The 135586-nt window shown below is 50.8% G+C and overlaps 1 protein-coding gene, 1 non-coding gene and 2 pseudogenes across 3 annotated transcripts; 2 read left to right on the plus strand and 2 right to left on the minus strand.

The window, feature by feature from the left end:
- The first annotated feature begins 50350 nt into the window (after positions 1-50350).
- LOC132243641 (U6 spliceosomal RNA) lies at positions 50351-50459 on the plus strand. The gene has a single exon (XR_009455368.1). It is a non-coding gene; the product is annotated as a U6 spliceosomal RNA (small nuclear RNA).
- A 10628-nt stretch (positions 50460-61087) lies between these two features.
- Positions 61088-111060, plus strand: ADGRG1 (adhesion G protein-coupled receptor G1). Of its 2 annotated transcripts, none has more exons than XM_006278235.4 (14): positions 61088-61355; positions 95432-95529; positions 96295-96717; positions 98207-98333; positions 98561-98708; positions 100490-100618; positions 101741-101857; positions 102360-102405; positions 104618-104718; positions 104835-104950; positions 105693-105967; positions 106882-106990; positions 107279-107547; positions 108078-111060. In XM_006278235.4, exons 2-14 carry the CDS (start codon positions 95490-95492, stop codon positions 108197-108199), a joined length of 2022 nt encoding a protein of 673 aa, XP_006278297.1. In that variant the 5' UTR covers positions 61088-61355; positions 95432-95489; the 3' UTR covers positions 108200-111060. The 2 variants fall into 2 exon arrangements, with proteins under 2 accessions (XP_006278297.1, XP_059569670.1); XM_059713687.1 differs by lacking the exon at positions 61088-61355 and adding an exon at positions 77454-77475.
- Positions 61995-62062, minus strand: LOC132243639 (U5 spliceosomal RNA; annotated as a pseudogene).
- Positions 81475-81566, minus strand: LOC132243630 (small nucleolar RNA U3; annotated as a pseudogene).
- Positions 111061-135586: the final 24526 nt, after the last annotated feature.

Raw genomic sequence — 135586 nt, forward strand, 5'->3', positions numbered from 1 at the left:
AAAATTTGCCGTAGCCTGCCTGGCCCCACTCACAGTGCTGCCACCACCCACCCCAAACACAGCCTGGCCCCCCTGCCAGGAACAGCCTGGCACCAGCCCCAGCCTGCAGGAGCAGCCTGCCCTGGCCTGCCCTGCCCTCCCCTGTGCAGATCTGGAGGCACATGCCCCCCATGCACTCCCGGGATGCATGCAGCGGCGTGAGCCACCACCCCCTCCCTGCGCCTTCTGGGGTAGATGCAGGTGTCCTGGGAACTTCACCCCCTCCAGCCCAGTGGCACAGCTGAGTCTGGCCCAACTCTGGCCCCTCTGAGGAGTGTGGGGTCGGTGTGGGGAGGCAGCTGGGGCCAGTGTGGGCCTGGGAGGTGGTGGATTCATTGGCGGGGTGGGGTGCCAGCACCAGGCAACAACCCCAGGTGTGGGGCAAGGGGCAGCTGCATGGGTGCAGTGGGCCTTGGCCCCAGCCCCCATCACGATCTTGGGCCCGGCTCTGCTATGCTCCCTCCTGATCCCTGACCAGCCCCTGCCCCAGCCGCACTATCTCCCTCCCCACCTCAGCCCTTTCCCCTCCCACCGTCCCTTCCCCCATAGACTTTCCTGCCTGAGGGGGCACACATGCATGCACACACATGCTCAACCCTGCCCCCTCTTACACACATTTTATTCCCCTCTGCCTATGACCCCAGCCCAGAGCTGGCAGGATTAAAAACTCCCAGGTTTCAACCCTGTTTAAAACTGCCAGGCCTAATTCCTGGCCACCCAACCCAAGGAATCAGTACCCTCTTCCCCAGTATTAATCCCTTAAAACCTCAGAAAAGGGGGGAGAAAAGGAGGATGGAGGAGTTTCCAGACACTGGGACAATTTTTCCTCTCTCTTTCCTCTACCTAAGTTTCCCTTTCACTATCTGCAAATTCCTTCTCTCTTGGAGGAGACTTTACTTTTCAGCAACCCCTACCAGCTTCTGCCCTTCCCCAAACCAGCCTAACTTACCTTATATCCCTCTGCGTGACATCACCCTGGCCTTGTCCAGTCAGGGAGTGCCACACTCCAGTCTTTCTCTTGACCAATCTACCTGAAAAGTCTTTGCTTCCCCTGGCCAATCAGGCCAGAGGATTTTACATATTTTGTCTAGGTACAGGGCTCCAGCTTTCCATGTGCAGAGCACATGGCCAGAACAACAGGAGTCATCTTGCCCCCATAAAAAAGCACACAACCCCCCTACCCCACAATACACAACCAAAATAATTTTGCTATACACAACCTAAGTGGGTATTACATATCCAATCCATCTGTGATTGTTTATAATCTACAGGGAATGTCACAGCCTGTGTCAACCAGAGTCAGTGAAACCAGGGGCAAACAGCTAGAGACCTTCAAGATTGGTGATGAGCACTGAGTGCTAGCAAACCAGCAGAAGCTGTTGAGCTAGGAGCAACCAGTAGAGAACCATCAAGCCTGATTACAACCAGGCTGGGGACCAGAAATATCACCCCTTTAAAATCAATGTCCTGGGACTCAAGTCACTCCTATAGATACTGTTCTACAGGGTCTCAAGAGCTGCCTTGACCCTAAATCAAAGTCACACATGATGTTTGTTTTTCGTTTCTACAATAGCAACCATAGCCAAACAGAACTTGTTAGACAGCAATATGTTACCCGGGGGTTAGAGCATGGATCAAGAGTCAGGACTTCTGGGGCCTAATCAGCACTGACAGTCTGGCTTAGATGCATCATGCAGCATCTCTATGCCTTAGTTAACTGAGATCTGCAGAATGAAGCTGCTATTTATCTACCTCTCTGAGGTGTACTGGTGGTTGCTTACTGCCTAGTACAAAGTGCTTCCAGTGACCCAAAAAGTATCAAAACTCCTACTCATGGTAATGTAACCCATATTAACCAGTGTTGGTTTTCATCCTCTGTCTCAGCCACCTGTGGAGGGTTCGGGATTGAGAGTGTGGTTGCGGGTAAAAAGGTAAGAAAGGTTTATTAACTTAACAAAAACACGACTACGCATAGTAATAAGGCTAGGATGACAGACAATAATAATTCGTGTTGGCAACTTATCAGCAGTCCCCTCTGATGCCTGATGTACGATAAGTTTCTCTTGCCACAAAGCTCAGCTAAATCAGGAGTCCCCAATTAGCGCTGTCTGAGTACCGGGAAGGACCCTGGTACTCAGTTTTTGGGCTCCTCGAGATCCACAGTCCCACTGAATCCAGGTCAGCAGCTTATCTTAAATCAGTAGCTTCTTTTACAGAGCTGCATCTTCCTTCTAAATGATTTCCGGATGTGCTAGCCAATTTATAACTTCTGAGCTATGCTGATAATTTACAGCCATCCAGATTCTCCTATTGCAAACTTTCCTTAGGACTGACTAATAGCAGTACAAGCCTTGCATTCTTCTTATAAGGTTAATTTTTACTATGCCAGAGGGCCTACCACTACTTCTACAAGGCCTTGCTAAATTTACTAGGCCTCATTACTCTTTGACTTTAATTAGGCTCTTAACAACAACATATAGCTTAATAACTGAACAAATGATAGAAAAACACTTGGTCTAATTTTCACAGAGCTTTCAGCAAGCACCTTTATCATACAGACATAATTTCAGCTGTCACAATCCTCCTGTATAGTTGAGAACATGCATCTACGATTTGAGTCTGCTACTGACTCCAATTCTGCAAACAGCCTGACAAAGGATGCAAGCATGTTTACCATGGAGATTTTGCCTCTCAGCTGTTTGTTAAATGTGAACAGAGAGCAAAACTAAATAAATAACTGAGAAAACACTCTGAAAAATAATCTGATCTCAAACTGTTTTACTGTCTTGGCAGCTACGATATTAAAAATTCTACCAGCTTGCTAGTGGCCCACAGACCCTTTCTAAAAGAAACAATATGCAAATCCTAAAGAAAAACAGAGAGATAAATAAATAAACCTTCTCAGGATCTCTTTTTCTGTTATAAAGAAGCAGTGAAGAAGCAGGGGCCTGGTTATCCTCCCCACAAATCATCCTGAAAAGTGAGAGGTAAAGGAAACCTAAAGTGAGAAGACCTGGGAACCACTATGATTCAGAACCATAAAATTTATCTGCACTTAGAAGAGAAACCCATGGCAACAAAGACTGCTAATGTAGATGCAGACACAAGAATTCTTTTGATAGCATGGCTTAAACCAGCTCACTGAAGAGAATAAGCCATACAGGCATGTGGATTATTTTGCTGATATAACTGTCTACACTGCCACCATAGTGACTGTCACAGAGCACCAAGGTACCTACTCCTCTTAGAGCAGAGATTGCCCGGGTAGAGAGCACATACAGCCAGATAAGAACCCAGGTGCAGGTTAACATGACAACCAGTTAATGAGGGAATTGGCTGCACTTGCACCTGGTCAGCTGGCCGGAGGAGGCAGGGCCCTAGGCCCATATAAACCCTAGCGCTGGGACTAGGCAGTTAGTTCCCTATTAGCAGTTGGAGGGGAAGGAGCCTCTAGGAAGGAAGGAAGGACTTTTTTTTTGACTTTTAAGAGACCTTTATTCCCCGAAGGGTGATGACTCGGAGCCAGTAAAAAACATGTACAAGGATGCCCGAAGATCTGGGCCTCATGGACAAGGCCTGGGCTCATGGCCTGCAAGGCCTGCCCGTACACGCTAGACAAAAAAAAACAACCAACACAACGAACATAAGGACTATTTACAGTATTTACAGTTCTGCCAGCAGGGACACCCATGGAGGCCTCCGGGGTCGACCCGCACGAGCAAAAGTCCAGGGCCTCGGTCCTCTTGACGCGTCTCTGCGGCTTGAGCAGCCGGTGGCATCACAGAACGAGGATCAGGCGTGCCGCCTTGACTCGGCACAGCACCCCCTCGAGGGCCCAGCGCTCCTCAAAGGCGGGCACCGTCCGCCGGAGGACAGCGTGCTCAAACTCGAGCGAGAGGCGGGCCTGCACCAGCAGGCGGAAGAGCTGCAGGGCGTCGACCATCCCGGTGCCGGTGAGCTGGTTTCGCCGGCTCTTCAGGGTGGCCATCTTGGCCTGGCCCAGCAGGAAGTTGGCCAGGCTGACCGTGGCCCGCTTGGCCGCCCGGTATGGAAAGGAGTGGACGTAAGCGTCTTTGGAGAGGTCTCGGCCCAGTACCCGAAGCAGTGCGCCTAGGGCGGCAAAGAGAGGCTGCAGCTGGGGCAGCCGAGGAACGCGTGGAAAATGTCCTCGTCCAGCACCCCCGGGCAGAAGGGGCAGGCCGCCGAGGCCGCTGGGTCCAAGTGACGCACAAAGGTGCCGGTGGCCAGGATGCCGTGCACGAGCTGCCACTGCAGGTCGCCAGTCTTCTTGGCGATGGGCGCCTTATACAGCGTGCGCCACGCCGGGGTCCCGGGCCGCGCCAGGCGCCGCCGCCACACGTTGTCAGGGTGGCCGGCGAGCACCTGGGCGTGCCAGGTGCGCACCACCCACATGTAGAGGCCCTTGCGGGGCAGGGTGCCAAAAGGGCAGCCTGTATTGCTGCTGGGGGGCACCGGGAGCCTGAGCAGCGTGTTGGGCCGCTCGGCCAGCTCGCCGGGTACCGCTGGGATGACGGGTAGCGGTGGGAAGGCGTCTTCTGCGGCGTCTGCGGTGGGGAGGGGCCGGCGAGTCTGGAGATGGGCTTCCAGGGCGGTCGCTGCCTCCGTCGGGAGGGCGGCTCTAACGGCCCGCAGAAGCCGCCCCGCGGTGCGGACGGAGCACATCGCCAGCCGGGCAGCCAGGGCCTCGGGTGACAGCCAGTCCGACCGAGCGGGGTCCAGGAGGTGCTCCAGGCGGGTGGAGCGCGCCTCGACGAGAGCTGCCGTGAGGCTGGCGAAGGCCAGGCTCGGCACGACACGGTGCAGGGCCGGGTTGTGGACCAAGGGCTCTCGAAGGAGCTGCGGGAACCGCAGGTGCCTGGCCTGGGGACAGAGATGGAAGGCCGCCCGCCAGGCCCGCACCATGCTGTGGTAGAACGGGGGAAGGACCGCCCCGTTCAGGAAGGTGAGGTCCAGTTGAAACAGCTCCCGGTCAAGGCCGAGGCCCCCCACTCGCCGCAGGAATCGGCACGCAAGGAAGGAAGGAAGGAAGGAAGGAAGGAAGGAAGGAAGGAAGGGTCTTAGAGATGTTATAGTTGGTGGATATGCTATCCTTAGAACAAAGGGGACACCAGGAGCCCATAAGGTATCCTTGCCTACTAGGCACCAAGCTTCAGAGAGGGAATTTTACTCTTTTAAAGGGGCAGAGCATGACTTGAGTTTTGTGTTATGTTACAGCCCAGGGGCTCATGGTAGTTGGCTGTTGTTTGTTCTGTCTGATTAAAATTGGTGGTTTGGGTGAGGCTATCTGGGGAAGGAGGAGGCCTCATTGGGGGTCCACTAGAGTGGGGACCCAAGGTGCTAGTGAGGTGCTGAGACAGGGCTGCAGAGAGGACAAGGGGGGCCAAATCAGAGCAAGGCCCAGACAAGACAACATCAGTGCCATCTGCGAGGCTTGGGGCTTGGTAAGGGGTTGGTTGGAGCCACACACAGCCCTTAAGGCTGAGAGACTTGGGAACTGTCCACCGTGAAGTGGGATGCCAGGGGGTCTATGAACAACAGGGTTTAATAGAATCTAGCCAGACCGTGTCCAAACCTAAAGATCAAGAGCAGCCTCCCTATATTAATCATGCCAACAAGACATGATGGGTGAGATAGAGGGTGCCTGTAGGGCAAGACTGGCACAGTTAAGGAGCCTAGGAATAACATGGCCACCCTTAGGGACCCTATCCTGCTACAGAGACATTGGTTATTGATCTGATTTTATGTATAGGCCTAACTGGCATGGCTAGACCTTTGTTTTCTTTGCTGTTCAGTCACCAGGGTCCCAAGCTGAGCTTACCTTCCTTCGATATCTGGATTCTTAGAAGGAGAAGAAACCTCAGGGGAATTTTCAACCAAGACCCAGAAAGACAGTGGGATCCTACTTGCTACTGCATTACTCACTGGCAAAAGGACCATTTGATTTTCAGGTAGAGTCTTCATGCTTTCTCATCCACTTCAAAGGAGCTTCCTGAAAACATCAACAATACTGCCTCACTATGCTTCTCCAAATACTTCCTTCAAACTCTCCTCTGCCACGAGGCTTACACAAAGCTTGGTAACAGTTAAGGTGCTGGTGTGCTAGGACTGCAGTTGATCATGCAAACCACTATGCTCTATTTTCTTTGTACTCCTCTCTCTGTCTATATCCATTGGTTGTTTCTTCTTTCACATTTAAATTGGGAAGCTCTTTGGGGCTGGAACTATCTTTTGGCTTTGCTCTTAATACAATGGTATCCTAGTCTATGACTGAGGTTTTCAGGTACTTTGAATGAATTATGAAAGGTACAGTTATTCTGCAGTAGGCTATGGGACTTTTATCATATCGGGTACAAGCAAAACAATCTTTCAGGAAACCAAGGTTTAAGTAGAGACAGACAGACAGACAAACAGTGAAAAGGCCTAATGTTGGCAGGATGGAGCATGGTGAGCCATGTGGTATGTAAAATAGACAGACTAGTATGCCAAATACTGGCTCTGGGTGGTCTAGAGTAAAACTCACTAAGAATGGGCAAAGGAAGCTTCATTGTTTGGGGAGAAGCAAGGTAGGTACATGTGAAAACTTCGAGCTAGATTTGGTCAGTTTCTAGAATTCAGAAGAAGATGCTGTAATGAGAGATTAAGTGGGGTAAAAAGAGGAAGGGAAAATGGATTATTTGCTAGTATGAGCTCATCTGCTGGAGCCAGCCAGCATAGGATAGCTAGAATTTACCTTAGTCCAGTATAAGCATCTAGATCAACTGAAGTTGCTTTATGCTCATTAATAAATATTGCAACATTGCTATCTAATATATTGTTGGCACTTTGTTTGCAGCAAGGGTCAGCATGGCTTTTGGGTGGAGTGCCAAAAAACCTCAACCTTGACTTGTAAGATGTTGGCGTGCCAGGAACAAATGGTAGGGGAGTTGCAAGGGTCCCAATCCTTGTTGTGGAAGTGTAGTCCTGGCCCCTTCCTTGCTGTCTGCCCTGAGATGCATGTGCACCTGCCACCAGCAGTGAGCTGGGCTGGGTGCTCTGCAGCCCTGGTGCAATTGCTTGCAGCCTCCCCATTGCCTGCTGTGAGAAGCCCAGGCTTTGTGGCAGAAGGCAGGGGACTACCCAGAGCCTGGGCTGGTTGTGGCAGGCAGCCAGGAGGCTGCATGTGGCTGCATCGGGGTCTGCAGAGCTGTTACTGGTGGCGGGTGCATAAGCACCTTGGGGCAGATGGTGAGGAAGGGGCTGGGCTGCAGTGCCACAACAAGGATCGGGCCTTTCATGGCTCTCCTACCATCCACCCCGATGCACTTGTGCATCCATCACCGGCAAGGAGCCAGGCTGGGGCTCTGCGAATCCTGGTGCAGCTGCTTGTAGCATCCCAGCTGCCTGCCAAAGCCAGCCTGGGCTCTGGGCGCTCCCCTGTTACCCACCATGGAACCTGAGCTGTTCACCAGCACCTATACCACATCTGTGGAGCCCCAACCTGGCTCATTGCCACTCATGGGTGCATGGGCCCTTCACAGCTCCCCTGTTGTCTGCCTGGAGGTGCACAATCCTTGCTGTAGCAGCACAGCCCTGGCCTCTTCCCTGCCATCTACTCCAAGGTGCATATGCCAAACAAAATGCCTTCATGCGTCATGCTCTGACATGCATACCAGGAGTTGCTGACCCCTGCGTTATAGTATTTTCCAACACTGGTTTAAAACAACTCTAACTGCTGTTGGTCTTTGGATTCAATAGCTGAATTTAATAAGATGGTCATTCAAATTCCAGCAGTAATACAGCAATACTAATGCCAGTATTCATGTGGATATTGATGCTATTGATTCTGTGATGAATTGAAGTCCTACTGAAAACAATGACAGTTACCTTGACTTCTGAGAAAAGAGGGGTTATTTTTAACCTTCAGTTTTCTTTTAAGATGATGGTGAGGTCTGCTAAAATAAAACAAACTTGATTGTATTTCTCAGCTGTCAGATATGGACAGTGCTACAAAGCTATAGATTACTTCCAACCTCAAGATGATAATATCTGCTAGGGCTGTGGGAGTCTTTAGATCCCGCTTCAGCATCTGAAGAGTCCCTTCCAGGTCAAAGCAGGATCCCAGTAATGGTGTCCAGAGCAGGTCAGGGGCATCCAAAGTGCTTTAAGCCACTTCAGCCATTTTGAGGCAAATTAGAAGAGGGAGGGAGAGCGTGGAGGGGGGAAGACTGTTTGTCTGTAGATAGCCAGTGAGAAGGATTTCTCCCTGGCTACCTCTCCAATGGCAGCATCTGTGGGATGGGACTAAAAAAAGTATAAAAACCCCCTGTTTCCAGCCCTCCTGGAAACTGAAAGCTGCCTTTTGCAGCTGGTTCCCTGTCAGCAGCTGTGTGAGAGAGGAACACTGTGACTGAGACCTGCCTACTGCTTTTTCGTGTTATAAAGGAGTGGTTAGGGTTTAGCTTGGCTATTCAATTAAATTATTAGTAGTATTACAACTCAATTTATTTCTTTGAATTACTTTTTTGGGAACTTGTTTTGGAAACTTTGCAAAAAGACAGTTGTGTTTTCCCAGCCACTATTATCTATCACTGTGCAGGAAGGCACAGATTGCTTCCATGCACTCGTGTGCATACACAGAGACCCAGAATATAGGGGGGAAAAAACATCACAGTGGAAGAAGACAGACAGATATTTACAGAAGAGCAAGACACAGATAATATAGAGACACAGGAAGACACGCAAATTATTGAGTATCTTGTGGTATGAATGTAATTTAGTGAGAGCCAAAAGAAGACACACACACAATTTCATTCACACCACAAGATAGACATAGATATTCACAGGAGAACAAGACCGACAGATATACAAAATGATTCATACGCACAGAGAGACCTTCTTGCAGCACAGGAAAGATCAGGATGAAGCGTCCTGGAAAGGCAGGTGCCTGGTCTTCTGGCAGAGGAGGGAGAGGTGGTAGGGAGAGAGCTAGAGCTGCAAGCTTCCCCCCTTCCCAAACACAGACGCATTCTATTCCTGAACAGCCCTGGCATCAGTGCTGCTAGTGGAAGCCAGGAGGTGGGAGCAGTGTCTACACCTAATGTCCCTGCATTGCCACCACCTCCACTTAGTCCAGAAGTGGGCAACAGCTGTGGAATCACTGCCTCTTCCACTCCAATTTCAGCAGTCGGTGTGAGCCTCCCACTGCCAGAGGAGGAGCTGGAGCTGGAACCAGGGATGCTGTATGTGCTGGCTCAAGCAACTCTGGGGACTGAGTGGGAATCAGAGTTAGTGCTCCACACCCCTCACACTTCCCCTAGGCCCAAGTCTCCTCTGGAAAGCAGCATCTCAGAGGAGGCTGCTGCCATCTGCCAGCACTGCTGAAGGGACAGGAGCTGGGACAAGGACGTGAGACACTTCTCCACCATGGCCGTGCTGTTGCATCTGAGGAGGCACCATCCCCTTGCCCTTCTTTCTGCTGCTCAGCCTGGCACCAGTGCGAGTGCCAAAAGGGAAGTCCTCCACTCACTCCAAAGCCCCCTTGCCTTCAAGGCAGAGGTAGGCCACCCTGGACCAGTGGGGGAAAGGTAGACAGAAAGTGGGGTGCGTTCCCAAGGTGCCTGAGATCACCCAGAGCACTGGGGAGATGTTTGCTCTGGATAGCCAGCCCTTCTCCCTAGTTGAGTGAACAGGATTCAGGCAATTCATAGCATTTCTGGACCCATTTTACAAAGTGCCCACACGCACCACCTTTAGCAGGGCGGTGGTGCCCTCCCTGTATGAGGCATGCAGGCAAGATCTGTGCAAGGCAGGGCTGCTGGTAGCCTTGCACTTCACCTCCGACATCTGGAGCAGCAGGGTGGCAATCACGCCTACCTCTCCCAGACTGGGCACTGGTGCAATCAGTCAGGCTGTCGGTGGGCTCTACTGCAAGCCAAAGTGCTGGATGAGTCCCACATGACAATGGGACCAATATGGTGAAGGCTGTTCATGATGCCAACCTTGTTGGTATCACCTGTGTGGTACACAGGCTGCACCTAATAGTGAGGGATGCCTTGGAGGGGGACAGGATTGCTGGTAATGGCGCCGCCACCAGTACTGCTACAAGCCAGCTGATTTCAAAATGCAGAAAGGTGGTGAGCTACTTCCACCACAGCATCAAGTGGGTCAAGATGCTGCGGGAGAAACAGGCAGAGTTCAGCATCCCGCAGCACAGAATCACACAGGATGTGGAGAATCGGTGGAGCTCCACATACCTGATGCTCAAGATGTTGGTGGAGCAACAGAAGGCCATCCATGAGATAGCCTTGCTTGGGGAGACAGGGATCAGTGCCCCCCTGAACAGAGCTGACTGGGGTACCATCTCCCAGATGTTGGTGGTCCTCAAGCCCTTCCTTAGGACTAGCGATGCCTTCCTCAGCCAGGTGATCCCCGCTAGTGAGGGGACTGGAGAACCAAATGGAGAAGTTTCAAGGGATCAATGTTCCTGGCTGGGGCAGGCCACTGTCACCAGATGTACAGGCCCTGGTGAGGTGACTGAAGGAGGGCATCAGGAGATGGCTGGATCCCTTGCAGTCCAGTACAGTCCACATGATGGCAGGCATGTGCGACCCAAGGGTGAAAGGGAGCATGTGCACTGGCAGCCCAAAAACCCTTGATCACTGGATGCAGGTGCTGGTGAGCAAAGTCAGGGAGGCCAAAGTGCAGAGGCAAGGGAATGTGGAAGAGGGGGATCCACTTTCCCATGCCAGCACTCCCAGCACCAGCCAGTCTCCTCCATGCCAGCCACTGCCAATGTAGGCCATGGGCATGGCTTTGATGCTGGGGTCCAAATGCACCAGACCCGTCTCGGGCAGCTAGTGCTGAGGCTTCGGTGGCTACCTGTCTCGCTGAGGATATGGAGCCACTGAAATGTGACTCCTTGGCCTACTGGGCAAGCCGCAGCCAGATGGAGCAGGATTTGGCGACGGTTGCCCGGCAACACCTGTCCTGTCCACCGACCAGTGGGCCAAGTGAGAGGATGTTCAGCATTGCTGGGGATGTTGTCACACCCCACCGCACCTGCTTGGATCCTGCTTTGGTGGAGCAGCTGGTGTTCCTAAAAGTGAACCTCCTGCTGCTGGGGTTCCCCAAGCTCCACTTTCAGATGGACTGAGTGCCACCCTCCTCACTCCGTCTGCACCAAATTCCTTTTTTGAGGTTTTGAAAAGCCAAGTAATGCCCCGCTCTAAGCTGGAGAGGGCACTAACTGCATCACCAGCCAGCAGGGGAAGAACATGTCCCTGCTGAGCTCATTCCCCTGCCAGGACGAACTTGGAGGTATGGGATTGGGGCTATGGGGAAGGAGGAGGCCCCAGGTCCTGGGCATGACCACTAAAACTGCACCCTGCCAGGGTAGGGAGGCCTGGTGGTGCGGCAGCCCCGTAAATGCCAGGACCAATGATCCCTTGGTGAAAGGCAGGAAGGAGGTGCCATAACCTCCAGCTAACACACGCGCACACAAAGTCCTGGCTGGGGAACGCCCAGACCTGTCACGTCTTTGACAGGCCTGACGCTTGCTGGTTGCAGTGCACTTGTGAGGCTCCCGGTGAGCTCAGCTTAGCTGCCTGGGATGCCAGCTTTAGGGTTGAAAACCCCTTTGTCAGGCTGAGGAAGTACCTGCAGTTGGTCCTGGATGGAAGGAATAGTAAAGAAGCCAAAGGCTGGCCTGGCACACAATGCAGGCAAGAAAGCCGGTCAGTGAAAATGGAAATGGAGGCATCATGGGGAGAGGGTCAGGCTGGGGTCGGGGGTAGGAGGGAAAGGAGGATGTAGCAACGCAGGTAAAAGTGCGGAGGTGCCTGGGCTGTCAGATGTCCGGCAGGTCTCAGTGTGCCAGAACTCCACTGTGTATACTGAGTCCATGAGTTTCTGTACCTACTACCTAGGAGGCTGCTGAAGTGCAGTTCATAGGCCCATCTTTGAAAAGTGGTTTGTATTGTAATTTGTTCCCTCTCAGGATCAGGCCTGAGACTGGAGGCAGAGTGTTTTTTTGGTGAGGAATGTGCCCCCACAGGTAGTTGGGTTTTGTCATCTTTGATAGATTCTGGTGTGCAGCTTGGCGGGGTACTGGAGATAGCTGGCAGGTTTTGTGTTTTGAGCTGTAGGAAGTTGGCTTTGGTTCTGGTGATGAGGTTAGGTGCTTGTTTGAATGTACAAACCACTTTTCAAAGCTGGGCCTATGAGCTGCACTTCATCAGCCTCCTAGGTAGTAGGTACAGAAACTCATGGACTCAGTATACACAGTGGAGTTCTGGCACGCTGCGACCTGCCGGACATCTGACAGCCCAGGCACCTCTGCACTTTTACCTGCGTTGTGACATTCCCCTTTCCCCCTCCCTCCCCCCCGACGCCTCCATTTCCATTTTCACTGCCTGGCTTTCTTGCCTGCATTGCGTGCCAGGCCAGCCTCTGGCGTCTTTACAATTCCTTCCATCCAGGATCAACTGCAGGTACTTCCTCAGCCTGACAAAGAGGTTTTCAACCCTAAAGCTTCCAAAGATAGGTTTTTTTAAGTACTCCTTTTTTTTCATAATACACATATAGACATAAAAACACAACGTAAGCCATCACACACCATGAATATCTTATGTCCAACACAACCCACATCTTTACTTCTTCCTGTCAATTCCTCTATAAAACAACAAGCTCTGTGGCAGTTCTGTGTGGGTGCCTTTGATGTTGCTGCTGATGCTACTGGTGTTGAGCCTGCTAAGTTATTGTACCTGTTGTCACGTAAAGCGGAGGACCGGGCATAAGGGGAGGAAGAGGCCTCAGTGGGGCACACTGCCGTGTTGTGCAGAGGCCCCTGCGCCAGGAAGGGTGCACCTTAACACACACACAGTGTCACCCACCCACATCACGAGTTTTGCCTGTCAGCAGCTTGGGGTGCAGGGCCCCAAGTGACAGACTCCCCCAGCGAGACGCACACAGCTGGCAGGCTTTGCGGCCTGGCAGGGCCCAGCACTCACTCAGGCCTGCTCTAGGACACACAGTCACAGCTGGCAGGCGTTGTGGCCTCAGCAAGAGCTACCACCACTGCAGTTTTCAGCCCTCTGCACCGTAACACACACAGGGTCATTTGTGTCACAAATTTTGCCTGTCAGCAGCTTGGGGTGCAGTTCCCCCCCCCAATCCCTGCACCGATCTTCCTGAAACTTAGCAGGCTTTGTGGCCTCACCAGGGGACACCATTCCTGCAGTTTTCAACCCCCTGTTTTGTAACACACACTGTGACATGAGTTGACTTTCATGAATTTGGGGTACAGTTCCCCCCAAACCCCTGCACCGATCTCCTTGAAACTTGGCAGACTTTACGCTCTTAGCGGAGGCTACCGCTCCTGCAAGTTTTGTCCAAATCATACCAAAACCAACAAAGTTATAGATCTTTCATTGATTCCCCATTATACCCTATGGCCGGATCTCTGAGGCGGGTCTGAGGCTTCGGATCCGCTTCAGTTGGATCGAGGTGGAAACCCAGTCCGGAGCTCTGGATTCGATTGCGAACAGATCCGAAGCCAGATTGGATCGCTGCTGACTCGCATAGCCCTAATGACTGCTAATATCTGCCAGTTTGTTCAAAGTTACAAAAATAAAAAAAGGGAAATGTTCTTGCTCTGTGGGACCAATTCTTGCCAATATGCACAAAAGACTAGAGCATGCGGGATTGTTTAAAATGTATAATATGTGATTGATCTTCTACCAGGGGACCATATCCTATACAAACAAGTACACACAGAGTGATTTAATAGGTCATATCCAAATCTGATGACCTCTGATGACTGATAACTGTGGTTGTTCCTATTTAGAGGAAAACAAGTTGAAAAAATGGGGAAAAGTGGTTCTTTTAATTTTTTTTAATGGCAGGGAGCTTTAAAGTGTTCTCTAAGTCACAGTGAAGCAAACCCCAGGTTTTCTTTTTTGTTTTTCTTTTAAAATGCATTCCCTCCCCTTCCCCAACAGTTTCTGACTTTTTCTCTCCCTCTCTATTCCCTATAGATAAGTATAAGTGAGCTAAGACATAAGATAAGCTTCAGCATTTTATTTTGGTAGCAAGTTGTATTTGTTTTGTTTTCTCTCCTCCTTTATATTGTGTAATTATTATGCTTATATTAATTTTTACTGTTCTATATTACTGTTTTAATGATACTATATGATTTAGGCCTACACCTATAAGTTAGCATAAGTCATGTCAAATTTCCATTTTGTTTGTCAAGTCTCCATCCTGTCCCCAGGCCCAGTTGTGTAACCCATGACTCACACCTACCCCTCCTATGTAACTTGGCTCCTGAATGAATGAAGGTGCTTGAGAGAGAACGGCAGTAGGTCTAAAAATAGCTCCCTCTAAATGACCGAACCATCAATATCAATACCTGGACCAACGACCCAGCCATTGGACCCACCCTCAGCATTCAAGAAACAAAAGATGAGGCACCCACCATTGTGCCAAGGCTGCACATGCTTAGTAAGAACACCTGGAGCCCTCTGGAACAGGACTGACCTTGCCTGGACAGGTCCTCCCCATAGGAGATCAGAGGTAGTCTGCCCCATAAAAAGGGGTAGTGAAGACTGACTCCTTGGGACACCCTCTCCATCTGGACCAGCACCACAGCACACCACCTATCCACCCAGAGGCCCTGCCGGTGACCCCCCTCTGGACAACACCCACTAGACAAAGACCCCTTTCCAGCCTGGATAGGTAGCTATCACCTCCCACCCCCTCTTCAACCAAGGACTTGGACTCTGCTTCTCTTCCTTACCTGGACTCCAACCCTTCCACTGAGTCTCTTTCTCTTGCTGCCATTGTGAGTGCTTATGTGTGTCAACCAATAACTTCATAGGGCTGTGTAGTGTGTTGTCTGCTTCATAAACCTGTTATTTGGACCCCTGAGTTGGGTTTTGCTTTACTATGGTTTGGCCCTGCTCCAATCTCTGCTCCTCGCCCCTGCTCCAATCTCTGCTCCTCGCCCCTCTAACTTCTGTCTCATTTCTCCCTCTCCTGCTTCTGGCTCACTGCCACCTCCAACACCTGTCCTGAGCTCCTCTCTGCTTCCAACCCCCCTGTTTCTTTGCCACTGTCTTATCCCCACTGCCTTTTCCCCTGAGCTCCCAGGTTTCTGCCTTAGTTTCTTTCCTGGCTGTCTCCTCCTTGCCACCACTTATCTGCTCCCCTCCCCAATATCTCAGCTGTCTGCCTTAGTTTCCAGCCCCAAGCGCCCAGGTTTCTGCGTCTCCTTCCTGGCTGTCTCCTCCTTGCCACCAGGCTTTTTTTCCCCTTGCACCAGTGACCTCTCAATAACCCTGGGGCCACTTGATCTTAAGTAAACCCAAGCCTCAGTTTCTCTCTAGTCCACCAGTCCTAACCCTGGTTCTGGCAACTTTCATTCCCTACTCTTTAACTCTGTCTCTCTCACCTTAACCTTCCCCCAAATATCTCAGGTACCCCAAGTACACACATACATATTGTACCATCCAAGTTAGGAACTTACCTGTGTGTATGTGTATGTGGGTGGACTGGTGTGTGTGTGTATGTATATGTGTATGTCACTGTGTGCATGATATATGAATTAGTGTATATGTATGTGTATTGAGTGTACGGGTATGGACAATTGATATTTGTCTAACTTTTGGGGTGTATAGTGTATGTGCTTGAATTGGTAATAGGTATGCATGTGCCTAAGCTGTTTTGGATGGGGGTGTGTGTATACACCGAATTGATTTGTGTATTTCGTATATGTGCAATTGTGTCACACCCTCCTGTCTAACAGCACAATATTGAGATCCTGAGAGTTGGCCTGACCCCACAGGGCAACAACAGCAATGAGTTGGTCATACTCCATGCTGTAGTCTCAGAGCCTTGTATCCATTCACTTACAAGCAAACACCAGTACAGGCTTATATGCTGAATGGAGCTGACGGGAAGTACCCCTCTTAGTAGGAAGAAGTGCTCTTCAACCAGTGGTTCTCAATATTTTTAGACTCAAGGCATCCTTCATTAGACTCAAGGCACCCCTTGGAAAATGCCAGCTCTTAGTTTTCACTCATTTTTTACTACAGAAAAATAATAGAGCAATTCTTTTGTTGCTAAGACCTTGGAAAGACTACAACAGGTCAGGATGTTTTTGAGACTGTGAATTCCTATTTGAAATCTTTGGGTTTATCTTGTGAATCACATGTAGGTGTTTGCACACCTAACAGTGCTAATATTTCATAGCACCCCATGGCACCCTTAAAAGAATCACCCTGATTGGGAATCACTGACTTACCCCCTCCCCACCCCCATGTTTATCTCTACACAAGACATTTACTGCACATTAGTCTAATAACACTGCACAGTAGTATGGCAGTTAAAAACCATGGTTAAAGCATACTGTACACTGTGATTAGGCTAAGGCGCATTAAGCATCACAAAATAAACGTGCTGGCACTACTGTGCAGTAACTCTAATTACTGCGCATTTAGTTAGTACTTACTGCACATTTAGTTTAGTATTTGATTATCTAAGGCGCATTAATGAACATGTATACGTGCCCAGGCAGAAGAGAAAATGAAGCAATAACAACATGAAGATTTTACAGGAGTGACTGCCTTGGCCTTTACTAGGAGGATCCAGCTATCAGATAGGAAAAGGATAAAACACATGACAGCAGGTGTTGGAATGAACTGATCTGAAGTGGGAGGAACGCATTAGTGTTTAAGTATGTCATGGACCTTCTTACTAAGAGTCCAGCAGGGGACATACCATATGGAGGAACAAGTCAGAATGGCTGAATCTTTGGGATGCTTTTAGGGGGAGAAGAGCATCTTTCAGTTGCCCACTGGGGAAACAAACATACATGCACTAGAAAAACTTGACAACCTCTGTATTATCAGCAGGGATCCTAGTTTTCTCTGATTTAAAAAAATCCCCAATTTTCAGTTAAGAAAAAGTATCCCCAAATCCACATTTTTCTGTGATTTAAATGAAATGACACTCTCTATATATCTATATACTAGCGGTGTTTCATTTAAATAATGGAAAAAAGTGGATTTGGGGTTATTTTTTTAACCAAAAATTGGGGATTTTTTTAAATCGGAGAAAACCAGGATCCCTGGTTATTAGGTGTAACAGGGGACCCAAACCCTGTTACTTGAGTATAATATAAGGAGAGAAGAGATGACTGTAACAGGGAGCCAAGGGGCTCCTACCACTTTAAGAGGATGCAGGAGGTTAAGCTGGCTGCATGGAGCTTCAGCTGCTGGAGTGCAGGCTGGCCCTTAAAGAAGAGAAGAGAAGCATGGAGCTGAAGGAAAGCAGGTGACAGAAAGGGGAGCTTGGCTTCAGGGCCTGAGCCAGAGAAAACAGTCTAGCCCTGCATTCTTCAGGGGAGAGGAGCTCCTGGGTGAGATGGCTGCAGGAGGCAGAATGGCAGGCACCTGAGCCGCTCCCTAGAGCTGCCAAGAGAGAGCTAAGGGGACTTGATGGCCTGTAGTGAAGCAACAACCCAGTTGGGTAGGTTTTCAGTTGTGAAGCAGTGGCTTGTATTTATGTTGCGATTTAAGCTGTATACTGGAGAACCAGATGTGGCTGATAGGGGTGGACAGGAGGTCACAGGAGTGCTGCAGGGGCACCCAGAGTAGAGCCTTGCCCTCGGTCAGGGATGCAAGGGGGGCCCGAGCTGATCAAAAAGCATCCATGCTGTAGATCAGAGATGCTGGGGGGTCGGGAGGCTGAGCTGAAGTAAGAGTAGCCTTGCCCTGGCTACTCTTGCTTCAGCTCAGCCTCCTGGTACAAGATGCAAGATTGCACTCAGACTGCATTAGAACCCACAGTCCCACAACGAATTTTAGGGCTGTCTCAAAGATTTGGGATCATTTAGCTGTGGGGGCACAGTTTGGGCCTGCTGAACAGGTGCAAGCTAGTCCCCAGGGCTTCTAATTCAATTGCCTTTCCCTCAAACATGTACCCTTTCAGGCTAATGCCATGGCTTGTCTTCGTTCCCCACACATTGATATTGGCTTATCTTGCTGCAGTGGATCAGGCTTATTTGAAATTTTAGGATTAAGTTGAGGATGGGTGGGTCTGAATAAAATCCTTGCATCTGAATGTTCTTGAAGCCAGAGAAATGTGAATATGAATCCCCACTCACCTCCTCCTATGTTTCTCTTCCAGCTGAGCCCTCCTGCCCCCATCTGCTTGGAGAGAAGACACATTCTTATTCCCCACCTTTTCTCCATACATAAATGCATAACACAACTGGCCTTGATCTATTCCCATGTGAATTTAGCTTATGTGGGCAACTGTGTCCTGAGGCACATAGAGCCAATTGTATGACTGGGTGGGATGAAAAGCCATCTTGTTGTATCTGCTGTTTTCTTTCTGAGAAAAAATGTTCTCTTCAAAGGGAGCTGCACATTTCACAGTCATGCATGGGTTCTGCGTGTCTTACCAGTCACAGCAGCACACACATTGGCAGCCAGTGTGTTCAGAAACCCCTTAGGAGATCTTGATGGGGACAGTCAGTTGCAGGAAGTTCCTCTTTCCCACGGGAATGGATGTGCTTGTATGAAATCAAACAATGCAAGCAGCACCACCACAGAACAGCTAAGCAGTCTCCTTCAACCTAGGAAACAGCTAGAGCATTGTCATCCTGACAGTCCCAGAGGTGCTGGCAACATCTACCCAGAGATACCCACAGCAACACAGGGAAGACCTAGCAAAACCCAGTTAGAAGAAGAGCTGTTCAGCCAACAACCTTGTGTAGATACCATATCAAATGCAATGGTTGACTGAGGACTTTGGTCTTGGTTAACTCCTCCAACAATATAGGAAGTGGACAGATGGTTTTGGCATAGACCTCCCACTTCTTCTTTCCAGAAGCAGTTAAATGTAACAATGGCCACTAAATTCAGTGGGTGCTGACCTCCAACTTCTGCCGTGTGACAAACTATAACAGCCCTTTGCAATCCTGAGCTGGTGTCGTGGGGCTAAAGTTCAGTAATGCAGTTAACACTCTTCTCTATTAAGCTTCCTGTGTGTCCCACTTTTATGACCTGGCACATGGAGAAAATCACATTTGAGCAAGCTGGCACCTTCTTAGTTTTTCACTCTGGAAGGAAAGCTGGAAGAAAACTGGCAAGGGGCTGCAGCACTTCCAGGTTCCCCTGGAAGCAACTGGCACTACAAAGAAAGGATGAAATTCTCCATATTGCTCTATGTGGCAAGCCCTGGATCACTGGAGAGCCGCAGTACATTCTATTTCCCATAAAACCTGCAAATTACGACTGTCTGGCAGGGCTCAGACAGACAGTTATGTGTCACTTCCTGTTACCCTGTCCAGCCTCCCTGTTCATTTATTCACCAGGTACACACCATATGTATGTTGGAGTGAGAGCTCTGAGGCATGGACCCTCTGTGTGTTACTTGTCTGGATATGGTCTGATAAACTAAAACCTGACTGGTGTTCTTAGGCACAATTAAAACAATGAAGAAATTAATTAAAAACAGTATTTGGGCCTGTCAACATTTGGCTACTAGAGTCTGGGCCTGCTTCACTCTGCAGTAGACTTATAAAATGCTGACACAAGCCAGGGCTACAGCTTAGTAGCTTTTTACTTGTTCACAACATGATTTGGCCCTGTCCAAAAAGCCCGAAACAAGTCACCTTATAAAATGGAGGGTTCCCAAGAAGAGCAACTGTTTTAAAACCATCATTCTTATAGTAGACACAGCCAGTGAAGATGAAAGCTGCAGATACCATGGATTTCCTGTTTTTCTCTAGGGCTAGGGATATAAGTTAAACTAGTTTTTGTGTAAGCGATCAGAAACTGGTTTAAACCTGTAGCAGAACAGAAGTTCAGTGCACATAAATCAATTTCATAGATATTTTGGGTTGGAAGGGACCTCGGTAGATCATCAAATCCAACCCTCTGCCCTGGGTAGGAAAGAGTGCTGGTGTCAGATGACCCCACCCAGGTGTTTGTCCAGTCTTCTTTTAAAGACCTCCAAGGCAGGGGAGAGCACTGCCTTCCTTGGAAACCCATTCCAGAATTCTGGTAATCCTTACCATGAAGAAGTTCTTCTTGATGTCTAGTCTAAATTTGCGCTCTCTCAATTTGTGGCTGTTGTTTCTAGTTACTCCAAGGGGCGCCCTGGTAAACAGAGTATTTCCTATCCCTTGCTGCCTTCCCCAATGAATTTATAGACAGCCACTGGATCCACCTCTCAGCCTTCTCTTATGGAGGCTGAAAAGATCCAGGTTCCTCAATCTCTCCTCATAGGACCTTACCTGCAGGCCCTTAACCATACGAGTATTCCTCCTCTGGACCCTCTCAAGGTTATCCACATCCCTCTTGAAGTGTGGCACCCAAAATTGGATGCAGTATTCCAGCTACGGCCTCACCAATGCTGCATAGATGGGAAGTATCACCTCCTTAGACCTACTTGTGATGCACCTGTTAATGCATGATAGAGTGTGGTTAGCTTTATTGATCACTTTGTCACATTGACGACTCATGTTCATCTTTGAGTCAACTACAACTCCAAGATCCCTTTCTTCTCCTGTTCTGCTTAGAAGGTCATCTCCCAATCTGTAAGTGTGTTGGTGATTCCTTCTCCCTAGGGGCAGTACTTTGCACTTATCTTTGTTAAACTGCATCCTATTTTGTTCTGCCCACTTCAAATGGCTGCAATTGGTTTAAGATGAACCTGACTGAATGTAGTATCAGACTTAACTGATCTGGGTCCCTTGGCAGAAGATAGATGCAGTGAACACCTTCCTTATCCCCTGCATTGCGTTCATCCTGAGAGGCTCAGCAGTCCCCAAGAGCCCCTTCAAGAAGGCGGACGCTGAGATCGGGTGGCTGCTGGAGAAGTGGCTGCACCTGTACCTAAGGGCCAGCAACGAGATCCTGCACATCCCCTACCGGCAACATCGTGGTGGTCACCCACACCTTCCTCCTGCTGACCTGCCCGGACTCAGCGGCTCACTGGAGGGTGAGTTCAGCAGAGACAGCGGAGATTTTGCCTCGCTGTGGAGCTGAGCCTGCAATGCCATGCGCCGCCTCGGAAAGCACATTGGCTGTGCCTGGACCTGGACTGAGGAGCGCTGGGAGCTGGGAGTTTCCCTGCAACCAGCCCCGCACACCGACCACGTCACCATGATGCCCTGCATGAGGACCTTCCTGTAGAGGTTCCTGAAGGACGCTGTCTGAAACATGTACGCCGGCGACCTGAGGGCCAAACCCTACCAGAGCAAGGTCTTTAACGTCACCTCAAAGTGGGACTCCAGCAACCACCTCGCGCCCGGTGGGGGCTTCATGCGCTTTGCAAACTAGCACTTCGCCCACCACACCTGCCTCAATTGCCTGCCTCTGAATGGGGCCGTCCGCTTTGGCCACCGGGACAAGAGGTGCCGATGGTGCAGCTATGCGGTAGAGACCTTCCCCCTTGTGCTGTGCAGCTGCAAGCCATACGCCAGAGCCTGGCAGCTCCATCACAATGCTGTTCAGGACTGCCTGGTGAGGGCCATCCCAGAAACAGCAGGGGAGATCTCCATGAACCTCACCGTCCCAGGCTGTGAGAGCCAGATGCGATCCGACATCATCATCACTAATGAAGAGGCCAAGAAGGTCGTGATCATGGATGTAACCATCCCCTTCGAGAACTGGCGCCAAGCCTTCATTGACGCCCAGGCTCGCAAGCGGGAGAAGTATGCCCCACTAGCCAACATCCTGAGGGACCATGGCTATGACATGATGGTCGATGTGCTCATCATGGGAACGCTCGGAGCCTCGGACCCCAGCAATGAGAGCGTCCTGCGTGCCTGCCGCGTCTCCTGCTGCTACACCAAGCTGATGCGCTGCCTCATAGTGTCCAACACCATCCGCTGGTCCCGTAACATCTACATGGAACACATCACGGGCCACTGCCAGTACTCCAACCCCACCAGGTGAACCGGCGCCAGACCGGACCCAAAGGGGACCACCTGAAACCTCCCTCTGCACCAGATGGACTTCACTTTGAGATGATTCTTCAGCAACGAATGACCCCGCTCCACCTGAAGAGGACCCCCGTGATGAGACTCTATATGGACTGAGAAACTTTCTTCAAACTACTTCCTCCACCATTGCAGACCATTGTACGGGTTTGTGTGTATCTAACCTCTTTCTCTCTCAGTGTCGCGAACCTCCTCCCTCCCCTTCCCCCACCCCCAAACCTCCACCCCTGGGCTTAGTTGGCTAACGTTGTATTGTCTGTAACCTAGATGTGTTCCCCTCCTCACCCCCATCCCTCTAATGTTAGTCCCTCGCTCGGGCAATTTGTATTTCCCTACTGGCTTTGTCATCTTTTTGGATTCACAATCCTAAACATCTACTAATAAAAGTCAGACTTAACTGATTTGGGTCAAACTGGTTTATGAAACTTCTGTCCCAGACCTCTTCCTGGCTCAAGTTAAATCACAGCCCCCAGCATTCCAGAATGCTTTGCAGCTCTGGGCTGGGCTGTGCTGTCTGCTCCAGAAAGGAGGGTTGGCCCCACCCCTCTGCTCCCTAGCCAGAGGAGTCATAATTCCCCTCAGCTCTCCCAGGCAATGGGGGAGGAGGAAGAGGCTGGGGAACTGGGGCTGGAGGGGTTGGTCCCCTACCACCTGTGAGCATGGGTATCTCCACTCTAACACCTAAGACTACCTGCTGAATCCCCAAAAAGGACTTTCTGAATAACTGGCTGTAAGGAAACACTCTACCCTCAGGATCACATAGAAATTATTCAAGAATTTCTCTTGTCTTCTTGGTTTACATTTTAAGTTAGACTAAGTTGTGTGTGCTATCACTGTGTTTTTATCTTAACTTGGCAAAGATTTTTGGTTGTTCTTTGTTGTGTGCTTGAGGCTGCAAATTGATGTGTTCAATACGTGCTTGCTTCAGAGAAAGGACTATTCTTGTTCAAGCTTTTATGCTTTTTTCCTATGCACCCCCTTCTCAGCCTGGCAGCTTCAAACAGGAACTCAGTGGAGGGGGAGGGAGGACAGAAGCCTGGCAGGCACTGCCCCCCCTGCCCCACCCCATGCCTAGGATGGGGTCTCCTGTAGGCCAGGGAAGGAATTTAAACTCCCACCCTCCAGTATGCCTGTCCAGGGCTGGAGCTTGACCACACCCCCCCCTGCTGGAGCAGGGAAGGGGAAAAAACCTTGAAAGCCTTGGAGCGTCAATCCCTTTACTTTGGAAGTGGCTGACTGGGAGGCATGCTCTAGTGCCCCAGCTTCTGGCCTGAGCCACTGCAGGCATGTGGCTGCATTTCCTGAATCAAAAGAGAATGTTCTCTTGCTTCTCAGTGTAATCTCTGTAGTTTAAACTAACCTACAAAGACTGAATTGATTCATCCTTCGGATTTTTGACTGCCTGTACTTAGCCTAGCTGTCAGTTATTGGAGGAAGGTTGGAGAGTACAATATGGCTGAACGTGATCTTATTCCATCCTGATCAAGTCCCTAAAAGCCATTAATGTATCAATGTTTGTAATGTGCCTTCATCCTAACTTTAAGATTAAATTCTGAAAAGTATCAAAGACTTACCCACCATTTGCATCAACAATTGATCAGGGGCTGGGCAGAATGGAATAGGAGCTCATTTGGACACTTAGATTGTATTCTACCTGCTGTCTCACAATGCACATGACAATCTTTTGCACGTCTGCAGCCCAGGTTTCCATTGTGTAGGGTTACCATAAATCCAGGTTTTCCCAGACATGTCCTTTTTTTAGATCCTCCGATCTCTGTCCAGGTGGGTTTTTTTAAATACGATCAAATGTCTGGGGTTTTGGTCAGCTCAGCTTCAAAGATTTTCCTGGTGCTTCTCAGCTTGCCCTAGCAAGGAGCTGCTTGTGGCTGGTGGAAGGGTGCACACAGACATGGCCAGAATGTAGCCAGGCAGGGGATGGGAGCAGCCTGGCAGCGGGATACACTTAAGTCTGTGGAGGGTGGGGGTTGCATGCCTCTGTATGTGTGTCTGTGTGTGTCTGCATGTCTGTGCAGTGGGAGGGAGGTGGATCAGGGGCTGCAGCAGTTAAAAGACAATGAATTGAAAAATTATAAAAAGAAATACACAATACCCAGAGAGTCGTGGTGGATGGGTCAGTTTCGACCTGGAAGGGTGTGGGCAGTGGGGTCCCGCAGGGTTCGGTCCTTGGACCGATCCTCTTTAATGTCTTCATCAGTGACTAGGACGAGGGAGTGAAATGTACTCTGTCCAAGTTTGCAGATGACACAAAGCTATGGGGAGATGTGGACACGCAGGAGGGCAGGGAACAGCTGCAAGCAGATCTGGACAGGTTGGACAAGTGGGCAGAAAACAACAGAATGCAGTTCAACAAGGAGAAATGCAAAGTGCTGCACCTAGGGAGGAAAAATGTCCAGCACACCTACAGCCTAGGGAATGACCTGCTGGGTGGCACAGAAGTGGAAAGGGATCTTGGAGTCCTAGTGGACTCCAAGATGAACATGAGTCGGCAGTGTGACAAAGCCATCAAAAAAGCCAATGGCACTCTATCGTGCATCAGCAGATGCATGACGAATAGGTCCAAAGAGGTGATACTTCCCCTCTATCGGGCGCTGGTCAGACCGCAGTTAGAGTACTGCGTGCAATTCTGGGTGCCGCAATTCAAGAGGGATGCAGATAACCTGGAGAGGGTCCAGAGAAGGGCCACTCGTATGGTTAAGGGCCTGCAGACCAAGCCCTATGAGGAGAGACTAGAGAAACTGGATCTTTTCAGCCTCCGCAAGAGAAGGTTGAGAGGCGACCTTGTGGCCGCCTATAAGTTCATCACAGGGGCACAAAAGGGTATTGGTGAGTATTTATTCACCAAGGCGCCCCTGGGGGTTACAAGAAACAATGGCCACAAGCTAGCAGAGAGCAGATTTAGATTGGACATTAGGAAGAACTTCATCACAGTTCAAGTGGCCAGGGTCTGGAACGGGCTTCCAAGGGAGGTGGTGCTCTCCCCTACCCTGGGGGTCTTCAAGAGGAGGTTAGATGAGCATCTAGCTGGGGTCATCTAGACCCAGCACTCTTTCCTGCTTATGCAGGGGGTCGGACTCGATGATCTATTGAGGTCCCTTCCGACCCTAACATCTATGAATCTATGAACCCTATTAGATTTCTTTCTTTCTTTCAAAATGGCTGCCGACAGGAGTGTCTGCTCAAGCTCTGAGAGCTTCTCCCTGTTTTGTGGGCCTTCCTCCTTCTCTTGTTTTGTTTCCCTTCCCTCAGACAGTCTGACCCGTTTCCCACGATAGTCCCCCACTTTTCACTAATTTTCCCTGCCTCTTTTCCCCTTTCCTAGCCCTTTCTCCTACAGTCACCCTCTCCCCCTTCCTCAGTTTTTTTTTCCTCCCTTCCCTTCCCTCCCTGCTACCTTGCTTATCCTTCTCTATCCCCTGGGATTAGTTAGTTTGTTTGTTTCCAGTATCTTGGTTCCCTGCCTGCAGAGGGCTCCCCATGCCTCTGGTTCCTTGCAGAGTTAACCCTTTTTCACTGGAATGGCTGAAGGCAGCTCCCAGCAGTTCACTGCTGGGGCTTCAGCCCCTCTGGACTGGAGCTTTGGTCTCCAGCTTCATGCCCCTCCCTCCATTGGACTGGAGGAGTGTGCTGCTGCTGTGGGCAAACAAGGTTCCTTGGGTGAATTTGATATCTTTTGTTAGACCAACCCAAATAGTTGGAGAATAGTTATTCAGCAAGCTTTCGAGTTCAAAAACCCTTTGTCAGGCTAAGGAAGTTTCAGCAGTTGGTGTGTGCTCCTCCTGGATCAGTCCTTTTATTGTCCTTTATACTTGTAGCCAGTTGGAGTTCCATCGCAGCCTTGGCTTTCCTGGTTCGCTCCCTGCAGGTCCGGACCAATGCAGTATATTCCTCCTTGGAGGTGGATCCAGTCCTCTATCCTTTGTAGATGCAAAAAGACTGCTAGTTCCTTGTTGGGCCAAGGGGGCTACTGTGCCTTCTTGCTGCCTGTCCTCTGAGACGGAATAGCCTTAGCTTGTGCATCTAGGATTGCTCCCTTGAGGAGCAACCACTCTTCCTGGACTTCCCTCCCCTTGGGGTCGTGGTCCCTCAGGGCCTCACTGACAAGTCTCCTGAGCTTGTCAAAGTCAGCCCTCCTGAAGTCGAGGACCTCTGTACTGCTGATTGACTTGACAGCTTTTCGGTGGATGGTGAAGGTGATCAACTCATGGTGACTGTCACCCAGCTTCCCTTCGATCGTTAGGTCACTGATTAGGTTGTCCCCAGTTGCCATTATGAGGTTGAGCGGCAGTTTACCTCTTGTTGGCCCATAGACTTCTTGAGTCAGCTAGAAGTCATCCACTCATGTGAGGAAGCTTTGCGACTGTTCAGTTTTGGCCAAGTGCTCTTCCCACAAGATGTCTGCGTAGTTGAAGTCTCCCATGACAACCATGCACTGGGAGCATGTGGCCTCAGCCAATGCCCTGGTGAACTCCTGGTCAAGCTCTTGATTCTGGGAGGGAGGTCTGTAGTAAACTCCCACCATTGTATCCCCAGTGCCGTGTTCCCCACAGATTTTAACTCAGGGTGTCTCTAGTTGTCCACCCTGGGTGCCAATGTCAGCTTGTAGGGACGTGTAGCTCTGCTTGACATAGAGAGCTACACCTCTGCCCCTTTTGTCCACTCGATCCCTCCTGTACAGGGTATAGCCATCTATACCCATGGTCCAGTCATGGGTGGAGTCCCACCAGGTCTCTGTTATCCCTATGACATTGTAGTTGTTTGTGTTGAGCAGGAGGACAAGTTCCTCCTGTTTATTCCCCAAGCTCCTGGCATTAGTGTACAGGCATGCAAGTGTCCCCTTGGGGGCCCTTGCCTTGCCTGCAGCTCACTCTAGGGCTGGGATCGGGGTGGGCTCCCTTAAGTGCCTTGGCCTGCTGGCTTTGCATGGGTTGCTCAGTGAGTGGGCCAGCAGTAGCGGTAGTTCCCCCATTCCCCGGAGGGCTTAATTTAAAGCCCGGTGGAGCAGGTCAGCCAGTCTGGCTGAGAGCAGCCTCCTCCCCAGCTAAGAGGAGCCTCCTCCCTAGCAGAGAGAGGTGGAGGCTGTCCTTTCCCAGCAGCTCACTGCCTCTCTCACCAAAGAGCGGACTGTGGTCATGGAAGCCAAAGCCTTTCTGATGACACCAGCGCCACAGTCTTTGGTTCACTACCTGGATCCTCCTCTCACTCCTCAGCCCATAGCCCGAAACTGGAAGGATCGAGGAAAACACCACCTGTGCCCCCAACACTTTAAGCCCCACTCACAAATCTCTGTAGCGCTTCATTACCCATCTGGCAAGGTTCCGAGCCATGTCATTTGTGCCCACATGGATAAGGAGCATAGGGTAGTGGTCAGTGGGCTGGAGGAGTTTAGGGATCTTCTCCGCAATGTCTTGGATATGGGCTCCCGGGAAGCAGCGGACTTCCCGGGCCAAGGGGATGGGGCGGCAGATTGCCCCCTCAGTCCCCCTCAGGATGGAGTCTCCCATGACAAACGCTTTGCGTTTTGTCTTAGAGAGAGCAGGGGCAGTAGCTACAGTTGAACCTGTGTTGCCCGTGGGAGCTGGCAACTTAGCAGGCTCTGCTGGGGCTCCAAGAGGTTTGTACCTGTTGCAAAGCTCTGGTGGGGCAGGGACCTTGTTATGGCAGGCTTTGGGGCCCTTGACCACCTTGGTCCAACCCGTTGGCTGGACAGAATGGTAGGTCCCCAAGTCCTCCCTTGTCCTTCATGATGAAGACCTTCTCCTCCTGGGTGGGGACTTTAATTGTACGGTTGACAAATGGCATGACCAGAATGGCTCAGAACCCCATCCATCCTCAGCCCAGTGGCTGCAGACAGCTTTGGAGACAGAGGAACTTGTGGATGTCTGGCACCATTTCCACGCTGATGCCAAGCAGTACACCTGGATAAAAGCAACTGCTGGTGGGATTGCCATGGCACACCTTGACCACTTCTACATCACCAGGCATTTCCTGCCGGTCCTGCATGGCAGCTGCATTATTGCAGACTCTCAGATCATAGTTTTATTTGCTGCAAGCTGAGTCTCCTTGGCAGAGCACATTCCCAGGCACCCTACTGGTGCTTTAACACCAACTTGCTGCAAGATGCTCACTTCTGTGAATGCTTTGCATATTTCTAGTGGACATGGGAAACTGTGAGACTCACCTATTCCTCCTGGAAGCAATGGGGGGATGTGGGGAAGGCACAGATCAGAGCTTTCTGCAAGCAATACAGCTGGCAATGAGTGAGCTACACCGCATGTCTGGGGGTTGGAGGAGGATGTAACAAAGCTTGAGGTGGCCCTATGTGATGCTGGTGGAGATAAGGACTCCTTGAGGGCCTTAAGCTTCAGAAGAAGCACCTGTGGGAGCTGGTGGTGGGCACAGCCCGAGGCACGATGATTTGTGTCCGCTGCCAAGAGCTGTTAAGTCTCAGCTCTGTGTTCTTGGGAGCCCTGGCACAGGATGCAGTCTGTCTGACTCACAAAAAATTCCCCCTCCCTCCCCTCCTCTACCTAAACGAAACTGATTAAGATGCAGTGACAGACACACCTAGGACCCTCCAGATAAGGGTGACAAGAGTGAAACAACTGCCCTAGGTCTCATTTGCATCCGAGCTGGAACCAGATGACCATTCATTTAAATGAGAGATGGAGAACAGAAAGCCTGAAGCAGAGACTGCAGTGAATTCTGGGATCAGAGAAGCAGGGCAGCACTGCATGATGGGGAATCTGTGCTCCAAATGCTAATCAACCCATGTTCACACACACCCAGCTCAGCATTTATCAGACCAGTTCTAATCTGGATTTACAAAGGACTTCCTCCCCGACACACACACATCTCTAAGTTTAATAGGCATCTCAGGCCATACATTCCCCGGTCCCACTATGGGAGGCCTATTTAAACTTGATTGACTAAAACTCGGTTGCCAGGTTAGGGAATGCTGAGGCAAGAGACCAAGTCAGAGTGGGTATGGGCAACATTTGAACAATGGTAAAGGGTTCATCACAGCGTCCAGCCCATTGGAGCCCTGACCACAGGTGTTGTCATACTTTTCCCAGGACGACTGGTGGAAGTCCTCCTGCCCAAAGGTTATGAACACTCCAATAATTGCCTTAAATCTGTTAAAAGACTATAGTAAGACCTGGAAAAGTCATGCTAAGCCGAGGCTTGTTCACAACAAGTAAAAATCCAAAATCCTGATGCTGCAAGCTATCTCTTGTTTCTGAAGAAACCATGAGATATTCCATCAGTATATCTCCTATCCATAGGAATTTCAAGCTGGCTCCCAAGTATCTGCTTACTCCCTAACCTTATGTGTTTCCTGATTATCAATCAGTTTCTTGAGATGTTCCAAATCAGATAAACCCTCGTCAATAGAAAAGACAATGATTTACACTATTGAGAGTGCTTTGAAGAAGCTGAACTGAGGGTATAAAAATCTGTAAAAAAACCAGCAGTGTGTGTGCTGACACTACCCACTGTTGTTCTCAGGACGCTGGAAGAACATAACGTCTCCCTTCAAGGATTGTGCTAGGGACTTTACCTGTCAGCTTTGAGACCCAAGTGCCTTGGACTGGTGAGATCTCAGCGCTCTCTCCCTCTCTCTCTCTCTCTCTTCTCTCTAGGCATACATTTCTGAACCTGAACTGTACTAGTTAAGCTTGAGCTAAGTTTCCCCAAATACTTAGTGAAACCAGGGTAGTATTGTAATTGCTTGTGTTTGGTTTTCCTTTGCATGTCTATTACTACTAGTACCATTATATGTTTCATATACCTAGCAATAAATGACTTTTATAGTCAAACTGGTAGTAACTGGGTATACTTTTCCTTCTCTGCTTCTCCTTCCTCACGTGCTCTGCAGCAACGCTTCTTTTACCTAAGCTAAAGATCCCTGTGAAGCCCAAAAATACTGTGGGGTCTGCTCATCAAGAGACCAAAGATTGGGATGTGCTGAGTTTGAAACACATAAGAGGATCAGCTTGTACAGGCTGATTGTCCCAGTTTGACTCAGACGTGCCCTTATGAACTGAATGTTGGCCCATGAGGGTGTCAGCTGGACACCCAGCCGGATTCAGAGGGATTCTGTTTACCCGTGTGCTTGTGTCTGACTGCAGTGTATTGTTGCTCTGATTAACTGATTCTTGGCATATGAGGGTATCAGCCTGTCCATGCTGATCAACTCGGCCAGGTCAGGCGTGTCACGTTAATCTGCGTGTGTTTGTGAGTATGACTGATTTGGTGACTGGAGGAACCCAGCCGCATTGAAACTGAGTCCTGCAAGATAGCTCCATTGGGGGTGAGGACTTGCAGAAGGGAGATATACAACTCTGTATAGAAACACAAGTAACACAAGCAGCACATTGACAGAATTACCAAGACCCTAGAAATGTATCCTTAATAAATGAGCACACCCCAAAGTAATGGGCAAATCCGGTAACAAAATTGGTGGAGAAGACTGGCAGCACGTGACCCTAATCACATGGAAATTGTTGAGTAGTTGCTGCAGAGTGATAAACTGAGGCACCAATCTGAAAGCTTTACTTTCCTTTTTCTTTTCCTTTTTTCTCTTTTCTTTCTTATAAGACCAAGCTTTGGCAGGGGTCTGAGCAGGCTGTTCTTGTAGTAGCCGTTCTTGGTTTTTTAGATTCTGAGGGCAAAGCTTGCAGGCCATAGCCCTAGGCTCTGTCTGTTATACCTGGGCCCCGGCAAGGGCAGTGTTTTATTACATTGTTGAGTTGTTACCCCCTTTTCCTCTTAATAAACCTTTATACAAAGTAAAAAAAAAGTCAGTCTTTCTTTCTTTCTTTCAAGATGGCCACTGACAGGTGAAGCCCTTCTGAGCTCTTCAAGCTCGGGACCCTTCTGTGCATTCCCCCCCCGCTCCCTACCCTCCCTGTTCCTTTCACCACCGCCCTAAACCTTGCCTCTCCCCAGCCTGTGCTTGGGGACCCCCTCTCTGCCCCTTTCCCCCACTTTCTGAGCTTTTCCTCCTGGGCTGTGGCATCCTCGCTTGCCTCTGCCCCTCCCCCACTACTGCCCCCTTTGATTTCTGCTGCCTCCCTCCTCCAGAGCCCCTTACCCTGGTCTCTGCCACCTTCTCCTGCCTTAGTACTTTCCTTCAGCCCCTGCAGGGCTGTTCTGCCCCTCCTGGGGCTGATTTTGGGTCTGTTTTAGCCCCCTCCCAGTCCCCAGGTTTAGTCTGAGGCTTTTTTTCCCCCCCTTCCAGCAGCCTCTGTGGGAGAGCCATGGCCTATGGGTGCATGCCCCTCTCCATGTCAGGGTGGAGGCCTGGGCTGGTGCTCTGGTGGACCTGGTGGAATGCTGGAACATCTGGTACACCTCCCGGGTGAACTCAGTGCCCGTCATCTACCTGAGCTCCCCTGCCCTGGTGAGGGAGGTGTGTGCAGCAGGGCTGGCAGTCTCCGGTGTCCACTACTTGGTCACGTTCCTGTAGATCCTGGTAGTGTGGGTGGTAGCCTCCAACGTCCCCCCACACCTGTCAGACCGGGACCTTGCCAAAGCGTTAGAGTGCTATGCCCCTGGCGCAGGCTGACCATGGGGAGCAGGGACCCTGGGCTCAGGCACGTCCTGGCCTTCTGGAGGCAGGCACTCATGCTTCTCAAGGGGGGCCCCCAAACCCTGCCTCTCTCCATTACCTTTGTGGTGGATGGGAGGCCGTATGTGGTCTCCTTCTCCCAGGGCAGGACCGCATGCCACCACTGTGGCAGCAGCTCCCACCTGGCTGCCCAGTGCCCGCTGGGGCAGTCAGCCGGGACATCGGCTGCTGCACCCACACAGGAAGATGGTGCATCCACCTCTGGCGTGGGAGCTTCATCAAAGGGTGGGGCTGAGGGCTCCTCCCAGCCCCCCTCCACGCCTGCTCCATCTGGGGGGATCCATGCCTCTGGCGCGAGCATGCCACCCGGGGGGGGTGGTGTCTGGGCTGTCCTCCAGGCTCCTCCTGTCCCTGTTGGGGCTGATGCCCCACCCAGTGGAGGGGCTGGGGACTCCTCCCAGCCCCCTCCTGCCCCGGTCCCCTCTGGGGCAGCTGGTGCCTCAGGCCCTGATGCCCCACCGGGTGTGGTGACTATGGCCTCCTCCCAGCCTCCCTCCACCCTCCACCCGCCTGATGGGGTTGCCCCTCCCAGTGCGGAGGCTTCATCTGGTGGAGGGGCTGGGAGGTCCTTCCAGTCCCCCCCATCCCAGTTCCACCCGGGTGGTTAGCGTCTCAGGCACTGGGGCCCCAACAGGAGGAACAACCGAGACCCCCTCTCTGCCTCCCTCCACTCCTGCCTCAGTTGAGGTGGTGGGCCGGTAGGTGGCGAGCCTAAAGCAGCTTGGCCCATCCACTTCAGGGGAGGTGCCATCTAGCCGTACTCCTAAGAAAGCCAAGAACAAGAGGTGGAAGAAAGCTTCCCAAGGAGCCCCAGCCCCTTTAGGGCCTGCCTTTGACAGTGCCAGGGAGAATATAGCCAGAGAGCCTGACCCCACCCTGCCTGCCCCCCCCCCCCCCCCCCCCAGCGACCCTGCTGCCTCAGGCAGGCCATAGCTGAGGATATCCCAGCAGCGCAGGGGACACTGGAGGAGTTTAGCACCCCCTCGCCCCCATCCCAACCTGTGGGGCTCGTGAGCAGCAGGCCAGAGATAGAGTGCCTGGCTCTCCAGTGTCTGACACAGGAGACAGCAGACGGGCCCACCACGCCCCTCCCCCACTCAATCCCCTGCCCACCGAGGCCAAAGTTGAGGAGATGGAGTGCCTGCCCCCCGAGCACCACAAGTGGCCCTAGGAGTGGGATGACATTTGCCCCCCCAAAGCAGATGGGAATTGATCTTCCAGAGATGGTCCTTGACTTGGATGCTGACGGGGTCCTGCTAGAGAGCCTGGCCATTGAAGGCACTTTCACTGGCCTCACTGGTAGGTCCCCTCCCAGGGTGAGGCCCGGCCGGTTCTCGGTCAGGAACATCTAGCTCCTGGTGGAGACCCCACCTGGGTGGCCCCCCCAGCTATGGAGGCCTCCTCAACCTCTTAGACCAGACCAAGGGCCAGAGAAATGTGGCAGAGAGTATCCAGCAGTGGTGCCTGGACCCCGCGCAGTTTGCCCACGCTGCCAGTGATGTGGCGAGGCTCATGCGCCAGGACCCAGGCACGCGTCAACATACCTTCCAGCTTGAGAAGTTGGTGACCCAGTTGAGGGAGATGTGGGGCTGAGGCGGGTCCACAGAATAGAGTAGGGCAAGGATAGGCCTTCCCCTGTCTCTGTGGTTTTGCCCTACTCTATCGCCTGCTCTCCCACCTGTACCCTGCCTATCCTCCATCTCTATTCTCTTGCTCATGGCTGCTACCACAATTGCCTCGCTGAATACCAACGGCTGCAGGGACCCAGTGAAGTGGAGGGTTTGCGGCAGAAGCGGCTGGTGATCGCTTTCCTCCAGAAGACGCACAGCAACGCATATGATCAAGCTGACTGGCATGCTGCCTGGAGAGTCCACTTGTTTCTAAGCCACAGGACCAACCTCAGTGCAGGGGTGGTGACCCTACTCTTACCGCAGCTGCAGTACAACTCGGCGGTAGCACAAGAGGTCATGCCCGGCTGGCTGCTGACCATCCACATCACCCAGGCATACCAGAGCATGCTTCTCATAAACGTCTATGTGCCCACCGAGGGGAGGGAGAAGGTAGCCTTCTTAGAGACTCTGGGCAACCTCCTGCATAATGCCAGCGAGACCGATGACCTGCTCCTCATGGGCAGGGATTTTAACTGCACCATCAACATGCCGTTAGACCAGACAGAGCCAGAACCACACCTGCCCTCAGCCTGCAAGCTGCAGTCTGTGCTGGACGCGGCAGACCTTGTAGACACCTGGTGGGTCCTCCACGCCAATGCGCGCCAATACACCTGGGCAAAGACAAGCACCAGTGGGATCACCATCGCCCAACACCATCTGCCGTTACTGCGCAGCAACCGCATCATACCATCAGGCCTCTCGGACCATGCCCTGGTCTGCTGCAAACTCAGCCTGCCTGGCAGGGCACACACACAGGCCCCTTACTGGTGCCTCAATGTCAGCCTGCTACATGACACCCACCTCTGGAGGAGCTGGGAGGCCGTGCGAACAGACTACTCCTGGCGGCTGTGGTGGAACAGGGGAAGATCCAGATCCAGGTGTTCTGCCAACAGTATTCCCAGCTGGCAGCAAGCGAGATCCGCGGCCGCACCCAGGAACTGGAGGAGGACATGGCAGAGCTCGAGACGGCCCTGTTCCGCACTGGCAATGGCACAGCACTCCTCGAGAGTCTCCAGTCCCACAAGAAATGCCTGCGGGAGCTGGCGGAAGGTGTGGCCCATGGTGCGAGGTTGCGTGCCCACTGCCAGGAGCTGGCGGAAGCCCATGCCCTGACCAGCTTCTTCTTCAGCCTGGAGAGGCGGCGGGCTGCAGCAAAGACCTTGGACCATCTCAAGACCCCAGAGGGACGGCTGCTCATGGACCTTTGGTGAAGTGCCGGGGCACACCATTGCCTTCTACCGGGACTTGTTTCCAGCTGACCCCACCTGCCTGGAGGCTGCTCAGCGGCTGCATGAGAACCTGCCATAACTCTGTGCTTCACAGGCCAAGGCCCTGGAGCGCGAGCTCTCTCTGGCAGAGCTAAAGGCTGCTGTTGGGGGGCTTGCCTCAGGCAGGGCCCTGGGCCTTATCAGACTGCCTGTGGAATATTACAAAGCCTTCTGGCTCCTTCTTGGGCCCAGCCTCCTCCGTGTCTTCTGTGAGAGCCTCGCCAATGGGACCCAGTCGACCAACTGCCATCGGGCAGTGCTCACCTTGCTGCCCAAGACAGGGGACCTCAGCTGACTTAAGAACTGGCGGCCAGTCTCCCTTCTGTGTGCCGACTATAAGATCTTGGTGAAGGCACTGGCGAACTGGCTCCACACCGTCAGGGGCTCTGTCATCGGGCCTGAGCAGAGCTACTGTGTGCTGGACAGGACCATCCAGGACAACTTGTTCCTGCTGTGTGACCAGCTCATGGCTGCAGAGCTCTTTGGCCTGGACGTCGGCCAGAACCCACCCAAGGGGCCATCCTCTGAGTGGGACTTCTGGAAATTTAAGCTACAGCTAGAAGCTGAGGAGCAAGAACACAGGTTCAAGCATGATCTAGAGTTGAAAAGCATGGAGTTGGAGGCCCAGCACCAGCATGAGGAGATACAGCATGAGCATGAGGCTAGAGAAGCCCAGCACCAGCATGAAGCGGAGGCCAAAGAGGCAAGGCTCAAGCGCGAACATGATCTTGTAGTACTCTGGATGCAGTCAGATGCCGGAACCGTGGGCACTCAGCTGGCACCAGCTGCACCCCCCAGACTGAACACCCCAGTCTTCTCTCACTACAAAGACGGGGATGATCCAGAAGTGTTCCTAAGCAACTTCAAAAACCAAGCTCACTGATGGAAGTTGCCAAAGGAAGAGTTCATGAAACACATGGCTGCTCTGGTTGAGGGTGACATGTCTGTGGTCCTGAATAGCCTGCCCTCGGAATCAGCAGATAACTATGATGCCTTTAAAAATGCTGTGTGTTCAAGGTTCAGGTTAGGACCGGATTATTTCTGGAAAAAAAATCCAGAATACCATCCCACAACCGAGGAAGTCAATGGTTGAGTTTGCAGCCCAGGTGTGGGACTCGCTCCTTAAACGGGCAGACGGAGCCAAGGCTGACAACAGAGAGAAGGTGCTAAACCTCATAGAGCTGGACCAATTTTATCATTGCTGCCCAAAGGAGATTAAACCCTAGTCAAAGACAGGACCCCCCAAACCATCCAAGAGGCCGCTGAAATTGCGGACCAGCTGTTGCTAAATCGTGACGGCCTGGACAAGAAGCCTCCCTACTTTGAGACGGAACAGAAAGGGTTCCAAAAAGGGGGGAAGGGAGGGCCAGGCCCAAAAAAGGAAAGAGGGCCACCTCCTCTTGAGCACAAGGCAGCCCCAGATTCGGACAAACCACCCAATTTGGAAAAGAGCGGATGCTATAACTGCAGGGAGCTAGGCCACATCAGGCCCAATTGCCCAAAGCTAAGCAACAAACCCAAGCCAGTCAGACACACAACATCTGTAAGCAGTGAGGAGGGATACTTGAGCCACTGTAAGGGGTGTACCTGTTGCTACAGGATTACAAACCCAGAAGAGGTGATGGCCATCCACAGGACTAATATAATGGTAAATGGGAGGACCCTTGTTGGGGAACTGGATACAGGGTGCAGTGTGTCATTAATCAATGCCAACCTTGTTTCACCTGCCGATATAGTACCAGGGAGGACCCTTACCACTCAAGGGGTGGGGGCCCAGCCATTTGAGATACTGGTAACCCGTCTCCCCATCGAGCGGAGAGGCTGCGGGATGTGCATAGACCTAGGAGTGCTGGAAGAGGCTCCTGTTCCCATCCTGGTGGGATGTGATGTTTTGGGGCTAGAATACCTGCAGAAGGAGGAAAATCACCTCCTAGAGCCCTACCATGTTAATGTGCTGACTCATCAACAGAGCAGAAAGGCTAGTGTGGGAGGAGTAGAAACTTCTCAAGGCCTGGTCACCCAATTGGCTACTGGGGCAGAGGGGGAGAAGGGAGAGACTCAGACTCCCTCCAACTGCGACCAGTCACCAGCCATTGAGGAAACTAGTGACCTTAAGGCTGGGTTAAGTGACAGCCCCAGGGAGGAGTCTGTTTAGTCAGTGGCAGAGGAAACTGAGACTCTCGGGGAGAAGTTAGAGGACACCCCCGTGAGTGAGGGTGCACTCCTTACAGGAGCACCAGAACTCCCTGCTGATTGCTTAGCCAGGCAAGAGGAATTCAAGCAGGAGGTTCTAGAGCAGGCTTGTCCAACATATGGCCCGTGGGCCGCCATGCAGCCCTCCAAGCTGTTTTCTGAGACCCGAGATGCTGTGATGGGAAACTAAAGTAAACCCTGTACTTTCATTTCAGGGGGGTGATGTGATCCTGTGAGGTCTTTGAATATGGCTCGCCGGCCCACTGGATGATAAAAAGTTCATGATCCGGCCTCACATTCAAAAAGGTTGAACACCCCTGTTCTAGAGGACCCCAGCTTGGAGGAACTCTGGCAGATGGCTCAGCAGCAAAACAGAGTTCACTGCAGATAGGAGAGAACAGGTGGTCTGGGATAAGGGACTCCTCTATTGGTTGTGGGTACCGAAGCACCATGCCGAGACCTGGGAACCTTGTCGCCAGTTCACAGTACCTCACAAGTTCAGACAACAATTGCTTTCCATGGCTCATGATTTACCTTGCGCTGGTCACCTCGACAGGGAACGGACATGCCAGTGGCTGCAGGTGAACTTTTATTGGCCCAGGATTGCCCAGAATGTGACCGACTACTGCACACCTTGCAAAACATGCCAGTGGATGGGCAAAAGTGGGGACAAGAGAAAGGCTCCTCTACAGCCCCTCCTTATCATTGATCATAGAATCACAGAATCATAGAAGTAGGGTTGGAAGGGACCTTGTAGATCTTCAAGTCGGACCCCCTGTCTGGACAGGAGGGAAACTGGGCTCAAGTGACCCCAGCCAGGTAGGCATCGAGCCGCTTCTTAAAGACCCCCAGGGTAGGAGCCAGCACCACTTCCCTTGGAAGTTGGTTCCAGATCCTAGCCGCCCTGACTGTGAAGTAGTTCTTATGGATGTCTAATCTAAACCTACTCTCCAACAACTTGTGGCCATTATTCCTTGTTATCCGGGGGGCGCTAGGGGAAACAAAGTCTCCCCCAAACCATTCTGGTCCCCCCTAGTGAGTTTATAGACGGTCACAAGGTCCCCCCTCAGCCTTCTCTTGTGAAGGCTGAACAGGTTCAGGTCCCATAGCCTCTCGTTGTAGGGTCTGCCCTGCAGTCCCCGGATCATGCGGGTGGCTCTCCTCTGGACCCTCTCAATGTTGTCCACATCCCTCTTGAAGTGGGGTGCCCAGAACTGGACACAGTACTCCAGCTGTGGCCTGACCAGTGTCGCGTAGAGGGGGAGGATCACCTCCTTGGCCCTACTTGAGATGCACCTGTGGATGCACAATAGGGTCCGGTTAGCCCTGCCGACCGTGACCTCGCATTGTCGGCCCATGTTCATCTTGGAGTCAATGATAACTTTAAGATCCCTTTCTGCCTCCGTGCTCTCAAGAAGGGAGTTTCCCATCTTATAAGCGTGCTGTCGGTTTCTACTGCCCAAGTGCAGCACCCTGCCCTTGTCCGTATTGAAACACAACCTGTTTTTGTTAGACCACCCTTGCAACCTATCCAGGTCTTGCTACAGTCTCTCCCTCCCTACTAGCGTGCCCACCTCACCCCAAATCTTGGTATCATCAGCAAATTTGAACAGGTTGCTTTTCACCCCATCATCCAAATCACTGATAAAGAAATTGAAGAGTGCGGGCCCAAGGACCGAGCCCTGGGGGACTCCGTTGCCCACTTCCCCCCAGGTCGAATATGACCCGTCTACCACCACCCTCTGAGTATGACCCTTCAGCCAATATGCAATCCATCTGACTGTGTAGGCATCGATGCCACAGTTGCTTAGTTTTTTAATGAGGATGGGGTGGGAGACAGTGTCAAAGGCCTTGCTGAAGTCCAGAAAGACTACATCCATGGTGACACCTGCTTCCAATGCTTTTGTGACCTGATTGTAAAAGGCAATCAAGTTGGTCTGACATGACCTGCCCCTAATGAAACCGTGCTGGTTGCCCTTGAGCATCATCCCTGATGCTGGCCTGTCACAGATGTGCTCCTTGATGATCTTCTCAAAGAGTTTCCCCAGGATTGAGGTAAGACTGACAGGCCTATAGTTACCCTGGTCCTCCCTCCTCCCTTTCTTAAAGATGGGGACCACATTGGCTATCTTCCAATCATCTGGCACCTGGCCTGAGCACCATGAGCGCTCGTAAAGCCGTGCCAAGGGCCCTGCAATAACCCCTGCTAGCTCCCTCAACACCCTCGGGTGGAAAGCATCTGGACCTGCTGACTTGAACACATCCAGCCCCTCCAGAAGCACTCTAACCCGGTCCTCCTCAATCTTAGGTCTGCAGGCGTTCCCCTTGAGTCTGTCTTCAATCACGGTGGGGGAGTCCCGGTCCCTGCACAAGAAAACAGAGGTGAAGAATTTGTTAAAGAGGTCTGCCTTCTCCTCTGGCGCAACCACCAGATTGCCCTGCGCATCTTGCAGGAGCCCCACATTTCCTGGTGCCTTCTTCATCCTCCCTATATATTTGAAAAAGGACTTTTTATTATCTTTGATCTTGGATGCTAGTCCTAGCTCTATGTCCACCTTAGCTTTCCTAACAGCCCCCCTACAGACCCGAGCAGTGGAGGTATACTCCTCTTTGGAGATCACCCCCCCCTTTCCACCGGGTGTACGCTGCCTTTTTGGCAACCAGGCATTCCTGGACATCCTTGGTGAGCCAGGGAGGCTTTTGGGCACTCTTGCCCCCCTTGCTTCTTGTTGGGATTGTCACCCCTTGGGCCCTGAGTATCATCTCCTTAAGGAACGACCACTCATCTTGGGCACTGAGTTTCCCTGCCCTCGAGAACCCCAGCGCCTCTCCCACCAATCTCCTCAACTTGTTGAAGTTGGCCCTCTTGAAGTCTAGGGCTACCACCTTGCTGCAGGCCCTTGACACCCTGCACTGGATGATGAATTCCAGCAAGCGATGATCGCTATCACCCAGGTGGTCAAGGACCTGGAGCCCCCTTACCAGATCATCGCCTGTGGCGAGGACCAGGTCCAACAAGGCATTTCCTCTGGTGGGACTGCGCACCTCCGGGGTTAAGTGGAGGTCCTGTATCTCAGCCAGGAACCTCCTGGAATGGTCCGACCTGGCTGACTGCTCCTCCCAGATGTTCGGGTAATTTAGATCACCCATGACAACTACATCCCTTGCCTTAAGTGCCTCTGCAAGCTGGCCCGAAAATTCCCGGTCCAGCTCCTCCCCTTGGTTGGGGGGTCTGTAGTAGACCCCCACCATCAAATCCCTTTCCCCACGACCCTCTTGTATCTTGACCCAGAGCACTTCAGCTTGCCCCTCCTCTGACCCCATTTTGCTGTCAGAGGACGTGTATTGCTCTTTGACATAGAGCGCCACACCTCCTCCCTTCCTTCCTTTTCTACCCTTCCAAAGAGTGGGTATAGACATTGTGGGCCCACTGAGGCATAAGATTCGTAGAGAGAAGAAATACATCCTGACTGTAGTGGATTTTGCAACTTGGTACCCAGAGGCAATTGCCTTGACCTCCACCGAGGCACCTGTAGTTCCTGAAGCCCTGACCAAAATCTTCTTTCAGCTGCGTTTTCCCTCTGAGATCCTGACCAACAGGGGTGGGAACTTCCTGGTGGAGGTGATGAAGTGCCTGTGGGAGTTCTGTGGGGTGAAACACCTCAAGACCACAGCCTACCACCCTTAGACAAATGGGCTCATAAAAAGGTTCAGTGGGACCTTGAAAGGTATGCTAAAGGCCTATGTGGACTCTAACCCCAATAACTGGGATAAGAAACTTCCACATTTGCTCTTTGCCTACCGGGAGGTGCCCCAGGAGTCCACTGGGTTCTTGCCATTCAAGTTGATGTTTGGAAGGCAAGTAAGGGGTCCTCGCAATTTGGTAAGAGAAGAGTGGGAAGGGAAAATCTCTTCCACTAAGACCTCCATGGTAGAATACATGCTCAGCTTTAGTCACAAGCTAACTGACATGATGAAGGTGGCATGAGAGTCTTTGGCCCAGCTCCAGAAGAAGCAAAGTTCCTGGTATGATGAAAAGGATCACTTACGTACCTTTGAATGAGGTGATAAGGTCATGGTTTTCCTGCCATTAAAGACAGACAAGCTGCAAGCAGCTTGGGAAGGTCCCTATGTCATCCTGGACAGGCTGCATGATGTAACCTATGTAGTGACCATGAGGGAGAAAAAGCCTAAGATAGTACATGTGAACATGCTTAAACCATACTTTAATAGAAGTGATGTGGTATTCTGGATTTCCTCAGTAGAAAGATCACCTGAGGATCCAGAGGAGCCGGTCACGTATGGTGACTGGGATGGAGAGGCAGGAATGAAGGAACTCCGTCTGCCAGACCATCTGCCCTCCCAGGACAAGGATGAGCTGCTTGGAGCACTCAAGGACTTTGTGACACTGTTCTCCAACAAATCAGATAAAATGAACCTGGCAATATGCTCTATAGACATGGGCAGCCATCGCCCTATCCAATCCAGACCTTACCCAGTTAATGTGAAGGTGATGCAAGAAATAAATTGAGAGATCGCAGAGATGAGAGGTTTAGGGGTAATCCAGCCTTCAATGAGTCCCTGGGCCAGCTCGGTGGGACTCGTCCGGAAGCAGGATGGGTTCATCCGGTTCTGTGTCGACTACTGGAAGCTGAATGCTATTACCATCTCTGATGCTTACCCTATGCCCAGGACGGACTCTTTACTTGATCGCCTGGACGCGGCCAAGGTCATCTCTACTCTCAATCTGTCCAAAGGATTCTGGCAAATGGCATTGGATCTGGACGCCATAGCCAAGTTGGCCTTTACCACACCCATGTGACTGTATGAGTTTACTGTTTTACCTTTCAACATGCACAACTCCCCCTCATCTTTTCAAAGACTGATTAATAACTTGTTACAAGGTTTGCCATGGCTTACATCAGGGGCGGACAATTATTTCGGGCGGAGGCCTGCTTACCCAGTTTTGGCAAGCTGTCAAGGGCCTCATGGGTAGCCCCACCCCTTGACAGGTGTCCTGCCCCCTGGTCATCATCTTGGGACCAAATGTCCCAATGTCTTGGGACTAATGGCCCAGGGCCAGCACCGGTGGGGCCCAGAGCAGGGCGCAGGCTGGCAGAGGTCTGTGGAGCCGGGCTGGGCTGCACCAGCAGGGAGGAGGGGGAGCCAGTTCAGCTCCACAGAGCCCCTGCCAGCCGGGACCCTGTACCCCTGCCGCCCTGCTGTGGGCTCTGCTGGCACTGGCCCTGGGACACTGGTGTGGGCCTGTGGTTCTGCTGGCTCCCGTGCCCAGTCACTCCCAGTGCCCTGCGGTACAGGTGGGGGACATCACACGGCCCGAACCCCCTGCTCGCCGGCAGGGAAGGAGCTGGTGTGGAGTACGGGAAAAAGCAGCCTCTCACCCACCCCGTGGCTGGTGCTCCCTGCTACAGCCACTTGCAGCCCACACAGGGCTGTGCTGAGCAGGCATAGGCAGCCCCATGCAGGCTGTGAGCAGCTGCAGTGCAGGGCACCGGCTACAGGGCGGGTGAGGGGCCACTTTTCCCTGTGCTCAGCACCAGCTTGTAACCCTCCCCCTGCTGCCAGCCTGGGCCTTGCACCAGCTCCGGGCTCACCCGTTGGGGCTGCACATGGCAGCAGCAGCTGCGGCCCTCCCCCCCCCCCCCCCCCCGTTTGCCATGCCAGGCAGTGTTTGCTGCTGCTGCCCACCTGGAGCTCGCGTGCTGGGCAGCCCGCAGGCAGCAGTGGCAGCTGCACTGCAGCCTACCATGGCGCGAGCTCTGGGTAGGCAGCAGCAGCAAACACTGCCCAGTGCGGCAAGCAGGGGGGCCACAGCTGCTGTCACCATGTGCAGTTCCAACGGATGAGCCCAGAGCAGGTGAGGGGCTGGGTTACAAGCTGGTGTGGAGCACAGGGAAAAGCGCCTCCACCCAGTGTCCGGCACCCCGTGCTGCAGCTGCTCACTGCCCGCCCAGGGATGCCTGTGTCTGCTCAGGACAGCCCAGTGCAGGCTGCGTGCAGCTGTAGTAGGGAGCACCGGCCACAGGACAGGCTGCACTCTGCACCAGCTCCTCCCTTGCCCTTCTCCACACCACACCCCTTACGTGAGCTTCCTGCGCCACGGCAGCCATGTGGTCCCAGGTCAGAAGCCCCTGCATGGGACTTCCAGGTCGGGGGGGGGCCTGCTGTTGCAGGAACCTGCTGGGGCTTCCCCTGGGTCCTACTGCCCTTGGTTCCTGTCATTTTTGACAGGAACCAAGGACAGATAAATTCACTAGGATAGAATGGCCTTGCAGGCCACATTTTGCCCACCCCTGAGCCACAGTGAGATGATAGATTGCAGATTACTCTGATTACCGGCTTAAACCCTAATACAAAAATGCACCAACACGCAGCTAAAAGAAAGAAATGTAGATATTAACATGTCTAATCCAAGCAACTGATAACCAGTGGAATTTCCCACATTTCCTTGTTTCTCCTCATGTATACAACAGGCTTCTATACTCATCATCTGACTGCTACTGCTTTCCCTGCACTTCCAAAGCTATGACTTTGAGTCAACAGTGATTAAGAATGTAAGGAAAGCAGGCTGTTTGGGCCAACAGGAACCATTTCTTTAAGCTAATTACAGGTTACACCCTAAATTCTGGTGGGAAAGTGTCACATCACTGTCCAGCTCCATTCCACAGGGAAGGCCACTGGAGACTCTGCGGACCCTCTGGTTTCTCCCTTTGGTAGGACCAAGCCATTGGATTGATTGTGATGTTCTCACTCTTCCTGATTCCATCAGGCTAGATTCTAGCACACATTAAGGACTACAGAGCCCACCAGAATGAGTGAAGGACAGGGAGGAGGAACCTTTTCCCAGCCCAGAGCCAAAGGATGGAAATGAAGACTATTGAACAGATCCTTTCACAGGAAGCTGCTCCTTAAGTGTTTTATAATTAAAGCATTATGAAAAAGTCCAGGCCACACCATGGCCTGGACTATTTTTTTTCTGTAGAACTGGGGATTTGTTAGGGAAAAGATTGACTTATATAAAGCCCAGAAGAAAAGGACCCAGTCCTGACTGGGAGCCACTGGGTACCGCTACAGGGAGGACAGCAGCAGTATCTTCTTATTGAAGACACTGACTAGGGTGCTTTTCATGTTCTTTAAGCAGGATGTTTCAGTCATCCCCACTATTCTACACATCTTGCAACCTTGTTAAGTACATTTGGAGCCTTCTAGAATTTTTTGAAAAGAGTTAATAAAATCAAGACCAATAGGACATAATTTATATTAGGCAGAACCTCACTAATTTGCTCCAATGAAATGCCTCCTGTAGGAGGTGGGGAATCCTGCTCAGAATACACAAAATTTCACAAACTCTGTACTAAAAGAGCTTTCATAAGGTCCCCTGCAGTTAAAATTTTCAGGTCAACAAAGAGCATTTAACTGTGAACTCTGGCCATTAAAACCTAAATGGCCAAGTAAAACAACCTGGCTTGATTGTGTTCTAGTTGCTCTTTAAATTTGCAATGACTCTGAAATCAAATAATGAGGTTCTACCTCTTTTTCTTTTCTTTTTTTTTTTAAGAAGTCCTCTCTCCCTGCCTCAACTCTGAAATCTTAAATGTATCGCTAGGTTTCTTTTTTGTTGTTTTTAACTCCATCCTGCATGAATAAAGAGCAGAGAGATGCAAATCTACCCTACCTTCTGCATGAATTAAGTCAAGGGTGGCCAAACTACAGCACCAGTGACAAAAGTGGCAAGGATAGCTTCAGTGTATGAGAACAGATCAGAGAAGGGACAGACACCACAGCTGCAGAAAACAGAGCTGCAGATTGGATAGGGCAAGGGGATCAGACTGGGCATGCCTGGCAAAAGAGTTAACCCCCCCACTGAGTTAAGTCATCACAAGCAGCAGTAAGCAGTCAGGGTTTCTTGGGCATGAGAGTGCTTTATACACCAGGGATGGGCAATTATTTCAGGCGGAGGCCCGCTTATTGTGTTTTGGCAAGCCATCAAGGGCCACATGATAGGCAGCCAGGGGCAGATAAATATTAATTTTCTAAATTTTCAGGGGGGCCCCGTAAGTCAGATAGAATGCTCTGGCAGGCCGCATCCAGCCCACAGGCTGCATTTTACCCACCCCTGGCTTACATCGATGACATCACCATCTTCAGTCAGGACTTTGAATTGCACCTGATTCATCTGACCACCGTGTTAAGTAAGATCAAGCAAGCTAGTCTTACTGTGAAAGCCAAAAAGTGCCAGTTGGCAGTATCTGAAGTGGTATATTTGGGACACTGTGTGGGTGGAGGTCATATTGCTCCCTTTTGGGACAAGACTGAGGCCATTAGAGACTGGCCGCCCCCACAAACCAAGAAGCAAGTCAGAGTCTTCCTTGGCCTGGCTGGATATTACAGGTGGCTTGTCCCTGGATTTGGAGCGATGGCAGCTCCCCTACACAAGCTGACTAAGAAGGGCAGCCCTGATCCAGTAGTCTGGAAGCAGGGGTGTCAGGAAGCATTTGACACCCTAAAGGCTGCCCTGATCAAATAACCGATTCTGAAGGCACCAGTCCATGATAAACCCTTCTACACAGCCACTGATGCCTCCAACTAAGGACTAGGAGCTGTACTCTTACAAGAGCACCAAGAGACATAGCACCCCGTGCTTACTTAAGCCAGAAGTTAAGCCCTCATGAGCGGAACCTGTCCTCTACTGAGAAGGAGTGTTTGGCAATAGTCTGGGTGATGAACAAGCTGAGGCCCTATTTGTGGGGGCAGCAGTTCACCGTCCTATTGGACTATGCCCCACTGCAATGGTTGCAGACAATGCAAAACACCAATGCCAAGCTTCAACGATGGGCCTGGCAGCTTTAGGAGTTCAACTTCACTGTCAAACACATCAAGGGAAGCCAGAGTGTGATAGCAGATGCCCTGTTGCTAAAGTAGTGGGTCAGATAGACTCAGGCCTACCTGAGGGAGCTGTGCTTCATGTGTTCTATGTGTATTATTGTTATGACCAGTCTTATGCATTGTGTAATCTCGCTTTAGGTGTGAAAGCTGGCCCTTCCAAATGAAACACACTTGTACCCAGAGCTCTGTAAAGCCATATGTCCAAGCTTTTAAAGGAGGTGGGGGAAGTGTGGCAGAAGGCCACCTCTGTTTCTCCCCAAAAGCTCTGCTCTGTGACAATTTGGTTAGTATGGGCCGTGCAGAGGGTAAACACCTTACCCTATCTCTTTAGGTAACCTGAGCTGGATACATTCCTGAAGGAAGGGGGAAGCCTGCTCCCTCTGCCTACATGACTGGCATCACATACCTGGGTGAGGGGCTTGGGCTCCCTAGTGAGCTAGAGACTGCCAGTCTGCCCAGCAACTAGTGATGCATTTCAAATTGGTTGGCTGACAGCCAACAGGTGCTGGCTTCCACTGGACCTGGTAAATGAGGTCATAAGGGCTATATAAGTTAAGGACTGCCCACGAGGAGGGGGCAACAGCCATGAGGAAAACTCAGAGAGAGAGAAGAGCTGGACATCTAAAACTTGCTCTCTCTCTCAAAACTCATGATCAAGGAACTGCCTGCCTCCAGAGGGAATCTCCACCTGCCTCTGGATGATACTCGTGAGTAAGCTACCTGAGATCTAACTAGATATAGAGCTTGCAGTAACTCAGATGCATGATCAAAGGCTACCCAGCCATGCTAGTTTGCTCTATGGGATTTCTCTGATACTCCAACCCTACTCCTTGTAACCAATTAAGTTATCCTTTGTACCTAGTGTGGGAAACTGATTGGGAGTGGGCCTAGATTATGCCTTGGGGTCCCCTTAGTTCAGCTGACCAAGGGAGACCACTACTTGTGCTTCTGTTTGAGGGAGGCATCCCAAGTTATTCAAGTGAGTCAAGTACCCTCGAGGGCTACTAGGCCTGTGTTTCCCAAGGGACACCGTGCCAGAATCAAACCCATTCCTGGGTGGTGGCAGCTCTTCCCCTAGGCTAGCGGGTGTGCTCCAGGAAGGGGGTTGGCCAGATGTGAGGTGCCCCCAGGGAGGCACTCGGAGCCTGGAAGGTGATCAGGCACAGTGAGGTGGGTGGCTTAGGGTAGGAGCACCCCCTACCGATCCGCCACAACATCCACTTCCGGGACTGCTTTGCCCACCTCTGGAGGAGCTGGGAGGCTGCACAAGCAGACTACTCCTCCTGGCGGCTGTGGTGGAACATGGGGAAGATCCAGGTCCGGGCGTTCTGCCAACAGTATTCCCAGCTGGCGGCAAGTGAGATCCGCTGCCACTCCCAGGAGCTGGAGGAGGATGTGGTGGAGCTTGAGGTGGCCCTGCTCCACACTGGCAATGACATGGTGCTCCTCAAGAGCTTTCAGTCCTGCAAGAAACGCCTGTGGGTACTGACGGAGGGTGTGACCCATGGTGCGAGGGTGTGTGCCTGCTGGCAGGAGCTGGCGGAGGCCCAAGCCCTAACCAGCTTCTTCTTTGGCCTGGAAAGGTGGTGGGCTGAAGCAAAGACCTTGGACTATCTCAAGACCCCGGAGGGACAGCTGCTCACAGACCCAGACAAAGTGCAGGGGCACGCCGTCACCTTCTACTGAGACATGTTTGCAGCTGACCCCACCTGCCCAGAGGCCACTCAGCAGCTGCATAAGGATCTGCTGTGCCTCTGTGCTTCACAGGCTGAGACCCTGGAGCGCGAGCTCTCTGTGGCAGAGCTCGAGGCTGCTGTGGGGGGGCTTGCCTCAGGCAGGGCCCTGGGCCTTAACAGACTGCCTGTGGAATTTTACAAAGCCTTCTGGCCCCTCCTTGGGCCCAGCCTCCTCCGTGTCTTCTGTGAGAGCCTTGCCGACGGGACCCAGCCGACCAGCTGCCGTCGGGCGGTGCTCACCTTGCTGCTCAAGACGGGGGACCTCGGCTGCCTTAAGAACTGGCGGCCAGTCTCCGTTCTGTGCGCCGACTATAAGATCTTGGCAAAGGCACTGGTGAACTGGCTCTGCACCATCATTGTTTCTGTCATTGGGCCCAAGCAGAGCTACTGTGTGCCAGGCAGGACCAGCCAGGACAACCTGTTCCTGCTGCGCAACCCACTCATGGCTGCAAAGCTGTTTGGCCTGGACGTCGGCCTGGTCTCTCTGGACCAGGAGAAGGCCTTCAATCAGGTCGACCACCTACTCAGCACCCTCAAGGCTTTCAGCTTCAGGCCTCTTTTCATCGTGGCACTCCGTGTCCTGTACCACAGTGCCTCCAGCCTGCTGAAGGTGAATGATGTGCTGTGCGCCCCGTTCCTGGTGCGTCGGGGCATCCGCCAGGCTGCCCCTGTCGGGCATGATGTACGCCCTAGCCATTGAACTGCTGCTGCACATTCTGCAACGTTGCCTGACCAGCTTAGTCCTGCCACCAGCACCGGGGCCGGCCACTGGCACCCCAATCCAGCTGACTGTGTACGCAGATGACATGACAGTCGTCCTGGGCAGCCAGGAGGACATGGGGGCCCTGGTGGACTGCCAGTACACCTACGAGCTCGCCTCATTGGCCCGTATCAACTGGGGCAAGTGTGACACCCTCCTTCTCAGGACGTGGGCTGGCACACCCACCCCTGGACCTGCGCCTCGTGCCGGAAAGGCTTCAGAACCCTAGGAGTGTTCCTGGGGCCACCAGCCTTTCCAGCCCACAACTGGGAGGACCTGGCAGAGGGAGTGGAGGCCTGCCTGCAGCGCTGGCACTAGCTCTTGCCCACCCTTTCCTACCACGGCCGGGCTGTCATCATCAACAACCTATTGGCGGCAACCCTGTGGCACCTCTGCACTGTGCTGGACACCCTGCCAGAGCTGCTCAAGAGGCTGCAGTGGCTCCTAATGGACTTCTTTTGGGATGGACACCACTGGCTGCCCTTTACCAGCCCACCACTAAGCGGGGCCAGGGCCTGATCGACCTGGCCAGCAGGGTGGCTGCCTACTGCCTGCAAGCCCTCCAGCAGCTCCTGTATGCCGAGGGCTACCTCCCATGGTGGCATCTGGCATGCCGATTCCTGCACCAGATGGGGAGCCTTGGCTTTGACCAGGAGCTGTTCATGCTGGGACAGTCCTTCCCCCATTCTACTGCAGCATGGTGCAGGCCTGGCAGGCTGCCTTCCATCTTTGTCCCCAGGCCAGATGCCTGCAGTTCCCCCAGCAACCTGGCCCTGCAGCATGTTGTGTCAAGTCTGGCCTCCACCAGCCTTATGGTCACCCTCATCGAGGCACACACCACACACCTGGCGCACCTCCTGGGCCCCACTCAGTTGGGCTGGCTGTTGGCTGAGGCCTTGGCTGCCTGGCTGGCCCTGCATTCCATCTGCACCATGGGCTGGCTTCTGCAGGCTGCTAGAGCCGCCCTCCCGATGAAGGTGGCAGCCACCCTAGAAGGCTACCTCCAGGCCCACTGGGCCTTTGACACCACAGGCAATGCCTTCCCGCCACTGCCAGTCATTCCAGCACTGGCCAGTGAGCTGGCTAACCAGCCCAACACATTACTGAGGCTCCCCGTGCCCCCTGGAAGCAACATGGGCTGCCCCTTTGGCACACTGCCCTGGAGGAGACTCTACGCATGGGTGGTGCGCACCTGGCATACCCAGGTACTGGCCAGCCATCCCAACACCGTGTGGCAGCAGTGCCTGGCATTGCCTGGGACCCTAGCATGGCACACACTGTACAAGGCACCCACTGCCAAGAAGACTGGTGACCTCCAGTGGAGATTGGTGCATGGCATCCTGGCCACTGGCACTTTTGTGCGCCACCAGGACCTGGTGGCCTCGGCGGCCTGCCCCTTCTGCCCGGGGGCAATAGAAGAGAATGTTTTTCATGCCTTCCTCGACTGCCCCTGGCTCTGGCTGTTCTTTGCTGCCCTCCAGGCACTGCTTTGGGTGCTGGGCTGAGACTTTTCAGAGGACACATACACCTGCTCTTTCCCATACTAGGCGGCCGAGCGGGGCGCAGTCAGCCTAGCCAACTTCCTGGTGGGCCAGGCCAAGATGGCTACCCTGAAGAGCCAGCAAAACTGGCTCACTAGGACTGGGATGGATGATGCCCTGCAGCTTTTTCACCTGCTGGTACGGGCCTGCCTTTCACTTGAGTTCAAGCATGTGGTCCTCCAGTAGACGGTGCCCAGCTTTGAAGAACTCTGGGCTGTCAAGGGGGCGCTGTGCTGAGTCGAGGCGGGACGCCTGCTCCTTGAGCTGTGATGCCACCACATGCTCAGGGTGCAGGAGCAGGTCCAGCGAGCTGAGACCTCGGGCTTTGTCTGTGTGGGCCGACCCCTGATGTCCTGAGGCCCCCCTGGGTGTCCCCACTGGCAGAACTGTATATATGTATATATTTCTTTGCCCTCTGTTTTTTTATTTTTGTCTAGAGTGTGCAAGCAGGCCTTGCAGGCCATGAGCCCAGGCCTTGTCCTTGAGGCCCAGACCTTTGGGCCAACCTGTTGGGTCTTTACTCTCCCCCATTTGTCACCCTCCCCAGAACAAACGTTTCTAAAAAGTCAAAAGTCTTTCTTTTTCGGCAGCACATATACTAAAATTGGAACGATACAGAGAAGATTAGCATGGCCCCTGCGCAAGGATGACACGCAAATTCGTGAAAGATTTCTTTCTTTCTTTCTTTCAAGATGGCCACCGACAGCTGAAGCCCTTCTAAGCTCCTCCAGCTCAGGTGCTTTCAGCTCGTTGCCTTGCACTCCCTGCCCCCCTTTTCCTGTCCCCCCCCCCCAAAAAAAACCCCTTGCCTCTCCCCACCCTGTCCCTGGGGACCCCCTCCCTGCCCCTTCCCCCCACTTTCTGAGCCTTTTTCCCCTGGGCTCTGGCAGCCTCGTTTGCCTCTGCCCCTCCCCCACCCCCGCCTGAGTTCTCCCTTTGATTTCTGCTGCCTCCCTCCCCCAGGGCCCCGTCCCTTGGTCCCTGCCATCTGCCCCTGCCTTGGGGCTTGCCCTGAGCCCCTGCGGGGTGGCTCGAGACTTGCGTGGAGGCTCTGGCCGCCCTCCTGGGATGGCGTACCATCCGCTACGCAGGGCGCGTGAACACGGTCCCGATGATCTATTTGAGCAAGCCCGCCTTGGTTGGCAGGGTGTGTGCGGAGGGCCTGGACATTGCGGGCATCCACTACCCTGTCACGCCCCTAGAGACTCAGGCAGTGAGGGTGGTGATTTCCAACGTCCCACCGCACGTTTCCGATCGGGAGCTGGCCAGGGGACTCGAGGCCTATGGGGTTCCTGTGAGTCCTTTTCGCCGCCTGCCGATGGGAAACAAGAACCCTCAGGGCAAGCACGTCCTGTCCTTTCGGAGGCAGGTCTTCATGCTCCTCAAGGAGGGCCCCCAGTCGCTGCCTCACTCCCTGAGCCTCACGCTCGAGGGGCGGCGGTTTATTATCTATCTGTCTGTGGGAGAGACCACGTGCTTCAAGTGCGGCGGCTCCTCCCACCTGGCCGCACAGTGCCCTTGGGGCAAGGCGGCCGGACCATCGCCACCTGCGGCAGCGCCGAGAGACGGCGCGTCGACCTCTGGGGCACACGGCAGGCCCAGGGAGGCTGGGAGCTCTTCCTCCCGACCTCCTTCCCCCCCCGTTCCATCTCAGGGGACCGGGGTCTCCAGCGGGAAGCCATCGTCCAGCCGAGGGACTGGTGCTACTACCATGGCCCCACCGCCCCCTCCCCCGTCTGTGGTGCCCCCTGCCCTCGGTGCAGCAGCCCCACCAGGTGGAGAGGCGGACGCCTCCCCTTACCCCCTGCCTGCCCCGGCCGAAGTGGCTGGGGTGGCCGGGGACTGCGGTGCTGGAGCCTCATCGGATGATGGGGCTCGGGCATCCTCCCTACCACCCGACAAAGAGAGGGAGATGAGGGGGGCCTCTCAGGACACCCCATCCCTGACAGACCCCTCCTCGGCCAGTGCCGAGGGCCCCCCCACTACAGAGCCGGACCCCGCTCTGGCTGCCAGACCACCCGCCCCGTCGGATGTAGCCACCGACGAGGCAGACTTAGCGGGTGGGGGAGAGGGGCCTTCAGGGGTCCCCCTCCCCTCGCCTGTCCCCCAGCCTCCAGAGTTGGGCGGCAACAGGGATAGTGGTGAATGTCTCTCTTCCGGTGGCCTGGCCCCGGGGGTGGCAGGAGAGCCCGCTGACCCTTTGGTCACGCCCCAGCCTACCGGAGCAGATGGGGACGTTAGCGAGATGGAGATCCAGCTCTCGGAGTCTCGCAAGAGACGTCGTGAGCGGGATGGCCCCTCCCCCCCCAAGAAGACAGGGAATGTCCTCGCGGAGCCGGTCCTCGACTCGGACGACGAAAGGCGGCTGATGTGCCTGGACATCGAGGGGGTCGACGCTGCAGTTGCGGGCGAGCTCCCGCCGGGGGTGCGGCCTCGCCGCTCTTCCGTAGGCAACATCCACCCCAAGCTGGCGGAGCCCCCCTGGGTCCCTCCTGACTATGGGGGACTCCTGTCCTTGCTGAAGCTAACTAAGGGGCAGAAAAATGTAGCGGGGCGCATCACCCAGTGGTGTGCGGACCCCAAAGTGTTTGTCAAGGCTGCCAGGGCGGCAGTCAAGCTCATGCAGCAAGATCGGGGCACACGTCAGATGGCCTACCGTCTGGACAAGCTTGCCCAGAGGGTGAGAGTGGAGTGGGGCCTGGGCGGGTCCCTCGACTAGAGTAGGGCACAGTAGGCCTTCCCTGACCTGTCTGTATTGCCTTGCTCTGCTCTTGGGTGCTCGCTCTTCCACCCGCACTCTGCTTTGCTCCTCCTCTCCCACCCCCACCCCCATAGCAGCCACAACCATTGGCACCTTCAACGTCAACGGCTGTCGAGACGCGGTGAAGCGCGAGGCCGTCCTGGAGCTCCTGCGACAGAAGAGGCTGACCGTCGCCTTCCTACAAGAGACCCACTCTGACAGGTTCAACCAGGCGGCCTGGCGGGCTGCCTGGCGAGGACAGGTGTTCCTGAGCCACGGCACCAACCTCCGCGCGGGGGTCGCGACACTCTTATCGCCGCAGCTGCAGCTTGACGCGGCGGTGCCACGGGAGGTCGTCCCTGGCCGCCTGCTGACCGTCCGCATCACCCTCGCGCAACACCGTCTGCTGCTCGTCAACATCTACGCGCCCTCCGATGGCCAAGAGAGGGTCGCTTTCTTTGAGAGCTTGGCTGCCCTCCTGCGCGACGCTAGCGAGGATGATGACCTGCTCCTCCTCGGGGGCGATTTCAATTGCACCACTGCCCCGCGCCTCGACCGCACAGGGCCTGAGCCCCATCTGCCCTCCGCTCGCAAGCTGCAAGCTGCCCTGGAGGGGGCAGACCTCGTGGACGTCTGGCGAGCCCTGCATCCCGATGCGCGCCAGTACACCTGGGCCAAGATGAGTGCCGGCGGTCTCACCATGGCTCGCCTCGACCGCCTTTATATCACCAGGCACCACCTGCCACTCCTGCGCAGCAGCCGCATCGCTCCCTCGGGTCTATCAGATCATGGCCTGGCCTTCAGCGAACTGAGCCTGCCGGGGAGAGCCTGTGCACGGGCACCGTATTGGTGTTTGAACGTTAGTCTGCTCCAGGACTCTTATTTCCGGGACTGCTTTGCCCACTTTTGGTGGAGGTGGGAGGCTGCGAGACCGAGCCACTCCTCCTGGAAGCTGTGGTGGGACGTGGGCAAGGTCCAGACCCGAGCCTTCTGCCAGCAGTACACCCAGCTGGCCGCGAACGAGACGCGCCGCCGTATCCAGGAGTTGGAGGAGGACGTGGCGGAGCTCGAGGCTGCTCTGCTGGCCGCTGGCAGCGACGCAGCACTGAGCGAGAGCCTCCGGCTCCGCAGGAAATGCCTGCGCGACTTGGCGGAGAGCGCGGCCCGCGGCGCGAGGATCCGCGCCCGCTGCCAGGAGCTGGTGGAAACCGACGCCCCGACCCGCTTCTTTTTCGACCTGGAGCAGCGGCGGGCAGCAAGCAAAGTCTTGGACCATCTCAAGACTCCTGAGGGCCGGGTCATTACAGAGCCGGGTGAAGTCCGCGAACGTGCCGTCGCCTTCTATCGTGACCTGTTCGCGGCCGAGCCGTCGTGCCCCGAGGCCACGCGGGAACTCCACGAGGGCCTACCGCGTCTCGATGCCCTGGAGGCCGGCGAGCTGGAGCGGGACTTGTCCCTGGAAGAGCTGGCGGCCGCCACGGCCGGCCTCGCCTCCAGCAAAGCCCCGGGCCTCGACGGGCTGCCTGCCGAGTTCTACAAGACCTTCTGGCCTCTCCTCGGCCCCAGCCTCCTGCGCGTTTTCCAGGAGAGCCTCGCCGACAAGGTCTTGCCGATCAGCTGCCGCCGAGCGGTGCTGACCCTGCTGCCCAAGAAGGGAGACCTGGGCTACATGAAGAACTGGCGGCCGGTCTCCCTGCTGTGCGCGGACTACAAGATTCTGGCCAAAGCGCTGGCCACCCGCCTCCGCGCGGTCATGGCCTCTCTCACCGGGCCCGAGCAGAGCTACTGCGTGCCGGGCAGGACCATACAAGACAACCTGTTCCTGCTGCGGGACCTGCTCATGGCTAGCGAGATCTTTGGCCTCGACGTCGGCCTCCTCTCTCTCGACCAGGAGAAGGCCTTTGACCGCGTGGGCCACGCCTACCTCTTCTGCACGCTGGAGGCCTTTGGCTTTGGGCCCCTCTTCACCGGGGCCCTCCGGGTCTTGTACCGGGACATTTCCAGCCTGCTCAAGGTGAACGGGGTGCTTTGCGCTCCGTTCCCCGCGCGCAGGGGCATTCGCCAGGGCTGTCCGCTGTCGGGCATGCTCTACGCCCTGGCCATCGAGCCGCTGTTACACGCGCTGCGCCGCCGCCTGAGTGGGGTGGCCCTGCCATCGGCCACGGGCCCGTCCGCTGGCCCTCGTCTCCGGCTGTCAGCCTATGCGGACGACGTCACCGTCTTCCTCGCCACCCAGGAAGACGTGCGGGCTCTGGCAGATTGCCAGCGGGCCTACGAGCGCGCCTCCTCCGCCCGCATCAACTGGGGCAAGAGTGACACTCTGCTGCTTGGCGCATGGACTGGCAGGCCTCCGCCGGACTTGCCGGGGGGCCTCGCCTGGTGCTGCGAGGGCCTCAAGGTCTTGGGCGTGTTCCTGGGGCCGACGACCTTCATGGCGCGCAACTGGGATGGCCTCGAGGAGGGAGTGGAGGCCCACCTGCAGCGGTGGTGCTGGCGCCTGCCCAGCCTTTCCTACCGGGGGCGCGTCCTCGTCATCAATAACCTGGCGGCGGCCACCCTGTGGCACCGCTGCGCGGTGCTGGACCCTCCGCCGGAGCTACTGGAGAGACTGCAGCGGCTCCTGGTCGATTTCCTGTGGGATGGACGCCACTGGCTCCCACGAGCTGCCCTCTACCTGCCCACCGGCGAGGGGGGCCAGGGCCTGATCAATCTGGCCAGCAGGGTGGCCGCCTATCGGCTGCAGGCCCTCCAGCGGCTCCTGTACACCGAAGGCCACTTCCCGTGGCGACAGCTGGCGTGCCGATTCCTGCGGCGAGTGGGGGGCCTCAGCTTTGACCGGGAGCTGTTTCAACTGGACCTCACCTTCCTGAACGGGGCGGTCCTTCCCCCGTTCTACCGCAGCATGGTGCGGGCCTGGCGGGCGGCCTTCCATCTCTGTCCCCAGGCCAGGCACCTGCGGTTCCCGCAGCTCCTTCGAGAGCCCTTGGTCCACAACCCGGCCCTGTACCGTGTCGTGCCGAGCCTGGCCTCCGCCAGCCTCATGGCAGCTCTCGTTGAGGCGCGCTCCACCCGCCTGGAGCACCTCCTGGACCCCGCTCGGTCGGACTGGCTGTCACCCGAGGCCCTGGCTGCCCGGCTGGCGATGCGCTCCGTCCGCACCGCGGGGCAGCTTCTGCGGGCCGTTAGAGCCGCCCTCCCGACGGAGGCAGCGACCGCCCTGGAAGCCCATCTCCAGACTCGCCGGCCCCTCCCCACCGCAGACGCCGCAGAAGACGCCTTCCCACCGCTACCCGTCATCCCAGCGGTACCCGGCGAGCTGGCCGAGCGGCCCAACACGCTGCTTAGGCTCCCGGTGCCCCCCAGCAGCAATACGGGCTGCCCTTTTGGCACCCTGCCCCGCAAGGGCCTCTACATGTGGGTGGTGCGCACCCGGCACGCCCAGGTGCTCGCCGGCCGCCCTGACACCGCGTGGCGGCGGCGCCTGGCGCGGCCCGGGACCCCGGCGTGGCGCACACTGTATAAGGCGCCCATCGCCAAGAAGACCGGCGACCTGCAGTGGCGGCTCGTGCACGGCATCCTGGCCACTGGCACCTTTGTGCGTCACTTGGACCCAGCGGCCTCGGCGGCCTGCCCCTTCTGCCCGGGGGTGCTGGACGAGGACATTTTCCACGCCTTCCTCGACTGCCCCCGGCTGCAGCCTCTCTTTGCCGCCCTGGGCGCACTGCTTCGGGTACTGGGCCGTGACCTCTCCGAAGACGCCTACGTCCACTCCTTTCCATACCGGGCGGCTGAGCGGGCCACGGTCAGCCTGGCCAACTTCCTGCTGGGCCAGGCCAAGATGGCCACCCTGAAGAGCCGGCGAAACCAGCTCAGCGGCACCGGGATGGTCGACGCCCTGCAGCTCTTCCGCCTGCTGGTGCAGGCCCGCCTCTCGCTCGAGTTTGAGCACGCTGTCCTCCGGCGGACGGTGCCCGCCTTTGAGGAGCGCTGGGCCCTCGAGGGGGTGCTGTGCCGAGTCAAGGCGGCACGCCTGATCCTCGTTCTGTGATGCCACCGGCTGCTCAAGCCGCAGAGACGCGTCAAGCGGGCCGAGGCCCTGGACTTTTGCTCGTGCGGGTCGACCCCGGAGGCCTCCATGGGTGTCCCTGCTGGCAGAACTGTAAATACTGTAAATAGTCCTTATGTTCGTTGTGTTGGTTGTTTTTTTTTTTTGTCTAGCGTGTACGGGCAGGCCTTGCAGGCCATGAGCCCAGGCCTTGTCCATGAGGCCCAGAGCTTCGGGCATCCTTGTACATGCTTTTTACTGGCTCCGAGTCATCACCCTCCGGGGAATAAAGGTCTCTTAAAAGTCAAAGTCAAAGCAGGCTAGAAACGGATGCTATGTTAAGAGGTTTCTGAGCCAGAGAAAACAGTCTATCTATTTGAGATTAATGCCCTGATTTGTCTCAAAGCACAGGACTAGAGAGCAACCTGCATGCAGACTTATGCAGTGCCGTACCTTGGCTCCTGGTAGCCCTGGGTGAACTTTTAGTATTGGGCCCCCCTTCACCAGAGATAATTATTTTTTTGTTGCAAAAGTCTTTATCACATATGTGGTATTGATGTCTTTAAGTTCTTTCTCAACTGATAACATTGCCAGTCCTGTATATGTGCAATATTAAAACTTCTTTTTGCAATTGTAATTTTTTTTTTCATTTTCGGCCCCATTTCTGTCTGGGCCCTGGGCAGTTGCCCAGTTCGCCCATGCCTGTGTCTGGGTCTGGGTTTATGGGAGTATTTTGTGTGAAAACCAAGCAGTTAATCAATAACCACAGCCTTGCAGTATTGTTTGCATTGGGAGGAGAAATCAGTTACATGAGGCAAGCACACTTTTAAAAAAATAATCTTACTTATTTACAAAATAAGTAAGCAAGAAAAGCCCTGTTCCCTTGGATATAACAGACATAAACAGCAGGCAGTTTCCTTGAGCAGAAACCCCCAAGTCTGCCTCTCTAGCAACCTTAGTGTGCAAGAAGCTCTCTGACTGTTTCCTCTCAGGGTCATGCTGCCAGCTCCTCTGTGACATTCTGCCTCTAACCTCTCACACTATAAACCAATATTCTCACTTCACATTTGCAAGCAGCTTACACAGTTTAGTTGACATCCACTATGTGGCCTGTTTTCTCAGGCAGTGGCCCTCACTGTCTTATTACCTAAAGAGGCTTAATTTCTTCCTTCGCTGTCTGAAAAAGGGTGCCTGACATTGGCTTTAGCAAAGACTCTGATCCAAAGCATGACTCTCCCCCCCCACAACTATTTCAGCAAAACAACCACCCACATATTCATCTGTATATCAGCTTTTCTTATCATGTGTGATGGAGTTTAAGATGATATCTCCTTGCATAACTTATTTTCCAGACAAAAAATAAAAGGAATAATTTAACACATTAAATCTGTTTACACATTCTAACTATTTATGTAGTCAGAACACTTCCTGGCACCATCCCAAAACAGTTTTAACTCCTGTCCAAATCTCCTTGGAACTTTATTTTTCCTGCCCAATTTCCTTCCAGCCATTCTGGAGAGGCTGCTTTCAATGGATGCTTGCAATATATGTATTTTGTCTGGCAAGTCAGCTAGTTGGGGCAGACTTTGTACATTCTGTTCCAGTGGAGAATTCGCTATTGTCCTAACTCTTACAGCCTCAGCTCCTACAGCTACATTCTCAGGTGCTGGGGGTGCCAAGCTGAAACAACCTCTCCTGATACCTTCTCAGAGGGCTGTCTGTTATGTCCTTTTGCTAAATGTGCCCCAAGTCTGTAAGCAAAAACACTTGTGTCAAAATGAAAGGGATAAAAATAGAAGCAGTCACAAGAATCTTTCCGAAGTCTAAATGTTCAATTACATTCTGGTAACTAGGGGAATTTTTTCCTTGCTCTTCCAACCTATACATTAGTTTTGGTACCACCGGCAAACTCATAAATAAACTTATAACAGGAGCAGAGCCTATACATTTTGTATACCTTTAAGTGTCTGAGGAATTGTCAGTCCTACACAATCTCCATTTTTGGGGGTGGCTGTTTGTTTCTTTGTTGCTTGTTTTTGCCTTTGTCTGTGGAAAGTCTTTTCTGGGAAGTTTGGCCTCAAAACAGGTCTTAGGTACTCCCAATTTTTCTCCTTACTGAAATGCCATCACAACACATAGATTTCATTATGGTTTCTGCTGCTAGAGGTGAGCTAAAGTCTCAGTGCAGACCAGTTGTCTATTAAAGACTTGTTCCTTCTTACCCATTTCTTTAGAAGGAATTTCCACAAACTGAATTTGCAAGCCTCCTTTCCTGGTATTTATTAGACATAAGGAAATCCAAACTGATTAGGAACTCATTCACTCTGTCAGCTAGATAGATGTATTGCTCAGATTCCAGAGGCTGGTTTTGAATGTATGCATGTTCATTATCATTGTTGCTATTTGAGAGCAATCCAGCAGTTCAGTGTTAGACCCCAGTTTCCTAACATCTGGCCTACTAAGTGCTACATCTGAGCCAGTGCACTATACCCATGCATTTCACAGCTCTTATTACAGATGAAGTAGCCAAACTCCCATTATCACTGCTCATCTGGCTAAACTGAAACAAAAGAACCATGAAGATGATCCAGTAACTTCAACTTTTGCTTTCATAGAATCATAGAAAATTTCCAGCTTGGTGTCCCTCTGTTCCTCAAAAAGGGACAATACTTGAAAGGTTCTGTCCTAGTTAGGCTTCGCTTTATAAATATCTTTCTTTTGTGACCATTTTTTGCACAGCATTAGCATTTAACTGAACAGCTTCCTTTCATTTATGTATTATTGCCAATCTCCCAGGTTTTACCAAGCAAGCGTAATGATTTTTCCAATCACTCCAACATATCACAAACTAGATTAGACTCCCCTTTTTCTTCATGTACAATAAATCCAGACCTGTTCTTATTGGGACTCACAGCGATCAACTTCTTCTCTCCGTTTTCTCCTCAACAAATTGAACAAAGTAAGCCTCCTACAGACCTCTTTCCCCCACAGATCCTGGGGTTGTATCACATAAGCAGAGGGATGAAAAATTATTGTTAATATTGCATCTCATTGCACTTCACTAACTAACCCAATTCCTCATCCTTACAGCTCATCTGATTTGCAGTCTTCCTCCTCATAGTGATCTTTGGCTACAAAAGTTCTTGCTGCAGCTCATCTCTACCAGTATCTCTAAGCTGGCAAAAATGTGCTTGATTTATTCTATTCCTTGGGTAACACTGGACCACATAATCAAGTGCCTGGTTACGTTTTCCACCTGTCTTGGGAGATCAGATGGGTTTGATAAATTTATCTAGGCTCTTTGTAACTGCTTCTGCAATAAAGCTTTAATTTTGGCTGGTAGATCATCTGGCAGTCCTCCCCACTAAGCCTCCAGATGGAGCTTCAACTTCCTTTGAGAGGTGTCTTCATTTTATTTTAGCCTTCATTTCAATTTATGTTGGTCCTTCTAATTTCTCTTCATTTCCAATGCCTCTCTGGCAGCTTTGATGGCAGTGAGCCCCTCCATTACTTCTTCCATTTTGCTTCGACAACGATACCCACTCATAGTGTCTGCCCTTGGGAACACCATCCTGCTCCTCATACACTCTTCCTGTTGGCACCAGGCCTGCCTCACCAGCAAGCTCTTTCTTTCTGCTTCCCCACAGGATCAGGCTCCTGGTAATCTAGCTCCTACTCCACAGCTCTGCAGGGTGTTTATCTCTAGGTACAAGCAATGTCAAGTGTGGCAAGGTTAACTCAGATGAACATAACTCAGGCATGGAAATAACTTTCAGTGAGGTGCTAGGAGCATTGTCAGGATGCTGAAGGAGGCTAGGTGTTATTTTGTGAATCTGCAACAGAGCCTGCTCTCCTAGTGACTGCAAGACAAAGGAAACAAACCCTGTTGGTTATGTTTGCCTGGTTGGTTGTGTTTCCATACACAATATATATCAAACTGTGTGTGATCTAGCAAATTAACTCAAATACCAAAGAAGTTATATTTGCTTTTTGCTTCAACCTTAAACCGAGCAGCACAGCCCCCCGCCTATTAGGAAACCCTCTAGTCTGTCTAGTGGTTCCCACACTGTGAGTCCCGACCCCAAATGGGGTGGCAGCATCAGCAGATGGGGTGGTAATAAGAGTGCGCCAGGTTTCTGTGCCCACAGCGGGGTGCGGGGCTGCAGCCGGGCGCACCAGCTCCGGGCAGGAGCGGCTTCTGCCGGGTGGGCCCCGTTGTGGGAGGGAGTGCCGCACCACCACGGCCGCCCAGGCGAGGCACGGCAGCGGCGGTGGTGGCGCAGAGTCCTGGCGGCCGGGTGACAAGGGGGCTTCTCGGCTTGGCGGCGTGCCGCTCCCTCCCTCCCCGGATCCTGCCCCCGGGCCATGCAGCCCCCGGGGGAGGGCAGCAGGGCGGGGAGCCCCAAGCCTGCGGCGGGCAGCCCGCATCCTCCCCCTTGGGCCCCCGCCCCTGGGCCGGGAGCCGCGCGGAGCAGCACGGACCGGCGGGCTCCCGCCTCCTGCCGGACACTTGTGCTCAGCGGCAGGCGACGGCGACCGCGACGCAGCTGCTCTGGCGCTGGCATCCAGCCTCCGGAGCGCCCGCCCGGCTCCTGGGCGGCTCCAGCGCTGCTCAGTAGCCCCGTCCCGGGCCGAGCCCGCCCGCTCCGCCCAGGCGGCAGCTCCCCGAGGCGGGCGGGCGCTCTCCGAAGTGCTGCTCGGCGCTCGGTGCCTGGCCCGGCAGGAGGCTCCGCTCCCCCCGCCCCGGGGCCTCCCCAGCCGGGGCTCGCGCGGCTGAAGGCGGCGGCAGAAGGTAGGGAGCGCTCCGGGCTGCTCGGGGCTGCCCCGCGCCTCTGGGGTCGCCCGGGAGGGGCGGGGCGCGGGCTGCAGCGCGGGGAGCCCCGGGCAGCGCGCCCGGCTCAGCCCCGGCCCGCGGGGGGTCGCGGCGCCGCGGGGCAGCTCCCCGATCCCTCGAGCTGGGAAACTACCAAGGAAGGGAATGTCCCCGCTCGCAGCGCGCCGGGCCCCCAGCTCACCCCACCTCTGCCCTGGGCCGCGGGCTGTTCGCACAAGGCCCTCAGGGTGTGGCCCGGGGTGTCGCAGCGGGCACCTGGCGGCAGGCGCAGGCACACGCCAGTGCGGCAGCCCAGCGTGGCCTTTGGGGCACCTCTGCCCCTCTGCTCTGCTGTCAGGGACAACCTCGAGGGTGCCTACTGCCCTGCCTCAGGTGAGACGTGTCACAGGAGTCTGTTATACACCGCACTGCCCCTGGCAGGGCTCTAGGACTGGCAGGTGGCCGGGAGCAGTGCTCATAAGAATGATCGGAGGTGCTAGGAGGTGAGAGGGAGTGACGAGGGGGCTGCTCTGCTGCGCCATGACTGGGCAGCCGACAGATTTCCACTGATCCCATAGCCCGTGCTGGAGACTGCTCCCTCTCAGCAGCTGCACCATGCAACGCTGTTTCTCCACGGAAATCTTTAGTAAAAGGCAAAAGATTTATGCGATCTGAAGAGAAACCAGAGTCACAAAGAGGTGTGCCAGGCTTCTCTCGCTGCACTTGGACATTCGCAGCATTACTACCAGAAAACCCGCTACATTGTGCATGGCAGTAGTTGTAGCTTCCAGTGTTGTATTTGGAATGAAAATGCAGACAGCGTTAGAGAGAACCTCGGTTTCCCCTTGTATTTGAATCTGTTCAGTCCCCCTTCTCCACTCAATCTGCTTAACCAGCCCCAGGGTCAGGATGAACTCCATTGCCACTGAGCTGTGAATCTTCCATTTGCCCCAGACACCTACAGCTGCTCACAGCTGATCCTGTTCAACACCACAAACACAAATGAAGTTAGCAAAAGCTTCCCACAACCCCAAGGCTCAGTTGTGCAAGCAACTAATGTGGAGGACTAGGCGCCTAACCGCAGAGCCAGGCAAGCATGCCAAAGCCACACCTGCTGCCCATGCATGCTGGGAAAGAGCATTACACACATTCCAGCTGGCCATCAGATGGTCTGGTCCAGCCATGCAGGATCTGACTACATAGCCCAGTCCTAGCAGCAATTTTTTTCCCTTACTATGGACAGCCTCATCCATCTCCAGTTTCTATGACTGTACTGTGAGTTCATTTCAGCAGACAGTGTTGATTAGTCATACTGGGCTCAATTGTCAGGGGCAGTTGGCCCCAAAGAGCCCCTTACTCTGAGATTTGTCTGAGCCCTTTGGGGTTCCCCCACATCCTGACTTAACAAGAGAGACTGCATTTTTCCCTCCTGCTTCCATCTCAGATGAGCACTCTTCCTTAACCTTTTCTTTCAGAGCAGCTGACTCACCTTAGTGGAACACTGATTTTCCAAAGCATGCCTGAAGGGAATTCCAGATGAAGAAATTCAACAGGCCTCTACTAGTTCTAGCTAGCATTTGGGTTTCGCACAGAGCAGTCCGTCTAAGTTCTGCTAGTTCTAGTGCTTCTGGTTAAAAGGGGCATTCAACCACCTATGGAAGTCAGGAGACGAGCAGAAACTGAGACCAACTCGGGTTGCTGCTCCAAAGCACTGTCCTGAAGGGACATAGCTGCTGTTTGTTTCTTTTATGTCCTGTACATTGCAGTGCCTTGCTAGGAACTGCTGCCGTAAGATATACAAATGGTCCCGGAGACCCAGAAGTTACAAAGGAGAGGGACATTGTGAGCCTGGGGCTGGGATTCTGGAGTTCCAGCAGCGTGGTTCAGATCCTTGTAGAGAGTATGCTGGGAGAGAGCTTCTCATTGACACTTTGCTTTGCTGTGACTGGAGCTGTGATCTGTAGCTCTTGCATAAATCAAGCCATGCCTATAAATGTTACATAGTTGATTGCTGTCCAAGACTTAATCCTGCAGTTTGGAAAGACAGGAGCAGGCATTGCATTGGGGAGGGAGAAACTCCGAAAGCAACAGGTTTGTAAACAACTGTGGCCATATTGGGAAATTTCTGCTGATGTTTTCAAGGATGTTAGCAACTCCAAGTTTCAAGGGTGTTAGCATCTCCAAAACCTTGCAGCAGCACTGACTTTTGTCACAGATACAGTTTTCTTTAGTTGTATAAGTCACCATTCCTTATAATGAAACAGCAGAGAAGTTGCTACTAGATCATGAAGTTTAACCAAAGGGTGAGATAGGAGCTCTGCCTCCATGGCTGTTTAATCTTTGGCTGCTCTTTTAAGACCACCAACAAGGGAACTAAAAAGTGCCAACTTGGGTGGTGTTTTTCATCAAACAAACACCTGTTCATTAGTAAGTGGTCTGAGACCCGCCAACTCCTTTCCCATCAGCTTCTGAACAGCTGTTACATGGTAGAAACTTTTTGATCATTTTTAACCTGCTCTGTGTTTGTATTGGTGACCTGTCTATGAAATGCTCCCTTATCCCAATACTAAAGATGGTAAAAAATGAAAATAATTGAAAAGGCATAACAATAAAGAAGGAAAAATCATGGTGTACAGAATTGGAATGAATATTAAGTTGTTTTTCATGGGAAATGATGGCAGGATTCAAAAGCCATTTGTTTTCTTTTACAACAAAAATGCTTAAAGCAGCTTAATAATGAACTAAGTGTGTATAATCATTTACAAATCACATTCCACTTCCCTGGACTTGTATGGAGTTAGGTTAGCAAGTGTCTTGTGGAAATATCAGAGTAACGAGAAAGGCAGAGACCTGATCCCAGGCTACTACTGGGGCTGGACTGATGCACAGGCAACTCTGGGTCAGAGACTTTCAAAGCTATCTTTTCACCCTGTCCCATTTTGACTTGCATGGTGCTGAATGGGTTGAGGTTGTGTTCACAGATGATGGGACTTGGGGAACAAAGCAACATACCTTTCCCTCCGTCAGGATTTGAGGTTGCTTCAAGACCCAGTGGCCTCCCAACATAAACTAGAGCAGCCCTGGAGGTGATCTAATTTATAACTGCCTTCCTTCAGCCCAGATTTTTCACAGGAGAATGTGCTAAGGAGACCCCATTTCATCCTAATACACTTCTCCTGCCTCTGGCACACCAGTATGTTGGGACTGGTGAAGATTGTCTTCACTTGGGGAAATTTCCCCCAGCTCATTGCAGCACAAGTGCTTTTGTCACTGAAATCATAGCTGTGACAAACACTCAGCATTGCCAGTCAATGATCCCAGGAACAATAATCCCCTTTCCTTCTTCACTCCCTTCCACCCTGTAAAGGAAATCTTAGGTTTTCCAAGTGATGCCTTTCTCTTTGTACTGAAGAGCACAGAGGCTTTTGTGGGGTCTGATGCATGGCCCCAGGTTGTATGACTCACTCCACACTCAGCGGGATCTGGCACATTACCATTTGTACTTGGGTGTCATGTGAGTTTATGCCATTCCCTAAGAATTTCACATTCACTGAAATGCCACAAACATCCAGTCTGCTTGGTCAGACTATAAAGAAGCCTATAAAGCACAGCAGGACTGGTTTAACCCAGCCCCAGAACATTTAAAGGGCCTGGTTTTGCGTGCAATACTGCAGATATCCTCAAAGCTTCCACAGTTGCATGCAGACAGCTCTGGGCCCTGATCCTGAGATACTGTATGCTGATTTCCCCTGTGATTTTGGTGGCACTACCCTTAATTAACATTCACCCAAGTGAGAGCCGGATTACACCCTTTTGTGAGGAAAGGGGAAGGTCTCAAATGAAGTTTCCATGGACTTGCCAAACCTGCAACTTCTAAGATCAGAACAAGGGTGCCTTTGTACCTAGCAGGAGACAAAGTAGAGAGCAGGGCTTGGCCATGATTCAGCCCAGGAAAGGAGAACAAAGCTTGCTTCATAAACTATTGATCTGTGCATATATTCGGAGGGGTTCCACCTCTCAAGAGATCTCCTGCAAGGATCTACAGGGTGATGTTAACACTTGACCTCACAAGGCTCATTACATTATCCTTGTCTTTTGCATAGGATATCAGAGGCATACAGTGATTAACTGGTAGATTGTCCAGCAACACATGTCAACTCAGTGACAAAATTGGGACTACATGGCAGATATCCTAATTCCTAGTTCAAGCCACCAGAACCATCCTGTGATGGGTTTTTGGGTGTGTAGGCGTGGTATTTGGGATTTTTTTTTGCTTTTCTGCATGAGTAAATATAAATTCCTGGCTTTACTGACCAGTGACTGGCACTTACGTATCCCTTTTCTTTCAAAGAAAGTAGACAAACTGCATTTTTGTGTATCCATGAGTACATAAGAAAATGTTAAACATCCACACACACATTTACATATATACCTGTACACACACACACACACACACACATACACACACACACGTAGGAATGGTAGGAAGGTATGGCCAGCAATTATTTCTTTTATAATTCATTTCTAGTACTTAGAGTGGCTGCGGTCTTTACAGCAGCATTCTGGGATTTCTACATTCAGAGCAGATGAAAGCAATGTAGTGTTTTTAAGCACCCCACCTATCTGTATTTTAGAAAATGAGAACTCCAAAATTTCAGTGCATAGACACCAAGATTAGAGTACCTAGATTTCCATATACTTGACATCTTCTGCTGCATGTGCTGCTTGCAGCACAGGAGGTAAGGCTGTTTGTATTCCTTTCCTACATCTCTTTCTTATTTGCTAATTAGCAGCCCAAGCCAGCTTCCAGTATATATAGTGCATGTGTCAATATGGATCACTTGCACATTAAGGCTTCAGTTCCTAGATCTATGTTATGCATGTGTAGATATGGATCACTTCACCTCATCTTTCCTCACAGCTCCACCTCAGGAAGGTGCCAGTGGAGAAGAAATAACAGTGGCTGTTTAGAAGTACATAACAGTGCTTCCTAGCTGTCTAGGACAGGAAGAAGAATTTTGTAAATTACTAAACCAGAGGAGAATTTTAGGTAAGGAGAACACAAAAGTTGGAAGTTGGCCAAACCCACCAAGACTAATACCCATTGATAAAAAAGTGTCACAGCATCTTTGATAACTCAGACGGATCCACCTCAAGACATTCATGTCCAACTGCTTCTATTAAACACTCAGCACAGAAGTTCAGAGGCCTCATCAGCACCCTTCTCATAGCACCCAGGTTTCCCCCCCAGAAATATCTCACAGAGGCACTTGACTGCACACTACACAATTTATGAGATCTGATGAGAGTGCTCCCCAGGGCACAAAGCCAGGGGAAGGCTAGTTCTGTTCTATACTAAGGTAGGCTATGTCACACTTCTTTTCTACTTTTTTTATTGGCCAGATTAGGGATGGTAAAACCTATTGTTAGACAATGTCTAAACAGAAAAAGGATCTACATCATACTAACTGGTACAGTAGTGCACAGAAGCATAATGAACTCAGGGTATGAACAAATGCATAAATGACAGCAAGTTAATTGGATGTGGAGCTTTGCCACAGGGCAGCTGCCCATGACAGTCATTAGTGTGCTTGCATTTACTCTGTGATAAGTGAAAATTAACCTACAACTATCTAACCCTGAGTGAAAGAGGGGTGAGTTATTCTGGGTTAACTTCTATTTACTGCAAAATCAGAATAGGCACATGTACAACTACCACAGAGCAGCTGAGGCACGGTAAAACTGCCCCCTGGACAAACTTGCTTGTTTGTCCAGATCCTCAGTGAAATATTTTCACACAGGAGGTGCTTAGAGAACTAAAGGTGAGAGATATTTGAGCATTGATGATGGTTGCGCAACCTGAGCAGATGCCACCATATTTGTTGTGTCATTCTTAAAATTATCATTGCAAAAAGCAGCCCTTTGAGACCCAACAGTATGGTGAGCACTGGAAGACACTGACTAGCCAGCCTTGTGCTACTATTTTCATGGCCCCAGTCTCCCAACTTTAGGGAACATATCTTACAGGAGAGGGAAGACCAGGTCCAGTGGGTAGATGAACCAGTATGGCTGATAATTCCACTTCAGTACCTGAGCAAAATCTTTACTGGTCACTGCTGAATTCAACACATGGGGCTCATCCTATAATGTTACTGTTCATGTGGCCATAGCATGACAGATATGGATGATTGTGTGTGTGCATGGAGTGGGGTGCTATTTTTGTCACATTGATAACTTTACTGTGGTGGTACTTTGAAACCACACTGCTAGTCTCATGGAGATACAGTGAGCAACTTCCTGCTTTGGTTCACTTAAAAAAATTACATTGCAAATTAGAAGATGGAAAAATCAAAAATGGAAGAGTCTGATTGTCTAGTCCATTCCTCCAATAACATATCACCCACCAAATGATTAGTGAGGCACTATCACCGCACAATGTCATCTAGCCCTGTAAATTCATTAAAGATCCTTTATTGTTATTTGTAATCTAATAGAGTTTAGACACCAGCTGAGACCACAGCCCCATTGTGCAGGCATTGTGTATACACACAGTAAGAGCTAGCTGCAACCCTGTGATTTTATCATCTAAATAGACACAGCAGGAAAAGGGAGGGAATATCCCCATTTTACAATGGAAAACTGAAACAGAGAGATTAAGATTGGCCCAATCCCATAGAGGGAAGCTGTGTAAGAAGCAAGAATAGAAGTCAGGCCTCTTCCATCTAAAAGTAGTGCCTTCCCCTCAGAACTTGGAAGACAGAATTGCTTGTTTGAAATTACAACAGTCAACTCCATTATAATCCATTTCTCATACTTAGAGTGGCTATGGTGTTTACAACTCACTTAGCAAAATGCTGGGAGTTCCACATTCAAAGCAGATGAAAGCAATGTTGCATTTTTAAACAACTCACTTATCTGAATTTTAGGAAATGAGATCTCTAAAATTTCAGTGCATGGACAAGGGCTCTTACCAAACCATCTTCTCAGAAGCCATAGACACCAACTGCCTGTACCTAGAGTTCCTTATACCTGACCTCTTCTGCTGCATGTGCTGCTCACCGCATAGAAGGTGAGGCGCCACTTTCCCATGCCTCTTGCTCATTTGCTAATTAGCAGCCCAAGCCAATTCCCAACAAAGACAATGGGTGTTTTCCCACTGTCTACAAGAAACATTGTGCTGAGCCTCAATGGAATCCTGTCTGTTCTTTTTTATTTTCTATACCAGTCAAACTATGGGCTGTATCTATGTGCATGTCATTGCCTATAATGCATGACACACATCTCAGACAGAAGCCAATATTAATGACATGGGGGGCATAAAAGCTAGAGTTAGCTGAATGTTGGAATAAAATATTTTACAAATATTTTCGAAATTCTTGAGTTTCCCGTTCAACTCAGGTGCCTGTGAGTCATTCAGGGTATGACACTTGAAAATCTGCCTGCATAATGCAATGGAATGAGTGTGCCTCCAGCCCACTAGCAACTTGAATGGCCTGGTCTCAAGTTTAAATGCCAACATTATTCATACTGCACAAGCTGCCATTTGTTCACTTGTGATGTTTTGTGATTATTTGCATGTTCCAAATAAATATGCAAATTTAAGGCTTGGTACAAAAATGTTCTGTGAAGGCAAAAATAAAAAGACAAAATCACTGAGTAAAATTTGATCAGCTCTACTGGCGATTATTGGATCTCAGAAGAGACATGATAAAGGCACTTGCCTCTCCCTTATTTATAGAATAAACAAGAACCGCAAAGTACTTAACGAACATGTACAAATTTATTTCCTCATCCAGCTTGTGAGGCCCATTAGCAGATATTATCCTGGACTGGAACTCAGGAGACTAAGGTTCTATTCCTGGCCCTGCCACTTGCCTGCTGAGTTACCTCTATTAAAAAAAAAATGTTAGGTAAATGAAACCCACAGCCCAGTGTTATTGCCCACCCTGTGTTCAAATGTCCCAAACCAGGCCACCCCAAGATCATAAGATTTTTAAAAGTACCATAAAAATTTTTAAAGGAATTTAAAATAAATTTAAAAAATAATAAGTCATTTCCTCGCTCCCCCCAGAGCAGCATTAGGCAACTTGGCAATAATTTGCCTCCTGGCTTTGAAGCCCTAAGGCAGCAGTTCCCAATCTGTGGTACAGGTACCACCAGAGGTATGCAGACAACTTGTCAGTGGTATCTTTTAACAGACTTATGATAATTACTTTATATGACAAACATTTGCTGGTGGTACTTAAGGTTGAACTGAAAATTTGCTGGTGGTATTTAAGGTTGTATCATTTTAAATTGGTGGTATGCAGTCTGTCAGAGTTTGGGAACCAGTACCCTAGCGATTTCCCTGTAACTGTGAGGATGGAAAACTTCATTTAAATGAAGGCTGAGGTTTCCTTGTAATAGCTGGGAGCTGGGGCTTTAAGAAAAAAACCCTCTAAAGTTCATTAGACGTGTGATAAGAGCCTGAGATTTGGCAGCCTAGTGCTAACGTCCTTTGATTCGAATTTCACTGACGCCTGCAGGATCCTGCTTGGGAGAGCCTGCTAACGCCTGTCCTTACCCTTGACTTATTCTGATATGAGTGAGGGCAGAATGGGGGTCCCTTTCTGTGTGGTAGCTGCCACCCTGCACTTCAGGGGGTTATATTCCTTGCTGCAGCGCTACAAATGTATAGTTATACGAAACAAGAGCCTGTTTCGTATAACTTCCTTACACTGACTGGGCCCCTACACTGGTAGGCTCATTTATTTCAGGCACTGCTCAGTGTGTGCAGTTCATCCCAATCCAGAGACTACATTTTGAGCGGGACTGAGGTGGTACACAGACCTGTGGCTGGCCTCCTGCCCAGGCTGAATGACCTCTATCCACCGAGTGTGAGATGAGGGGACAGATTAAAGATGACATGAGCAGCCCCTGCCTCTGCCTGGCCCAAGGATGCCAGCCTGCTACAGGGCTGCATTTGCAGCACAGGACTTATTCTGTTGGGGGCAGGAAGGCAGGGAGGGAGGGGCTGCATCCGAGCCAGCATCTCCTCTTGTTACTTAATCCCCCCTGGGACCCCACTGTACTCTTTCTGCTTGTGACTAAGCAGGAACTTTTATGCCCTATTGTTCTAAACCAGTCCTTGAAGCAACTAAATAGCAGGCTGAGGTGTGTGCTAAATATACCCCAGTTGTGGACTGGGAGGGGAGGAGAGGAGAGATAAGGCTGTTTGTTCTGTCGCGAGAAGGAAGAGGCCATGTTGTTAGCTTTTCAGGATGCCAGGATACAGAAAACGGCTTACTGTGGCCTTGTGGAGAGTGAGGAGGAAGGATCTGTTCTGCCTGGCCCTGTGAGATAGCTGAAGGCTGGGAGCACAGACCTCAGACTGAGTGGCATTGCATGGCAGCAGAGACCCTCTAAGAACAGCAAAGCTTCTGGGAGAAGGAAACACCAACGGTCTGGCACTCCCATACGAGGCTGCACAGCTGCACCCTTTGTACTTTAATCTAGATAGCAGCAGGCTGGCAGCTGGTGCCTCAGAGTGCTGGTTGTGACTGCTCTGAACTCAGGGGACAGCCTGTCCTTAGGAAAGCACAGCCTGGGCCAAGAGATAGATGAGGGGACACCCTGGGACACAAGGGGCTGGGGAAAGGAGAGACCAGCCCAGCCCAAGGTAAAGCAAAAGAAGCCTGGCCTGTGGGAGCAGTGAGAGGAGAGGCAGTACTGAGATGGCAGCAGCCAGATGGCAGGCTGCACATTGCACTGGGATTTAGGAGAACTAGGCTCTATTCTGAATTCTGCTACTAGCCTGCTGGGTGACTGTGAGCAGGTCACTTTGTTACCCCATGCCGCTGTTTCCCTGTCCATACACACTGGCTGTGGTGCTTCTAGCCAAATTCATATATGGCTGCCCAGCACTGGAAAGCAGTGCCATGCCGAGCAGCCAGCCCCAAGTTAGTAGGGGCCAGGCAGTCATGGAAGTTTGTGGGCTGGAGGAATGACTCAAGAAGCATGTGGGGCTCTTCTTAGTATGAAGTGGCATCCCATGCATGCTGCTTGGGGGCCCTCCCCAGCCCCCCGGGACACACTGCTCCACCGTCACAGAGCCGTGTCTTGATTTCACATTGTCGCATTATACAAAATGCATGGGGGTGGTGTGCAAAATGTCACAGTTCCAGCTCAGTAGTATCTCACACCCACTGTACTATAGGAATGTACCCAGTACAGAGTTGGGGGGAAACCAGGCCCATGGAGTTTGGCTCCTGTGCCCTGTGTGACCCCAGAATCTGAGATAGCTTAGCCCTCTATCAGAGACCAGAGCTGTACAGACACCCTCCAGAGAACCAAGCAAGGTCAGAGTTCTCCTGTCCCAGGTGAACTTTCACCCTAGATCTGTTGGACTCTCCCTAGTGCAGAAGCCCACAACCACCTCACAGAAGCCTAGAGGGATCATTTCTTGGGGAATCCGAGAGCTGGTTTGGCATCCACTTGCACAGGAGATGCCAGACAAGCCCTGTCGTCCCCTCTGTGAGCCCTTGTCATATAAGTAAGTGTGTACAGAGGCACTGAAAGGCTGGTAGAGAGAAGGGTGTAGCTAGGGCACTCCTATGCCCAGCAATTCTACAGCCTTGCAACAGCCCATAGGGTAATGGAAGCAAGGCAGCACCAATCCTCCACAGGTCCTGCAGAAGGGACATGCACATGAAAAGATGAATCAGCTCTGGGTGAAAAACAACACATGGAGAGAAACTGGGCTGGAAAAAGGGACTGAATGGGAGAGAGACTAGGAAAAAAATGTGAGAGGAAGAGTGAGGAAGAAGCAGCAGAGGAGAGAAAGCCAGTGGTTTCATTGGTCAGGGAGGGAGGTTTCTCCAGGCACAGGTAGCAATGACTATCACTCACAAGGCTCCTGATCCAGAGTTGCCCCCACAAAGCATGACACTTCGCTCTGATCCTTGACTTACAGGGTTGTGCTCACTACTGGGGCAAGGAGCCTCTTCTCTACCCCTTAATTTCAGGCTGATGAAGTGCAGTTCATAGGCCCAGCTCTGAAAAGTGGTTTGCATTGTAATTTGTTCCCTCTCAGGATCAGGCCTGAGAGACTGGAAGCAGAGTGTTTTTTTGGTGAGGAATGTGCCCCCACAGGTAGCTGGGTTTTGTTGTCTTTAATAGATTCTGGTGTGCAGCTTGGCGGGGTACTGGAGATAGCTGGCAGGTTTTGTGTTTTGAGCTGTAGGAAGTTGGCTTCAGTTCTGGTGATGAGGTTAGGTGCTTGTTTGAATGTACAAACCACTTTTCAGAGCTGGGCCTATGAACTGCACTTTATCAGCCTCCGAGGTAGTAGGTACAGAAACTCATGGACTCAGTATACACAGTGGAGTTCTGGCACACTGCGACCTGCCGGACATCTGACAGCCCAGGCACCTCTGCACTTTTACCTGCGTTGCTACATCTCCCTTTCCCCCTTCCTCCCACCCCAGCCCCCCACCCCCGACACTTCCATTTCCATTTTCACTGCCTGGCTTTCTTGCCTGCATTGTGTGCCAGGCCAGCCTCTGGCTTCTTTACTATTCCTTCCATCCAGATTCAACTGCAGGTACTTCCTCAGCCTGACAAAGGGGTTTTCAACCCTAAAGCTTCCAAAGATAGGTTTTTTTTAAGTACTCCTTTTTTTTCATAATACACATACAGACATAAAAACACAAGATAAGCCATCACACACCATGAATAACATTATATGTCCAACACAACCCAATGTCTTTACTTCTTCCTGTCAATTCCTCTATAAAACAACAAGCTCTGTGGCAGTTCTGTGTGGGTGCCTTTGATGCTGCTGCTGATGCTACTGGTGTTGAGCCAGCTAAGTTATTGTACCTGTTGTCACATAAAGCGGAGGACCGGGTGTGAGGCTGTAGGGGAGGAGGAGGCCTCAGTGGGGCACACTGCTGTGTTGTGCAGAGGCCCCAGCACCAGGAAGGGTGCACCTTAACACACACACAGTGTCACCCACCCACATCACGAGTTTTGCCTGTCAGCAGCTTGGGGTGCAGGGCCCCAAACGACAGACTCCCCCAGCGAGACGCACACAGCTGGCAGGCTTTGCGGCCTGGCAGGGCCCAGCACTCACTCAGGCCTGCTCTAGGACACACAGGCACAGCTGACAGGTGTTGTGTTCTCAGCAAGAGCTACCACCACTGCAGTTTTCAGCCCACTGTGCCTTAACACACACAGGGTCATTTGTGTCACGAGTTTTGCCTGTCAGCAGCTTGGGGTGCAGTTCCCCCCCAACCCCTACACCGATCTTGAAACTTGGCAGGCTTTGGCCTTAGGAAGAGCTACCACTCCTGCAGTTTTTAGCTCCCTGTGGTGCAACACACAGCCATGACATGAGTTTGGCTTTCACGAATTTGGGGTACAGTTCCCCCCAAACCCCTGCACCGATCTTCTTGAAACTTAGCAAGCCTTGTGGCCTCAGTAAGAGCTACCACCCCTGCACGTTTTGTCCAAATCATACTAAAAACGACAAAGTTAAAGGTCTTTCATTGATTCCCCATTATACCCTATGGCTGGATCTGAGGCAACTGTGAAGCTTTGGAGCCACTTCGGCTGGATCGAGGCGGAAACCCGGGCGGAGCTCCGGATCGGATTGCGGCCATCTGAAGCAGCTGGATCCAAAGCCGGATCAGATTGCTACTGACTCACACAGCCCTAGTGGAGACCTTCCCAACAAGACTGATGTGCCTATACAGTGATGAAACAACCTCATGCATAGGTGGTACAAGGACATAGGAAAATAAAGCTAAAGCCATCTCCAGAGCCAGAGGCCAGTCCGTTCCTATTACTGGCCACCACATTGTAGAGTAGATAAAAATAATCCTCCTCTTCTCCTGAGAACTTGTTACAGGAGATTTTACATCTCATGTGCTGTTCTGCTCACAATGAAAAATGGTAGTCTGCTGAAAGTGCTGCTCCTGGGGAGGAGAGACATTGCCCTCTCAGAAAGACATACTGGTCATCCCTGGGGGTTTTGGTTTTGGTGAAATGTTAATTGTTAAAAGCTTGATATTTTTTTTAAGCTGTGGTGAAACTGCTATTTTGACAACCCACAGCTAGATTGATTGGCACCTGCCCTGCCCTGGATCCACAGTGCCCGTGCATCATTGTCAAGTCCCAGAATGACAGTTGCACAGTGCAGCTGCCTCCTGTACTCAACTCCAAAATGATGGGATTTAGGATTTACTGACCTACATGCAATCAACTGGGATTGTCACCAGAGACCTTTCCTTGCTTTAGCATGAAGGCAGAGGAAGCATGTGCAACAGAGGCCTCTTTAAGAAGAAAAAGTACTGAATGCTCAGAGAGAAGGTGTCAAAGTTCCCTGATGCTCCTTCAGGGAGGGAAGCACCAAATGAAACCCCCCCACCCCTTTCCCATGGGCTGTCTGTGAGCAGCATGAAACAACTACTACCCCCTTTCTGCAGCTCCCCAGTTCATCGGTTCTGGTAACACAGAGAAGGGCTGCCCTTTCTCTCAGCCCATTGCTCACCAGTTTAACAAGGAATGAGTACAAGAAGCTGCTGGGCAGAGGAATTATTTGAGACCCTGAGGCTTAGTCCTTTTGCCCTATGGCATAGTCATCTGATGTCCTGTGCCCCTCACAAGCGATCCCTGCCCCCCACTTTAGGCGTCCCAGAGGGGAACTTCAGAAGGGGTTCCTCCCATCTCTGCTCTAGTGAACCAGAGAAACAACTAAATTAAGAGTATCTATTTAAACCAGGGGTGGGCAATTATTTTGGGTGGAGGGCCGCTTACCCAGTAATGGGTAGCCCCACCTCTTGACAGGTGCCCTGCCTCCTGGTCACCATCTTGGGACCAACATCCCAATGTCTTTGGACCAATGTCCCAGGGCCAGCACCGGTGGGACCCAGAGTGGGACACAGGCCAGCAGGGGTCTGTGGAGCCGGGCTGGGCTGCACCAGCAGGGAGTGGGGAGCTGGCCCGGCTCCATAGAGCTCCTGCCAGCTGGGAGCCCTCGCTCCTGCCACCCTGCTCTGGGCCCCACCAGCACTGGCCCTGGGACACTGGTGTGGGACCGCTCCCGCTGGCTCCCTGCCTGCTCACACCCAGTGTCCCCCAGCCCCGCGGTACAGCGCCAGGGCAGCCACCTGTTCCCAGCCCAGAAACCCCTGCTGGGGCTACCAGCTGGGGGGCAGGGCAGGGCCAGGCAGGCCCCTGTTGTTGGAGCCCGCCAGGCTTCCCCTGGGTCCTACTGCCCTTGGTTCCTGTCATTTTTGACAGGAACCAAGGGCAGAGAAATATTAATTTTCTACATTTTTTTAGGGGCCCCGTGGGCCAGATGGAATGGCCTCACAGGCTGGATCCAGCCTGCGGGCTGTATTTTGCCCATCCCTGATTTAAACCATCTCCAAAACCAAGCACTTTTTCTGAGGTCATTTTTTCTTCAAAACTACAGCTTATTCCCAGTTCTTTTCTCAGGGTGTGCCTCACACCCTGCCTCAGTTGTGATGCATAACAGAGCTTGGAAGGAAGCAGGGAGCACAGACTACTAGCTTGCAGAAGCTCAGGGTGTGGCTGCCCACAGGCTTGATGCAAGCTTGTAACTGGGACCACTAACATTGAGGGTTGTGCCTTGCATTCAAACTGCCCCAGACACCCCACACAAGCTAAAGACTGCCTCTCTGCCCCACCCCACTTCAGCTGGAGCTGACTGCCTGCAGAACTGACTGCTTACAGCTTTCCCAGCTTGTGGTATTTCTGGACAATTTCATACATCTACATCAGTTTCAAATCTCTGCAACTTCTTTTGTCACAAAGTCTTGTAACACCAAACCTTATGGGAAAGCTGTAACAGCACAGTCCAGGAGCCATACACAATGGGTGGGAAAAGACTTTTCTGACCTGCTCCCACGCTGTGATAAGCAAAATTGTCTCAGTAACAAACTGCATTGAACAGGCGCAGCAACAGAGGCCCAAGGAGCACGTGAACCAAAGTTATCTTCCTTCCCCATTTCAGGGTGTGAGGCTTATACTGGAGCTGCTGCTGCAGCAGCAGCCCCTGAAGGAACAGGTTGCAAGAGCTTCTGTCTTAATGCATAATAAGTGAAAGCAGGAACAGAAGTCGGGAATATGACAAGAGAGGGAAATGGCACGAGCTGGAAAAAGTTGTAGGTAGTCAGTTCTGGGCACTTGGCTCTCAGCGTGAGATCAGCTGTCGGAAAGGTATTTATAGTACAAGTGCATAAGGGGCTAAGGAGGAAACACCCGAAGAGCAAAATGCACTGAGAAAGGGACCAGCAAAAATTGATCACTTGAGTGCTTTTGGAAACCTCAGCACTTGCCTGATTGCTCTCAGAGAAGTCAGCAATGAAATTCCCTTTGGTTCCTTGGGAGCAGAATTGAATCTAACAGTGAGCACTACTAAAAATCCCACCCTCAATCCAAATAGTCTTCTGATAGGAGGTACAACCCAATTCCTCAACCTGATTCCCCATTTCACTAGACTTGAATTATTCTAGAATAGATTTACCCTGGCATAAGGGGCTGAAAAAAAAATCAGCACCAATGTATCTGGGACTAAGGCAGTGTTCCCTAAACATCAACTAAGAAAGGATTTTTGAGAAAAAGTGGATGTATCACTCTAACATTTAAAAGATAGCAAAAGCCCTGAAAGTATTACTTAAATGGTTTCCTGTTTCTGTTTGATTCTTACTTAGAAGGATCGGGAAGACCAAGTCTTATTTAGGAAGGAGATTGATTACCCTGCTGCCTGAAACAGGCAGTGCTTCTGTCACATTCTCAGACTAATTTATTCTTCACAGAAACATTCTCAAAGCCACACTAAGCAAATGAAACCCAAAGTCTCTATCATCACCCAAGTTAAGAAAGAGAACAGTTTTCTCTAGACTCTTCCACATTCCTGCCTTGGCCTTCTTAAGGCTTTCTATGGCTGTACCCTCATTACCTGGTCATCAGTTCCAGCTGGCTCCCAGCTTCCCAGCCAGGCAGACTATTTCACCTGCAGCTGAGTTGCAAGCCCTTGAGGGACCAAGCACCTTCTTACAAGGACATCTTGGACATATCAGTGCTATTCACAGTGAGTTCTTTTATTTTAATTAACTCTAGGCTGTATTGAGTGTGTTCCTTCCTCCCAAATATTAATTGGTCATTAGAGTTAAGCAGCTCTGAATACATACAAAGTGCCAACACAACTGCCTGATCTAAACTGATTCGCAGATTCTCTCACTGTCAGTATCTTTCTTCGTTTCACATCATCACATGCTAGTTCTTCAGTCACCACAGGTTGTGTTTGCCCTGGCAAAATTTTGCAAATATTTCCCCCACCCCCACCCCTCTGCTGTTGTTAGCACCAGCTGATCTGTAGCAAGGTTAACAACCTTGGGAACCCTAGTATAAAAGGAGTCCCATGGAACCAAAATGAAAGAAGAAGCAAATATAAAGGACAGAGAAAGAAATGGAAAGTGAATTTAGTAAACTGGCTGTATATTAAACAAGAGAAGGAAAAATGAAAACTAGAGAGGGGAAGTTTTGTCTTGACAATATAGAAAGGGAGGAAAGAGGGGAGAAGAGGAAGGAAGATTAGGTTTGTGGGTTGGACTGAGTGGGAGTGTAAGAACATGTAAGGCAGTGATTCTTAACCAGGGTGATGCTAGATCCTTTTAAAGGTGCCATGGAGTGCTGCATATTATTAGTAGCTAGGTGTGCAAACACCTACATGTGATTCTCAAGATAAACCCAAAGATTTCAAATAGGAATCCAGAGGGTCTAACATATTCCAATCTATAGTGATCTTAAGTCTTTGCAGCAAAATAATTCTCTATTGTTTTTCTGTAGTCAAGAAACAAGTGAAAGACAATGCCTCCCCACAGCATTTTTTGAGGTGTGCCTTGAATCTTACTAGGTTGAGAACCACTGACTTAGAAGAGAAAGGAGCCCCAAGAGAGAAGTAACAGGGGAGAAGGTATAGAAAAGAAGGGCTATGAGAAAGAAACAGAAGGCGCTTGTCCACATAACTGGTGTTTATCCGGTAAAAACACTCCTGGTTTAATTTTTCTTACTTACTTAGTCATCATAAACTAATGTGGATGTGATTTACCACACAATAGCTTATTATGCTATAACTAGAAAAATGCGCTATGGGGCACACGAGAACAATTTTGCACTCTTGCCCTTTCAGTACTACTTTACTGCCAGGTGGCATTTTAGAACAAGATTTGATATTTTGGTTGGCTTATTTTCTTGGGTTGTGCCAGGTTGCTTTTTTGGGGAGAATTGTTGGAAGGTTTGCTTGAGAGAGACACATTTTTGGGGAGGCAGGCTGAGTTCAATAAGCAGTGCTGCCTGCCTTCCCTGCAAAGCCTCCCGCTTTTTTCTGGGCACTTGTTGCTTGTTGCATGGGATGTTGCTGGGTGGGGAGGGAAATCTTTTCATGCAAAGGTCTGCAAGAGTGAGTCTGCCTGCCTCCCCCTCACAAGTCTGGATTGGCAATGGGGGTCTGTACCACAGGCTTCCCAAAGAGGTTGCTGCCCTACCCAAGTCAGGTCCCAAAGCGGTTCTTTCACCTGCTTTTTCTTCACGCTTGTTGCACCGGTCATTGGGTATAGGGTACACTTAGGGCTACACATGAGTATACAAGGAGTCCGGCTGCTTCCCCCCCCCCCCCCCCCCGTGTGTTGGCTTCTGGGTATCATGGAAACATTACTATGCGCACAATTTAATACCATGCCACGCACAAACTTATTAACACCACGCACCCGCCCAGAGAGGAGCTGGGCTGTGGTGTGGCAAGGCAAGGCGGGGGCTAGGGCTGCTCTGCCAGATCAGTTCCACTCCCTGCCTTTTAGTTGCTTTTACACTAAGTAGCTGGAGCTGCCTCCCGGCCCTCCCCAGCCTGGGCTGTGCCTGCCCTGCGTGCCTGCCTGTATTGCCTTGTCTGGAAGTGCCCCCTGGCAGCCACAGACAGTGGCGCAGGTGGAGCTGGAGGAGGGGCCAGGCAGGGCAGCCGGGAGCAGCCATGTCCTTCTGTGCTTTCTTCAGCTGGGAGCACTACAGGGGCCACTTAGGGCTGGGTGAGCAGGGGGCACTGCCTGTAGGGCCCTGCTTCTCATAGGGGCTCAGGGCCTGCAGGATGCCTCTATGGGGGCCCTGCTGCCTATAGGCACCCCTACTCCTATAGCTACCCTGCTGCCCCTAGGGTGCCCCAGCTTCCCCTGCAGGGGCCCGCACTGTCTAGAGGGTGTCCATGCTCCCTTATTGGGGGCTCCTGTGCCCCCATGGGACCCTAACCCTAACCAACCAATCCTAACCTGGGGTCCCCTGACCCCCAGTTATCTTCCTTGCCTAGTGCAATGGGGGTTGGACCCAATGATTTTGCGAGGTTGCTACCAGCCCTTACAATCTATGAACCCTATAGACAATGTGCTCCCTTATAGGGGGGCCCTGTGCCCCCATGGGAGCCGCACTGCCTATAGGGTGCCCTGCCCCTCGTGGGTCCCCTAACCCTGAGAATAATGGTGAGGATCCGGTACATGAGGATTCTAGTCTATTAGGGTTAGTGTAGTCCTGATTCAGGCTTAGTAAAAGTGGGAGGCGGGACTGAAGCGCTGCACTCATGGACCAAAGCGGCGCTCATGAAGCGCTACACCTTAGAGGGAACATTGTTTGTGTCTCCTGTCATTTATATCCTCATGTCAAAAAGCAAGATTTTTTTCCAAAGCTAAGAACCAGTGTGGGGGTGGCCTGAGGTTGTTTTTGAGGTTAATTAAGATTCCTTGGATATCCCCATGCCCAGGACAGCTTCCCCCAAAGCGGGGTTGGGGGGGGCCACGATCAGCCTACTCCAACTCCCTCCCCTCCACAGTGGCCAGCATAAGCTAACACCCCCACCCCCACACAGCAGGGGCATGGTGTGGGTTGAGGTGAAGAAAGAAACAGCCCAGGCTCAATTTTCTTATCACTTAGTTTATTTGCATGTTAATTTTTTAACTGCTGAATTGGCAGATCATCATCGCCTGCAGTCATATCCCCCCAGCCTACAACCAGATCCATTTAATACTTGTTCTCCCTCCTGTCCTCTACCCCCAAAGCTTGCCCTTCTTCTCTGGTATTCCTGTTTCTTCTAAGCCTATTTTTCCCCTAGCAGCATGTCCCTGTCCCCCTTTGACAACCCTCTGCTTGCCATGGGTCTGCCTGACAGTCATACTGCTGCCTCTTTCTGGGAGTGCAGGGGGCTGTGGGTCAGGAGTGAGGGGCACCAGCTAGGCTGGGGGGCTGCAGGCTAGCTAGGAATGAGAGGCACTAGCAGGGCTGGTGGGGCAGGGGGCTTCAGGTTTGGAATGAGGGACACAGGCAGGGCTGGGGGAGTAGGTGGTATCACCCACACCAACCACCAGCCCCCCACATGCTCGTGCCACAACCCCCATGCCACTTCAGGGAGAGGAGAGTCATGCACCCTTGGAGAGGCTGCAGGGAGAGAAGAGTCGCACACTCTTGGAGAGGCTTGGGTCCTGTGATGCACCCAGTTCTGGGTTGTAATGACCATGTACAAAAATGTATGGTGTGGGCTGTGCTAAACTGTTATATGTGGCTGTTGCACCCAGTCCTGGGGTGTTTCTCAGCCCTCTCCATACACTGTTATATGGAGCTGTTACACTCCAGAGCTAGGCGCATCTCTGCCCTCCCCATGCACTGTTATATGTGGTTGTTACATCCCAGAGGTAGGGCCACCCCAGCAGGAGTGAGGGGGGTGAGGGGCACTGGCAAGCCTGGGGGGGTAGTGGCTTGGCTATAAAGCATGATCATGTTTTCTGTGTGATTGTTGTATATTGTGCCTGCTGTAGGACGGGAGAGGACCATTTCCCATCCCCCCCCCCCCATTACCTTAAGATTCCTCAACAGAACCTGTAAAACCAGTTGAGTGACTCTGGCCAAATCCTGGAGTGCCGACCCTATTTACATTTTCATTGACATCCTGCTACACTTTTAGCTTCTCTCATTCCTTGGAGTCTCAGAACAGCAGAGACTCCCCATGGCTGAAAGAGGTGACTGCACCTGAAAGCTTGCCAAGAACTTTTTTCCAACTACTCAGTTGGTCTAATAAAAGATATCACTTTTGGACCCATTTCTCTAGTCACCAACTATAGAAATGATCCCTGAAAGTACAGTCTGCCTGCCTGTGTCCTTAGACCGACACGGCTACAATCAAAAACCCAGACCCCCTTTGAATTGCCTTGTCTGCATTAACAATGCTCCAATGAAGCTGATTTTTGGCTGGGGCCCTGGATGAGGGCACTGGCATGGCTGGGGGGCAGGGGCTGCAGGTTGGAAGTGAGAGGCACCCCAAAGTGTGAAAAGTCAGTGACCATGCTTTTTTTGATTGAGCAATTTTATTTATTTCTGTTTTCATATAGTCAGACATGGTTTCATCATTTTACACTGCAGTCCAAGGACCCTGGGTCTGCTTTCTTCAGGGAGACTTGAAATCTGACAGTGCATTGTCCTATCAACATTTCACAGTAACCCTATTTGCATGTCAGTTCCGGTTCCCCCACAGCTCAGGTTACAGCTCTCAACAGTCTGTCCCTTGAGGCAGACCTTCGAACCTGGCTTTCTAGGAGTTTGAACAGACACCAGCCCAGTTCAATAAGCCATATAGTTTCTTCTTCTAGAAGCAGATTTCTGTGATGTGACTGTTCTAGGGCCAGCAATATTATTGTTTTCTTGTCGCTTACCCCATCAGGAATAGAGGAAGCCATGCCCTAGCAAACAGTCCACAGAGACAAATCCCCATTCCCTCATTGCCTTCCGGTATGCCAAAGGCCTATTCCATGATTAATTACCCAGAGCTACCCAGCCCATACCACGTGCACCCAATGCTAAATGTTAGGGTTCTCTCCCAGAATTGGCAAAAGCCTGCTTATTTGTGACTTGCACTTGGTGAGCCATGGACTTTATTTGCCTGTTCATCAGTCAACCACCCCACAACATTTCTGAGGTCCCAGAAACATTTCACTTGCAAAATTCCCTGCCAGTCCCCACTCTGCCCAGGCCTGTGGCTGTGGGGGACCCCGTGCTCGCAGTGATTGGCCTGCTCTCACCATCCACTGTTTTGGGGTGCCCCAGGCTCCCTGGATTTCAAGCTGCCTGCCTCTACTGAAGGTCAAGGAACATCTGCACCACACAAAGTGCTGTTTGTTTTTGCCAGGCTGCCAACTCACAGCCCCCCATGCATACTATACTAAGTATATGGGCTTGAATAAGGAACTGTTTTTTGGGCTGGGATGACAGCTGGAAATCCTTCCTGGGCCAGCCCACATGGTCAGGGTTGTCCAGGAGAGTCCCCAGTGCCAGAGGTATGGCATGGGCTGACCCTAGCTCTGGGGCATAATGGCCACATATAACAGTGTATGGGGAGGGCTTAGATACACCCGAGGGCTGGGTGCAAAGGCCACATATAACATTTCATCACAGCCCTCATGATACACTGTTATATGTGGCTGTTACACTCCAGAGCTGGGCACACCTGGGTCAGTCCTGGGTCGACACGGTTGTACTTGGAGAGATGAGGAGACAGTACCATGGTCTGCTACTGTGGTTGGTGTCAGGGGGAGCTGTCCTAGCAATGAGGGAACTGCCTGAGTGTCCAGTGGGGTCACCCTAAAACCAGCACCCCAGCAGGGCTGACAGACGAGGTATGAAACCCCTGGTGTGCACCCCTGCTAGAAAGCCCGATAGGTTGCATGGTGTCAAAGGGTGGCAAACGGTGTGGGGACAGTGCTTGCATAGGCAGCTTCCCCATCACCTAGCAATGTTGGCAACTCCATTAATCTCTAAAGTCTGTGAGTGCCTAGGCAAATCCCCAAAGGAAAGAGTGCCTAGCTTAAGTAGAACCCCATTTTTGAGCTTTAAAATAAGCGCTGTCAAAAAGTGGAGGACTGAGGGGGGAGGGAGGAAAGACCAGAGAAAGACCAGGCTTGGCAATGGTTTGGTGGCCAGCCAGGGTAGGGTGTACCCCCAAACTCCTGTCCATGCCACTGAGGGACTGTCCCAAAGAACCCTGACCACAGTCCTGCCCAGCCCAAAGCGTGGTTTGTGCATGCCAGGCTGCCAACTGACAGCCCCCTATGCCCACTGTACTAAGTAAGGCTGCCAACTGACAGCCCCCTATGCCCACTGTACTAAGTATATGGACTTGAATAAAGAACCGGTTTGGGGCTGGGATTATGGCTGGAAATTCTTGGATCACCCCACACCATGCCTCTGTGACACTCTCCTGGACATCTCTGACCAGAGACTTGCCTGGCCCAAAGCCCGATTTGTTCATGCAAGGCTGCCAACTGACAGCCTCCCCATGCCCACTGTACAAAGTATACAGACTCAAATAAGGAATTTCTTTTGGGCTGGAATTAAAGGTGGAAATCTTTCTTGGGTCACCACATGCCGTACCTCTGGTTTTTCTAGTTTTCTCATTTTCTTGGAACTGGGTTGTTCTTTGGACTGGGATTACAGCTGGAAATTCTTTCTGGTCCAGCCCATGTGGTCAGGGGTGTCCAAGAGTGTCCCCCAGTGCCACAGAGGCATCACATGGGGTAGCCCTAGCTTTGGGCTGTAACAGCTGCATATAACAGTGTATGGGGAGAGCTGAGATACACCCCAGAGCTGGGTGCAATGTCACATATAACAGTTTAGCACAGCCCTCGCCATACACTGCTGGGGCCCTTCGCTCCTGATCCGCAGCCCCCTACCTTCCCAGGAGCAGCGTGCAGTGGCTCCCAGAGGGATCAAAGCCCTGAGCTGCAGGTGGCAGCTCTGTTTCTTTCCAACCCCTCCCCACCCCCACCCCGGTCAAGAAGCCAGGCAGCTTGGTGTGCAGACAGCACATGGAGGATCCTGGAGGCACTAGAACCTGGAGCTGGAGTCAGCAGCCCAAGCATTGGTAGCTCTCTGGTGTAGCTTTTTTCTGCCACATGGGAGACCTGGTTTCAATTCCCAGCCAGAACACCAGAGGGTTGAAGTGCTTGCAAGAGGGAATCCCTACTGGGGAGTGGGTTCCCTTCATCTCTTTTACCCTGTCCCACTGGGGTACCTATGCCTTAAATTTTGTGGGATCTGCGCTTCATATTTTGGGAAACCCTGCATCTTATATTTTGTGAACCCTGCACCTCAAGTCTGTTGTTGATTTGTCTCTGGTATATGTGCATATTCACCTAAAATCCCTGTGACTCCCCTCTGCTCCCCTGGTTTCTCCCCCCGCCCCAGGTGCCTGGAGGGGGGGGTATCATTATCTCCCCGGGTCCCCTTGCCCCCCGCATATGTGTTTATATTCCACCCTGTTCTTTCCCTAAATGGTATATGGTTAAGTTCCAATTGGTCTCAGCTCTACAGGGCATAGGAGGAGAGCTGCTCCCCCATAAGTGGCTACCCCTCCCATAGTGCACTAGCATCTGCTAAATCCCTTCAAGTGGAGAGGGGGTACTTCATCGGAGTACCACCCAAGTTACGTTTAGCACCCAGGTTACCCCTACCCTTCCAGCCCTGCCAGCCCCACTCACTTCTGACCTGCCCCACAAGCCCTGCCAAACCAAAAACCCAGTCCAACAAAAAGTAATTTTAATTGGCCTGAGTCTTGAACTGCCTGACACAACAATTTGATCTTTGCCATGAAGTACATGTAAACACAGGGAACACTTTGTTTAGAATCCAAAAAAGTTGTATTTTTCATTAATCTGAACCTTGAACTAAATCACCAGTAAAAATTTGCAAGATTAGCCCCTGGAGTCTTGTTGAAGTATTACAATAGAGATTCAATGGATTTCCATGGATTACTGAGTTAACCCAAGCTTCACCTGGTGGTGTAATAGTTGCAAAGCAGGGAAAATCACATTTTTGGGAGTAAGCCAGATCCACATTGAAAATTTAAAATGATTAAAAAACCCCTCATGGAAGAAATTCAGGAGCTAAAAATAAAAAATGTCGGAGGTGTTTTAAATTATCACAATAAAAAAAAATCTAAAATGATAAAATCAGCTGACCACATCATTTCATAGTTGGTAGGGTCAGAAGGGATCTGAGGAGATCATCTAGTCCAACCCCCTGCCATGGCAGGAAAGAGTACTGGGGTCAAACAACCCCGGTCAGATGTTCGTCCAGCCTTTTTTTAAAGACCCCCAGGGTAGGAGCCAGCACCACTTCTTTTGGAAGTTGGTTCCTGGTCCTAGCCGCCCTGACAGTGAAATAGCGCCTCCTAATGTCTAGCCTGAAACTACCCTTTGCTAGCTTGTGTCCTTTGTTTCTTGTAACTCCAGGGAGTGCTCAGGGGGAAAAGGGACTCTCCCAATGCCTGCTGGTCCCCCTTGACTAGTTTGTAGACTGCCACTAGATCCCCTCCCAGCCTTCTCTTTTGGAGGCTGAACAGGTTCAGGTACCTCAGCCTCTCCTTGTAGAGCCTGCCTTGCTGAGCCCTGATCGTGCAGGTGGCCCTCCTTTGGACCCTCTCCATATTGGCCACATCCCTCCTGAAGTGCGGCACCCAGAACTGGATGCAGTACTCCAGCTGTGGCCTGACCAATGTCGCATTGATGGGGAGGATCACCTCCTTGGACCTGCTTGAGATGCATCTGTGGATGCACGACAAGGTATGGTTAGCCTTCCTGAACGTATCCCCACACTGTCGGCCCATGTTCATTGTGGCGTCAGTGATGACTCCAGGATCCTTTTCTGTCTCGACACTGGTGAGAAGGGAGTTGCACAGCCTGTAGGTGTGCCGCTGGTTCTTCCTCCCCAGGTGCGTTACCCTGCACTTGTCAGTGTTGAACCCCAGCCTGTTCTCATCGGCCCACCCCTGTAACCCGTCTAGATCTGCTTGCAGCCTGTTCCTTCCTACTAGTATACCCACTTCACCCCACATCTTAGTGTCATCTGCGAATTTGAACAGGGCATTTTCTACCCCCTTGCCCAAGTCACTGATGAAGATGTTGAATAGTGCAGGCTCGAGGACCGAGCCCTTGGAAACCCTACTGCCCACATTTCTCCAGGTCAAATAAGACCCGTCCACCACCACCCTCTGGGTGCGGTCCACCAGCCAGTTAGTGACCCATCTGACCGTGTAGGCATCAACACCACTGTCTCCTAGTTTCTTACTGAGAATGGGGTGAGAGAACATGTCGAAGGCCTTCCTGAAGTCCAGAAAGACTATATTCACTGCGACACCTGCATCCAGGGACTTGGTGACCTGGTCATAGAAGGCCACCAGGTTGGTTTGACAAGACCTGCCCCTAATGAACCCATGCTGGTTGCCCCTGAGCATAACCTCTCCTGCTGGCCCTTCCTGGACATGTGCCAGGATAATTCTTTTGAAAAGCTTCCCCAGGACCGAGGTAAGACTCACGGGCCTATAGTTTCCTGGGTCTTCCTTCCTCCCTTTTTTGAAGATGGGGACCACATTGGCCCTTTTCCAGTCCTCCAGCACATTGCCTGAGTGCCATGAGTGCTTGTAGAGCTGTGCCAGAGGTCCCGCAATGACCCCAGCTAGTTCCTTCAGCACTCTGGGGTGGAGATCATCAGGACCTGCGGATTTAAATACATCTAGTCCCTCCAGAAGTTCCCTGGATACACAGACGCTATTTAGCTAGCTTAATGGTGATTTTTGTCATGTGGACACAGGAAAAGTGTAATGTGGTAACAGGAGAGGTGTAATGTGGGCAAGTGTCCAGAGAGATTATGTGAACTCAGTGGACAGATCAACTATTGCTTTCAACTGGAGGCTTCTTCCTTCCTCTCCCCTGCCCTCAGCACTCTCCCTGGGAAAGCCTTACAGCCAGCATTCTCTATCCGAAACTGTTTCAAAACAGCTGCCTGCCTGCCCTGTGCCTCCCATCCTGGCATAGCTAATAGTGCAAATAGTGAGACAGGGGTCTAGGTTGTAGCTGTGGTGGTCTAAGGATATAGGCAGACAAGGTTCTTTGGGTGAATCTGATATCTTTTATTAGACCAACTTAAATAGTTGGAGAACAATTTTTAATTAAGCTTTCGGGTTCAAAAACTCTGTCAGGCTAAGGAAGTTTCAGCAGCTGATGTGTGCTCTTCCTGGATGGAATGAAAAGTAAAATGGTGTGAGACAGCATTAAGCAAAGTAACACTTATAATAAGCCAGTTTCCAAGCTTTGGCCTTGCTGTGGGGTTTAGGGTGGTTAATGGCTTCTGTTTGCACTGCTGATCAGTACTGTTTTTCTTTGTGGTTAGCTAAATTAAACACCTTTAAAAATAAACTAGAGGGTAATGCACCCCAGGGGTTAAGCAGCATCTGGTTCATGTGTAAGTTGCATGTTAGTAAGGAGACTTTGCTGGCTTTCAGTCCAGGAATGCTAGCTCTTTGAACAGAACATTTTGCAATCTGGGGGGTTTTGCTGTGCTGGTGGAGACTAGCAATGTCAGAAAGACCACTGTTTAGCAGTGGCTGAAGGCATGGTTTGCTTGTTTTAAATTTTCTCTCTTACCTAATTATTGTCTATTCCTCTTCCCTTTATCCCTCATGTGCATGCTGGATCCATGCCATCATGCTATAGACAGGGGGTACAAGTCATTCACTCCGAAACTAGTAGTAAAGCCTTGGTTCTTCTGGGTACAGCCAGCCTGCCAGCAGCAGTGCAGATGAAGGGAGACATAGGCACATCCAAGGGGCCAAGGGCTCAGATGCTTTTGGTGCTATAAGCAGCGTGGTTCAGCTAGGGGCTAGTGATTCTGCTTCGAAAAGGTGGTGGTGGCATCCAAACAGCAGGGAATCCTCATGTGAACCACAGGGCAGATGGCCCCTCATGCAAGACAGGGAGGAAATCCTGGCTTTTCTGAAGCGTGCAAAAGGCTTTACCATTGATTTCACTGGAGTCCAGAGGGCATGGGTCTAATTTCCATTTCATTGGATTTATACCAGTAAAATTCAGCTGATCCCAGTGGAGTTTGCAGGGAAGCCCTTTGTCCCCAAACTGAGACAAAGGGAACTTACTTTTTTGGGCAGGGCCCTGAAATAGAGATTGAGCACTCCTGTCTGTCCTCAAGAGACTGTTTTATTGGAAAGCTAAACAAACATTTAACTAGCATTCAGATCAGGCAATGGAAATGCAAAAACATACTCTTGCCTGAGAGGATGGGTGAAGACAGTACTGCAGGAGCCCGTGAGTTCTTGTTAGTTGTTCAGTTTCTGCAACAATATTCCCCTCCAGTCTTCTCCAGGTTTCCAATCACAGATATAGAATAATTAATGGAATGCATCTTTCTACAATTTGATTAAGTATATGTTAATGAAAGGGGAGGATCATGAAGATACCCAGAGTTCCACTCCTCCCCCCTACCCCCACTAGTGAAGACTTTATAAGAAGGTAATACCACATTCACTATTTAACTAGGGTTGGCTTTTCATAAATTATCAAGTTTTCACTCTTGACATTGAATGCCATTCTTTATGGTAATGGATTTCAGCTATTTTATGTACTTAGTACTTTCCTGCTTAAATCAGCCAAAACATGGAGTTTGGCCTTGCAAGTCTGTCTTTATACAAGGTTACAGCAACAACATACATATAGTTCCTATTTTTATGTAATGATGTATTACATAATCCACAAGCTGGAGAGTTATTCCTGATTTGCACCAGTGTGAGCAGGATTCCAATCACACCCAAAACATCAGTCAAGAAAATATGAATACAGCCTCACAACAAAATTTTATATTAGTTATGTGGTATGGAGGTGTGGCTGCAAAGTCTGATGTGAGATCCTGAGAAAGGAGCAGGTAACACACTGACTGAGCTATGTTGTGCAGGCAGGAGTGGGAGGTGAGGGAAAGAACAAACTGACAGGGCTCTGTCCTTGAGGATCTAGGAATTTGAGGATCTGGGGTCATGATTCCCAGCTGGGGCTTTGGGCCACTGCTTAAATAAAATAACAACAGCTGTAACATTCTCTGGGGGTGTCACAATCCTAAACCCCCACCATCAACTGAGCTAGCAGGCTGTATAAAGTTTCTGCCTGTAGCTTACCGCTTTCTCTCCCTTTTCCTTTCTTTCACTCTTCCATTTTTAGGTTGCACTCATGTTAAATGTTTCAGCACTTCAAGCAATAAACAAGACTGTGATGGTTGGTTTTAGTATCTGAGAGCAAGGCTTCACTACAAGATGCAAAGAACCTGTTGTGAGACCTTGCATCCTTGGAGAACGAGAGCAATAGAACAAGGGAAAAAGTGTTCAAGGAAAAAATCACGTTCTTTGACAAGAAACAACTAGATGTATGATGTATGACTAGATGTATGAACGGGCATGCACAACTGACAAAGAATCCATGAGCTGGTCTTCCTGTAAAAGGCATTTAGTAGTTTGAGGACAGGGGGCTTCCTATCTCTCACTGCCCTTAGGAATGCAAGCTTTCCTAGCGCGTACCAGCTAGTGTCCCTATGGCCCACTGGCACTTGGCATCTTGGCTGAAGTTACCAATAAGGTTGCACAGCTTGTAGGAAGAGAGAACATCCTTCAAGGAGCATAAGAAAAGACCAGTGCACAGTCCAGTCCCATATCCCAACTCTGACAACAGCCAGCTGCATAAAAGAAGAAGAAAAATCCTGTGAAGGAAAATTATAGTCTAACCTGTCTAGTTAGAGTTTATAGTCTATAGTCTAGCCAGTGGGAAACTATAGCCAGTTGCAGCAGCAGGTTTTGTGTTGTGGCTAAATGTCCTGTAGGATCGGGACTGAAACCAGTAGCTTAGTTTGCATAAGCCACTGCACAGCTGTCAGGACATTCTGTTCCTCTCTTGTGCTTGATTTTGCCTCAATATAATTTCAGGGTTGCTGCGAATCAAAAGAGGAGGAAGGAAAAATAGGAGCCAGCCAGAAATCAGACGTAATACAGCATAGTAGTCATAGAAACACAGCTGTGGCAGAAATGTTGGGTATAGAAGCACTGGCTGAACTGAAGCATGATGAGACTTGCAGTATGCAAGAAATAATGTGTATATCGAATGATCATTTGTTCCTATTATTAATCCTTCAAATCCCCGGTGGGTTAGGACTGAGGTTATAGGGCATAGGCCAAATTCTATTCTTGATGTTCTAGAAGGCCAACATGGGCATATGGCAGAATTATCAGAATACAGCAAAATCCCCCTGATGTGCACACTGTGTTCAGTTGTTACATCTGTCTGTACCCTCCATCCCTTTGCAGTTTGTTCCTGTAATTAATCACCCTGTGTTCAAAATTTGCATTTTAGATCTAATTTTGAGGTTCTCTGCTATACTTCTAACTGCTGATTCTTGTTATGTCTTTTACCACTAGCATTCAAAAGCCCGAGTTCCCAGCATTTTAACCCTTGAAAGTACGTATGCACTGTCAAATCAAATCATCTGTCACTTTTCTCTGATAAACAGAAAGGAATACTGCATGCAGTTTTGGGGGCCACATTTCAAGAGGGATGTAGATAACAAGGAGAGGGTCCAGAGAAGGGCCACTCGTATGGTTAAGGGCTTGCAGGCCAAGCCCTATGAGGAGAGACTAGGGCACCAGGACCTCTTCAGCCTCTGCAAGAGAAGGTTGAGAGGTGACCTTGTGGCTGCCTATAAATTCATCATGGGGGCGCAGAAGGGAATTGGTGAAGAGAATTCACCAAGGCACCCCTGGGGGTTACGAGAAATAATGACCACAAGCTAGCAGAGAGCAGATTTAGACTAGACATTAGGAAGAACTTCTTCACAATTAGAGTGGCCAAGTTCTGGAACGGGCTCCCAAGGGAGGTGGTGCTCTCCCCTACCCTGGGGGTCTTCAAGAGGAGGTTAGATAGGCATCTGGCTGGGGTCATCTGAACCCAGCACTCTTTCCTATGCAGGGGGTCGGACTCGATGATCTATTGAGGTCCCTTCCGACCCTAACATCTATGAATCTATGAATGAACTCTTTAAATCTTTCGTTGGTAGGCATTTTCTCCAGCCCTCAAATAGTTCCTGTGGCTCTTTTTTTCACATCTTCTCCAGTTTTTCAGCATCTCTTTTAGTACATCTGCAGCAGAACTGTACACCTTTTCATTTTCAGTGTCAACAGTGCCATATACAGAGGTAAAACCACTTTCCTGTTCCTACTGAACTGGGGATACCATATCTGTTGGGGATACCAACAGATATGACTTCTTCCTAATGTCTGAATGAGAAGTTCCACAGGTTGGATTTTCTCCTCAGTAACACAGTTTAGATAAGGAAGAACTTCACTGGATCAAATGGAGCTACCAGTTTTCAGAGCGTCTCCACAGGTCTCAATGGTTTCTCCACAGGGGGAAGTTTGTTTGCAACAAGGCAGGTATGAGATTAGTTACTCCACATTAACTCCCCATGTGGACACTCAGGGTGTCTTTACACATGCTCCACGGTTGGGGGTAGGGCGTTTAGTTAGAGCAGTTCTTGGGAGCCGTTCTAACTAAAGCGCCTACAGAATCTCATGTATTCAGTATCCCACACTTCAAAATGGCAGTGGGGGCACTTTAACTAAAGCTCATTCAACAAGTTTTAGTTAAAGCGTCCTCGCTTCCATTTTGAAGTGTGGGTGCACTGGGTACATGTAACACTGAGGCTGCTGGAGCAAGCTAATTAGCAGAAGGGGAATTAATTGAGTCTGCTCTGCTCTGACACATGATCATTAGTATGTGTCAGAGCACGTGTCAGGCACGTGTGTAGGTGCCCTCAGTTCTGACTAAGCTACAGGGTAAGTCTGGACTAACAGTGTCCACATAGGCAATTCATGCTGAGGAGCTAGTACATTGTAATTCTGTACCCTTGGTTACTGCAGACTAACCTCTCTGTGTACACAAACCCCAGGAGAGTTGCACCTGATTTTCACTGGTGTAAATCAGGCTCTGTGACTTTAATATAGCTAAGGGGGACTCATGGGTTTAGGACAGGGACGGGCAATCATTTCAGGTGGAGGGCAAGTTTTGGCAAGCTGTTGAGGTCTGCATGGGTAGCCCTGCTCCTGGGCAGGCGCCCACCCCCTGATTGCAGACTTGGGACTGGAAGTCCCGCCCTCCAACCCCTGACCTTTGCCACCAGAAGTCCCTCCTCTTGCCCCCAGAAGTACTCTTCTCAGCAAGGGGTTTTGTCGTCTTGGAACCAGAAATACTAAATTATATTCTAAAAATCAAATGTCTACTACAACATTAATTAATTTGATTTCAAAAAATATTTTTGTCCTAACTTACATGTGTTTGCATAGTGTACATAGAAGTGATTGTATACTAGCTTAAAATGAAGCCTTATTCTTGTGAAGGGAGAGGGTGGCTGGGGTGTGTGAGAGGATGTGGGCAGTGGGTATGGGGTGTGTGTAGGGGGTGTGGGTGCATGTTTATGGCAGTTCAAGGGGAGGGTACATGTGTATGGTGGGGCGTGTGTGTGGGACTTGCCCAACACACACACACACACACACACACACACACACACACACACACACACACACACACACACACACACCTCTCCCTCATTGCTACCACAGAACCCCTGCCAGCACTCTTGCCAGCCCTGGGTCTCTGCGGTCCTGGCCCTGGGGCACCAGCACAGGCCCTATGCACGCACCTGCCCACTCACCGACACTTCCCCCTCCTGTCTGCCACCACTTCCTGCCCACTGCTTCCCCACCCCCCTCCCCCCTCCCTGCCAGCCATGCTGGCACCATGCAATTCCCAGCTGCATGGCTAGGTCTGCAGAACACAGCTGGAGCTGGCCCAGCTGGCACCGCATAGAGCCAGCAGAGAATCACAGGGGCTGGGCCAGGCCAGCTCCTATTGCATCCTGTGGTTCTGGTGATGCAGCCAGGAACCACATGATGCTGGAGTGGCTGGCGGGTGGTGAGGGGCAGGGTGGGGAGAAGCAGTGTCAGTTTGGGGAAGTGGGGAAGTGTTGGTGGCAGTTGCAAGGGAGCAGGAGCACAGCAACAGCTAGGCAGGAGTGCAGGGCCTGCGCTGGTGCCCCGGGGCCAGGGCCGGTGGGGGACCAGGGTGGCGCAGCAGAAGCAGGGGGCCTGGGTTGGCAGGTGCTCTATGGAACTGGGCTGGCTCCCTTCTCTCCCTGCTGGCACAGCCTGGCTCAGCTCCGTAGAGCCCCTGCCAGCCCCCGCCCCATGCTCCTGCCACTCCTACCAAGGACTGGGGCCATTGTCGGCATTCTTAGCTAAGTTGCACTCTTGGGTGGGGGGCAGGGTGCTGGGAATGGGGGGGACAGTTGGGGGGGCAGAGCAGGGGGGGCCTTGCTGCTGGGTCCTGCTGCCCCTAGGTCCTGCTGCTGGCTCCCCCTGGGTCCTGCTGCCTCTGGTGCCTTGTCATCTTTGACAGGCAGCCAGGGGAAGATAATAATTAATTTTCTAAATTTTGGGAGGCCCTGCAGGCTGGATAGAATGGCTTGGAAGGCCAGATCCAGTCTGCAGGCCGTATTTTGCCCATCTCTGGTTTAGGATATTAGCAATGAGAAATAGAGGATTCCAATTCTCATTTATAAAGGTTCCCTTCTGTCACTTTTGCAGCCTGATGGGTGAGTGTAAATGCCTTAGGCTAGGTACAGACTTTCAAAAAGCTCAAGGCAGAATTAATTTAAGGTACACAGTTTTCTGTAAATGGCGTAGTTTAGATTGGCAGTAAATGGCACACACATTCACCCTTTGGTAGATGGAGAGGGCAGGTTGGCTGGGTCCCTCTAAGTTTCTGATCACTTACCAGTAAAAGTGTAATGTCTGCACATGGCCTTAGTTTCAATGAGAATCAAGTCCTGGTGCCCCAATCCAGCCTGGGGACCCAGATGCTGTTACTAGCTGATGGGACAAGTCGGGCAGCCACAGCAAAGTTCTCAGTGATGAGAGTTTCTGCTACACAAATTGCAGATGAAACTGGCAGACTTGGCAGAAGGGAAGCCAAGGCTGGACCAGGCAATGGGAACCAAACTGCCCTTCTCGCCCCTAGGGTGTTCCTGTTAATTCAGCATGAAAACATGTTGGCAGGACAGTGTGTGTAAATGTGGCTGCTCTGTGATAAACAGAGAACTGCTGCTGCAGGGACTTGCCGTCCAGAGCTGTCCACTAGCATTAACAATTCGTGCATTCTCTGGAGAACACGCCATTCCTTCCATCTATCCATAGGCTATTCATTTTGTCTGTACCTTGTTCTCTTTTCTTTATGGATAGTGTGACTCCCTCACATTTTTCTCCATTGATGTACTCCATTTTACTAGACCCAAAGTAGCTAAAAACTGTCCTCAGCTGGTAGTAGTCAGCAATGCTCTGTTGATTTCACCAGTGCCCCACTGATCCACACTAGCTGTCAGTCTGGCTCTTCATTTCCAACCCGCTGAAGTACAAAAATGAAAATCCTGAAAATAAAACACTAAATTTGGCCAAACACTTTCTCAGTTTTGGTTTGCTTTTGTTACTGCTCCTGATGCAGATAATATATGCTAAGCTGAACTGTAGGAGGCCGGAGGAGAAAGCTTTCTTTGTTCAGTGACTAACTACAATGAAACATGCACTCTGTCTGGCTTGCTGGCAGGCATCATGGTGCAGTGAATCTCAGTGCTAATACAGCCCTCTATAAGGATCTCTTTGGCTCATATAAGTATAATCTTTCATCTTTTAAAGGATCAGTCTTTCTTTTGTTTCACTCATTGTATGAAGCTGTTTCTGTTCCTCAATTAAATTTTACCTGGTTTTCAGAACCCAGATCTCCCTCTGGTGGCGGGCTGTCTTACTCACAGAACTACAGCTCCACATTTTCAAAAGTATCTCCATATTCTTATTCAGGTAGCTTTGAAACACTGAATAACAGTTCAGTTTTATGCCTGAATATTAAAGGATTGTATTTCCTGCCTCTGTCACTTCCCCCCTACCTGGTGGTATTCCGCAATTAAGCACAAGTCTGAGGTTATAGAAACAGAAGTACAGGCATTGCTGTCTGTTCTAGACCTGCAGTGAGGATGAGTGATATACTCCTGGTGTTCTGCATAGAAACTTGCTTTTTTTTATGTCCTTCTAGGTACCAAAGCATAGGTTTTCCCACTGAGGAAAATCAAGAGCAGAGAGAACTAGCCAGGATGAATTTCCTCCTTCTGGCCCTTGTGTTCCTGCTGCAAGGTAAGATGCTCTGGGGGTTTTCCATCTCTCTGATTCTCTATGGGGCTGTCCTGGGCAGGCCTTTGCTAAGCACACACTTTCCAAATCTGGAAATATACTGGTGAGATCTCTCAGGGGTGTCTGTCTGTGAAGACAATGCAAGAGAGGGACAGAGACTTCAAGTTCCCTGAGACCCAAAGTGACAGAGACTGAATTGCCCCCTCACTCCAGGACATGTCAGGGTGTTCCTACACATCACCTCAGCAGTTAGTAACTGCACGGGATTGGGGTCATAGTCCATGGGATAGAGGAGGGCCTTAGCCTGATGAGAGCAGGTTCTAGTCCCAGCTTCTCTTGGTGATCCTGGACAAGCACCTGGGTCCTACTTTGCCTTCGTTCTCCACCTCAGACATGGGGATAATTTTACTTCCTTGCCTCAGAGTGGTGTTGTAAAGGTAGGTTAAAGATAATGGGGCACTCGCATACCTTAGTGATGACAGCCACGTAGGGTACCTATACATGTGATGGAGCTCTGCTCCAACATGCTAGATTTCCACATGTATAGGAGTTCTAAGATGTTCACAAATGGGACTGACTCCTTTTATGCAGTACCTAGCATGATGGGGCTTAATCTTTCTGGGGTGTCTTGAGCCCTACTGTGACACAAATAATAACTGATGGAACAGCATAGCATGGGAGCATTAAGGAGGTATATAATGTTGGGGCAATGTAGAGCATGGAGCTCCTCATGCTGAGGTAGACTTTCTGTGCTTTTATGTAACACAGGGATCAACAGAAGCAGGAGCCAAGATGAGGATTTCCAATTCTGTGCCGAAAGAAATCAAACACAGAGAAGTTATCTTGTTGGCGAGTTTCACAAAGAGAACATCACCATTGACAACAGCGCTGACAAACTGATGATAAAAGCACCATTTATACCAGGCAACACCAATGAATCTTTGCCAGACCATTTGGGAATTTATCATTTCTGCCTCTATGTGTATCAAAGAAGTGGATTTTTCAACATCACATATGGAAAAAGCAATTATACACTGAGCAGAAATGTAAACTCTTCCCTCCACTCTCTAAGAGCAGACCCTCCAAGGAACTCATCTCTCATTCCCATGCTGTTCAATGTGTCCTACACCTATGAAAAGGGTCAAAAGAATGCTCTTAGCAGTGCAGTTAATTACTCTTTCTCCTTCAAAGGTAAAGCTAATCAACATTATTTTCAATAGGCAAAAACATCAACAGCTCTATCTTAAGTTTCCTGTAGTATTCAGTCTTGTAAGCTAAGCAGGGTTAGCTAAGTCTATCCATGGATGGGGAAACCCTAGGTGATGTGAAATACAGCTGAGCCTATGGTCGGAAACAGAGAAGGGTAATTAGTTTCCAGGTCTAACCAGTGGAGAAGCCAAGAATGTTATTTTTTTTTAATTGGCCATTGATTTGGGGTCCCTCTGTTTCTGGGTGTGACATGCAACACTTTAGGCTTGATTTCCTAAGCTGTCTGGCATCTCCTTCCACTTCAGATCATTTTAGTAGTGGGCTTTCAGTGCCACTGGAAAGCCAGCCCAAAGCATCTCTGCTTGAGCATCGGCAATAAGTGACTGCTTTAGAAAAGATGGCTGCAAGTGCCTTGTATGCCATAAAGCAGTGCCTCATCTATTTGAAATGTCCTGTATACCTGGCTACGTGTCTAACAACCAGTTGTGCTGGCTTCAGCAGCCCTGGAAATCTCAGTTTATAGCTGTATGAGGATTTCAGTGGATGCTTCTGTACACCAGTAGTGCACCATACTTTAATTTCTAGTATAGGTCAGCCCCACAAGAGCCTGCCAGCTCTGGGAGTTGTCACAGGGTGTTAGAGTGGCCATGGGCTGCACTCTAGAATTCTGCTGTGTTCTAGAGAGCAGCCCAGGAGCTTTCCCTAAGCAGTGGAGTAGGAGAAGAGGAAGAGCACTCCCTATAGAAAGCAGGGGTTTCTTGGGGTCTCCAGTGGCTCAGCCCTAAAATAGCAGGTCTCTGAAGTTCATTAGGTGCCTTCAGAGGCAGACTAACTCTTACTGGGAGTTTATGAAGTGCAGAGGGACCTAACTTCCACTGAGACAATGGTGCTTTTCAAAAATCCCACTAGGTAACTATATGTGTGTCTACATGTGCACATATACTGCACAGTAACTGAAATTACTGTACAGTATGGGCATGAGTCTACACATGCTTGCCTGTACAGTGCAGTAAATATGGTGACTTATGCCAACTTGAGTGTAAATTTGATACCTGCATCATTCAGGTATCAAGTGTATGCCCAATTAGTTACCGTGCAGTAACGCATCTGCAGATGCCTCACTGCACAGTAACACTCATGAGTGGACTGACTTGGGACTAACTTTAGTCCCAAGTCAGTCCACACACAGTGCTAATGCACTTTAATGCCTGCACATGTAGACGGTGACATATTCCCGCTTACTGTACAGTAAATTTAAGCTGGCATAAGTGCACATGTAGACATGCCCTATGGCACCTACATTCCTTGGGAAATCTTCTCCAAAGCTCATCAGCCCTGACTGATGAGCCAACATTGCTCAACTGATGAGCCCTGACTTGCCAACTTTGGCCTATCCAAGTACAACTAGTTGAAGTTCCAAAGGCCTGGCTGATCATGGCATTTACTTTTGTCTCCTTTGATTTCACATCAGGTCGTGAAAATACAGACCAAGGTGTTCAAGTACATGACATTGAACATGAATTAAGTAACTTAGCAAAATTCATGAAGACTCCTACTATGCCCAGTGGAAGAACTGGCAGCTCCAGATCACAATATAAGTGAGTACAGTACACAGATGTCTCCATGCCCTCTCTTCTCAGTTCATGGCCTCATGCCATCATTTTCTCTAGAGCCTCAAATGCCAAAAGATAGTCTTTTTTGAGGGGCAGGGAGCCCTGACCAAAGCCCTTGCCTTCTGTCAGTTTACTGTAGCCCTCAGAGTACAGGCAGGGTCTTCTCCATCCTAACATCTCTGACTTACCCCCTGTTCCTTCTTTCACAACAGGAAACTTCTTCATTTGGAAGGGAAGCTAGAAAAAGTACAGTTTGAAGGAGAGAGTAAGGCTTTCAAGGAGACAACAATATCTGCAACTGTTTGGAAGATAGGACCCAACAAGGCTTCTCAGAATCTTTCCTTCACATCTGAATGGGAGGTGAGTGCTGGTTGGCCCAGGGAGGAGAAGGGAGTGAATTCACTCTCAGAGACCCAAACAAGACTCCAGAGACTGAGCAGAGGCTTTTGTAGGCACAAGCTTCTAACACCAGTAACCAGCAATGAGATCCTCTCTGTCAGATTTCAGAGACTGCTCTACTTGTAGATATTTTATGGACTGGGACAACTACTTGGCTTGCAGACCCACATGGAACTCCTCCCTCTCCATTGCTTATGGAGGGCCAGATCCCTTTCCATCTAGGCGGTACTGAAATGGCACAAAGACAGCTCTGGGTATGTCTACATCACATCCTTAGTGAGCGCTGGGATGACACTGCCAAGCATTCCCCCTGCTCACCAACTCCAACTTTCATGTTCCAAACCTGGTAAGTTATGGTGAAGCCACTCCCAGGGTATTTCTAGGATCTTCTCTCAAGTATTCCAAGGAATAGTCCCCAACATGGCTTTGTTGAGAAGGAGCCTTCTTACCAGGACATGCTGAGAACATGGTGTAGACATACCTGAAAGGTTTAAGTATGATTATGTCCGACTCCCTGAAATGCCACTGCTTTTCTTACCAGGCTTCATTCTTGACGGGACTAGGTCAGTAAAGTAGTGAGGAGTTCTCAACCACGGCTTGTGTTGAAAGATTTTTCAATGTGGAATAGGATTGTGCTTAGATCCTTAGATGTCCAAGTGCTACTTAGGTGCCTAATAAGTCAATTGGAACCTGGTTTGCATTCCTGATACAGTTTTAGAGCACTAAGGATTTTGTATTATCTCTGCCCACTTGCAGCATTATAAAGCTGTACAGAGTCCCCCTTTCCCCTACACACACTACCATCAGCCTGAGTGATACATTTACATAACAGACAGGGAGTCTCACAATGCTGGTTCATAGAGATGGCTGCAACGCTGCCACAATCTGCAGCAGAGACAGGATTCTGACCACATCCCAGGCTGACCCATATCCTGTGTCTGGTCACTGGATGTAATTAAAGGGAAGTTCTTATGCTGAGACTACTACAATTGCAAGAAGCTAAAAGGAAGGAAAGGCTTTCACTTTCTGCTGCTAGCACCTTTGACAGCACTTTCTGGAACATCACTCACACTGATTGGCTGAGATTTAGGTGCAAGTCCCATCTCTCATGCTCCCACAGTGACATCACTCCCACTTCCCAGCAGAGACCACCTGCATGCTATGCCCAGGACCCTGCAAGTAGGTATTCATCAGTAGCATAGTGGGAAGGCCACTGCTGCATCCATGACTGACAGCAGGAAGCATGATGTCTTTTCTGAGGAGCCCTGAGCTAAGCTAGTCATGGAGGTGGAGAAGGTGGGGGCAAAAATCAGAGCAGCCCCTTTCCTCACTCCCCAGGCTCCTGTTTTGGGAAGGGGTAGGCAAGGGAACCTCTTCTCCACTTCCTGCATGAGGGGAGGTAATAATTGAGGGAGTAGGCCTGGGAGCCCCTTTTTATCCCAGGGAGGAGGGTAGAATTTGAGGGGACCTTATCTTAGAAGGGGCAAAAAGGCAGACAGATGCATTTGCAATGCAGAGAGACAGGAGCCATCCCAAGCTTACTTGGTGGTGCTGCCCTCAGGCTTGTCTTAGCCCTAAAGCCCCTCATAAATACCCTCAGGAGATGGAAACTATTTTCATACATTTAAAAAAAAACAAGTTGCCATCATTGCTTTAACCCCAACATTAAACCCACCAGCCTACTCAGTCTGTCCATGTGCTCTCTCATCTGATAGTGGGTGTTTCTTTGCTTTCTTTTGCAGACAGGTAAAAAGGTTCATAGATTTGAAATGAATATGCCCAGTGTTGTCTTTGCAAAAGCCAAGGGCAGAGGAAAGGCTGCTGAGACCAGAGTGCTCCTAGTGGAAATCAACAGCCAGTCCCTTTTCCAGGTAATGACAGCTTGAGTCAGGGCTGTGCATGAATCTGGTGCTTACGGGTAAAAGGGAAGGGGAACAGAGCTGGGGAAAATGGAGCTGTGAATGTTGATGGTACCTCCTGCCCACAGCATCTCCATATCCTCCCCTCTGCTGTTCCTGGCCTGCTCATCTGTTCTGCCAATCAGCAAGGACTCTAACTTGCTACAGACCATCCTGCTCAACCCCTCCTGGTCTCTGATCCAGCTCTACCCAAGCATCCTGACCTACTGTTCCAGCTGGGGTTCCTACTGGCTCTACCAGTGCTCCTCAGTTCAGACCTGCAGCACCCACAGCTAGTCCAGCCCTGAGCAGATGCACCCATTCATGCTGGGTGTCTTGAGAACAGGCTAACTAGGATGAGAACAAACTGCTTATTTTACCTTGTGTGTCCTTATATTTCCCAACTATTCAGACTAGCTTAATACCTGTACCCCCACCCCCAACAAGCTGCTGAGAATTGCTGCTGAAATAATATTGTCACCACATGCCTTGTATATAAATACCATTTATCAGTGTTACCAAATTCAAGGTCCTTCCAATCTGTTATTCTCATCTCCCCCTTGAGCCTGCCTGTTGCTTGAGCCTGCCTAAGTGATCTCTGATCTCTGGATGTATCTGAGAAACAGTGTCCTCCTCTTGCCCTGCCTCCCCCCCCACCATGCCCCATGGCAGAGGATTTCACAGTAAGATGAGATGGGGGTGGGAGTTACACCTCTCCCTGAATTATCCAGTCCTAACTCCAATCAGAGCCCAGATACTAGAGCCGATAAACTGTTGGTGATTGTAATCTGGCCATTGCCAGTATCACTGAAAGGTCATCTGGTGTCCCAATGTCTACCTCCTATGTTACTGCCACATTATCTGTGATGGTGATGAACAGCATGGGTAGAGATGGGCATGGGTCCTGGCTGGCTGAGCCAGAGCCTTCATACGAGAGCAGCTCGTGTGTGCAGATTGCCTTTGGGGTGGGATTTTCTGCTGGGGAAAGTGACAAGGGAGCCTTCTGCATCTGAAATCTGGGGGCCCTTAACAGGTTCATGCTTGACGGGTATCACTTTCATACAGCAGTGTCACCATCTTTTGTATGAATTCCAGGACCAGAACAACAGCCATGTCCTCGGTGAAAAGGTGATTGGCATCTCCGTGGCAAACACTGTGGTTTCGCACCTCCCACAGAATCTGGTCCTCACATTCTTCCATGACCAGCTCCTGGTAGGTGTGAGAAACAGCCTCACTAAAATCAGTTTACTTCATGGGGGAGGCTCAGACCTGTCAACTCACCATCTACCCCAGTGGTGCTGCCCCCTGATTCATTTTGGTTTCTGGCCCCATTTCACATGACATGAGCCAGTGTTTTTTTTTCCCTGGGAGCTCCTTATTCCCTGCCCCACCTGCCTCTTTATCTGCTTCCTGCCCATGAGTAACCCAAAGGCAGGGGTGATGCGTAGGAGGTGCACGCAGGTGCGCTTGCATCCCCTGCACGTGGCGGTGCACCCCCTGCAAAAAGGCACTCGCTAACCCATGGTCAGCGTTCACCACACTCCCCCTCCCCCCACCGCCGACAGTGCCAGCAGCATCTGCAGGAGCTCCCCCACTCACTGCAACCATGCTCCTGCCAGCAGCGGCGTGGCTGTGCCCCCCCAGCCACTGGGGGCATGTGATGTTTTTGCCCAAAGGTACACACTGATCACAGCCCAGGGTCTTTTTGTTTCAGAGGAATGAGACCCCACAGTGCGTGTTCTGGGATGTGAACACCAACGGTGAGTATCTCAAAGATACCCTGGTGCTTTGCGGGCTTCTGTAGATGGTTTGCACTAGGCTTAAAATGCTAAAGGGTTGATTTGATGGCACATTTGCAGCCTGCACAGATGTGAATGGTGTTTATACTAGAGGTCTGCCTCCACAGCTTTGCTGGCAGAGTCTACTAGGAGGACACAGCATGTGGGGTCAGCAGTGGGGTCTCTGGCAGCTCCACTACCCCTTCTCCCTAAATGGCAGAAACAGTACCTGCAAAAGGCCTCTCCTTTCAACTCCCCTCATTGACGTAGCTATGCCAGCAAACTTTGTAGATGTAGACAGTGCCTTAGTCTAACTGTTGGAGAAGGGACCAAGTCAACAGTCGTGTTACTATCTGAATCCCAAGACTCTAACATCCTTGCTGTTCCAGCTAGTGTGAATCCCATGCAAGGGGTCATGGGTTTGTATGGCAATGGGATCAGTCCAGTGTCTGTTTAGCAAGCATATGAATATCTGTCCTGATCTAACACCCTGGATTGCATTAATGAGTGACTGTGGGAAGCAGTGATCACTGCAATTTGTCTAAACCTCAAAATGCATTGAGCCTTGTCCTGATCCCAGGACCACTTATTCCTGTATTAAAAGACAGGATATACAGGAGAAGCGATCTGCTTTCTCTTTGTCTTTTTCAAATCTGCATTATTCACTCAAGCTCCATCTTCCCCACATGACTATTTCTAGTCTCTGCAAGACTAGCCTTTCCTCATCCGTAACCCAGCCATTCATTGGAATGTAAGACTGGAATGAGAGCTCCTGGGCCATCAAGTGCAGTGCCCTGTATTCATAGACAACTATTTACCCAAAGATTTCTTCAAATCTCCAGTGCATCCCCCACCCCTTCCAGATACACACACATCTACAAGGCACAGTACCTGAAACTCCTTGCAGTATGCCATGGACAAAGGCAGGGGTGACAAGAGCTCTGCCAACACTTTTCCAATGCATTTACAGAAGAATAGTTAGCTAATATAAACCAGAAGATCCTAGGAAATGACCATCCCCACACTCCAGACAAAACCCACCCTAACATATGCCAAAATGACTTAGAAGGAAATTTCTTCCTGACCTCAAATTTGGCCATCAGCAAGAGCAAGACCTACTTGCCAGGGATCTCTGAGCTTTCTGTGTTATCAGAAGGAGCATCAGAGAAGCCCAGTCAAAAATCCCCCAAGCCTTGGCTGTAGCCAACATCCCAATCCTTCAGAAGAAGGCAATAAAATCCTCCAAAAGGCAGTAGCATTCATGAGGGGCAAATAATTCCTTCCTGGCCCCTAGGGGTGATCAGCAAAAGCCATGAAGCATGGGATAGCCAGACATACCATTTACCTCCATACTTGGTTGTGGGGATTGCAGTAATTTGATTCCATAAATCATACCTGCTGACTATTGAACCAAGAACTCTTTATCCTATTACACCTTCCATTCCATAAACTTACATGACTCAACCTTAAAATCTTAAAAATCCTCACCATTTTACTGAAGAGACATCACAATCCTTCACTCCTCTTAGAGTTAGAAGTAATCTTCTAATTGCTAGTGTAAAATGTGTTCATAGCCAGTTTCTAGCCATTTGATCTTGTGCCAGTATTGTTTTTAGCCTAATATCCAGTCACCCCTAATCCCTCTGTAATACTCAATCCACAAATGTATTTGTAAAACATAATCATATTCCCCCTCAATTTGTGTTTGTTAGGATAAAAAAGTCCTGTCTTTGAGAAGAAAAGGTCTTCATTCCTTTAACCATTTGAGTGGTGTTTCTTTGTACCTGTTCTAGTTTAAATCCATCTTTTTTTGAACACTGGTGACCACAACTGCACTGTATTCTAGATGAGATCTTACCAAGGCCTTGTACAGTAATACTAGTACTTCCTTGTATATTCATCCAATCTCAGGCAGTCAGCACTTACAGGAATCCCAAGAAATCAATATCAGGTTGTTCCCTCGATGTATGTTCCAAGGGATCTCCCCCCCAGGCCCTTCTGCCCACATGAATATGGGTGGTGATAGTCCCTAGGTTATCACTCTCATAGCATGAGACTCCCTTGGCCTCATTACAAGTTTTTTGCAGTCTATGGCAGCCACGTTATATCAGCAACTTTCTGTAAAGATAAATAGATCTGAGCTGACTATCTGAAAGCTCATGCCAGTAACAGCAAATTCTCCTTTCACTCATAGATGGCTCTGGCAGTTGGAGTGACATTGGCTGTACCACAGAGAAGGGTAATGAACAGACAACCTGCCACTGCAATCACCTCACCTATTTTGCTGTACTGATGGTGGGTACCATATTCCCCTCTAGGTGTCTATATCTTCACTACATGGTCACAGAAAAAGGACCCAGCTCTTGCCCATGAGGCTTCTAATATATCCTCCCTCTTCTCTCCATTCTCAGGTGTCCTCTCCAGAGATAGACTATATCCACCAGCAGTACCTGACTATTATCACCTACATTGGCTGCATTATCTCTGCTGTGGCTTCAGTCTTCACCATCTTCTTCCTGCACTCCAGGTAGAGAGCACAGTGGCTTAAGGGAGGGGATTAGCTAGCAGCCTGAATGGAGAACTCCCGCTAGACTAGTACACTACACCAGGAATGCAGCATCCCACTGTTTTGCCACTAGATACAGTATTGACCAAGATTTGCAAAGTGACCAGTGACTTTGCATGGTTCTGTTTCTGGGGGCCCAACTTGAGACACTTGGAAGGACAGTGATTCCCAGAAGATGCTAAGGACCTGACTTCTCGACACCAGCCCCCTTTATAATATGTCCATGTGGGTACCCGAAAATTACCTGTCGTTTTTAATAACCTTGAAAATCACCTTGGCCATTATTAATTATATAGTAAGTACAGACATAAATAGATCTTTGCTACTGCATTGATGAGGGACTGACCAAGAATAAGGGATGTTTTTTCTTGGGAATTTATATAGTATCTTGGGGCAAAATCATGTCATCCACACGCATGATCCAAAGGAAAGAATAGATGAGGCATCCCAATGACAAGGTGACACCCTAAGACTACTGCAGAGAATTGAGGGTGAATGCAGACACCCACAACATTCAGAAGCTAGCCACACACAAGTGGAATCAAGAATTGAGCCCACAGCTTCTGCCACCAACTCACAGGTCTCTTGTGTGTCCCTGGCTGGTGCTTGATTCAAAGTACTGGGTCTCCATATGGTGTGCCACTGGTTGTTACATCTGGGAATTTAGCTAGGCACAGGGGTAAGATCTCATTCCCTTTTCCAGGAAGAAGCATAGAGACCATGCTGTAAACATAAGCATCCACATAAACTTGCTCTCAGCCATCTTCCTTCTGGACGTGAGCTTCCTCATCAACAAACACTTGGATTCCATGCACAGTGAGGCAGCCTGCAAAACTGGTGCCATTTTCCTCCACTTCTCCCTGCTGAGCTGCCTGACATGGATGGGTATTGAGGGCTACAATCTCTACAGGCTTGTGGTTGAGGTCTTCAATTCCTATTTTGAGCATTTCATCCTCAAGCTCTGTCTGGTAGGCTGGGGTGAGTATGGAAGAGTCAGAAATGTACTGGGCAAAGTGATGGTGAGAGCCAGGGTCCAAAAGCCTGAAGGAGACACTGGGACTGTTTTTTGTAAGGAGAAAGGGGGATGAGAGTCCTTTGGGAGAGTCCAAGGGAAGAAAGAGGGGCTAGGGAAATTCACTAATTGGGCTGTGCAAAGCTCTGGGTGCTGATTCGATTCGGAGGAGATTTGGTGGACAAATCTCTGAATTCGAATCGAATCAGGACCAATAAAAAGGTCGGAATTGATTTTTGAAGCTCTCTGAATCTTTGGAAAAGATTTGGGTAGCTTTGATTTGGACAGTTCCCATCCACTGCAGCAGGGAGCTGCAGCTGGACTTAGAGCTGGTAAGTAGGGACAGGGGAGGGAGGGGTAGCAGCGGGGGAAGGGGACCCCTGCCAGGCCCCATCCCCTGCCTGCTCCCCCAGACCTACCCCCCCCCCCGCCCACCCGCTCCCCCATCCCCTGCCAGGCAGGAACCATGAGTCCAGGGGGATTGGGGGGGGGGGTCTTAAAGGGCCGGAGCTGAGCTGGGCAGGGCAGCCATAGGGAGGCTGGAAGAGTGAGGGGTGGAGTCAGGGGGCTTGTGCAGAGCCCCCTACATGGTATGGTGCAGTGGGGGGCAGTGGGGATCACCCCCCTACCCAGCAGCACCTGGTGAGTCAGGGCTTTTTTTTTTTTTTTCAAGGTGCCAGGAGCTGGGGCAGGTGGGACAGCCATTGCCAGGCTGGGAGAGTGGGCAGGGGATGGGCCTGGGTGACTCGGAGATTCGGCAGCAGCCCAATCTCCGAATCAGATTCAGCTGAATCAAATCACTGTCCCCTGAATCAGCCAAATCCGAAGCGAATATTAGCTGCTTCACACAGGCCTCACTAATGCTAATCTTGGCATCTAGGACTTCCTACTTTTCTTGTGGCTGTGATCTTCCTGACTGATCGGACAAATTACGGATCATTCCAGATTGCAGTATTTGAATCTTTGGACAGATCTACCAATGAAACCATGTAAGTCATTGGAAATGACTAGGAAATGAGCCACCTTGACCCTGGTGACACAACCAATTGCTTCAACCCCCTGCTCTCAAATATGCACTATAGTTAATACCAACCAATTGGGTAACTGCTGGTATATTGACTTGAGTGGAGCTATATTGGTTTATGTCAGTTGGGGATCCAGCCTTCCATGTTTAACTCTGTACTAGTAGCTGAGTCTGCCTAATATTCTGGCAGATCCATTCTTAACCTGCTTCTGTTCCCATGGCCTTAACCATGTCCCCTTTCTCCTCCCTCCAGCTGCTGGATCACAAAACCCTTGATCCACAACATGGTGAACCTTGGCTTTCTCAGCCTGGTATTCCTGTTCAACTCAGTCATGCTTGCAGCCATGATACGGGAGATCCTCAGACAGAACAAGAGGGGCCACGCATGTAAGCATGCCCTGGCACTCCTCGGTTTGAGCTTCGTGCTGGGTCTCCCATGGGCACTGGCCTTTTTCTCCTTTTCCTCTGGAACATTCCAGCTTGTCACGAACTACCTCTTCACCATCATCAACTCCCTCCAAGGTGAGTGTGCAACCTAGTCATCCAGGTGTAACCCAGGCAATGAATCTTTGAGGTACCAGGTGCAGGAGTCTAGGTTGTTTACAAGGAGGATCTTCGCCCCGCTCACTCAGATAATGGAGGAGACCCAGTTTGCAGTGGGCTCATTGCTGACAAAGAGAATCCCACTCCATGCTAACAGGGTGTATCTCCTGTAAGGCCTTTAGGCTTCTTGTGTGTGAGAAGGGACAGAGGGTGTGCAAGATCTAAGACTGTATCATGTTCCTGCTAGCCACATGAGGGCACTAGGAGCCAACAAACAAGAACTTGATCTCCTGCTTATACCCCTGTCTTAGCTTGGCTCTGCTGCTGAGTGCTTACAGAGTGCTCTATTGGAAGTGACAGCAATGAAGGGATTATTGTGCAGGGCGTGAGCAGGAGGAAGTGGGCCTCTCTCTATATATGACAGTTGACATGTGTTTTCTGTGCTGTCCATTTTCCTGACATCTTGTGCTTGGTGGGTGCTCCACAACCATCTTATCCTTCTTCCATAGGCTTCTTCATTTTCCTTTGGTACTGGACAATGGTGCTGCAGGCCAGAAAGTCACCCCATTCCCAGAGCAGCTCTGACAGCGTGAAACTGCAGCCCAACACCAGCCAGACGAGTCCTGACTGAGTCATCACTTTCCCCACCTAGAACTGCTTCTGCCCAGAGGGATCACGAATGAGGAATCAGCCCCCAAGAGAGGGGAGGAAAATGGCCAAGAGAGTGGAGGAGGCATGAATTTCTCCAAAGTTACTGCCTGGGTTCTTGTGTCCACATATGGCCATTAGGAATGTACAGAAAACCTACTCCACCCCACACATACCAAGTGGGGGAGTTGAACTGTATGAAGTCCACCACTAGCCAAAGGACTCAGTTTCTCTATGTGCACTCCATTTTCCTTACAGGGATCCCTCTCTCTGGCTCTCAGCTGCATTAAACCCCTTTGTTGTTGCACACACCCTTGCCCCTTTGCTCTCAGTTAAAGCACCAATTCATTGTAAATGTTGCCAGAAAAAACAGGGAACTTTAAGCAGAGTGGGGCTACAGCTTCTTCTGACTGGAGATTAGGGCTGTATTCTGTTTCATGCCCTTTTTGCTGCTTTATGTCAAAGCCGAAGGGAAAAGCTGGAGGAAGAGTGCCTGGTATCTGTCTGTCGCAGGGCTCCAGTCATGAAAGACAGTAGCCAAGTGAAACTGCAAGGACAAAGGAGAGAGGAAGCAGAACTCAAATGTAAAGACATTATCTCCTGTCACTTACAATTCCTTCAGGTCAGCCCAAAACTGGGGAGCTGATCATTTCAGATTATAGATACATATATCACTGGGAAAGGTAGACAGACCTGCAGGAGGGTCAGAGACTCCATACACTTCCTTTCTAACATGTGTGGGATGCTGGGAAGAGTGATACATGGGCCTCAGTCCCTAGGCATTGGCGCTCAAGGGCAACTCAGCACCCAGTCTTCTAGGCTAAGTACAGACAGTCAAAAAACCCCAGGCTGAATTGATTCAGTCCTTGCAGGTTAGTCGAAACTGCAGAGACTAAAGTGAGAAACAACTGAACAGACACTCATTTTTGATTCATGATATGCAGCCACATCCCTGCAGTGGCTCAGGCCAGAAGCTGGTAGAGCACGGCTCTCTGGCACATAGCCAGCATGGGCTGTATGTTTGCTTCTGTTTCCTGCTGCCCCCAAGGTCTCTAAGACTTACAGCCCAGAATGACAGGAGCAGGACTCTGCAGGGTTGGTCATCACTTTCTCTTCCTGCTTAGAGGTGCCTCTGAGATTTGTAGTCCACAGTTGCAGCCAGCAGTAGGCTTTAACAGGTCAAGGCAGCTTTGTACTTGGTGGAAGGGAAATTTAACCCCCCCTCCCTGTTCCCAGCCCAGCCCAGGGCTGCACAGCATGCTGGGATGCTGGGGGACTGTGATTTAACTTGAATCAGAAAGGGGTCTGGGACAGAAGTTTCATAAACCAGTTTGACCCAAATCGGTTAAATCTGATACTACATTCAACCAGATTTATCTTAAACCAGTTTCAGTCATTTTGAAACTGGTTTATGTACACTGAACTTCTGTTACTGGTTAAAACCAGTTTCTGATCACTTAAACTGGTTTATGTGTAACTTCTGTCCCTAGCCCTGCTCATCAGAGCTACCAGTGCTTTCCACCCGCTAACTGGCACTAGGACCAGGCTGGAAGAAGGGCTGTGTCTACACAGCAAGTGATAGGAAGAATTTACATACCCAGAGTCCCTGAAGGGTTTGTATTCCTGTTGCTAAAGTTTGTTCATTCCCAGCTGCTATTGTTACCTATGCCAGCTGGATTGAGGCAGGCCTTCATTTTGCTGTGTAACACACCCAGGGATGAGGCTAGGGTGAAGCTTTCATGGCCATGGCAGAGTGAGCAATTCCTGGCCATGTTACTGAGAGAGTTTTCCTTATTTGCCCTCAAGTATATAAATTGGTGAAGTCCCTGGTTCTTCACACCTTTCTAGAATCCTTGCAAGCCTCAGTGACTGTGAGAAGCCCGTTTCATCAGTGTCTAGCCAGGCACATGCACCCTTGTCTTGCAGATCTGCCCTTAACTTCTCTAAGCTTGTGTGACTTCCAGTTTAGACTAATGCAATGTGATCTTTTTGGGCCTATGCTTGAGGGCTCCTCAGAAGCTCTACCTGGGGCAAAATGTTTGGGATACATATATAAATATTATATTAATTCTTAGATAGTTTTGGTAGCTTCTTTTTGCTTCTGGATGTAATTCAATTATTGAATTTGGTCTTGAAAACTCTCTACACCTTGAGTCCCACTCTGTGAATGGCTGTCTCTGTTGACATGGTCCAGCATGGCTGCGGAGATCAGCTTGGGCATAGCAGACAGTAGTCTGTAGGTGAGAATACCCAGGGACTGGTTCTGGGCCATGACTTATGTAGCAGCTTCAACTATGAAATTTGCTTCTCATCACTAGTCTAAGAAAGCCCACATCTAATGGGCTTTGATTCTTACTTCATGTGCAATATGATTTGGAGCAGTGCCTTTGAAGCCACGGCAAGTGATCATTCAAGCTGTTTGGGGCAGATTTGCAAAGGCCTAAAAGTCAGAAGGACATTTAACTCTGATTGCAAGTCAGTGGGAGCTGGCCATCTCCAGTCCTCCCTGTACATTTGAATATCTCCCCCATTGTCTCTATGGCTCAATTCAAGGTTCCTGAGGTGTTTGCCACCTCCCCAAAGGCTGCTGAGACTGCACTTTAACCCATAGGCAGTCATTGGCTATTTAAGGAATTGTGACATGCACCTTGAAAGGAAACATGTTTTTTGCAAGTCTTAAGAAAGAAAGAACTAATCAATTAAGTGCCAGAGTCTCTAACACCTGAAGTAATATATTTTTCTTATTATGTGTTGAATGTTTATATTTTTATATGGCGTAGATGTTTATTGAATATGCTTACAAATCTAAATTTTGTAATTATTAAAATTCAGCAATGCTCCCTACTCTGATGCTGTCTGTGGCTGAGGCATTATCCTGTTTCTAATCCACATCCCTGGTGTATGTTTAAAGGGAACTTTCTAAAGGTAAAAATGTAGCTAGGTACTTCTAAGCGTGTGTCTCTGGCCCTTGTTCCTGTGCTGTATGCTGCCCTGTCCACGGCACTCTGTCCTGAAGACTTTGATAGCCCTCTTTCTACCAAGCTTGTATCCAGGTTCCTTTCTGTCCAGGAGATCAGCTACAGGGGTTCTTCACCTGCTTTGCGCCCTTCCCAGGACACATGCAACAGAGTGGGATGGTAAAAACCAGAAGAGCCATTCCCATTGCCCACAGCAAGGACAGCATGGAGAAGAACCACTCTGGGTTCTTTCTGCTCCTTCCTCTCTTCCTCTAAAAGCTCTGTTGCTTCCCAAACCCTGTTTCCTGCAGCATCCCTGATAGGCCACTGTTCCCAAGAGATGAGCAATGGAGCAGGCAGACAGTCACAGGATTTTTACCTGGCCAGAGCTGAAAGTCATTATAAGAGTAGTGCTTTGCCAGAAGACAGATGTAGAAATTGGTCTGAGTCTCACAGGGTACATCTATATGTGCCATTAATGCAAAGCAATAAAAATATTGTGCTGGGGTTTATTGCTGCTGTGTACCACATTTGCACAGGCACATAGATGGGACATAGGAGCCCTGGCTGGCAACCCAGGGCTGCTCCAACCCAGCTCAAGGTGCTTCCAAGGGGCTAGCTGAGGCATGAGGTTGCTCCAGTGTGTGACTAGCCAGTAGGTAGCCCCCACACTGAAACACCCTCGTGCCCCTGCTTGCCCCGCCAGTGTATACACGTGCATTGCTGCATACTAAAGAATTCCAAAACAGGATAGTACTTGTATTTATAAGTACTAACCAATGGTGGATTCAATTAGTTTTCTGTGTTCTAACAGGGCCACATGTGTAGATGCTCAGACTGTTGCAGAGCCAATTAGGCAGTTCCACAGTAAATGTCTTGTGTAGATGCGCCCACAGAGTTGGAAACACTGCAGATACTAGCTTAAACACTGCAGGTACTGTGCATGTACACAATGACATGATCATGCTAAACTGAAATTAGTTTGACACGCTACATTTTACAGCAATGCCCTGTTGGCACTGGATTTATGACCCAAATGCCTTGTTCCGGGGGGACGCAAAACCCTCAGACTGACTATGACTTTTCCATTTGATAGTAGGCAAATTTATTGATACGCAGTCGGGGAGGCACTGAGCAGAGTTGGGGAGGCACTGATGTCCCAGAGGGGAGAGGAGTCGGGGAGAGGAGTCGGGGGTCCAAGAAGAGTGGTCGTTCCTTAAGGAGATGATCCTCCAAGCCCAAAGGGAGGTAATCCCAACATGGATCAAAGGGGGTAAGAGGGCGCAAAAGCCCCCATGGCTCATCAAAAGCATACAGGAACGTCTCCTAGCTAAAAGGGAGGCGTACACCCAATGGAAGGGAGGGGCCATCACCAGGGAGGACTGTACCTTGGTTGCTCAGGGCTGCAGGGGGGCGGTCAGGAAGGCCAAGGTGGAGATGGAACTGGGACTAGCTACCCGGATCAAGGACAACAAGAAGTCCTTTTTTAAATACATAGGGGGTAAAAAGAAGGTACTGGGTAACGTGGGGCCTCTGCAAGACACGCTAGGAAATCTGGTCGTCACACCAGATGACAAAGCTAACGTATTTAACAATTTCTTTGCCTCCATTTTCCTGAGCAGAGACTGCACCCCTGCCCACTGGGACCTCCGCAGGCCCCGGGGAAGGTGCACCCAGGCCTAGGGTCAGTGAGGATCTAGTCAGGGAACTTCTGGAGGGACTGGACTTATTTAAATCAGCTGGTCCTGACGATCTCCACCCCAGAGTGCTGAGGGAATTAGCAGAGGTCATTGCGGGACCCCTGGCACAGTTTTATGTGCTCTGGTGCTCTGGCATGGTGCCAGAGGACTGGAAAAGGGCCAATGTGGTTCCCATTTTCAAAAAAGGGAGGAAGGAGGACCCAGGAAACTAGGCCAGTTAGTCTTACCTTGATCCTGGGTAAGCTTTTTGAGAGAATTAACATAGCGCACGTCTGCGAGGGGCCAGCAAGGGAGATTACGCTTAGGGGCAACCAGCATGGGTTTATTAGAGGCAGGTCCTGTCCGACCAACCTGGTGGCCTTCTATGACCAGGTCACAAAATCCTTAGACGCAGGGATAGCAGTGGATGTAGTCTTTCTGGATTGTAGGAAGGCCTTCGACACTGTCTCTCACCCCATTCTCATTAAAAAACTAGGGGACTGTGGCGTCAACACCTACACAGTCAAATGGGTCACTAACTGGCTGGAGGGTCGCACCCAGAGAGTGGTGGTGGACGGGTCATTTTCAACCTGGAGGGATGTGGGCAGTGGGGTCCCCCAGGGCTCGGTCCTCAGGCCCGCGCTGTTCAACATCTTCATCAGTGACTTGGACGAGGGGGTAAAAAGCACCTTGTTCAAATTCGCAGATGACACTAAGATGTGGGGGGATGTGGGCACGCTAGAAGGGAGGAGCAGGCTGCAATCAGACCTAGACAGGATACAGAGGTGGGCAGATGAGAATAGGATGGGTTTCAACACTGACAAGTGCAAGGTGCTGCACCTAGGGAGGAAGAACCAGCAGCAGACCTACACGCTGGGGAACTCCCTTCTTGTCAGTGCAGAGGCAGAAAAGGATCTTGGAGTCATCATTGATGCCACAATGAACATGGGCCAACAGTGTGGGGATGCAGTCAGGAAGGCTAACCGAACCTTGTCATGCATCCACAGATGCATCTCAAGCAGGTCCAACGAGGTGATCCTCCCCCTCTACACGGCACTGGTCAGGCTGCAGTTGGAGTACCGTGTCCAGTTCTGGGAGCCGTACTTCAGGAGGGATGTGGACAACATGGAGAGGGTCCACAGGAGGGCCACCCGTATGGTCAGGGGGCAGCAGGGCAGGCCCTATGAGGAGAGGCTACGGGACCTGAACCTGTTCAGCCTCCACAAGAAAAGGCTGAGGGGGGATCTAGTGGCCTGTTACAAACTAGTCAGAGGGGACCAGCAGGCATTGGGGGCGTCCCTGTTCCCCCGAGCACTCCCAGGAGTGACAAGAAATAATGGTCACAAGCTGGCAGAGGATAGATCCAGACTAGATCAGGAGGTACTACTTCACAGTCAGGGCGGCTAGGATCTGGAACCAACTTCCAAGAGAAGTGATGCTGGCTCCTACCCTGGATTCAGAGATTTGAAGCACTGTTACGATTCAATTTGGCCAAATCGGATCTGAAAAATTTGGTGCCGCTTCAGACATTTAGCCAGAGACTAAACTGTGCCTGCATCAGTGCTGGGAGTGGGCACTCTGCCCTGCCGCCACTTGCCAGCCAGTGCAGGGGGGCGGCTGCTGCCACCACTTGCCAGCTGATGTGGAGGAACATGGGATGTGGGTGTGGCAGCACTGGGAGTGGGAGCTATGCCCTGTTGCCACTTGTCCCCTTCCACCTGAAGTGAACTGTGCCCACATCCCCTCCTCTGTGCTGGCTGGGCAACTTATCCAAGCCCCAATCCTTCCCTCTCCCCTCCCCCAACCCCAACAGACTTACCAGCTGGAGGCAGCTGTGTCAGCTGCCTGTTTAGTCTATGGCCGAATCTTTTCTGAATCTTTTCTGATTCAATTTGGATGCTTTGAATCAATTCAGAGCGTTTAAATTGGTCTCCTGATTCGATTCAGATTCAGAGATTCAGTCCCCAAATTGGGCCAAATCTCCTCTGAAACAAATTGACTACCAAAGCTTTGCACAGCCCTAGTGTACATCCGTTGGTCTTGTTGCTTATATATCTATATGTATTAGAATAATGGTTCAGGACAGCATCAAGGGTTAATTGATTTCTAAAGGCCTGGTTGTCACCCAGTTCTAACAGCCTTCAAGGTAGACAGGGTGTCTAACCCAGGCCTTTGGAAATCAATTAACCCTTGATGTTGTCCTGAACCATAATTGTAATACATACGTATTTTTGGGCTTTGACTTCCGTGTTGACATTTCGACAGAACAGTTTCATTTTGAGTTTCATTACATTTTGAAAGCACTGTTCCATTTCATTTCTTTGAAACTGTTTCGCTGTTTGGACACTGTTTCGACATTTCGCCCATAGGTTATAATGGGGAATCACAAAACTGCCTATAACTTTGTCATTTCTAGCCTGATTTAGATTAAACTTGCAGGGATGATAGCCCCTTCTGTGGGCATCAAGCTTGCTAAGTTTCAAGGAGATAGGTGCAAAAGTTTCTGGGAAACTGCACCTCAAGTTGCTGACAAGTAAAACTGCCACTTGCCAACAGTAGCAGCCTCCTGTCATCCGGCAGGCAGATCTGGGAAGATTGGTGCTGCCGCTGGCCGCAGCCAGCAGCAACAGCATGCTGTCATCCAGCCTGCAGATCCAGGGGCCGGCGCCGCCCAGGAGGGCTGAGGGCTGTGCCAGATTCCTCTCGGGTGGTGTGGGCCCCAGATCTGCCTGCCGGATGACAGGAGGCTGCTGCTGCTGACTAGGACCGGCTCTGAAGCCAAGCCCTGCTTCAAAACTTGAAATGTTGTGAAACTTTTGAAACGTTTTGAGTGCCCTTGTTTCGTTTCAAAGCTGTTTGGAAGGCTTTTGTTTCATTTCGATTTCACTGTTTCGAGCTCGAAACACATCAAAACAGGTTTAAAGTGAAACACACAGTGAAATTTCACGCAGCCCTAATATATTTACCTACAAGCCAATTCCCAAAAGCAAACCTCTAAGTGTTTAGCCATCATGCCCCACCTTCATCCATGAGCAAAGCCAGGTACTTTTCTCATAGTCTGTAAATTGCCAGAAAACTCACCAAGGTCAGGAACAATACTGGGTAGGAGCTTTAGTGGGCTGTACCTCCATTTTGTTCTGTTTTAACTTCTGACCAAGTAGTTTGAATACCATTATGAGATCTACATTTTTCCTTGATACACCTGATAACCAAGTCCTTTCACTTCTTTGTACCTTTGTACCCTGCTGTGGTGGGCAGGAGGGAGTGCAAGGAAGGCGGGAAGGGGGAATGGGCATATGACTGTGGGGGGGGCAGTGATATGCCTATGCCCTGCCTCTGCCCATCACTCCTAAGCCACATCCCCCCCAGCCTTGCTGCTGCCTCTCACTCCTGACCAACTATACTCTACCCCCCCCAGCCCTGCCAGTGCCCCTCACTCCCAACCCACAGCTCCCTGCCTGCCCCCCCAGCCCTGCCAGTACCCATCACTCCCAACCCACAGCCCCCTGTTCCCTCCAGCTCTGCTGCCCACACAGCTTGCACACGCACAAGCATACACACTCACTGTGTCTCTATCTCTCTTACCTGCAAGCAGCTGCCAGGCCCATGTGCAGAGCACGTGATCCCCTGACAGCCAATCACCTTCCCCTGCTGCTCCCAGCCCAAGCTGCAAGTACCAGGTAAAAGCAAAGGCAGAGCCAAAACTTAGACATTTGCTTGCATTTTAAAAACTTGCCCAGACACAAGGACAGGGGACCAAAAAAGAGGACATGTCTCAGAAAACCCAGACGTATAGTAACCCTATGCAACAGCACCTCGGCTCTTGCTGTCCCTGCACGTGCACTGCAGCCATGGCTCCTTGCACAGTCACAGAGTGACCAACCCCTGGGATATCCTCCATCTCCATCCCTGCCTCCCTGGTCTTCCTGGCTGTACACTGCTCTATCTCTAGGCACAACCAATAAAAATGTTTATGTCTATTCCTCATTCAGAAACAGACATGGGACAAAGGATTTAAAAACAAGATAGTCCGGTATAAAACATTACCAATGACCACCCTACAGCTAGACCATCCATTGGGCTGAGTTCTACTATGGCTTCCCAATGTAACAATGTTAATATGAGAAATGCCACACTGGGTCAGACCACAGGTCCATCCAGCCCAGCCTCTTCAGAGTACCCACTGAGGAGACTTGTAGTTCCCAGTAAGCCTAACCCCACTGCCACTGTACAACAACTATATAATAGTGTGTAACTGTCACTGCCCTCACAGAGCAGAGACTTCATGCAAATAGGGGAAAGTATTTATTCAGGGCCTGCCCAAATTGATCCATGCCCTGCCTCTTGCATGCACCCATGGCTTCTAGCATCCAGGGCTTCTGGAATTGTGAACAAAAGCCATACAATTGCTCAAGGATCCTTTTGGCATTGTTGCCTCACATACAGTACCATCATGAGTCTCACAATATTCAGTCTTTCTCTTACAGTTTTGAAGTTATATAGGGAGAAAGACCTATTTCTATTTGTTCGTATACATTTCTTCACTGCACCACATCTTCATTTTTTAATTTATATAGGAACACAAATATATTTATATATTTGTAGAAAAGATTTCATAGATTTCATAGACATTAGGGCTGGAAGGGACCTCGGAAGATCATCAAGTCCAGCCCCCTGCCCCAGGGGCAGGAAGTCAGCAGGGATCATAGGATCTCAGCAAGATAAACATCCAGATGTCTTTTGAAGGTGTTCAGTGTAGGTGCTTGAATCACCTCTGGCAGCAGTCTATTCCAAACCTTGGGGGCTCAGACAGTAAAGTTCTTCCTAATGTCCAGCCTGAAACAGTCATGAAGGAGTTTGTGACCATTTGACCTTGTCATCCCTTGGGGCGCTCTGGTGAACAAGCATTCCCCCAGATCCTGGTAAGCACCCCCGATGAACTTATAGGTGGCCATCTGATCACCCCTGAGCCTGTGCTTTTCCAGGCTGAAGAGTCCCATGGCTCCCAGCCTCTCTTCATAAGGTCTGCTTTCCTGACCTCTGATCATGCGTGTGGCTCTCCTCTGCACCCTCTCAAGCTTCTCCACATCCTTTTTGAATTGTGGAGCCCAAAAGTGGACACGGTACTCCAGCTGTGGCCTCACCAAGGCCGAGTACAATGGGAGAATGATGTCCTGTGGATGCAAGCAAGCGTTTTGCTTGCTTTACTAGCAGCAGTATCACATTGCAGGCTCATATTCATCTTATGGTCAATCATGATCCTCAAGTCCCTTTTGTCCGTAGTGCTAGCCAGTGTAACACTGCTGAGCCTATAAAGATGCTGCAGGTTTTTCTTCCCAAGTTGGAGAACCTTGCATTTTTTGGTGATAAACACCATCAGGTTCTCGTCCGCCCATTCCCTGAGCCTGTCAAGGCCAGCCTGGATCACCCTCCTGTCCTCAGGTGTGGACACTTTACCCCAGAGTTTGGTGTCATCAGCAAACTCAGCCAGTTTCATTAATGAAGATGTTAAATAGTATAGGCCCAAGGACAGAGCCTTGGGGGAACCCACTAGTCACAGGGCACCACGACAATTGACTTGTCAACCACCACCCTCTGGGTCCTACCACAGAGCCAATTCCCCAGCCAGTGGATTGTGGTGTGCCCGAGGCTGGAGTTAGCCAGTTTTACTAAGAAGTGATCATGGGATACTAGATCGAAGGCTTTTTTAAAATCAAGATATACGACATCAATCTCTTGTCCTTTGTCCAGGTGATAGGTCACCTGGTCGTATGTAACCTGGGTGGCAGCCCAATGTAGTAGTTGCCACCCCTGCCCAATATCAGGGATGGTGTGGTAAGAGTGGGGCAGGGCTTCTGGCCAGCACCAATTTACTTTCCAGCCAGCCTCTACTGCCCACAGAGCACCCCATGGTCCCAAGAAGGTCTAACACTTAACTGATTTAATTATTTACAGTTTATTTACAAAACAAGAATAATAGGAAAGGTTATTTACAAGTGAACTTAAATGGCATAACCAGAATCACAAAACAAACCACAATGCATTAGTCAACCCTTGACTCAAGAACCACAGGTAGGGTAACCGGCAGCTTTCAGCCACTGCTGAGATGCTACCGCAAGGAAGCAGGGTGCTCGTTTCCAGAAGCTCCAACAGGCTTCCCAATAAGCGACAGACTGCAACAGTGTAGGCTCTTCTGGTCCACAGCAATCAAATTGTATCAAACCCCAACCCCCCAAAGAGGCTTAAGGGTGACCCTCCTGTGGCAACCAACAAGGCAAGCAACAAGCAACAGAGTAGGCTCCTGCAGAAATCATCATGACCCAAACACAAAGCTCAGGGACTCCATCGGATGACAATCAGCTGCAGAATAAGGGACAGGACTGAGTCCCCCTCTGAGGCAGTCAGTAGCAGAGGGTCAGCAGCACAGGCAGCTCCCAGGGGTCGCTGCTCTAAACCCCTGCTCCAGATGACTGGCTGGGCACCCCACATGCCTTGCAGCTCACCAATCCCACTCCGAGCGCTGGCCTGTGCCCCAAGCTCCCAGGAACCCTCATCCTGGCGCTCTGCTGCTCCTCAGGACCCCAATGCCTTGCCTGCTGCTGTCCTGCTTCCCCAGGGAAGGGAAGGGATTCCTCAACTCACCGGCCCAGCTCCCTGCTCTGGATAAGGATGCCGCCTGTGCTCCTGGCTGCTGCTTCTTATCCGCAGTGGAGTGAGGGCCCAACTGCCACCCCTAGCCTCCGGGATGCCTGGCACGTCCAGCACACTGCGATGGGGCCTTGGGGCACCAGCTCTCTGCCCCAAGCCCTGGCCGCGGCTTTCCTCTCTGCTGCAGGGCTGGAGACACAGTCAACTGCCGCTGCCTTCTTCTCCCAGGGCCTTTGAGGCTCTTCAGAGGGGTCTCTCTGCTCCCTCTGCTGGGTCAGCTCACCCCACCTCTTCTTAGGCCTCCTGCATCATTCCCTAGAGTTGCTGTCAGCAGCCCCCCTACGCCAGTTCGGCTGCTACTTTTATCCCCTCTGGCCATCCCTCCCTGGCTTGCAAACCGGCCAACCAGGGCTCAGGGTGGCGGGCCCCCAACCCCGACCATCCCCCTTCCATGCAAACGAGGGGATTGAAAACGTTTTCTTTCGATTGGCTTCTCCTTTTCCACAGGGCAGGGCTCCCCTGCTCCACCCTTGGGGTCGCTCAGAGTTCACCGGCACTGTTTCTAGCCCAGGGTAAGTATCTCAAGCCAATCTGGTAAGCCCATATTGGCAGTCTGTTATACATAGAAGGAAATGAGATTGGTCAAGCAAGACCTACCCACAACCATACCATGCTGGCTCACCCTCAGGATGTTGCCATTGACCAGTCTGTTAAGAATGGCCTCTTTGATCATCTTTTCTAGGATCTTCCCCGGGATAGAGGTCAGGCTGATGGGCCTATAATTTGCCAGATCCCCTTTCCTCCCTTTCTTGAAGATAGGTACCACATTGGCATTCTTCCAATCATTGGGCACTTCACCAGAGCGCCAGGAGCTCTCGAAGATCTGTGCCAGGGGCTGAGCTATGATGTTCGCCAGCTCTTTGAGTACCCTGGGGTGTAAACTGTCAGGGCCGGCTGACTTGAAGGTGTCCAGCCTGTCAAGGTGTTCCTTCACGAGGTCAGCATTGATGGGGGGTAAGGAATCTCCCTCATCCAGGCCTCCCTGTCCCAAAATGGGCAGGGGCGTCCCATGGGACTGGTGAAAAACTGACGTAAAGTACCCATTTAGCAAGTTGACTTTTTCCTGGGTGTCAGTTGTCAGTTGTCCCATGTGGTTTAGCAGGGGTCTAATGTTGCCCTTGCTTTTCCTTCGGCTCCCCACACATCTAAAAAAGGACTTTTTATTGTCCTTGATATTTGTAGTTAGTTGGAGTTCCATCGCAGCCCTGGCTTTCCTGGTTCGCTCCCTGCAGGTCCGGACCAGAGCAGAGTATTCCTCCTTGGTGGTGGTTCCAGTCGTCCATCCTTTGTAGGTCTGTCTTTTTAGCTGCAGGAGGTCCACTTGTTCCCTGGAGAGCCAAGGGGGCTGCTGTGCCCTTTTGCTGCCTTTCCTCCAAGATGGGATAGACTTTACTTGTGCATCCAGGATTGCTCCTTTGAAGAGCAACCACTTGTCCTGAACTCCCCTCCCCTTTGGGTTGTGGCCTTTTAGGGCCTTCCTGACAAGCCTCCTGAGCTTGTCAAAGTCAGCTTTCCTGAAGTCGAGGACTTCTGTATTGCTGACTGACTTGCCAGACTGGTGAAGGTGATCAGCTTGTGGTCACTGTCACCCAGCTTCCCATCCATCATTAGGTCACTGATTAGTTCATCCCCCATTGCCAGAACCAGGTCGAGCAGTGCTTTACCTATCGTTGGCCCATCGACTTCTTGCGTCAGATAGAACTCATCTACGCACAAGAGAAAGCTTTGCGACCACTCGGATTTGGCCGAGAGCTCTTCCCATGAGATGACTGGGTAGTTGAAGTCTCCCATGACAACCATGCACCAGGAGCGTGCAGCCTCAGCCAATTCCCTGGTGAACTCCTGGTCAAGCTCTTGATCCTGGGTTGGAGGTCTGTAGTAGACTCCCACCATCGTGTCCCCTGTGCCATGTTCCCCATGGATTTTAACCCAGAGGGTCTCTAGTCATCCACCTTGGGCACCAATGTCGGCTTACAGGGATGTGTAGCTTTCCTTGACATGGAAAGCTACACCCCACCCCTTTTTTCCACTTGATCCGTCCTGTACCTGTGGCCCAGTCATGGGTGGAGTCCCACTAGGTCTCCGTTATCCCTATGACATCATAGTTATGTGTGTTAATCAGGAGGACAAGTTCCTCCTGTTTATTCCCTAAACTCCTGGCATTTGTGTACAGGCAGGCAAATGTCCCTTTGGGGGCCCTCGCCTTGCCCACAGCTCGCTTCAGGGCTGGGGTGGGGGTGGGCTCCCTTAAGTGCCTTGGCCTGCTGGCTTTGCGAGGGTTGCTCAGTGGGCCAACAGTGGCGGTAGAGCCCCCATCTCCTGACAGGCCCAGTTTAAAGCCCGGTGGAGCAGGTCAACCAGTCTGGCTGAGAAGAGCCTCCTCCCCAGTGGAGAGAGGTGGAGGCTGTCCCTTCCCAGCAGCTCACTGCCTCTCTCACCAAAAAGCAGACTATGGCCATGGAAGCCAAAGCCTTCCCGATGACACCAGCATCACAGTCTTTGGTTCACTACCTCAATCCTCCTCTCCCTCCTCAGCCTGTAGCCCAAGACTGGGAGGATCAAAGAAGACACTACCTGCGCACCTAGACCCTTTAGCCCCACTCCCAAATCCCTGTCATGGTTCATGACCCAGCTGGGAGCACTCCAAGCCATGTCATTTGTGCCCACATGGATGAGGAAGACATGAAGCACGCAATGAAGCATGGTGGAAAGGCAGGTGGCCAGCCTTCAGGGAGGGGCAGAAGAGGGGTAGAAGGAGAGCTGTAAATTCCTGTGCCCCCCCCCCCACCTGAGATGCAGCCTCTTTCCTCCAGCTAAAAGGGATGAGGCTGCTACAAGCAACATGGAGAGGGAAGCAGTGCTAGTGCCACTGCCTGTGCCCAAGACTGCAACCCCTCCACGAGCACCAGCCATAACCCCTCCCCACTACCACCATGATGACAACAACAAGTAGCAGCACCAGCACCAGCAAGGCAGCCTAGTCCACCCCTATTTTGCTTCCCATGCTGAGTCTTCCAGTACCAGAGGAAGAGCTGACGCTGGATCTGGATCCCAGTGCCTTAGCAAGGGAAATTCTGGGGAAGGAGGGGGAATCATCTGAATTTGTGCTCAAAACCCCTCAAGTTTCCCCTAGAGCCAGGTCTCCTTCCCCAGAGGAAGTTGAGGTAGAGGGTGTGGAGGCAAGTGACTCAGCTGAGTCTTCTCCTCCTATTGCTGTGCCTCTGCCTGCTGAGGAGGGAGAAAAGGCATCATCCGCACATGCACCTGCACCCCAGAAGCGAGTGGGTAGTGTGGTCTGGGATCATTTTAAGCTGGCAGATGATCCCACATACGCTATCTGCCTTCACTGCCGAGCCCAAATCAGCTGGGGAAGCATATGAGCACCATGGGGATACTGATGCATCTCTGCAGGCACCACCCCCTTGCCCTTGCTCCTCCTCAGCCTGGCACCAGTGGGAGTGTGCCCAAAGGGAAGTCCCCCTCTCAGTGCAAAGTCCCTGTCCCCACAAAGCAGAGGCAGGCCACCCTGGAATAGTGGGGGAAAGGCGGACAGAAAGCAGGGCACGTTGCAAGGGCGAGTGAGAACACCCAGAGCACTGGGGAGATGCTTGCTGTCAATGGCCAGCCCTTCTCCTTAGTTGAGCAGCCAGGGTTCAGGCGGCTTATGGAGCTCATGGCCCCCCCATACCAAGTGCCACGTGCTACCTTCAGCAGGACGGTGGTGCCCTCCCTGTATGAGGCATGCAGGGACTACTTGAGGGAGGAGCTGTGCAAGGCGCTTCACCTTGGATATCTGGAGCAGCTGGGGTGGCAATCATGCCTACCTCTCCCTCACAGGGCACTGGTGCAACCAGTCAGGCCATTGGTAGGCTCTTCTTCAAGCTGAGGTGATAGATGAGTCCCACACGGCAACAGAGATCATGGGGGCTATGAACTGCTTGGTGTAGGGGTGGCTCACTGGGCAGGGCAAGCTCACCCATGGGTTTATGGTCACCGACAATGGGGCCAACATGGTCAACATGGTCTGTGATGCCAATTTTGTTGGCATCTGCTGTGTGGCAAGCAAGTTGCACCTTGTTATCAGGGATGCCTTGGAGGGGGATAGGGCTGTCAGTGATGGTGCCAGCACCACCAGCAAGCTCATTTCGAAATACAGGAAGGTGGCAGGCTACTTCCACCACAGCATCCAGGGGGGCAAGATGCTGTGGGACAAGCAAACAGAGCCGAACATCCTGCAGCACAAAATCATGCAGGACGTGGAGACTCGGTGGAACTCCACATACCTGATGCTTGAGAGACTGGTGGAGTACCAGAAGGCCATCCATGAGATGGCCTTGCTCGGGGAGATTAAAATCAGTGGCTCCCTTAACAAAGCTGAGTGGGAACCCACCTCCCAGATCTTGGTGGTCCTCCAGTCCTTCCTTGAGGCCACCAAGAGCCTCAGCACTGGTGATGCCCTCCTTAGCCAGGCGATCCCTATAGCGAGGGAACTTTAGAAGCAAATGAAGAAATTCCAGGGGATCAATATTCCTGGCTGGGGCAGGCCGTTGTCACTGGTGAGGCAGCTGAAGGAAGGCATCAGGAAATGGCTTGATCTCTTGCAGTCAATTATGGTCCACATGCTGGCCGCCATGTGTGACCCAAGGGTGAAGGGCAGCGTATGCAGCAGCCAAACCCTGAATCAGTAGATGGAGGTGCTGGTGAAGAGAGTCAGGTAGGCAGAACGGTGGAGGCAGGGGGACGTGGAAGAGGGGAATCCACTGTCCCATGCTAGCACGTCATCCACCAGGCAGTCTCCTCCTTCACCACAGGCGCTGCCAATGTGGGCCAAGGGCATGGCTTCCATGGTGGGGTCCAGAGCCACCAGACCCCACCATCAGGCATGTAGCACTCAGGTCTTGGTGGCTGCCTATCTTGCCAAGGATGTGGAGGTGCTGCTGTCCAACCCTTTGGCCTACTGGGCAAGCCACAGCCAGATAGCTGTGTGCTTGTGGGCTAACACAGTTGCCCACAAGCACCTATTCTATCCACTGAACAGTATTCTGAATGAGAGGGGGGGTTCAGCATCTCTGGGGATGTAGTGACACCCCACCGCACCTCCTTGGGTCCTGGTTTCATGGAGCAGCTAGTGTTCCTCAAGGTAAACATCCCACTGCTGGGGTTCCCCATGCTCCTGGTGCAGATGGAGTGAATGCCACCCTCCTCACTCATTCCACACCTATTCCCATTTTTTCCTTTTTAAAAACCAGTTAATGCACCACTCTCAGAGCTGGAGGGGGCATTCACTGCATCACCAGCCAGCAGGGGAAGAACATGTCCCTGAGCTCCCATGCCAGGATGAACTTGGAGGTATGGACTGGAGCTGTGGGGAAGGAGGAGGCCCCAAGTCCTGAGCATGACCACTAAAACTGCACCCTGACAGGGTAGGGAGGCCTGGTGGGACTGCTGGTGGGATTAGGACAGGGTCCTTGCTATCTCATACTGATGGAGAGAGACCAGACCAGACCAAACAAGCATAGGCAGGTGCGTGTGACAAGGATTTTCGGGTGACCATGACTGTGCCCAGGGAGACTCCCAGAGAGTTAGGAGTGCCCAATGACAGTCCAGGGACTGGGGAGCCCAGGTGGTTCATATGAGCCTCCTGCTTTAATACATTATAGGGAAGATATTCTAGGGTGTGAATTGGTATTTGATTGACTCCCTCTATTGACATCTTCGGGAAATGACACACAGGGGCTTGACTTGCTTGAAAGCACCATTTATGCAAACACGAACGCCCTGTCATGGAAACAAAAATGCACTGCACCAAAAAAAAGCCACATTAAAATTTTTGGGTGGTCTGCATTAACTCCTGTGTCATCTAAACATGCCCTCAGTTTAAACTACATTCAAACATGTTTATTTTAAACCAAATTTGGTCATTTTGAACTGGCTTACTAACAGGGTTGTGGCTGTCTTTGGGCATTCCAGCTTGAAATTCTGGCCACCTCCCCTCCCCCTGCGACTAGTGTGCCACACTGCTAATTCCCCTGTGGAAGTGCTGTGGGCCAAAAGGTGGGGCCCCGCACAGGCTGATTTGCCTTGGGCCCCGCTCGGATCATCCCCAGGGAGGGGCACAAATGCAAGCATTGTCCCCTGGTAGCCGGAGACCCACAGTACGCCACTGGATTTATGAGCACTAAACTTCTGTTACAGATTTAAACCAGTTTCTGATCACTTAAATATGTTTATGTATAACTTCTGGCCCTAGGCCTATTCATCAGAGCTGCCAGTGCTTTGCACCCACTAACTGGCACTGGGACCAGGCTGGCTGAAGGTTATTCCAGACAGAAGAAGGGCTGTGTCTACACAGAAAAATGAGGCAAGTGTTAGGAAGAATTTACATACCCAGAGTCCCTGAAAGGTTTGTATTCCTGTTGCTAAAGTTTGTTCATTCCCAGCTGCTATTGTTACCTATGCCAGCTGGATTGAGGCAGGCCTTCATTTTGCTGTGTAACACACCCAGGGATGAGGCTAGGGTGAAGCTTTCATGGCCATGGCAGAGTGAGCAATTCCTGGCCATGTTACTGAGAGAGTTTTCCTCATTTGCCCTCAAGTATATAAATTGGTGAAGTCCCTGGTTCTTCACACCTTTCTAGAATCCTTGCAAGCCTCAGTGACTGTGAGAAGCCCGTTTCATCAGTGTCTAGCCAGGCACATGCACCCTTGTCTTGCAGATCTGCCCTTAACTTCTCTAAGCTTGTGTGACTTCCAGTTTAGACTAATGCAATGTGATCTTTTTGGGCCTATGCTTGAGGGCTCCTCAGAAGCTCTACCTGGGGCAAAATGTTTGGGATACATATATAAATATTATATTAATTCTTAGATAGTTTTGGTAGCTTCTTTTTGCTTCTGGATGTAATTCAATTATTGACTTTGGTCTTGAAAACTCTCTACACCTTGAGTCCCACTCTGTGAATGGCTGTCTCTGTTGACATGGTCCAGCATGGCTGCAGAGATCAGCTTGGGCATAGCAGACAGTAGTCTGTAGGTGAGAATACCCAGGGACTGGTTCTGGGCCATGACTTACGTAGCAGCTTCAACTATGAAATTTGCTTCTCATCACTAGTCCAAGAAAGCCCACATCTAATGGGCTTTGATTCTTACTTCATGTGCAATATGATTTGGAGCAGTGCCTTTGAAGCCACGGCAAGTGATCATTCAAGCTGTTTGGGGCAGATTTGCAAAGGCCTGGAAGCCAGAAGGACATTTAACTCTGATTGCAAGTCAGTGGGAGCTGGCCATCTCCAGTCCTCCCTGTACATTTGAAAATCTCCCCCATTGTCTCTATGGCTCAATTCAAGGTTCCTGAGGTGTTTGCCACCTCCCCAAAGGCTGCTGAGACTGCACTTTAACCCATAGGCAGTCATTGGCTATTTAAGGAATTGTGACATGCACCTTGAAAGGAAACATGTTTTTTGCAAGTCTTAAGAAAGAAAGAACTAATCAATTAAGTGCCAGAGTCTCTAACACCTGAAGTAATATATTTTTCTTATTATGTGTTGAATGTTTATATTTTTATATGGAGTAGATTTTTATTGAATATGCTTACAAATCTGAATTTTGTAATTATTAAAATTCAGCAATGCTCCCTATTCTGATGCTGTCTGTGGTTGCGGAGTGATCCTGTTTCTAATCCACATCCCTGGTGTATGTTTAAAGGGAACTTTCTGAAGGTAAAAATGTAGCTAGGTACTTCTAAGTGTGTGTCTCTGGAAATCCCCCTGTTGGCTACAGAATGACAGACTTACATTCCCCAATGTATATCATTATATGACACTAGCCAATTGCCCATCAAGAACGAGGGGGGAAGGGGGCTGGGATGGAGTGCTGCCACCCCATGCTGCCACTGTTCTGCCTGTTGCAGGAAGCGGGGTGGGGGAGCCTCAGCTCCCACACCGTCTGTCCGGTCCTCAGTGCAGCTTCAGAATCATGGCAGAGCTCTCCTACGCTTGAAACACTCTGATTGGCTGTTTCCATCAGCCAATCAGAGTGTGAATAAAGCATTACGGACAGATAGACATACCAGCAGGCAGACTTAGGCTTTTATTATATCAGAATGGTAGTGGCCAGCCCTTTTGGCAGGCATGCCACAAATTACTGTTCCTGCACTGCCACTGTGATCCCTTTCCTCAGCCTGCTCTGCTTTCTGCTCCCTGCCCTGTGCCCCTCACCTGATCTGCTAATCTGCCTTCTGCTTCCTGTCCTATGCTCCCTGATGATTCACTGTTCTGCTTTTTGCTTCCGGCCCTATCTGCTTCTGTGCTTCCTTCCCCCCTCCTCTATCTGGTGCATGCCACACACAGAAGCTGCCCATGCTACTTGTGGCACACCAGCTGCAGATCAGCCACCCCTGCTGATCATAGTGGATTTACAGACAGCAAATGAAGCTTCCTGGCAGTCTAATGAGATAAGTAAGCATAAAGGGATACTGAGGCACAGAAGGCTTAAGCAGTTGCCTGAGATCACATAGGAATGTGATCACAAAGCCTACCCCTTCCCCCCCGGGCACTTTTGGAATCAGGTAGCACTCAGGGAAACGCACCTTTGTAAGCCCTTTACAAGAAACCAGAATTGCAACAAAAAAAGTCCAATTTCGTAACCCATTTCTCTTCCTAATGGCAACAGCCCACAACATCCTGAATTTGGCTAACTGCTCATGTCAAAACAAGTAATGATTCCGTGTGTAAAATACTGAGCTAATCATTTACTATCCTAACAAATATGCTTCAAAGAGCTTCTCAGAAAAGGATATATGTCCAGAAATCCTGGTGCATTGAACAGGTAGGCTTTGAACATGTGGTGCATTGAACATGTAGGTGCCCGGCCCCACCCCCCCGCCTGCTTCCCTGACACCCCAATCACTTCTCTGCCTGGCCCCTCCCCCTGCCTTCCCTCCCAACACCCCCCCCCCGATCACTTCCCTGCCCAGCCCCACCCCCTGCCAGCCCCCCAGACCTCCCCCAAACCCTGCCCTGCCTGGCTCCATCTCCCCCAGACCCCAACCCCCCCATCCCTGCCCCCCAACCCATAGTTTAAAAAAAAAATGGAAAAGTATTTAGAGTTCACTTTATTATTATAAGAGACAAGCTTTAACACTGTAGATATATCAATAAAACATTGTCCAACTGACCACTGTCTCTGTCTCACTCTCCCTCTCTCTTTATAGTGATCTTTTGTTTTATTTGTGGAGGAACATGGTTTTTGGGGTATTTTACAGAGTGACTTTGGGATTTTTTTTATCAGGGATTTTTCAGTTTTCCAATAGGGAACACCAGGATTCCTGCTAGGACCCTGCCTGCTCAGACCTGGCACCTTGGACCCAGCTGGCTGTGGCTGACCTCCTGGCCAGTTGGGGCAGAACATCTTTTGGGCGATAGCTGCCCAGATGGCCGGGCAGGGGCATACACAGCATTAGTGCCACACAAGGGTCAACCCTGCAGCCATATCCCCATCCTGGTCTGGCAGATGCGCAGCAGGTCACAGCCAGGCAGCAGCCCCGACTGCCAGACCTGTGCAGTGGGTAGAGGGTTCAGAGAACTCTCAGGACTGCTTCAGCAGTCCAGCTGGCACAAAGGGTAGTGTCCCCAGGTACCAATTGGCTGGGCCCCAGAAGCTCCTGAGGGCAAGTAGCAGCTTTTTATTACTGCTGGGGGCAGCACAGGTGCTGGTTCCAGGCTCTAGCTCCCCCTGGCTGCAGATCTGGGAGGAGACAGGTAGGGTTATTTTGCCCCAAGTGGCATAATTTGCCCCACACCAAAGTGCATGTCCAGGCACATGCGCTGAGGCAAAAAGCCCTGGCTCAAATTTGCACCGCTTCTATCTGAGCTGCTGCAAGCGCACGTGCTTGCATGTGTGGACGCGCCCTTACAGTCCTTAGGGCACGTGTTCTCACATCACCTTTTGGAGACAGGGCTGTGATATTATCCCAACTGTATAAAGAGGGAACTGACAAAAGAGTCTAAGTGACCTTCCCAAGACCTATGGCAGAGCAGGAAAGCAGACTTGATTTCTGAAATCCTACATTAGCCTTCGGACCAGCAAAGCTTCCTTCCTCTCTGTAACCTGGCCTTGCACTCATTCCCAAACTTCCTTTCCCTGAAGCTCTGGGAATGAGAAAGGGAAAATGCAATTCAGGCCTCTGAGGAATGGAAACGACCTATTCCTAGCACCTGCAGTGCTGCATCCCCAGAATACAGGATATCCCCTTGGTGCTGGGCAGGACCACTAACCCCCTCGGCCAATCAGTGGTGAGGGGCGGTGCTGCCTCCTCCTCCTCCTCAGCCAATCATCAGGCCCCCTTAGCCAGTCAGCATCAAGGGACAGGGCCACCACAAAAAGATGGATAAAATGGCACTGGCATTGACTTATTGCTGACTGTTATGATAAAATATTTATTCTCCTTTATTTTGCACTTTTCATGATATTGAATGCAGACAGTAACAATTTTGTTCGAGAGTATCAAACTAATAAAAGTAATTATTATAATTAATTTTTATTATAATATTTATTAATTTTCATACTATACCAAGAAAATAAAACCAACAAAAACAGTAAGCTATAAACTAATAGGTAAAATACAATAGAAAGGCAAAACCATAGCATTACAAATAGATAACTGAACATACATACTGCTCATTTGAAATAATTGAGCAAACACACTGCTCAGGGACCTCACCTCCCTGCCATCAGCATTCAGCACAGACACTGGGCACCTGGGAACCTGCCCTGGCCACATTCTGGTCAGAGCCGGGCTCAGTGGGGTCGGTGAGCATTGGATGCCTGTGGCAGTGCAGCCAGCTGCCCGGTGGGACCTTCCCCTCTATCTCTAAGAGACAGACAGATTTGCCTTGATGAGCTGCCCCAGGAGCCTGGGGGCTCTTGTGCTCAAAGCTGTCAATCCCCACTCAGCAGGACACCCCAAGGACTCACTGGGATGCTCTGTGGGTGCGAAGACAGTGACAAGAGCTTCCTCCCAGTCCCACTGGTGTTCCAGGAGATACAAATGCAGCGCTCCACCCATCTGCTCTCAAAGCCATTATCTTGCACCAAGGCAGTGCAGGGGGGTGTATATACAGATCAAATGACAGCTCAGGTCCTGACAGCTCAGTTGCTCCCAGGGCCCAGGTCCACCTGCACACGCCCAGGCCAGGGTCAAGGAGCTCAGGCATGCAACAGTGCCTCGGCTCTCGCTGTGCCTACACATGCACTGCAGCCATGGCTCCTTGCACAGGCATGGAGTGACCAGCCCCTGGGATCCTGCACCTGCCTCCCTGCTCCTCCTGGCTGTACACTGCCCTATCTCTGGGTACAGCCGATAAAATCAGGAGGACAAATGACTGACATGAATTCCCACCAATGAACTTGTCCCAGGGACACTGGGTCTATAGGGAAACCCCAGGCCAAAACCAAAGGGGAAGAAACCCTGTACTTAGCCCTCACAGGAGCCGGAGGGAGTAGAGAAGTGCACACCGGGAAATCACCCAGGCGATTCATCAGCCGCGCTCATATTCAGCTGGGGCCGGGTGACGTCAGTGAGAGATGCCACCCGGCGGGAATAAAGGGCAGCCCTGGGAGCAAAGGCGGGGAGCAGAAGACCGGGAAGACTGCGGGGAAACCCAAGGGCGGGAGCGTGCACCCGCGTGGTCTGTCTGCCCAAGGCAGTGAGAGTTGCTGCCACTGCGGAGGTGGCGGGACCCGCAACTTCAAAGGAGCCGGCAGAGACACCAGGGAAAACGCCGGCAGAGAAGCTGGTGGAGGAACCGGTAGCGGAACCGGTGAGAGAGCCAGCAGAGAGGCCAGTGAAGGAACCGGCAGAGAAGACGGCCAGAGAGCCAGCAGAGAAGACGGCCAGAGAGCCGGCAGAGAAGACGGCGAGAGAGCCGGCAGAGAAGACGGCCAGTGAGCCGGCAGAGAAGACAGCGAGAGAGCCAGCAGAGAAGACGGCGAGAGAGCTGGCAGAGGAACCAGAGAGAGAGCTGGCAGGGAAACCAGTGAAGGAACCGGCAGAGGAGCCGGGGAAGGAGCTGGCCAGGGCTACAGGACCTCAAGGGAACTGGAGCAACGTCCCCAGAGGGTAGACTACAAGGGGGCTCTGAGGCACTGGGCTGTCGCAGGGCCTTGGGCTAGGGCGCCATTTTCCTCAGGGCTTACACGCCCAGGGTTAGACCTCCCTGGCAAGGCACGGTGGTGGGGCTTTGTTTTTTTTCTCTCTCTCATTTTTACACGTGGTGGCATCACGGGGTCAGGGTAGGATAGGGGCTGCAGGTATCAAGGGCCTCTTAGCCCTCAGACCGGAGCCCAGCCCAGGCCACCTGGTCCCACTGAGCTGGGACTACAGGAAGGTCGAGGATAAAAACGAGGTGGGGCCAGTAAGAAAGGACGACCAGGAGACCCACGGCAGCAGGTGGCGTTTGGCCGGGGTGTAGGGGAGGTTGGAGCCCCGTGATTGCCCGCTGAAGGCGTGACAACCCTGGAGGCTGCTTCAAAGGAGACCCCTTCCACCGAGGATCCATTCAAAGTCATGGCAGGTGAGTTTAGGGGGTCTTCCAACGCCATCCAAAGCACCCTCTGGGGTCCTCTTGCAGGCCCGGGGCAAACCCGATCAACTGCCCAGGCAAAAGCAGCTCAAGAACACCTAGTGGAGCAGAGGTGGGCACAGAACTGAAAAACAGGACAGCAGTTCATTCCTCATTCAGAAACAGAAGACAAAGGATATAAAAACAGGACGGTCTGGTATAAAACAGGACCAATGGCCACCCTACAGCTAGACCATCCATTAAGTCCAGTTCTACTATGGGTTCCAAATGTAATAATGTTAATATGAGAAACGCCACACTGGGTCTGACCACAGGTCCATCCATCTCAGTCTCCTCACAGTAGCCATTAAGAGGACTTGCAGTTCCCAGTAAGCCTAGGCCCACTGCCACTGTACAACAACTATATTATAGTGTGTAACTGTCACTACCCTCACTGAGCACTGACTAGATACTAATGGGGGAAAGTATTTATGCAGGGCCTACCCAAATTGATCCATGACCTGCCCTTTGCATGCACCCATGGCTTCTAGCATTCAGGGCTTCTGGAAATGTGAACCAAAGCCATACAATTGCTCAAGGACCTTTTGGCAGTGTTTCCTCCTTATAGTATCATCACGAGTGTCAAAATATTTAGTCTTTCTCTTAATCACCTATTATCTCAGGGAGCAGGGGCTTTATGGAAGAATCTCAGCTTTTAATTAAGAGAAAGAAAGCTTCTAGCCCTCACAGTTGGGCTTACAACACAGCTTTCTTACAACATGTAACTGTGAGTCTGAATGACTACTGTATCTTCACGCATAAAAAAGGAGCTCCTCATCTGTTATATTTTTGAATTATCATGTGTTTTTAAGTCAATCTTATAATTTTATAAGCCTGACTCTTACTTCCTAAATGACCAGAGTTAGTGGTAAAGGGTTTGGAAAAGCTTGATAAAGCTTCACAGTTCTCTGATTTTACTTAGATACACTGCAAAACATTTGAAAATAAAGAATTTTAAATGCACCCAAAGCACCAAAACATTTTTAATCATTTTTTTTTCCAGCCAAAGCTTTTTCTGCAATTCAGTGCAGATGTCGGTTGTTATAACTGAGGTGAATATTCAATATTCTACAAAAGCTGTTTTGCCCAACTCCAGTCACCAGGATACTATTTTTGATGCTCTCTCATGCTCTCTTTTGCTCTCCAGAACTGCTAGTCGACTCCAGATGTCTCTGGGCCTGGGAATATATGATGTCACAGAGGTGTGGCACTTGAGTACTTGATGTATTGGGATGGCAGACTCATTTTAACCAGCTGCTCCCAGATATCTGAATCACTTATAGCGCAGACCTTAGCACAGAGGAGAGAAGCAGTCCACTGCCACACTCTTGGAGATAGAGGGGCTTCAATGGGAATGTTGGTCCCCAAAGACAGGTAACCTCAGGTCTATGCCAATTCTGGCTTTAGGTCTTGGGCAAAGCTAAGCAAAACCAAGCCACAAGTTTTAGCATGAGCTTTCCAACAGTCATTCACCTACCAGGAACCTCGTATCAGCACATTTGTCCTAAAAGCATACAGGAAGGAGTGTGAGGTTTACACAAAGGAAATGAAGACACTTCCATTCTGTTCTATAAAACCATGAGTACAGTTTTGGCAATCAGACTGAAAGAAAAGGAAAGAGAGTAAGTCGGAGAGGAAAGACAGCACAGAAAAACAAGGTAGCTGGACAGAAAAGAGACAAGAATGGTGAATTGGCTGCACAGTGTTAATTGGTCCCTCCTGGTGACAATCCTGATCTTCCTGCCACTGCTGGGTGAGTAAAACAGGGTGCTAATATGGCAAAGTTCTCTGCTGGCACAGAGAAGAAAGGGGAGGAGTGGAGCTGGTTTCATCAACCCTCTTGAGAATGTCTTTATCTCTTGTAACCATTTTTTGTTACCCTCCTCTATGGTTTACATTGACTGGGTTGTATATTGCACTATAGCTTGGAAGGTCCTTTCTTCTGGTCATGTGTAGAGAGCTTGGGCTGTTTCCCTACTCTGTCACCAGCCCTCTGGTATCATAAAGGCAGTGTAGGCTCATTCTTGTGCCTTCTGTATTGTGGTATAGCGCATTGCTGGCAATATTTTGAACTTCAGCCAACCCGCTGGAAAGGGTTAACCTGCCACAACCTGACATGGAGCCCACTGGGCATAGCAAGGGATCTACTGATTTCTTGCCAGGCACTGTGGGTATGCCTAGAACACAGCTCCAGCACCAAGGGTATGCCAGGCCCTACACCCTTTAGCCAGAACTAGGTGAATCATGCCACACATAGCAATGAAAACACTGTCAATATAGAGTGCAAGCATTCCCTTGGGGCCTGTTCCAGCACCTTGGGTAGTCAGGGTGGGTCTTTTCATTGACCTCAGCCGGAGCTGGACCAAGTGCTAAGGCAGTATTTTCACTTGTGTTCTGTGAATGTTTGTTTGAAGGCAATATTGATGGAACAGAAAAATGTTGCAAATGCTTATGTGCTCCCTGTAGCCACTGAAATTAGCCTGAAAACCTGTTAACCCTTGGAGACCACATTGCCAGCCAAGAAATGCAAATGAACACATATATATGAATATGTAACACACCTATATTTATTACTTTAATGCCAGAGGCAATGAGGGAAAGAGCAAGATGGGACAAGAACAGAGAGTAAAGGACAATGTGCTTTATTAGAATCGTCCATGGGCACCTTACAATTGCACTGAAATGAAATACACTAGGGATAACTGGGCAGACCTTCCCCTGGTGTAGCAGAGATCTGTTTATTCCTGCAGTGCTACACACAGTTACATGAGCTGAGGATCTGACTCAGCATCAACAGCATTCTTATGCTGGCAGGTCAGTAGGGCAAACTGCATACGTGATATTAATTCATGGTGTGTAGATGATACTTAAGCACTGTTATAGTGCCTTGTGTGTCATGAGAGATCTAAGACAAACAGGGCTTTGTTTGCATGCTTCTGTGCTGTGGTAGGGTGACAAAATGTGCTGAAAGCTGACAGTGCATGACTTCAGCAGGGTGACATGGATCCGTTCACAATCTTAATGTGACTGTTCAGCGTTTGTGAAAGTTGTTGAGGGCAATTACTCCTTATCAGGATCTTCCACCAATGGTCTCACTGCTCCTCCCCTTCTGAACCCTTTGACGGATCTCATATGGAAATACCAGGCAGTCTTGCTGCTCCTCTGCTGTTAGAATGGTTCCAAAACTAATGTTTGAATGGTTCTAAAATTAACAGGAGTGACAAAGTGAGGGTGGGAAGAGGCAGGACACCAGAGAAACTCACTATGAACTGAGGAGATCTTAAGGTCACAGGAGCCAGAGAATCTTCCAAGATGCTTCGTTCTCAGAAAGACAAGGTTATTTGAGTATCCCCCCCCCCGGGAACAGTGCTGCATCTTAAAAAAGTGGCCTGAGGAAGGAATAGAGTTA

This window comes from Alligator mississippiensis, chromosome 10 (genome assembly GCF_030867095.1).
Source record: "Alligator mississippiensis isolate rAllMis1 chromosome 10, rAllMis1, whole genome shotgun sequence".
Lineage (NCBI taxonomy): Eukaryota > Metazoa > Chordata > Crocodylia > Alligatoridae > Alligator > Alligator mississippiensis.

Coding starts and splice junctions, on each gene's coding strand:
- ADGRG1 (XM_006278235.4), top strand. CDS start 95,490: ATGAATTTCCTCCTTCTGGCCCTTGTGTTCCTGCTGCAAG. Junction 102,406..104,617: donor CTGGGATGTGAACACCAACG/GTGAGTATCTCA, acceptor TTTCACTCATAG/ATGGCTCTGGCAGTTGGAGT. Junction 104,951..105,692: donor ATCTTCTTCCTGCACTCCAG/GTAGAGAGCACA, acceptor TCCCTTTTCCAG/GAAGAAGCATAGAGACCATG.